This window comes from Odontesthes bonariensis, chromosome 7 (assembly GCF_027942865.1).
Source record: "Odontesthes bonariensis isolate fOdoBon6 chromosome 7, fOdoBon6.hap1, whole genome shotgun sequence".
Classification (NCBI taxonomy): Eukaryota; Metazoa; Chordata; class Actinopteri; order Atheriniformes; family Atherinopsidae; genus Odontesthes; species Odontesthes bonariensis.
The window spans coordinates 9,504,794-9,621,298 of NC_134512.1; the positions used below are offsets into that span (position 1 = coordinate 9,504,794).

General features: G+C 39.4%; 6 protein-coding genes and 1 long non-coding RNA gene across 8 annotated transcripts; all 7 read left to right on the forward strand.

Moving 5' to 3' along the window:
• Positions 1-8,820: 8,820 nt before the first annotated feature.
• LOC142384567 (monocarboxylate transporter 13) lies at positions 8,821-15,887 on the forward strand. Its single transcript, XM_075470867.1, has 6 exons — positions 8,821-8,884; positions 10,301-10,546; positions 10,866-11,009; positions 11,093-11,808; positions 12,285-12,525; positions 14,867-15,887. The coding sequence occupies exons 1-6, from the start codon at positions 8,821-8,823 to the stop codon at positions 15,067-15,069; spliced, it is 1,614 nt and encodes a 537-aa protein (XP_075326982.1). The 3' UTR covers positions 15,070-15,887.
• Positions 15,888-25,018: 9,131 nt separating this feature from the next.
• Positions 25,019-38,461, forward strand: wfdc1 (WAP four-disulfide core domain 1). Its single transcript, XM_075469369.1, has 7 exons — positions 25,019-25,543; positions 34,944-35,139; positions 35,329-35,412; positions 36,312-36,452; positions 36,967-37,017; positions 37,118-37,177; positions 37,274-38,461. Exons 1-6 carry the CDS (start codon positions 25,451-25,453, stop codon positions 37,174-37,176), a joined length of 624 nt encoding a protein of 207 aa, XP_075325484.1. The 5' UTR covers positions 25,019-25,450; the 3' UTR covers position 37,177; positions 37,274-38,461.
• Positions 38,462-53,787: 15,326 nt separating this feature from the next.
• dyrk4 (dual-specificity tyrosine-(Y)-phosphorylation regulated kinase 4) lies at positions 53,788-65,910 on the forward strand. Its single transcript, XM_075470908.1, has 14 exons — positions 53,788-54,285; positions 56,777-56,860; positions 58,299-58,451; positions 58,663-58,813; positions 59,046-59,209; positions 60,784-60,920; positions 61,673-61,813; positions 62,594-62,732; positions 62,949-63,030; positions 63,125-63,297; positions 63,430-63,490; positions 63,732-63,861; positions 63,976-64,133; positions 64,235-65,910. Exons 1-14 carry the CDS (start codon positions 54,262-54,264, stop codon positions 64,492-64,494), a joined length of 1,857 nt encoding a protein of 618 aa, XP_075327023.1. The 5' UTR covers positions 53,788-54,261; the 3' UTR covers positions 64,495-65,910.
• Positions 65,911-67,039: 1,129 nt separating this feature from the next.
• ndufa9a (NADH:ubiquinone oxidoreductase subunit A9a) lies at positions 67,040-73,797 on the forward strand. Its single transcript, XM_075469370.1, has 11 exons — positions 67,040-67,145; positions 67,805-67,978; positions 68,080-68,177; positions 68,305-68,396; positions 68,524-68,665; positions 68,815-68,917; positions 69,101-69,171; positions 69,533-69,609; positions 71,551-71,646; positions 73,331-73,397; positions 73,547-73,797. Exons 1-11 carry the CDS (start codon positions 67,091-67,093, stop codon positions 73,715-73,717), a joined length of 1,146 nt encoding a protein of 381 aa, XP_075325485.1. The 5' UTR covers positions 67,040-67,090; the 3' UTR covers positions 73,718-73,797.
• Positions 73,798-74,560: 763 nt separating this feature from the next.
• Positions 74,561-81,796, forward strand: LOC142384568 (putative polypeptide N-acetylgalactosaminyltransferase 8). Its single transcript, XM_075470868.1, has 11 exons — positions 74,561-74,675; positions 76,943-77,192; positions 77,268-77,434; positions 77,610-77,793; positions 77,903-78,100; positions 79,154-79,268; positions 79,357-79,542; positions 80,848-80,985; positions 81,204-81,299; positions 81,388-81,555; positions 81,662-81,796. The coding sequence occupies exons 1-11, from the start codon at positions 74,561-74,563 to the stop codon at positions 81,794-81,796; spliced, it is 1,752 nt and encodes a 583-aa protein (XP_075326983.1).
• Positions 81,797-84,437: 2,641 nt separating this feature from the next.
• LOC142383712 (putative polypeptide N-acetylgalactosaminyltransferase 8) lies at positions 84,438-94,914 on the forward strand. The gene is made up of 11 exons (XM_075469371.1): positions 84,438-84,789; positions 85,389-85,722; positions 85,920-86,086; positions 88,641-88,827; positions 89,887-90,084; positions 91,453-91,567; positions 92,278-92,463; positions 92,646-92,783; positions 92,927-93,019; positions 93,125-93,295; positions 93,457-94,914. The coding sequence occupies exons 1-11, from the start codon at positions 84,612-84,614 to the stop codon at positions 93,574-93,576; spliced, it is 1,887 nt and encodes a 628-aa protein (XP_075325486.1). The 5' UTR covers positions 84,438-84,611; the 3' UTR covers positions 93,577-94,914.
• A 7,918-nt stretch (positions 94,915-102,832) lies between these two features.
• LOC142383715 (uncharacterized) lies at positions 102,833-113,016 on the forward strand. 2 transcript variants are annotated; one of them, XR_012770003.1, is made up of 3 exons: positions 102,833-103,046; positions 110,642-110,827; positions 112,414-113,016. It is a non-coding gene; the product is annotated as an uncharacterized LOC142383715 (long non-coding RNA). The 2 variants fall into 2 exon arrangements; XR_012770002.1 differs by having other exon boundaries at positions 110,683-110,827.
• Positions 113,017-116,505: the final 3,489 nt, after the last annotated feature.

The following is a 116,505-nucleotide window of genomic DNA, read 5'->3' on the forward strand; positions in this document are numbered from 1 at the left end:
ACACTTCCCTGGAGACAACTCCCTTTCTCTAGGAGACCAAAAGAAAAAGAAGACCAAGAGACCACTTCAACAGGTGATAAACACACTGGAGCTTGAATGGCTAAGTGGTTGTCACAGTTTTCCAAAGGATAACAAATATCTCTGGTTATGATTTAAATGATCTGATAAGACAAGCAATTTTTGGGAGGCAAGAAAGACTGGCATGGACTCACTGGTGCTATTCTCTTGTTTGTTTCAGATCATCGAAACATTCATTTATCTCAGTTTACTGCGCCCTAGAAAATGCGTCTGTGAGTGTGTGACAAGGGAATCAGCCATTCAGCAATATCCACATCTGTAAGTTCTGCAATTAATGTCTGATTGAAATCTGTCACCATTTGCTAGTAAGCTAGTTTCTGCTGCATAGCCAGGGTTTCAACCGCTGATGTTTGGAATTGTGCAGTGTTTTACACACAGTTATGTGAACATAATCAAAGTATTGGCAAGTTTTCTGTATGTACTATACTTGTCAGTGTAAACACACCTACAGCATGTGCTTAAAACAGCGTTAACAAAGATACATTTTCAATGCATCAATCATTTTGAGCCACCAGAAGGACCTACAGAAAAAAAGAGTCTTAACATGATATGCTATCAAACCAAAAACTATATATATTATGTTTTAGTGAGCTTAGAAGTGCCCTGATGTGTTTACCAATCCACACACCACAGCTAATTTTGGTTCTCATTTTAGAAAAGGTTTTGTGGATGACCAATGGACAGTCAGCTGTTTGGCTTTCTCCAGTCAGCATCAATAACATTGTCATCTGGGCAAGCCTACACACGCCTGTGCTTTCTGGGAGTGTGCCACAGAAAGGCACTCAAAGGAGGCAGAAGCGCTGATGAGAGCTGGAGGGCAGAATACAGGATGTGGGGCGGGAAAAAAAGGGCCATGGAAGGAGAGACTGGATTTTGACAGATTATAAAACAACCAACCAATAATAAGGAAATACTTAAAAGAGTTCACACAGTTCTACTCTTTGAATAAGTTAAAGTACAACTGCTGGGTGAAAACATAAGTATTCAAGTGGGGATAAAATTCCTAAAGGCAGGCACAAGTTCATCAGAATCTGAAATTTAAAACTTTAATTCAGTGTCTCAGTGCCCTGATCAGAAGAGTCCAGACCATTTCTATCATGGTATTGAATCTCTCCTGACCACAGTGGAATTTTTAAAAAAGAAATTTTCAATCCCAGATACAGCTAATATGTGCCTGCCTTCATCCTGACTATGAATCATTTCCATTCATGAATCAGGATTTCGCCTGCTCGGATTATAATGTTTTCACCCAGTAAACTGGAATGAAGAAGCATAGAAAAAGTTGAAAATATTGTGTTGTAAAAATACTTTGTTCTAATTCAACAAACTTTTTCTAACATAGCCTTCTAAATAATCTCCACGGGACTCCTACACCCATTCTGGCTTGTCAATTCAAATGATTCAAATTCCTGTGGATTCTCTTGCTAGAAAGAAGGAGGAATGGTCAGCAATGCACTTGTTTGTGTGCCATGAATTAGCAGTTATCCACATTAGAAAGGTCAAAGCTTTTTCCCCTGGTCCATTTTGGATTGAGTTAATGTGTGTTTGCAGAATTTCAGGCAAGGCTGTTTGCAACTCTCTGGTGAGAGCCTGCTCCAACCCCCACTGTACTGCTCCCTTCTTCATTCACTACAATAGCCCATACTCAGCTAAAAACAAAACTTTCCATCAAACAATTTTGGGGGCTAAGCGTGGAAATGGATGTAAGTTATAAGGGTGTACAGGTGTAAAGTGTGTACTGTGCTGTGTGTGTGGGATGGTGTGAGTGAATGAGCGTACATGATTTGGTTTTTAAGCAAGGCTGAATCCTAAATTATTATTGACTAAGCCATTTTTTGGAAAAGAGGAAGTCAGAATGGAAATGGTGTCATGGGGCAGTTTTACAGAACCTGACTGGCCTATATATCAGCTCATAAAACATATTTACACCTCCCTCAGCCCATGAACCAGTCATGCAGAGTTCACAGGTTTATAGGTCTTTTAATGAAAGGATCAGAGACGAATCATATTCCGTCATGTTGCACATATGAATATATGTATTATGGATTTAACACATTTCCTCCTGATTAAAGCCAAGAATATTTAGTTGTATTCAACTCATTTAGAGATGGCTAAGAAAAAAAAGAACCAGAATGAATTGAATTGCTAATGAAATCCTTGATGTGATGAATCTTTGTGTGCGTGACAAGCCTCTGTCGTGATCTGAGATGAGAGATGTCTTTTGGCACAGAAAACTAAACAAAGATCAGTTGAAATAAACAGTGACTTGCCAAACATTTGGCTCGACAACTAATCTGAGAGCAGGAATAAAGTACAGGCAGCCAATGCCAGCTGACTCTCTCCCTGTATGATTACCACCTCATTGTCCTTTTACAATGACCTTGGCTCATCACACAATCAAGTGTCTAATTGCATCACACACAGACGTGCGCACACATAGGCAGACTGTCATGTTAGCTTATATGGTAATAACCGTGGTGCATGCGAGTGGCTGCTGGACACAATCAGGACAAATTAGAATTCAGAGAAGTTCTGTTTGTTATGTGTACCACTGCTGTTGTTTTGTGCTTGTTTCATCAACAAATATGTCTTGTTGTTAATGCAAATTTGGCACCCCACTGGTTCATGCTCATACAGCTAGAGGCCAGTATTTATTCAGCTGTCTGCTAATTTGTTGTCAAATTTATTTGGATTTTCTTTCCCCATTCAGCAGGGTGCCTTTAAACTTATTTCATGTCTGTTCAGGACATCAAATCCCACCAGGTAGTCCCGGCACAATTTCAGAGGTGGAGAAGCAACTAACCTTAGCATAATTGAAATGTACGGAAGCCCAGAGCGGACGTGGTACGTATGAACTTTTATTTGATGGTTTTCTCGAGATAACGAGATAATTATGTTGTTATCTCGAGAAAACAATGATCGTTTTCTCGAGATAACGAGTTAATTTACCGATGGTTTTCGAGATCACGAGATGACTGTCTTTTCTTGAATGCTCATGATCAGTTTCTCGGTGTTCTTAAAGCCTTTCCAAGAACAGACTCAAGCTGAAAATGTCAGATTTTAGAGAACCCGACATAGATCAACGCATCAGATTTTACTTCTGTCGGTCTAACACAGGCTGAAATTGCAATTAGTTTGTCTTGTAGAGATAACTTTCATATCAGCCCGCGTCATTTAATGAGACGGCTGGCTCGACTGCAGCTCAATAGGCGTTTACACCTAAGTGATCCCGTTGATATAGTCAACTTCAGTGACCAGCTCGAGATAAGTAACTCGTTATCTCGAGAAAACAATAACGGCATGATTGGTGTGTGTTAAACCTGATTCCATTCTTCAAATGCTTGTCACACCAGCAGGAACTGCTTTGTGCATTTTCACAAGCAGAATTGTTACACAAACGCTCCACATTCCATGTTTGATTCATAGGCTACTAAACTCAGTTTAATGACAGGGGGGTAAAAGTGGGTACACCTTTGCCAGAAATACATAAACACATATAAACAGGGCGGACTGGGGAGAAAAAGTGGCCTCGAAAATCATCTGTAAATTAATTTGTTATCTCGCGAAAACGATCATTGTTTTCGAGATAACGACATAATTATCTCGAGAAAACCATCAGAAAAAAGTTTATATGTACCACGTCCGCTCTGGGCGTCCGTAGAAACACAAACATGCAAGCATACAAATTGAACATGTGTCACAACTGCATTATGTCAGGTGTGGGTGAGGATGGAGGACACGGATGCGGACTTTTCCAAAGGTAAAGGGTGATTTATTAACAAACAAAAAAAAGTTCAAACCAAAAGCGTATGATACCATAAAGTTTGGTATCATTAAAAGCAAGCGTATAAGCAATCCTAGAGTAAAATTTGGGGATATGAAATTCAAAAATGTCAAAGTTTAGGGACATTTCTATTAAACGTATGCAAATGTGACTAATGAGTCACCTCAGTACTGCTATTTAACAGAAGATACATAAAAAATGGACCCTTTTATTGTTTTCAAGGTTAACAGCATGTCCCCAGTTATATCACCGGTGGGGGATGCTGCGGCTTGGAAGTTAAGTTTGGCCCACCAATCAGAACATCAGAAGTTTGATTCCCAGCTTCTTCCATCTGCATACTGGACAAGAAATGTGCTCCATACTTATAATGAGAAGTGCTGTGTAAGTGTGGGTCTGAATGTGTGATTGTGGCTTGTATTGTTAAATTTTTTGAGGGGTGGGCAAAACTAGGAAAGTGCTACATTAAACCAGTCTATTTACCCTAAAACTCACCAAAAAAAAATCCCACCTCTGGTATTCAATCCTTTTCCCAAGGAATGGGAGATATGTCTCTGAATGATCCAGGCTTGCAGCTCTTTTGTACGTGACAGGGGGATAAGCGCTGCTCTTCAGGTGGTAAACAGATCCACCCCCTGAATGAGCAGGTTCCCTGCATCCACCATTGTTATTTTCTCACTAAAACCACTTTTGATAACTCCAAAATGCCTCTTCATTGAACAAAGCACCCCAAAAAACACTGTTGTTGCCTAGAAAAGTGAAAGTCATCATATAGTCCCAATACTGGAGAAACTGAAGACTTAGCAGATTATTTATATTTGTTCGGGCATTGTCTCACAAAATCCTGATATGTGTAGTGTGAACCTTTTTGGCCAAAATTAACAAAAGAAAGTTTAGAGGGGAGAAAAAGGTAAAACAGTTTTATGGAAGGACAAACAGCTCTCCAACTGTTAGGTATGGGGGCAACTGGGGCAGGGGAGACATTTTACTGGCAGAGTTAAATGGATTCAATTTTATACCAGCAAACACAAACAATAAAATCAAACTCTTTCTGTAAAAGGTATGATGAAAGGAGCATAGCTTAGTATTATGCATCCATGTACTGTATATTTGAAGATCTAAACCTAAACATGTATCATTTTAACCTTTTAACTCCTAACTATAATTATGAGCTGGCAGGAGCGAAGTAGAAAAGCATGTAACTGCAGAAGTAGAAAACCAAGAAGACTAGAAGTTTTTGTAGGGGTCAGGATTTGAACCAGCAATCTTATGCTTGAAAGCTAAGGGGTTTAGCACCACTTACCAACCCATCTAAACCCACTCCACAATATTTTTTTGTACCGAAGAGTAACAACTGTCAGCAGCATCACATTTTTATGTTGCGACAGGAGTGGAAACGTCATTAGAAGTGCAATAGAAGTTATATCGCAGTAGAGAACTGAAGAAGGAAAACACAGCTATTGTACATTTTTCAAACCTTTTTAGTCAAACAGCTATGTTTCCTTTTAATGGACCAATTTACTGATGTATATCTTGCCTCCTAAGTGCTCTATGCAGGTGTCACACCACAGTATTCCCACTTATCACATGGACAGTCGCCTGCTGTCTGGTAAATGTGTGAAAGGGCCATGGACAACGTTAGGACCTGATTCTCCACAGATTGTCCACAGCATGTGTGTAAACAGCTTCACTAACATAGCCAGTACAGCAGTAGCTCAGTTGAATTTCTGAAACATCGTATTTTGGAACAAGGCTGAAACCAGGGGTTCTGGTAGGAGATATGTTAAGCTTAAACTTAACAAACAATATACTACAGACATATACATCTTACATCAATTTGGTGAAAATGCTGACAGTTCCAGAAGCTGTTATGTGATAATTGAACATAGAGAATAATGAGGGGCCTACATAGGGAACACCATGAGTTGTTTTTCCTGCAGTCTGCTGACTCAGGATTCCATTCAAATTTAGCCCAAACCCTGTGCACTTAGTGCTGTAAACATGCCTATCTTAAGTTACTTATTACCATAGAAAAACTTGGCACTTGACTTCTTTAGTAATCTGTAAAGCTCATAAAAGAGGATGTTTCTGTGATGATTAAATAGTTTGTAAATGTTTATGGGCAGGGTTTAGCACTGTAAAGCAGTTTTATTAACTCTTTAAACTATTTCCACAAACAGGTTGTGTGATAACTGGGCCACCTACTTGTCAGAAGTCTTGTATCAATGTAGATCATGCTTGTGCTTTCCATTTTGTTAATGAGTAAGTCAATTTGCACACTCTTACAGCTGTCAGTTGTAACAGAGCAGATGAATCCAGGTATGCAGATTCAGTTGCTTTTAATACATTAGAAAAGTTTTACCTTCCATCCTCTTGAAGCTTTTTTGGGGAGTGCAGATGGGTTTCTTCTGGGAGGGCAGCACGAACAGGAAAGGATAGGTCGGCACATTCATTTCTTGCTGCCAGTAATTTGGGAACTGGGCTCTTTATCAGGGTCTAGGGAAGTTCTGGAGGATTATATTCACATTGGCTTTTACAACATGAATATATGCAATGTGTGCACAATACAGTGTGAGTGTGAATGGCTTTAAGTTAGTGAAAACATTAAAAGCATTTTAGCAGAAGCCTCTAATACAGAGATACTTCAGTTTATGTTGTCAGTGCTGTTATGCAGTTTGCATGTTTGCTTTTATAGAATTGCTCTTAGTGTAGTTGAGGTTAGTTTCCTCACTGAGATTCCAATCAGGCTATATTTAGTGTGGGAACTCATAGTGTCAAATACAAGATAAGACAACATCTCGGTTTAAATCTGTTCTTTCCTTTTGATGTTGGCCCTGAATCCCACTCACATGTGCACACGCTTAACTTCTGCGAAACTTTGCCCTGTTTGTGTCATTGTATTTAACATTTCGACACACTGAGGAATCCAGAGAAAATAGGTTTCAAAGGTCAGACTGGGGTAACTGCTCACATGTCACATCAGCGTTTTACTCAAGGTTCTTTGGAACACTGTGCATTCCTTGTCACCTTTTAGGACGTGTTGCATCTTTTGCTGTGTGATCACCACTGCCACCAATATATGTGACAAGCTGCATATCAGACCGCACCAAGTCTAGAGAGCTGCTGGCCTGCAGGAGGAGCATGATGGTTTCAGACTGACCCCAAAAGGTAAAGAAGAAATTTGATATACATGGACGTATGATAAGACATGTATGAATTGTTGTGAATTTTGTTGTGAGTCACCTTGACTGGCACTACATGTTTTTGAAGTCATAGTATAAGTTTAAGTTGAGACCTCTAAACAGAGAGAAGGTGTGTAATCCCCATAATTCGAATCCCTGAAAGTCCTTTGTGTGAACAGGATCCTGTGCACAAGTGTGGCTTCATTATAGTCACGTTTATGACGCATTTTCCATCAACAGAAAACGGCACTGAGCTAAATCTGATAACGTATGGTAAATAAAATCTGCTTTCACTGACTATGGTCAAAAGGGATGACAATTAGCTTCTGATAATAATTATTTTTTAAATTTACATGGTTGGACTTGTGTCGACTCTTCAAATGTCTCAAATGGTATTTGAGATGTCTAGGAAAGACCTTTGCTCATACAGTAAATGATCTACCCTGTGGTAAATGAAGATGGTTTAACTTTAACAAGATTCATCTAAGTCACCAGATGTTATTATGCCAATTGTCTCTGTATGTCACGTATGTGGATATGGCCAAAAAATTTACAAAATAAGTAAAAAAAATAAGTAAAGTATTTTAAAGTTTGCCATATCCTGACAAAGATTGACTCAAGGGGTCTAATTTCTTACTTTCTGTTTCTCTTCCCATGACTATGAAGTTCAACAAACACCTTGGCAGAACTCTTGCAGAATAGAGGGTGGTGCTCGCTCAGGTCATTGGAGATGACCTTTCAGACAGGACTGGGCTTTTTGAGAAAGAGGGGCAGTCTCCTTGGTGTCTTGTTTTCACATTAAACATAAAAATATTTTGAACCAAACATTACACTTCTGGGTGTTTCTTAATAACTTCAAAACAACAACTTGTTAAACACTCCAGAAATAATTACACTGAGTTATTTGTGAATTCACCCCATATTATTTTGAAGCCCGTCTAAATTGCTCGCGTGACTTTGGGATTTAATAAATCACTTGACATATAATGGCCTGTGCAGGTGATGGTCACATTCTTGGTCACAATTACCTGGAAAATCATGACTGAACTGGCGTTGTGTACACTAATCGCTGTCATGTGTCCCTTCCCCACTTCTGATCTTTGTTGGGTCGAGTTAGGATTATTATGTCTAGGCCTTCACACAGAGCTTAAGCCAACCCTAACCATTCTGTCCCTCTCACTCTTAGGAGCAAAAGGTTTCAAGGTTTTGATTTGTTTGCAACTTACACATACATTCATTTTCACAGCCCATGGTTAATATGATTTACAGTCTTATATATTGTCAGGATCTAACTTTGGATTGGCATATAAACCTGTCTTCTCTCCGCTCTCTGACAATAAGCCAGCCTTTGGTAACTGGGAGGGGTTGTGCTTATGTTTTGAGTAAATAGCTTGCTTGAGCCAGTTTGAATGGGCTTGTTTCTTTTGGGTATAAACCCAGCAACTATTGACTTGATTTGTTTTGGGTTGATGAATTTGTTTGGCTGTAATTTTCAAATACTGTATTTTGTAGATCAGCTTAGTCGGTGGAAAATACAGGTTTGTGTATCCCAATTATCTCTCCTGGTAGACGGAGGTCTTTGTTCCCTTTAGTCAGTGGATTAGCTGATTGATTTAAATGATAATGGGCTAAATTTGGGTTTTAGCTATGATGTAAATTAGACATGAGTACCTTACCCCCATTAGGCTTTGTTGCATGTTCCCCTCAAGGACTTGTGGTATTTAACTTCTGATCGACGTTGATAAGTAGGTCTATTAGCATGGGAGCACCTCAGTGGCCATGAGAGTTCCCCAGTTTTCAGTTGCCTGGTTTCCATATTCTCTCCACAGCACAAAGACCAGGGGTGAGTTGGGTATTTAGTTTTTCTTGTGTTAGCACAGCTTGGGGTTTTCTTGCTTCCCGTCTCCTCAGTTTTGGCTTCAGTTGTTAATTACATAGTTTCATTGTATAGTTTCATTCAGGTCCCTTAGAGCCCGCCTTGGAGTACTGCACGAAAGAGCAGCTCCTGAAACTTGCAGAGCATTATAAGTAGCAGATAAGAAGCTTAAATACGAGGTGAAAGCAGCTTTGAAGAAGGGGCTGATTGAGACTGGAGTGAACTGTGGCCAGCCTTCTCCCAGCCGAGGAGGTACTGTGGTGCTAAACTGAGGTAGTTTAACCTTTGAACAACAGAAGAAATAGTTGGATTTCAAGTTGAAGCAGCAATTAGAGTGGATGAGGTACAAAAAGGAGGTATAACTTGAAACAAGACAGCAGAAAACTAAACAAGCAAAGCTAGTTGTGCAGCAGTACCATTTAAAGCAGGTAAAGGGGGGGAAAGAAGTCTGAATTAGTTAGACAGAGGTTATGGATTTAAAGTTTGACCATGGTGATAATCCGTGCCTACTTCCTAAGTTAAGTGAGTCACAGCGACTTTCTTTTTACTGTTTGAACAGAGAGCTGATACTTAAGATTGGCCAGACTCAGATAGGACTACAGTGTGTTACTTCAGTGTTTTCTGATTGGTAAAGCCTTTTCAGCTTTGAGGTGATGGGGTACTTTTGGAAGGAGAAAAAGCTGTAGCCTTCTGTAAGCACCAATGTTTTGTTTGGGTGATATGGTAAATCTTTAAATAACCAATAACTTTCATAGGGTTTATTATTTGTAATGTGTTATGGTCAATATTCTCTGTGGAACCCAGCTGTAAAGTCTATTCTTCTTTCTGCGTAAAACACAGGGAGCCTTCTGTAAAGTGATTCACTTCAGTTTCATATTTCTTCAGTTTGATTCTATAATAAACACAAAGTAACTCCATAACAGGGCAGAGAGTAGATGTAGATGTAATTTTAACACTATGTTTTATAGTGCTATCATCCAGCATGCTGTTATTGCTTGGAAGCTACAGCCACTGCTCAAACACTGTAGCCTATAAATGTCACAAACAATAAAGAAATAAGAGAAAAATAAGTGTAAAAGCAGATAAATACACAGCCACAGTTTTCTAATTGTTTATAAGTGATGGCTGAAATTGAATACTTCTGTAAACCTTTGAGTAGATTCTCAAAGCATGACTGTACACGTTTTTAAAATTGAGTTTTTACTATGTCATTAATATGAACTCTTCCCCTTATATAATACTTTGTAAATGCCAGACGACTAAAAACAGACTTGGAATCAGACTGGGTCTTAATATCAATAGAACAGGTGACTGCTGTACAAAATGTAAAAAAGATACCATCCTTCTGTTTCTCTTCAGATATTTGAGTGTTGCAGTGACCAGTGCAAGTCAACATGGACTCTCCAGTGAAGACTCGCAACAGAAGGGTAGCTGTGGACCCAGCTACAGTCCCCGACGGGGGCTATGCCTGGTTCATCCTGCTCTCTTGCTTCCTTGTCTTTGGTTTGACTTTTGGGGTGATTAAAGCCTTTGGTGTATTTTATGTTGAGATACACCGATACTTTGAAACCACAGCAGCAGGAACATCATGGATCACCTCTATTGCAGTGGCTACCATTCATATTGTAGGTAAATATCACCAGTTCTGTTTTCTACTTCATGTAGCCATGACACTTTGATGAAGAGCTTACACATTAGAGCATCATGGCATGCACTAAAGCTCTCCATTTCAGCCACATTAGTTGCAAATTATGTTTAGTTCATAAAAAAGGTGTCCTCTCTTTTTACTTTGATGTTAAATCCTACAATTGACTCAAAACAAACTCACACATACTTAAAGTTCTGAAAAAAACTAATTGAATAATATTTGTAGTACATTCAACTTTTCTTTTCTGAACTGATATATGCTGAACAGAATAATTTGTCCCATTTATTTTTCTGTCTGCAGCTCCGATAGCATCTGCACTAAGCGCTCGCTACAGCCATCGTTCTGTAGTGATAATGGGTGCACTGATATGCAGCATAGGAGTTGTGTTAGGGGCTTTTGCACGTAACCTTATAGAACTCTACTTAACAGTAGGGTTTCTAAATGGTAAGTGATTCCATTCAAACATGCGCACATACAAAGCAAGCTCAAAGCATGCACACAGAAATATATTCTGCTCTTTCTTACAGGTTTTGGGTATGCATTAACCTGGACCCCCACAGTGACCATGGTGGGCATGTACTTTGAGAGGAGGCGTCCACTGGCAAACGCCTTGGCCAGTTCTGGAGAATGCATCATCACTTTTGTCCTTACACCCCTCTTCCAGTTTTTGATCGACAGCTACTCCTGGAGGGGTGCTTTGCTAATCTTGGGGGGGCTACAGCTTAACCTGTGTGTGTGTGGTATGCTGCTTAGGCCCCTAAAAACCGCAAGAGAGGTTACATGTATGAGTGAGGTCAAAGCAGAGGAGGAAGGCTTGTCCCTGCAACTTCTCCCAAAAGAGGACTTGGACGAGATCAAACCAAGCTTTCAAGTGGACAAAGAACTGAACACATCTGGAGGGTGTGATCAGGACCCAATTACGACGTTTCTTGAAGACCCTGAGGAGAACCCTAAATTGACCAAAGATTATGCAAGGAGTTCAAGGAGGACAAAACTAAGGACCAAAATCCTTCAGTATGTAGATTATACCCTCATCACAAATGCCCCATTCATGTTCTACTCTATGTTTGGGGTGTTTGCTGCACTCGGTTTCTTCGCCCCATCTCTGTTCCTGGTGCCATATGCTCGCAGTAAAGGGATCGAGGAGTACCAGGCAGCTGCACTTATGTCCATCTCTGCAGTGCTGGACCTCTTTGGAAGGGTGTTCTTTGGCTGGGTGGCAAACCTGAGACTTGTGGAGACAGTAAGTTCTGTGTAGTGATAAACTAAAGCAACGATTGAAAAGGTTCTTGTACATATTTAACAGAAACATAACATTACTTATTATAGGGTTATTGATAGTTCAAGTCAACTGAAAATTTAATTTAATCAGGCGTTTCATCTCACATAGACTTGTGTACATACAGCGACAATTTTTTTGTTAGGGAGCAGCAACCTCCTGGAGACTCGCTGTTGAATTTCCTGGTAAACTCAAATTAATGTCCAGCCTCTGGGAGACATTTTATTTATAGGCCACCCTCTCCCCTGCAGGTTCAGTCTTTACAGATAAGCTAACCAGCAGCAGGTTTCAGCTTCATGTTGACTTATGAGTTATATTACTCTATTAATGTAACTCCAAGTGAAAAAAAATGAATAAATTGTCAAAGCATGTGCTCTTTACAAGTGTGTGTGTAGGCAATAGCTGATGGAAAGCCTATTTACTCTTTCTCCTCCTACCAGGTGCAGCAGCTGACAGCTACAGTAATTCTGCTCGGCACTGTGCTGCTTCTATGCCCGCTGGCCTCCTCATTCTCAGAACTGGTTGCTTTTAGTGCAGCTCATGGGTTGGTGTACGGCGCAACAGTTGCCATCCATATCACTGTGCTGCCTGAGATTGTGGGCGTCGAAAGGTTCGGGAGCGCACTGGGGTTTTTCATGCTAATACGTAGCAGCGGAGGCCTGCTTGGGCCCCCCATTGCTGGTGAGCTTTGATAGTCAACTGCAAAAACAGTCATCCTAATGTGCATATCAAAAGGAAATTGAAATCAGCTTTGAGACGTTACAGTAGAATCCCTTGTGATCCTCCACTCTAGTGTAAGCTAGAAATAAACACATAGCGACACAGTATGTAGCAGCTTGCATTTACTCCCTGCTAAAATCTTCACTTGCAGAGCCATGGAAAAATTTCAAGATTACAGTGTATATCATCATTTTCCTGGTGGTGTTTTTCCAACACATTAAATCTCACACAATAGAAGTGCTTATGCATCATTCAGTCTAGTAACTGCAGCCCAGTGAGCCTCATTCAAGCGAAATGAGATTTTGATACCACTCTGACATACAGCTCCACCTTTCAATTAATCATGGCTTTTGTTAACTGGTTGTTCCACAGGACCCTAATTTTAATGTTCACCTACTAAATGTTATGACACCATGAGACTGTTTATGAAATTGTTAATTTCATGGCTTTCCAAAATATCTTTTTTCCTGTTAAACGGAGTTTTCTCCCAGCTGACTCTGGATTCTGTTACTTGTGACATTTTCATATATTATGTCTTACAGAAAGTTAGAGCAGCTGTGGCAACATAACGGAAAAATAGTAAAGAAAAAAACTGCACAGTTGGCAAATAGTCTTCTTTTAAATTTTTCTTGACACTTGTTTTTTGTTTTGTTTTGGAGCAGCACAAACAATCAGCAAACACGATGCGGGCATATCAAATTACATAAAGTTGTTTATAGATTATTTATGGGCTTATCTGTGCACTTAATTCTAAGGAAGGTGGCATGACATTTTATTTATTACCACCCCTCCTAGAACAGAAATTGGATAACTTATTCTGGCTTGAAAGTGTCTCATACATGCTTGCTGCAGGGGAAAAGAAATTTACAATCATCTCCTTTAATCTATTCCAGTTAAATAATATCTAATATATTTTTAACACACTGCTCCCCCACCAGTCTAACAAACCAGTGTGCATTGGAACTTGATTAAAAGACACACACTTATACCAAAGTCTAAATAATAACAGTAAATACAGCCTGAAAAACACCCAGCTTGAATTAGAATTGAGGCAGACGCCACTGCCAGAAAGTGCACTGCCTCAAACCACATTCAGCTATCAAATCGGCTGGGGAAACTGCTCCAACTGAGTGGAAAATTATGTTTTCTCATACTTGTAGTTTGGATAGTTCATGTGATGCCATTTATGGATATCCAAGAAGACTGGTATATTGAGTGGAGCAAAAAAATGCAGACTGAGAGTATTTTGAGGTGTAACAGACTGCTAGTATTTGCTTGGTTATTTTTTTCTTTTCTTTTTTTCTCTGAGCTGAGGCAGAGTCTGCCAGTTGGTCTCATAGAATTAAATAATTTACCAAATATTACATTGACCTCTGACATTACAAATACATGATAGAGGCACATAATGTTGTAAAATTACACACTTTTACCACTAAAAGCAACAGGCTTCCCTCTCTATGGTCTCCAGCATCAGGAACTTCTGTGAAATGGTCTGAGATTTTAAATGCACTTCATTCAGGGGACGATAAAAAGTACTGTAAATTTGCTGGTGAGGTCAGGCTGCCAAAATCCTGATCTTTTCCTAAACCTAATCGAGTAGCTTTGGTGCCTATCCGAACCAAACAGTGCCTGAAAATGAAAGTTAAAATATCCTAAAAAGACACTGAATAACAAGGTAATGGATTAGGGCCCATATGGGAATGGAATCTCAGTCTCAAGGCTGAAGGATGTGCAATGCAAGCATTTTCTGATTACCAATTCCTTTTTGTTAAGAGGTTATAAATCCAATGGAGTCCTTTGTTACTGGCATGATGGATTTGGGGAAAAATCTAGTTAGTCCTTTGAAAAGCATTTCTCTCTTCTTTTTTTTTCTTTAACTAATTCTTTAACTAATTTATTATAAAATCCACCTCATATAAAAGCCATATCTTAGAGAATTCTAAAGGTTGTAACTGACCTCATAAAGTTGAATCATAATTGAAGCAAAGAGTGTACAAATGCAGACAACAGTTACCTCACAGATTTTATTCATTTCTAACTTTTTTATATTGTTGTATCAGCAACTCTTGTACTTTGAAGACCAGAGAGTGGATGGATGTTAACACAGTACTCAAATGAATGCGATTGATTAACACTAAAGAGTGGGCGGGCCCGATGTTCGGAACTGTAGTGACAATCAGTAATGAGATCAGACACTTAATATGACACACAGTATCTGTGTTACAGTCATTTCATGAAATTATTTTTTAAAATTGCATCTGAAAAGGGAAAGTATTATTAACAACTGTGCTTCTCCTTTTAGGATTCTTCATTGACAAAATGGACAATTATGGGACGGGTTTTCTCATGTCCGGAGTGGCTCTCATTGTCTCAGCTTTGTTCTTGCTCATCCTCCATCAGATGAACCGAAGGAACCAGGGTACAGTCACAAAGGGCCATGGTATGCAGATGGACAAAGTCGAACGAAGTCTCAGAGTTGAAGAAAAAGAGCCAGACATGACATGAAAATTCTTTGAAATTACATCTGTTCAAAAATGGAGGACAACAAGGACAATAGCGTTTGTCTGAAGCCTAATCTGCTGGATAAACAGGAATCTCATGGTATATATGTTTTGTCTTTGGAGCGCCTCTCTCAATCACACACACAGCACAGGAAGTATTCTTAAAATCTCATTTGACAGGCACAGTTTGCAGCTTACCGATCTGGTTCATTATCAATTTTGGAATAATGAAGTAATGCCACAAGATGACTTGTTTTTTTTTCTTCTGTTGAACACTACAAATTCACACAGATCACCCATCCCATTATGATCACCTGCCTAAGATTGAGTGAGTCATCCTCATGCCACAAAAAAAGCTCTGACCAGTCAAGTCGTGCTCAAAGAACATTTTAGGATACCCTGGAGTGTTTCATACAATTGATCCTGTGGGCTCTGTCGGTGAGGTCTTTGTTATTTGGACATACTTCTGACATATCCCAACAGACTGGTATCTATGGAGTTTGGAGGCCTGATCATTGTGTTTGAGCCCTTCGTGAACAGTTTTATCCAACGCTTTCCTGACTGGGTAGGCTGCTGTTGCCATATAGGAGGAGATGGGGTTGACTGCTCTGCATACATGTTTAGGCAGGTTGACAAGTGTGAAAGTAATATCCACACAAATACCAGGATGCAGGTTTTCCAAACAGATAACTGCATTTTAATAAGAGCTGTTACTCATGTTATCTGACAGCGGTTTTAATGTTATGACTGCTATATGTTGTGCACCACAGACACTTTTGTCTGCATTATGAGTTTCAAGGACAAAACAGTTGTAACTAAAAAAAAAAAAAGAGAGGGGATTTTGTTATAAAATGTGAGACCTAATAGTTCACCTCCTCCCCTCTGCTAACAATTTTCATTCAAACCCTAGAGTGCCTTTAATGAAAACTGAACTCTCTGCAGATACCATACTTTAAAGTTACGCAGTAGTAAAAAGTGACAATAAAAAACCTTCTCTTTTTTTTACATGTGTTGAATTAAATAACCCTTTGTTACCACACATTTTTATCCTTTACTGCTTCCGTGTCATGTATGGTGCAATGCTGAGTTACAAAGTCAAATTTGTGTCAATGGCTCCCCCCAGTGTAATGCTGTGAATATTGCATTTTGCAACTTTCTTTGCTACAAGGCAGTACTTTCTTCTACAGTGAATAGAATGAGTAGAGGATAAACTGATCTCAAAAAGCCATATTGTTTAAGATGAAGCTTATTTATTTTATTTTTGTTTTGCACAATTTTTGAGAGTGAACAGCAAAAGAGTACCATTTAACAATTGTGGCATCTCTGTATAAAATTATTCTTAGATAACTCTTGTAATTTTAAGACCTTATACATACACTGACTTAAAAAAGAGAAACGGTTCCCTAAGTGTAATATTTTTACATCTAAGTGACTGTTAACTTGAATGATGGCGATCAAGTTGAGGTTTGGAAGACCAAAAAAAAAACTGAGTGAACAGCAATAAGGATTACTAGAAAAGGATTACCTAAACATTTTGAAGGAAGAATGATAGAAAATTCCCCCCAAAATAATAACTGAAAGGTTTAAACTACTTGCTGAATGGAATTACACTGATGAAACATCCAAATAAGTTCTAACTTGTTCAAGAAATTTCTCGTCATTGTCAATGCAGGCGCTCATTCAGCGAGAAAAGCCTTTCTTTATTTTTCTCTGCCACTGCAGAATGTTTGCTGTGTGCAACCACCAAGAAAACTAGCTTTTATAACCCAGAAGAAAAAAGAGGACCCAAATAAACATATTCAACCTGGAATAAATCAAATATACAGTAACCAGTATAAATAAACACGCCACTCGCCATAAACTTGCAATAACAAACTCTAAAGGGAGCTTTACAAACAGTGGCCCACACTGGGATACCCCCCAGACTAAATGACACAAGATATACACACTCAAACGCCCCTACACACTTCAGTGGAAAACAGAAGAAGAAGAAGAAGAAAAAACTGTCCACGACAAATGAAAAAGCCTTTGATCTATCAGACTGAAACAAAGACATAATCCATGTTTCATAGATGTTTCATAACATGAAAGCCACACACACATTCACCCTCAGACACAAAGTGTACTGTGGGTGACTGCCAGAAGACCACACATGCACACGTTACTGCTCGTTTAAAGAAAGGAAAACCGCATTTTAAAACCAGTTAACCTGAAATATAAAGTTACTTGTTGGTAATTCATCTAGAAGAAATGACATGCCTGACAAGATAAAAAATTATTGGGACATTAAACCACTTCCAATAACATTTTTTTCTTTATCTTAAAACTTTGGTAAAACATAATATTGGAGTTAATGTTTAAACATATCTGTAAAATGCGAGTATGACAGGCATAGTCCACATAGTCTAATTTAATTACTGCTTGCTCTGTATATGACCTTATTTGGGTGAAGATGATCAAAGTGTGCTGTTTACATTATAGTTTCTTTTGTGAATAAGGTCTTAATCAGGTTAATATTTGAAAACTGCTGTGCATATAAAGATAGCAAGTGCCCGCACCTCTTTATTCAGCCATAAAGAAGTTAGATACTGAAGTGCGTAGGTTTGCCAGTGAAATGCTAAACATGTTTTTTTATTTTTTTGCTGAAGACTGTATTTCTTGGACTCAAGTCAAATTTAGGATCCTTAATCATGCATTGACGTATTGTTTGATTAACTCTAAAGTGGGGATTTTTATTGTGTCCCAAACGAGTTCAACTCAAAGTATCATCAGATAGGTTTAAAAATGCATTAAAGTCTTCCTTCAAAATTGTAAAGGGCAAAGACCTTATAGAAGGAGAGAATGAAGTCAAATCTATTTTCGCTTGGCCCACAAGTGTGTTGATGTGTGTGTAAAAAAGACAAAAAAGAGAAAACGGAAGTAGTGAGAATATGAAGCCATCAACATTTTAGCCTTACAACATCAACTCCTGTAAAGCAGAAAACACAGGAAGAGCTTTGAAGTCTGAGAGGAGATATTGAATCACACCCCAACTCAGTTCTACCCCACACTGGAAACTTTGAGCTGAGGGTCACTATAGAAACAGCTGAAATAGTTTTCTCTTTTTCTCTTTTTTTGACCTTGAGGTCATGTTGAGGAATGCTACACAGCTACCTGAGTTCAAAGTGCTCAGTAGCAGGACGAGAGAGGTGAGAACAGTAGGAGGAGGGAGAGCGGAAGAGAATGGAGAAAAATGCAGCTCAGTCTCACTAGAAAATGTGATACAGGACATTTGTACACTTACTTATACTTCACTAATCCAAAACAATAAATCATACAGCTCCTGTGTAAATTAATCATTAAATGTATGCTATTATCAGAGATAGATAACAAAATATATCAAATAAAATTAGACGTTAAACATTTAGAATGTTGAAGTAAAGCTGAAAGAGGTGCATTAGAAATCCTCAGAAATCCCCTTGAATGGATTGGGGTGTATTTCTCTGGTTTGGCAACAACTTGGCTGATGAGTACACTCACATATTGTCACCAGGAAACACAGATGAACTCTCAGTAAACAACATGGACAGTAACTCACAGCCAACAGTTCATCATCTTGGGTGCAGAGACACTCCAACTCAGTGACATGTCCAGGATTAAACCACCTGTCATTTACAAGCAGTGTAATCCCACCTCTTTCACTGTTAACTCCCTGTCCCGAGTATTTGTCTGCCCATACAGTCTTAAAGCTGTGTAGAGATATGTTAGAGTTGTCCTCACAGTCATGCCTTTGTAAAAAAAAATGTTTAAAAAACTTATGACAAGACCCACGCACCTCCTTCATTTTTGAACCTTGTAACAGATTTCTGTTTGAACACGGGCAGTTCTGTGAGCATTCGATTATTAACCATTATTCACACTTCCGATGATGATCAAAGGAAGAAATGGTTTAAACTTTTGTTTCTGCTCTGCATCCTAGACATATTCTCTTTTCTTGGGCTTTGGAAAGCTCAATGAGCTGCTCCATATGCAAAAAAAACAAAAACGTTCCTGTTGCCATGGTTATGCATTATAACAGATGTAAATAAAAGTGCCAGTCACCCACCAAAATCATTCCAGCATCACAGCATCTGAACCAGCATCAAAAAAACTTTAGGAAGTCTGTTTTTTCACAGAAAAAAAATGGCCAGAGCTACTGCAGCAGTCTGCCTCTTGTGCAGCGGCATTCTAGTTTCACCAGCCATGGTTTTAAATTGTGAGATGGTAAACGTTTCCCTAAGCTGTTTCTTTGCTTTCTGATTGGCAATGTTCACATGACATGAGAAGAATCACATTGCATGAATCCAAAAATATATAACCTCTTTGCAAACCTTGTTGATTTTTGTAACAGTATGTTGTAATATATTGACCTAACCATGAGCATTGATTCTATCCCTACCTTCATACTTTTACCTCCTAATTCTAACAATTTAGGAGTGCAGAAGAGGAGTAAGGATTAAGTTGTCAGGAAAGTAGAAAAGTACAATGACTTTGCAACCTTTTGCATGATGCCGTTCAGCGTTCCAAATGTTCATGGATTAGCACTTTCCACCATCCCTGTTGCTAAGTAAACACTAGAGAGAAGTGGACAGTGCGCATCATCACGTAGGAACAGTTATGAAGACATAAGACACTGATATGCTTACAAATATGAACTTAAGCTATATCTTTGTAGGTAGAGTAATGTAATGTCCGTTTAGTAGAGCAATGGAAACATTGTATGAATAATGGAACAGCAGGAAAATTACAGTGGGAAAACAGGGTAAAAAAAAAAGAAAAGAGCTAAGGAATATGAAGAAAGAGGAGACAGATAAACAGGAGAAATCCTCAGAGCTACATGATTACAGTCAATTTTTTTTAAAGTTGGTTTGAGCCTTTAAAGGATTTTGGAAAATGTTGTGGGAATTTAACAGTGAATTGGGGGGGGGACATGGTATCACAAGAAAGGCATGGTGACAATGACAAATAATGAATGCAGCTACAGGTGGTTTAGGTTAATGAGGATAGCTAACAACCAGACCCACGCGCCCACTCCACAACTGAACCTTGAAACAGATTACTACTTCAAACAAAGGCAGTTCAGTGAGCATGTGCCCTTTGCTAATATATTTGTGTTTATGGGGCGATCTGGGTTATTTCCACTATTAAAATTAAATAAATGGAGTAAAACACTGCCGAGAGGTTCCAAGAATGTGCCGACATTATTTGTGTGTTTAGTGTTTTTATCGTGTGGATCCCCACCCAAGTTCAGCATACCATTTCAAGATGGAAGATTTTAGCAGAGAGTTTTAGTTCCCTCAGTGATTTTCTGGTTTTTAAAGTTAAACAACACATATGTCCGTGTTTGTTCTGTGCAAATGCCTTCTTTTCTCTTGTCATTTGATGACTTCTCCTCTCCTTGTATCTGCATTTTTTGTCTTCTAACCTCTTTTTTTAAGCTTTTCCATTTTTATCTTCTTCATCTTTTATTTACTATCAGCCAGTGCCAACCCGCATCTTTAAACAGCTGTCTCATAAAAGCCTCTGTGTTGCCAAATTTTATACATTCCTTAAAAGGCATGTAATTACAGGCACACACACAGCCAATTTGTATGTGTGAGACCTCAGAATACATTTTTTGTCGAAATGCAGAAGTACATTATCTTATTGTATTACCAGACTGAAACATTTTACATTTCTGAACTGATTTATCTTGTTGATAGTCTCATAAAGTGGAGTGGACAGTGTTCTTCTGTCCGTGTCCTCTGTTTAGTCATATATGTGTGTGTGTTATCTGTTTTATTACACTGTCTGAACACAAATTGTAGAACAAATCAAACACAGGCTATTTGCCATTTTGCCAGAGATTTATTAACCATCTGCTCTGGGTTCACATTCTATCAGATGCACATTCATTCCAAATGCTGGGAACTTTTTAAATATAAGATAGTTGAAAGGACCAAAGTAGATTTTTACTGCTATTGATACCCAGAATGTCAAAAGAAGAAAACTCATTTTAAGTTAGCTGTGTGTTTAAGTGCTGGAAAGTCCTGTGCTCAGTACAACTGGAGCAAGAACTTAATAGCAAATTATTTCTACCTTCACTTGGCACAACAGTGCAGAATTTAACTGCATTCAAAACAAGTAAAACTGGGAGCTCAAACATCAGTTTTTACACAAATTACACATACAAATGTATGTTTTGTTATGTTCCAGAGAATAAAGCAGATTTAAGTAAAAGTTAACATCAATCAATCACAACTGACCCCTGACCTCTTAGGTGGACCTCTGACCCTCACTGACACACCTGATTTGGAATGAATGACTTTAACAGGCTTCCTTATGTTGACATTAGAGTGGCCCACCAGAGTAGATGGTAAACACTAAAGAAACTATGAAATGATGACCTGTTTGTTTGGTTTGGCCATACTTAGCCACACTAGCATTGCTAAGTATGACACTGGGTGGTGTTGCCAGTATGTAGGACTCACTGTCAGTTGTCTTGGTTCCAATATCCATACTCAACTCATCTGATAGGAAGAAAATAAAAAAGCCAATTGGTAAATGTAGGCATATTAGAGCATAGCAAAGTGGCTGTGCTTTTACAAATCAAGATGGTTTCGGTATGATGCAGAGGGTTGCAGGGAGCGGGTGTTTCAGTTGTTGAAAGACCCAAACACCCAATGATTCCCATCTCTGATGATATGTAACCAGGCGTTATAGGTTCTTGTGAGATCCATGAGATCAAAGTGAGAAGAGAATAATTCTTGCCAGTCAAGGTATTTGTGGCCAAAATCTAACGGTTTGGACAAGGGTCCTACAGGGGAAGATGCAGGTGGGTTCTAAGTGTGATGACAATGAGCAATAGCTTAAATTTACCAACTGGATCCGTATGGTTTGGCTTGATTCCTTGTGACTCCGAGGTTTCATAGTTTTCATGGAGGACTTTCCAACTGGTTTTGTGAAACAAACCGTCTGGTGCATGAAGATGTAAGTTAAAAAACTGAAACCTGACCTCTGATGTTCACTCTAAGTGTCGTTTGAAAGTCAATCTGTCTTTCATTGTTCTGGATTTAAATGGCGTGGTATTCATAGATAAGATGCTAGCTTGCTGCTAATATGAAATATGAGATAAACATTTAATTTATCTATGAAATAATAATGTGTTGTACATGAGGAAGTAAACTGGACTGGAAGCCAACATTTGTTCACAAAGTAACAAAGATTTCTGTACTACTATCTAAATTGTATTCAAATGTAACTTTAAGATATTCAAATATTTCATAAGTACACATATACATGTTGTACTTAAGCAGCCATGTCTGTATACATGTTGTTCTTGTAAATTTTTTGGGTAGACAGAAACAACTGAGGACCAACATAAGAATGGTCTTGAAAGTCCACAATTATCATGCAGATGTCCAAGCTGGTCTCCATTACAACACATATGCCACCCATATCGTCTTGTCACTTGTGTAAAAAGACACAATATACTTGTATCACCATCAGTTGTGACTGGGGGGTTGCCCAGTTTTCTGAGCCAGATCCATTACTGGACAGCTACCAACTATTACACCATGAATTGGACTGGAATAAATCTTAACAGTCAGAGTATAAACATCTGATATGAAGCCCCCTGAGATACTATCTAGCAGACAGAGCTACCATCCATCTTTGCCTTCAAAGAGCACCTGTCAGATAAAAGAATGTTTTGTCTTTTAAGTGGACTTTGTCTTTAAACTGATTGATTATCCATCTGTAGACTTCATCACTGTAGTCTTCCTTCTATCACTCATGACATTTTATATTGTATGGTTGACACACACACTGATTTACACTTTGCTATCATTCACAACCAAACAAGCGTCATTTGAGAACTAAAAGGAAACGGTCCAGGCTGGAATAAATGTTTTGTTGAGTCATGTGTTCATATACTTGAAGTTATTATATCTGTGAGCTGGATAATATCACCCTACATTTTGTTCAAGAATTATTTAATTAATTTTAGCATACTTGTTTGCTGTTAATTCCACATTTATACCCAGACAGAATAAGGTATTTGGTAGCATGTCTGGGATGACAGCATACTGTAAACTGCTGTAAACTGAGCAGATGGATTCCATTCCACTGCAGAATACCAATCAAACCTTAACCCACATCTTTAGCTTCTGTTACAAATACGTAGAAAGATTATTAGGTGGTTAGCAGTAAATTACTAGAATGCCTCCAAGGAAGCCCTTTACAATTTATAATTCAATGTACATGATGGAAATGGATAAAAAGTTTAGTGCTTCAGAATGTAGGTTTTCAATATCAATCATAAAATTAAATTGTGTAATATATACAGTATAGTTCGCAGAAAAAATGTTCCAAAAGTTAACAAATACTATATTACTTTAAGTAATACTTTAGTTTTGTACAGTTTTAGAGGCAAAATTAATATTTTGAAACTTTATATGAACCAAAACAAACACCAAAGCTCATCACCAAGCACTTTGGATATGAAACTATAGGAGAAAGACAGACTGTTGTGTAAGTCCAACCCAAAGTGGACTTTTAAAATACACACAAACATCTTAGTCTGATCAAAATGGTATGAAACCGAGAACCTCGAAACCGGACTAACATATAATGCAATTGGGGTTCAGGTCACTGCTGCATGTATCAACTGGACTAAAATTGGCCTAGTTTATGAACAAATTCTCTTTAATTTCTTCATCAAATACAAGAACATTGAAAGTTAAATTTTTTTTGCAACTAAGCCTAGAGTTAAAATAATCTAATTCACTGGCTACAGTGAATGAAATCTGCTTTTGTATTCTTCTGTCTAAAATCTCCATCTGCTGTTGATATAATTACAGAGAATTTAGGGTGGTAAATCTGTCACAGCTTTCGCACTACCCTGCATTAACAGAGGGTTAGACCAGATAGCAGCAGCTAAGGGTCGTGGAGTTTAGCAATATGTTTTCTTTTTTATTCAGCAATATCTTAAAATGCTCTGCAATGTCCTAACAATCAAACCAATTCTTCAGTTAGGACAGGACAGGTTCACTTATCTGACTTATTCACACACCCATTCATGCTCTCTCACACTACCCTACCCTGCTATCTCTGTCCCCCCCTTTCTGCTCTCTCTTTTTCTCTCCCCCTTTCTCTTTACTCTGTCTTTTGTGTAAGTGAAGCCAGGGCCTCCGAGTGACATGAGCCCTGCTCCTGTAAAACTAATAATGACTGAGATTTGTGCAGGCTTAGCATTCTTTCCCCCTTTTCAGAGCAAGACACTGAGAATGGAGCAAGGGGAGGGGATGGTAAGGGGGAGAAACATCTTGAGGTAAGGTGGGGGGGACATGTCCTACTTTGAGAGGAAGTAACTTGGGAGATATGTGAGAGGGGAAGACCAGTGAAGCACAAGATGGAGAACGAGACAGAGAGGCCCCTCTCCCTGAAACAGACCGCATGCCTTCATTTTGCATGGGTCAGTGCCGCTGAAATCACTCTGCATCTTCTCCAAACATATTATACGAACTTATATACTTCAAAATTCACACACACAAATCTGTATACGTTTGAAAATTTGTGTTCTCATCTCCACTGACATTCAAGTTCTGAAGATACTGTCTTAAAAAACAAATCAGGATATAATCAAGTACGTTGGACAGTTAATAGTTAAATGGCATGCGTGAACTCTAGACGAGCAGTCAAGTACATTCAAACCCCATGCTTAGAAGAGGAATGTTTTTTCCCTCCAACAATACTGCAGACAAGCAAAACATGTAAAGAAAAGCCACAGACTATAAAACGTGTCTCAACTGCACATTGACACAAGTCTGACAAATTTGCAGAAAGATCACCAGATGTGCTTCAAGATGAAACAAGGGGGCAAGGGGGAGGTCTCTCACACACTGGCCTCTCTAATACTCTCCCCTCTCTGCTTTCACCTCCCCTGCTCTCTCCCAGAGACATGTGCGCACGCTGTGCCAGTAGACAGCCTCAGCTCTCAACAACTGATGTACAGACAGCTGCTGTTCCTCCCTTTTGCTCCTTTTTGCACTTAAAATCATTATTCAGTTTCTTCCCCTACTCTGCCTCTTTTCATTCGTCTGTACTTTCCCCTTCCTTTCCTCTACTCTGTCATTCTGCACTGCACTTTTTCTCAGCCGGATATAAAGGCAGGTCCTGTCGGAGGGAGAGGGCTTGTGTAATCTCTGGCTGCACATGAGCACCCGGGAGTCATTGCTTCAGCTGGAAAGGCAACGTAGCAGTGGACCTATAAACACCTACAGCAAAAACTCTGGAACAAGAGGAGAAAGAGGGAATACATCTAAGAAAAGAAAGGAGAAGACTTTTTTAAGGGGAAGAGATTGGAGATAAGGTGGAGTTTACAGACCATGCCGGGCTGCTTGGTGCTGCTGATGTCCCTGTTGGTCCTGTCTACAGGAAGTGATGCCAGAAGAATAAGAAAAAGAGGTCTCAACCATAAGGTGAGTCTACTAATCTCCCCTTTGACTTTAACTGCACATATATGAGTTATATGAGTGTGTAGATATTCTGTCTCTATCTTGTGGTTATTCAGAGTATCCTCCAAAGTGGAAGTAGGTGAAAGCTCACAGCACTACAAGACAGTACTGGGTCTGTAACAGAGAGGTGCTTCACACATCAGGGCGGTTTTGTGGCTGAGGTGAGAGATGGTCAAGTTGACCAGAGGCCTGAGGTGAAAATAAATAACAAAAAGTAGAAGGAGTTAATAATATGTGGTATGTAGGTACAAGAATAGTTTAATATCATTGGTTCTTGCAGAGAGTTAGATAACATGTCTTTGTGGCTGTAGTCACCCAAGTAATGAATGGAAATAGCTCTGGCCAGAGTGAGAAATAAGTCCATGCACCAGCACCTCTGAATTTGTGCATTCCATTATACTGTATTAGATAATGTGCCAAATGTTTCGAGTAAAAATTTATGGCCTGAGATGACACTTTTTCACTTTTTATGATATTCATTGGTGAGATCTAGCAGTTTGTTTGCAGATTGAATAATCGAACAAAACAAATGAACACCTTCTAAAAGATAATTCAATGTTATAGAACAGACCACACAGAAGTATATAGAACAATCTAAAGTTGCTCTGGAACATTTAACATTTATGGAACATTTAAGACATATCCAGTGCCTGAATAGTATGCAATTGGACATCTCGTATTTTTCGTTTAAAAAAAAGGTCCATATGCCTTTTGCTTAAGCACTTAGAATTACCATGACCATGATAGCTTTCTTGAGTCTACACAGAAACATGAAAAATGCATGTTAAACATCCACACAATAGTTTTGTACGTTTTGCTTATAATTCTCTAGAGGACTAGTAAAGAATCACAGAAGTTATTCCAGTGAAAAAAGAGACAATGCTTTGATTCTAAAGCATGAAAAATGTATGCACGTGTTTTTGAGTTTCAATGAGGATCAGAAAGTGGCATGTGCAACAGGTTGGAATAAGTCACTGATTTTCAAGTTTCCATATGAGTAATTAAAGGGCACGCGGGATGTTCAGCGTTTGTTGGTGTGTGTGTGTGCATGCGTGTGTGTAGAGGATTATTAGGGCAGGAACTGAACTTGCAGACCGGGCCCCTGCTTGTTAACTCAGCTTAGTGTAGCTGATTGATCATCTCTAACAAGGGCTCACTGTAGCATGCTGCATGCTCTCTTTCTCTTTCTTGTTCCCTCTGTAACCTTTCATGACTCAATGTTCTCACTTTCTGACTTGTTTATGCTTCCACTGGCCTTTTCTCTCTCTCATCCTGCAACTCCTCTCTCATATAAATTAGTTACCCTCCACTCTCTCCCTGTTCTGCTCTCTCTTCTCACCCATGTGCCCCTCTCAGTTTATCACCCTCTATTTTCACCCTTTCAAATATCGTTCTCTAGTCTTCTCCTGCTCTCAGGACGGGCCAAAAGCACTGTCTTGCTGGTCTCTGCTTCAAAGCCGCTGTAATTGGAACATGCTGAGATGGCTGTGGAGACTGAGTTTGCCTTTTCTCCCTGAACTTTTTCATCTGCATCTTTCAATCTTTTTTTGATTCCCACACATGCACACCCTCAGTCTCATTCATAACAGCAGGGCTGTGCAGAAAGACAAATTATAGTCACTTAATGGTGCGTCTTGAAAGGAAAATTGGTAAATCTAACAAACCAAAGACCACCGACATGCTCAGTACCTCTTTTCCTTACTAGTAACATTGTCCCCCTTATTTTACTGGACAACATTTCAACCAGATTTGTCTATACAAATCCCACAAAATTCAAATGTGTAAAAAGCATCTATTTGGCCGAAAAAATTGGAAATTTTATATATGTATGTACAAAAATTAGATCACAAATGCTTGATTGGAGAGTATCGATATGTTGTTGATTAATTGTACAGACATTAAGTTTTTGTTTTTTTTCAAATGATCAAATTCTCTTAAGACCAAAATCAAATGCAAAAGCAGTGCACTTTTTTCTCGTTTAATGTCTTCCAAGTTCAAAGCGCATCACAATAATGGTTCCAAATATATTCATTCAATGACCACTTGAAGGTACAAGGAGGTTTTGAGCTTGAAAACGTTTTGTCAGATAAAGAAAGATCCAGAATGTCACTCCATGTCACATGCTTCTTTGTCTTTCTGTTTCAGAGAAGCCTGTAATGTGAAATGCTTTTATAAAACACCTTTATGTCCGGTGCAACAATTTTTCACATTCCATTACAATTGGTTTTTAATCAGATTCACAAAACCTATTAACATGTAGTGGACTTATGGCTTTGGGGCCCCTGAGGATCAGGTTGGCTCCTTTGCCCAGTTGGTAATTTAGCCTTGTTAATTAAAAGTTCATTTAATAGCATAATCAGTGTGGATTAGAAATGTATTATTAGAATTTGTTCATGAACATTTTCTGTATTTTTCATGAAATCTGCACTTCACTGTTAATGTAAAATGTGCTTAAAATTATTTGTTTGCCCTCTAGATCTAATTTGGGGGATTGGTCATAGTTTTCCTCATCGAACATATAGGCTTTAATGAGAAAAATGTCCGTACTTTAGAACCGATAGTCCTACTCACTGGTGGCTTGTGTTGTGCTTAACTTGCAAAATTATGAATAAAAGATTCATAGCATAGCAATAATGAGTTCTAAAGTAAATGCATTAGATGGGAAGTTACAAACAAACTGATCAATAGCAAAAGCTGTGGAAGAAGGAGAAAAAAATGTATTGCAATTCTTCTTCTTCTTGCTTCTAATCACAGAACACTTTCTATTGCAATTTCTCTGAAAAATACACACCAAAGGAATGCAACTGACAGGATCCGGATGATAATGCATATTTGAGATTTTGGGAGTTATGTGTGCTTCATAAGCCAAGTACAAAAAATCTAAAGGAAAAACTATGAAAACAAGATTTTTGCCCATCGTCTATGTATGAAAAAAACACCTCAAACATCTCAGTCCAAAACTTTGGAAATTTTCCAAATAGCCCTCAGGATTCTGAAACTCCAAAGTTAAGTCTCACACACTCACCCATACACACCCCACACACACATTAACCTGACTGTTTAGTCTCAAACAGCAATAACACAGTCTGGTTCAGGCATCTGCCTGGGCATGCCACTGCCCGGTGGTGTAAGCATCATAAATCTGCACAGTTTCATTTATGTGATGTGATGTGGACCATTACTGTATGACACCACTTGTTATTAAGACAGATACCTGCAGATGAACAGAAACAGTTCTGCTTCCTGTTCTTTGTCTGGCCTGCTGTTTGACTTGGCCAGGGGCTGTGAACAAAGCAGAGATACACTGCTTATGTGCTGTGGAGAATGTTTAATGTTTATGGAATAGATACTATTATCTTGGGAGGCAGCTGGATTCTCACGAGATTTAGAGGATTACAATCAGGCATTACTTGGTTTGTAGATAGAACAGTAGTAGCAGTAATAGACAGAAAGTTCAAAGGATTTTTTTAAAGTGCTTGCACTTCTGCCCATCACAGGTTAAAAGTGATCATTAGTAGAGAGATAATGGAGTCAGATGGATAATTCTTTCTGCACATGGATTATGTTTTTCAGTATAGCTGGGGAAAATATGGCTAGCGCTAGAACCACTCATTTACTTATTTAGCGGGGTAAGCTAATCATCGACACTGCAAAGAAGTTCATGTAGAAAAGAACATTTGTGACCTGGGCCTTCTGTAAATATAAGGATGTGCAAAGGTGAACAAAATGAAAGGAGGAGCAAAACCAACTGAAGCCAAAACAAGCCAATTTCTGTGAGCAAAACGATTGCATGACAGTTTGTAAAATAAGTACATTGGTCCATGTAAAATTGCATAGCAGTTTCACATTGAAAGCTCAAAAGTTGTACAACAGCAGGGTCAGAAATTAGTGTACATGGTTAGGTTTCTATATTTAAAAAAAACACAACTGGGGTTAGAAAACTACACCTTGTTACGGACTTCATGGTTTAGTAGTAGTCTCAGTTCAAGCTGTTAACCTGTCACCCCTCCTTGTGTCATCAACTTTAAGCACCTGTCATGAAATCACAGCATTTTACTGAGCTGCTTTCTGGTGTAACCCGGCCTCAAGGCCTCATCGAAAAAACAAATATTCATGAACCCCTATTTAAAGTTTCTTTAGAGTCATTTTCACCACAATATTCCCAGTTGAGAGAGATGGTTTAACAATTTGTTATGAAGATGGGAGTAAGTGCAGTAAGTCATCCAGTAAACAAGCAGTTATGTGAAATGGTTTCGCTGCAGCTCTAAGCAGAACTAATCCCATTCAGATGATGTGAGTCAGTCAGCAGCACGTTACCAAATTTAACAATGGAGTCAATCACTGCTCAGTACCACAGGTTCACATACACAAACCAAAATCATAATCTCTCTTCCAGAGCAACTGCTAGTTCTTACTTGGCGACTTTTGTTTCTTCTTTGGCTGTAGCAGAGTGAAAATAACACTCCAAACAGTTTTCCCAACACTAATTTGCTGCATTCACAGCTGGTCTAAATCTGCTTTGTTGTTTAAATCACACCTCATACACATTCAGTCTGTTCATCTGTATTTCAAGATTAAACATGACTATTCTAAATGTTTCATGTTTTTCCCAGGTGTCCCTGTTTTTCATATCAGTGTGTGTTATCTCCATGTATTAAAACTCTCCCCTCTAACTGATTTACATCTTATATGTTTGCCTTTGTCTCCAACTATGTACATGTCTGTCTACCTTACTGTCTAACTGGATGCCAGCATAGGACAGGAAATTGGAGCTGACAACCCAAAAGATAACCAGATGTCTGCTGTGGGTTCCCTCATTTAGTATTGGATATCTGAAAGGTTTAAGTTGACACCTCAATAAAAGAACAGGGTCTTCTTTATAAATCATATGCCTGCACACCCATGACTCCGCAATGTGAGTGGGTCTGTTTCTGGCTCTGAGTTCACACGTGTTTGAGTGCATGAATACTTGACCACAAAGGAAGCTGAAATGTTTCGTATCTGTCTGAGATCTCTGGGTTGAACCATAAACTTTCTGATCTCAGTTCAGTTATGGAGCCAGGCAAGGTCTCTAGTGGCATCTCTCTACAAACCAAAGAACAGGAGCATTAAAAAGAAAGATGAAAAAAACAATAAAAACACAAATTGTGCTGCTGGGATCAAACCTTACCACAACCATCGCTGCTTTTCAACACCAACAATAGTGGAAGAAAGAAAAAGGGAAGAGAGATAAAATGTCACAGACAGAGATAGAAGAAAATGTGCCCACAGAAAGACATGAACATCACACACAGGCCTGCTGGTAGTGCTTCTACTGGAGGGCAGAACAGCAGACAGGAGTATAAATAAACAATGTGGAACATCAGAGAGATGTGAGCAGGATTGTGTGATAGAGCTCAGGATTAGAGCACAGCAGCCTGTCTGGCATGCATAAGCATGAAAGTGGAGGAAAAGACATGAAATAAGCCCAGACACAAAAGAAGTTACAGTAAAAGAAGAATGACATACAGATTGGCAAAAGTATAATAAGAATGCAAGAGTGAGAAGCAGGATCTGTGTCGTTATCATTTCTAAGGCTGTAAGATCAGTTATCCAATCTATTCAGTATTGCCTTTACTGTTTGTGTACAAATAAGTTTACATTTAACCCAAACACACAGAGTCAAATAAACAGGAAGGGCACCGTAGATCTTTTGTTGGAGAGGCTTGCATGAGACATTGAGAACAGATCGGATATGAGACAAGGGGAGAAGACAGTGGTCTTTACGTAATTATCAAATCAGAGGAGACTTTGAAGTACTCATTCATAGATTAAATTACACCAGGAAACATGCTGAAGGATTAAAGTGGTTCCCAATGGTCCCTGTAAGGCTTTGCAAATCTTGTCAGCACTGTTAAAATGAATGAATGAAAAAATAAATAAAAAGTTTTAGCATCAATTTATCTCAATTATTTTATCAATAGGCCAAGTCTCTCAAATAAAATGTTAATATTTCTCATTTAGGTTGTTTCAAAACACAGTGAGGAAAGGCAAAGCAACTCCAGACGCCACAGACATTTGTATTGATCTCTGCAAATTAAGACATAAAGCCCTTGTAAAGTTGGGGAAACTAACAGAAATTGTTGTTTTCTTTAATCACTGCAACAAGGAGCAACCTCAACATTTATTCACACAGCTTGTACACAGCTACTGCACCTCTTAATAGGAAAATTGGACTGAAGAATATCCATTCCCTACATCAATTCTCCATTGCCGGCAGTAAGTCGGACATGTTTCCTGTGAGGGTTGGACTCCGTCAGGGCTGCCCTTTGTCACCGATTCTGTTCATAATTTTTATGGACAGAATTTCTAGGCGCAGCCAGGGCGTTGAGGGGGTCCGGTTTGGCGACCTCAGAATCGGGTCTCTGCTTTTTGCGGACGATTTGGTTCTGCTGGCGTCCTCAGGCCGTGACCTTCAGCTCTCACTGGAGCGGTTTGCAGCCGAGTGCGAAGCGGCTGGGATGAGAATCAGCACCTCCAAATCTGAGACCATGGTCCTCGGCCGGAAAAGGGTGGAATGCTCTCTCCGGGTCGGGAATGAGATCCTTCCCCAAGTGGAGGAGTTCAAGTATCTCGGGGTCTTGTTCACGAGTGAGGGACGAATGGAGCAGGAGATTGACAGACGGATCGGTGCGGCGTCTGTAGTGATGCGGGCTCTGCACCGGCCCGTCGTGGTGAAGAAGGAGCTGAGCCAGAAGGCGAAGCTCTCGATTTACCGGTCAATCTATGTTCCTATCCTCACCTATGGTCACGAGCTGTGGGTAGTGACCGAAAGAACGAGATCGCGAATACAAGCGGCCGAAATGAGTTTCCTCCGCAGGGTGTCCGGGCTCTCCCTTAGAGATAGGGTGAGAAGCTCGGTCATCCGGGAGGGGCTCGGAGTAGAACCGTTGCTCCTCCGCATCGAGAGGAGTCAGATGAGGTGGCTCGGGCATCTAGTGAGAATGCCTCCTGGACGCCTCCCCGGTGAGGTGTTCCGGGCCCGTCCCACTGGGAGGAGGCCCCGGGGAAGACCCAGGACACGTTGGAGAGACTATGTTTCTCGGCTGGCCTGGGAACGCCTCGGGGTCCCCCCGGAAGAGCTGGAGGAAGTGGCCGGGGACAGGGACGTCTGGGTCTCTCTGCTCAAGCTGCTGCCCCCGCGACCCGATCCCCGGACCAGCGGAAGATGATGGATGGATGGATGGATACATCAATTCTCCAAACTTCAAATCCATTCTCTGACAATGAAATTATTTCAGGGTGAGAACAGCGACGCCCATCAGCGACGCCCATCCTGTCTGCAGCAGCTTCCTCCATCACCTTATGTGGGACCTTCAGCTACTGTCAGGGCAGGTGGAGGACATAATCCCTCCAATGAGTCCACCCAGTTTGCTGTAAACCTCTGAAGGGATGTGCACAAAGGGCATCCCTTGCAGATGAGAAACAAGTTTAATCAGAGTACCTCCTGCATTTCCAAACTTCTCAACAAATCTTTAAAGACCCAACCACACAGCAAATAATGCTTTTTCAGCTGCTTAGAGCTTGAACAGAGGGCAATTTGACTTATTTTCTTGGCTCTTGAAGACATCTCTCAAGTTCTGACCCGCTGACGGGTAAAAGAAAAGAAGTCCAATTTCCTCCCATTCAAGTTCAAGTAAAAATCTACACCAACATATATTCTTATCTTTCTCTTATTACTAAAAGTTCACAATCATAGATGAGGGCAGGGATGTTGGTTGACAGCTGAGTCAATATTTCAGTTTCATGTCTAATTCAACCTCTAAAGCTCTGTTTTCTGAAGGGAAGGTGCTGACCGCCATTAAAGCTGCATCAATGGCAAGTGCAAATGTATTTCTGAATGGGAGAGTGAAAGAAATCCCAAGCATTCGAAAAAATATTCAAAATGTATTGACATTCAATCCGTAAAACAAAAAAAATCATCACTGATGGGAGAATTTATGATTTTACAGGTAAAATCAGTCTGCATTTCATAATTATCTTGGACAGCTGAACATCTAATTGAGGGGTTTGAATGTGTGTGTAAATAAATTAATGTTTCTTCTAATTAAATCACTTTTCTTTACTTACAAGTCAACAAATGCCTTATATTGATACTAATTTATCAAGTACATACCTCAAACTCTCATTGCAATACTCCAACCGATTACAGTAACATGTGGGCTCTCAAATTAACTTTTACAAGCTGCAACTGAGCCACAAGTTGTTCCCTCCATCAATCCATGGTATTCACTCCAACCGCAACCCCTAATAACCATCCACCCACTAAGCTCACAGCTGCCAGGCCGAATTAATGTGTTTAAAGTGAACACACATACATTTTCTTGTGTTTTTACTGTAGATTTGGAGGAATAGTCATTTAGCCTGACAAATAAACAGCACAGTTTTAATGAGCCTGTAAACCCACAAACCAGTTTCGTAATTACAAATCTTGCATGGACAAAAACATCATTTTCCTTGGCAGAGCTCTAACATTCTCAGGAAGTCAAAGAACTTCATTCACATGACTTATAAAGGTACATATTTCTGTGAACTTTGTAATAAAAAAATCTGCATTCTGATACTTAACTACAATCCGGGAATAACAGTTTTCACAGTCTTTTCCTAGATAGAAAGACGAAAAATGAAGTGCTTAAAGAAACACCGTCCACATAAGCAGCAGTCTGTTATTCACTGATTTGTGGCAGAAAAGGAAAAGGTGTGGTATGAGGTGGAAATTGGAATACGCGGCTGCTTGTTCCACGAACGCAAAAACAGTGCACGTGAAAATATGAAAGCAAATGTGTGACCAAGAGCAGCCATTTTTCTCATTTCTAATTTCCATGTGCACAGCCCAGAATAATGAATTTCCACCTGTGACACAAAGCATGCAATATTCCATACCAGCCATGTAAAACAACAAACAGGTCCTCCCACACATTCTACCCTGAGCACCCTCAAACCAGCAAGTGGAAAATAATATAGAGCTGCATCTGGTAAGAAAAAAAATACTCAATACAGATATCATGAGTGTGTAAAAGCTTAAGACTGAAGACTGTATTTTGTTGGTCCAGGTTTCCACAGCCTACTTTTTCTCCTCAGACTAAGTAGGGAAGTGTTCCCACAATCAATCTCATCCCCTATCCAGGTCAAGACATTAGCAATCAGGCATTCAGATCTGTTGCTGCCATCTGGTGGTTATAAAGCAAACTAAGCACAATTCTAGTATCACTGTATGAACATCAGCGAAGAGACTCTCGTACGGTTAAAAGGTCATCACCCAGGAAAAAAACAAACCCAAAAAATTATCTGTCCCTTGATATTTGCTTCTTCTCTGACTTTTTAGGACTATGAGTACCCCAATCATCCCCAGTCCACACAACACCAAAAGAATGACCGATGTCCACCGCCACCTCAGATGCTGCCAGAGCGAGCTTGTGAGGTGCCAGGCTGCCGCTCAGACTCAGAGTGTGAGCGGCATAAACGATGCTGCTACAATGGTTGCATCTACGCATGTCTGGAGTCAGTTCAGCCGCCACCAGGTCAGCAGATCCAGCAGAATCAGGCTTTGAATTAGAGGATGATATCAGTTTCCTTACTTTTTTTTTTCACTAATTCTATTACCAACAGAAAATTATAGGGGTTTACAATCAAAACACAGAAATCAACAGTTTGGGTGTCCTCCAATTGCTGTAGCTAATTGCATGTCTATATTTGTGTATTCTGAGCAGTGCTGGACTGGCTGGTGCAGCCCAAACCTAGGTGGTTGGGGGGCAATGGCTGGCTGCTAGACGGCCCAGAGGAGGTTCTACAGGGTGAGTACACACCTGACCTGTCAATAAGGTCTGCACGAGCCAACATTTGTAACTGCCCATAAGTGATCAAACTGCATCTTAACCTTCACAAACCATACTTTGCTTAGTGAGTATAAATACAATAAAACTTAAGAAGTGCCTTCCATTAAATTCCACAACCCCTTTTGCCTCTAGTGCATATTGGAACATTTAATTTCTTTTCATTCATTTTCACCATTCATTATCAAAATTGTACCAACAAATTCTTAAATTCGGTCCAAATTTTCCAAATTTTGTTGAAAGTAAATTAAATTCATTATTAGAAATAAAGATTTCTTTCATTGTCAATAGCATAGATTACAATTGACCATGGAGGTGAACAGACTGCATTTTTTCTGCATCAATTTATGGTGGAAATGTCCTAATTTCTGTCATGGAAAACACAGATTTCAGGGTGAATGCACATCGAAATACTGAACATGTGCAAATGAATATGCATCCCAAGCATCCCCTTGAAATATTTGCCAACGGTCAAAAGTCTCAGTAGACCCAAACATATGCATCCACATGCATATAGGTTGGGCAGAAATTCTGCATATTAGTCAGCTCTTCTCTGTGTCTCTCTCTGTATTAGTATACACATAACGTATTCTGAAGTTTTAGCATTTCACATGCTGGCATTACCAGAAAGAAAAAGGCAAATTAGTTGAAGGCAAGCAAAGAGAATTACTTCAAAATATGACCCCTGATTTTTGTCATGTCCTCTTGTTGAAACTGAATTCTGTCAAACAATGTGTATTGGGCTCCTCTTTATTTCATATTTCATCCCAGCATAGGTTTGTGAGCTGTGCTTTTACGGCACTTATACTGACTATAGTAAGTAGCCCAAGTACTTATTTGGTATATTTTTTGCACATCAGCTGAGGCCTGTAGTACAACTGAGGATGGAGACGAGCCTCTTCACTGTCCTACAGGCTACGAGTGCCACATCATAAACCAAGGAAACCCTGAAGCCGGCATCCCAAACCGGGGTCAGTGCATCAAGCAACGCGGCAACTCCGGTATGGCTTGACGTTTTTTTCCTTGACTTTTGTGGTCATAAATGATTACTATGTAACTTTTAATCCAGGCTTTGAATGCACATCTTTACCAGTTTTTATTTCAAGTTCAAAACAAACCTCCTGTATACTAATCCAACTAATCCTCTTGGTCTTATTGAACTACTCTCAAAGGTTTGTGCTCCTTTAAGAATAAATGAGTGGGTGCAGGATGCTGGACTGTGCCAGCAGCTGTCTTGAGTCTTGGCAAATTGTGTGCTGTTAAGTGCCAGGTTTCCTTTTTTAAATGTATCTAAAAATATACAAACTAAAGTGACCTGGCAACACCACGAACTGATGATGTATGATTAAAGCTGTTGGCAGAGATATTAATCTAACGATTTAATAAGGACAACTTAATGTTTAAGTTTGTTTATCTTCATTTATTTCATTATCAATTGAGCAGTTATATGAAAGGTTTATGATAAAACTTTTGCTTTGATGGTTTTGTTTTGTCTTTGTTGTCGTTTCCATACAGATGGACGTGGTTTGAGGCAGAAATACTTTAAGGACTACAAGGACTACTTAGGTAGGTTTTACAAAAATACCTTTTAAATCATATTATACCAGAAAATATTGAATGAAGTTGAGGAAGCTAAAAGACATCACAATGGTTTTCTCTCTGACAGGATCCAGTTCAAACAATGCAGTAGGCTATGAGAAACATCATCACAAGCACCTCGGATGAAGTATGTTTTCAGCCACTTTGAACCATCATATTAAAAATCCTCTTCATATGTGTCCTCCTTTACCAAAAACAATATGTTTTTCATATCCTTTCTTAGATCAACCTGACCTCAGTCTCAGCTATGACCTTAACACAACCTCAGACGTCAGCCCAGCCCCATTTGATCATCTCACAGCTGAACCAGCAACAGATTTGACCTATTTAACCACACCTACCTACAGCTGCTACCTCCTCTTTGCAAAGCCCTGTCTTGCAGTCTCACCTCTATAACTTGTCCTTTGGGAGACAAGTGTTATACTTATGTCATGGAGCCAAAGAAAAAAGTGTTTCTTTTAGTCTTATGTCTGTGAAGGCAAGGATGAGGATGTAGATGGAAAAGCAGGCAAAGAGAAAGCAGGGTGTGGACCAAAGCTGTTAATATGAATCTCACAGGAAATTAGAAACCAATCCTATTTTTTTCAATTCTTTGCAGCACTCTTTCTCTCTATGACACATTCTTATTCTCACAAAGACAAACTCTCTAACCTTGTGACTGGACAACAGAGAAAATCAAAACCACGTGGGTCTCTTGGGCATTCTCAGAGGAACTTTGCTCAAAGTTGTTCCTCTGAAATCTGGAAAGTTTTATAGACCAAGAGGAAAAACTCCAGCTGCAGTGGCTGTATGTCTGAATCAACTCCAAATAGGATTCAATATCAAAACTGATAACAGTCATTATCAGCATTAATACTTTAATGAGTGTATGGGTTATAACACTTTGAAAGATTTAAAACAATTATGTATTTGTTCCAACCAGAAGATGCTGTACTAAAAGTAAATATGACTAAATAGATTAAAGAGGTTTATTTGAGGTACTTCTCCCATTGGTCACAAAAAAAGCTAATAAAAGTGAATATAAAAACCCACATCTGTACATAAACCAACATATGTCAAGTGATCACTGCTACAAATATTGATTTACATTAGATTATCCCATTAAAATTAAACCGCATGTACCCAATCTGGAATTTTCCAATGGAACATGTCAAAACAAATATCTACCATGGCATGATCACTTGAGTATTTAAAAATGTGTTTGTGTGATCTGATAATAAAATTAAAACATAAACCGTGAATCCAGTCTGTCTGACCCTCATAAACTCAAACGGTGCTCTGTTAAATTGCTACCTGATAGATGTATAAGCTGAAGGTGTGAAACAAATCCATGCAGAATATAAATGAATGTTACTCTCTGACTGGTGCTACATTTCTGCCTTGTGTATTCAAATAAACCTCGTGACTGAAACCATTTTTGTCTCTTTTTTCCCTGTTCCAAGGCATTTTACATTTAGACATTGCAGTTTCTGCAAGCCACATAAAATGCTCTGATAATGGGTCATTATGTGCATTTGGTCATTAGCTTACTGTCTAGGCATAGCAGCACCAAAAACAAAACAGAAATTATAATTATATTATATATATAGGTAATATTATAATTGTATTATATATTATTGATTATATTAAATAAGATTAACTAAGATTTCTAACAATACTAAATAAGTGACAATAAAGGATATTCTGATCTTTGTGCAGAAATACTCAGGACGGACAGTATGTGGGTTAGGACATGACATAAATTATCTCCCATAAAACAAAATATATGAAAAAGTAACACTGATTATCTTGCTGTAGTTAAACTACACAAAGTTGTTTATTAGGAGAGGGATAAAAATAGATATTAAAGGTGCATCAGTTTTCTTACATAATGACCCACATGACAAAGCCAGTATTTCCTGAATCATACTCGTTTATCTGTTAATATTAAGGAGACACCTGCACAGATTATAAACAACAACCCAGTGTAACTTGATAAACTGCTTTTCAATCCCTCAGCTGTACGTGATGAGAAGAAATGATGTGCACCTGGGCCTAATTATTCAGTGATGGATAATTAAATAATCTTTTGAATAACGCTGAGTAAATTTTCTCTTTTCTTTTGTTAAATCGGATGTTCCAAGACATTTCTGAAAGCACAACCACTCTCTGCTGGACAACACCTGCCAAAAAATGTCCGTTTCACATCAGATTCAGGCAAAGCTTGCTCAGTCGTTAGACTTACATTAACACAAAATACTAAAACACACATTGTGCCGTAAAGTGATGGATGTTGCTTAACCCAGCACAACACACAAGTGTAACCTACAAGCAAAATTATTTAGACAAAAAAAAACGTGTCCTGAAGGTGAAGGCTTTCAGTGCCCTCTTGGTCATTAACAATTGCTCAGTTTGCTCCCTCAGGTCGAAGCAGAGTAATTTTTTACTTCCCATGCAAAGCCAGATCCTTCAAACATTCAAGCCCTATCAGTTACAACGTTGAACAATTTTGTGTGCTCTTCTGTCCACCACATTTTCTTTTTCCTATTTGCCTTAAGAGGAGGCATGGGATGCATATTAGTTTGCACGTGTTGAACATGTTTTTTTTCTCTTGGCCTGTATTAATATTTCAACTAAAGGAATGGTGTAAACCATGAAACCTTTTGGAGTGACTAATTATTGTTGTATCTTTTAATGAAAGATCTAGTCTCAGTTTGAAAATTTGATTTTAAAGACAAAAAAGTTTGGGGCTTATACAGCCAGGGGAAGGGTGATCGCAGAATTACTCTAAACCAGGTCGCATTACTGCGGGAGACAGCATGTGGAAAATGTATATCCCAGTGGGTGTCGTTCTCTCCTTTTGTCTAGTGCTCTCTCACATGCGCGCGTGCGCGCACACGCATGCACCTAAAGCACCTGCCTTAAAGCTGCGTCAGAAAAAAAAAATGCACCTTCCTACTGCCTGTGGCGAGCGTAACAGTCATTGTTTTTTGGATGAGCTGATGGTGGCAACGCTGCGCATCCCAAAGACAGTTCAGCCGTGTGTAGTATCCTAAAAGGTTGAGCATGTCGCGCGTGACCGTTTCATCACCATCACTCTGTTGATTATTTTACCATGAGCGCACCGAGCAGGTCGTCAGAGAAAAGGTCAGTGTGATGGTCTGTTTAGAAGTTTGAAAACGATTTATAAATGTACGAACAATATCAGCCTTTTTTTTCTTTTGTCGTGATATAGATGTACACTAATGTGTAATAATACTAATTAAACAATAGTTTGTTTGATTAAGTTACCTGTTTACAATAAAAACTATAACTTCGTTATTTGACGGCTCAGTAAAAGAACGAAGGACTACATGTGTTTTAGTAAAAAAACAAAAACATTTGCCCAGAAGGTGTCAGTGTAGTTTTCACAAAAAGCTACTGGAGATGACTCCCATACAGCTGTGACTGTCTATAAGAGAAAACCAGCTCACAAATTTATGTTATCCCAAAATTGTATTCTTAATGCGCTTCTCATTTCAGTCAGAGTCAAGGGCAACAAGGACGGAATTAGCTCTTTTGTACAAGAGTTTCATTTCTGAACCCTGCGTTGGCACGATTGGAGAATAGTTTCCACGCATTTACACATTTTGGTTTCTGTTCAACTCTCTTCTTTTATTTGGACAGGAATGGCTACAAAAACAAGCTGGAAAAGCTATTAAAGGAGAGAAAATGCACCTTTCCCCTGCTGATCAAGGTACAGAGTGAGAAATTTGATTCTGAAATGTTTATCATGTGTCATTATATATCGTTTTTTTAAGTCTTGGACGGGCTTTTTTTTTCTTCTTAAATGACAGTTAAGTAGATTTCTATAAGTTTTATATCATAAAAATCTTTTTGCGAAAGCCACAGAAGACCCCCAAGCAACGAAACACCCCGTTTCCATCTACAGGGCCATAAAATAAATGTTATTTGGGTGATTGTGTGCACTCAGCAGAAGTGATTTATTAGGGAACATACTCTGCTGTGTAATGTTCCTGGCCTGCACCACTGAGCGATCTGAGGTTGGTGCCCTTTTCCCATTTGTTCCCAAGAGCAAAACTACCCAACCCTGAGGCATTGCATGACCACATAGTGTGTGAGGTACCCTGCTCTGACATCCAGGTTTACTCCAACGTTTGCTCTTCCTGGAAAGTTCCACTGCTTTCAACTCAGCCCTACATGGACACATTTATGCAGCAGTGGAGGGATTAGTGTGTTTCTGACCTCCCTCACTGAGCTTTGCCATCACTGCAAAGTGTGACTAAAACCTTTTGATTTTAAACACTGTACAGGGATGCGTACTATTGTCTTGCTGTAAAGCTGCATGAGCTACGTGTTCAGTCAGGCACTATTAGTTTATACAATAGGAATGTTTAATGAGGAAAAAGATGAAGAGAGAGGAAAAACAAAGTAGCTAACAAATGGGTATGGGAAGTGAGCATTTCTATGATAACATAGAAATGCAATGAAATAGTGGTTCTCTTTAGCATTTGTCAGGTGAGAGTGTGAGCAGAGAGGGACAGAGGAAGAGTTTGATGGCCAATGAAGAAGGTCAGGCCATAGCAAAAGGACAAAACCATTATATAGCAACAAAACTAATCTCACATTCATGCCGTACATTTACAGAACAGCATACTGCAGGCTGTGTTGGCTGAACTTTTCAGTAGCTTTGATCACTGCTTTGAAAAAAAAACTCCCTTCCAGTAGATATCCTCATTAAAAGCTCTCTCCAGCAGGTTGTTAAGCCCAAAGACGCTCAAGATAAGAACACTTAAAATCTTTGAACATCAGTGGGAAATTGCTCAGAGTACTATACCCTATCTTATGCATTATTACAGCTCTATGCTGGGAGTGTCAGTTAAAAAGAGTTTTTTGTTTTCTAAGTTAGTATATCATACAAAGCATTTGTGTGATCATAAAATAAAGACTCAAGCAGCTGGTGTCAGCAGATGCATCATACGCCTTACAGATGTGAGAACACCCTGAGACTGTTGCAGGCAGTGTGTTTTCATGTTTGTGACTCACTGCAGAAGTCCACATTTCCATTTAAACCTTTTTTTCATCTGAATCAAAGTTGTTAGATTCTTCCAGCAGACATGATATATGAAGTAAATGCAGAATATTTCACGTTTAAGCAAAGAATTTAGCTTCTCATGGTCTGAGACAAACTTAGGTGTTTTTAAGTGAGAAATTACTTCTGTCTGGCCACTCAACCATAAAGACCCAATTGATGGCGGGCTGATAAGGTTGTCCTAATAAAGTTTTCCCATCTCCACAAAACAGCTCTGAATCCCATGCAGAGTGACCATTTGCATTTTTGTCTGTCTGACCAGGGGTATTGTCCACAGCTGTTCAGTTTGGCTGGAGGGCCAGATCCGAGAAGTCAGTTGATAGTTTTAATCGTCTAACATATAAAAATGATAGAGGCCACTCTGCTTTTTGGCATTTTGAACACTGAAGACGTTTTTTTCTGTATTCTTCTTCAGATTTGTGCCTTTACACAATCCTGTCATGTAGGTCTTCTAATAGTTCTCTCTACCTCTAGGTTTGTTTTTCAATCACACTACATCAACAATGAGGTCTCAATGTTTAGAGGTGCAGACAGGAGTGTGACTCTTGATTTTCCCCATATACTGATTTTATATTGTTCTTATTTCTTTCTTTTTGTTTAAAATTGAAATCATGCTTTTTATTTCTCTGATTTTATCTATTGTTCTTATTTCTTTCTTTTTTGTTTAAAATTTAAATCATGCTTTTTATTTCTACTGTTTTAATATCTCTGTAAAGCACTTTGAATCGCCTTGTAGTTGAATTGTGCTATACAAATAAACTTGCCTTGCCTTGCCTTGCCTTGCCTTGCCTTGCCTTGCCTTGCCTTGCCTTGCCTTGCCTTGCCTTGCCTTGCCTTGCCTTGCCTTGCCTTGCCTTGCCTTGCCTTGCCTTGCCGTGCCGTGCCTTGCCTAGTGAATTCAATTAGGCAGAGTTGGACTCCAGTCAAGTTGTAGAAGCAGACATGTGAAAATAGAAGTAAGATGGACAAGAGCTCGCTTATAAGTGGCAGAGAAAGGGTATGGATACGAATGATAATCTAAATAAATGGGATAATACGGCCTCAGTATGTACTCCATGCAAACTAATGGGCAATGAGCAGAAACCATTTTAAGACATAAAGTTTAGATAGATAGAGAGATAGATAGCTAAGCACTGTCATTACACTGTTAGATGACAGCCATGATTCATTTTCGTATACCTTATGACCTTCTTTACAGTATTGCTTGTCAGGGCAGACCCATGCAACTGGCCCTGCCATCACCCCCACTGACTGTTGAGTGTGTCATCCTTTTATTCAGATGAACCCTGGCCAGATAAGGTTTCTCATCACAGCTTTGTCCTATGTTGACACCGGACCCCCTGAATTAAAGCAGGTCATTTAAACGGACAGCTCATCTCTGCTGAATTACAGGCTGATATCAGAGTCACTGAGTGCAAGGTTCATGCTGCCTCATCATCAAAATACCTCATCACTGCATTTATGACTTTGTTAACTTTTTTTTATAACTGATCTGAAGTATGTTCAAACAACCATCTGACTGTGCCTATTTCTACTTATGTGTGTGGGCATTAGTATGTTCTGTCATCTGTTCAACTTAAATTGTGGCAGTGTCTATGCATGCTGTAAGCATTTATGTGTGCCAAAAGAGATGCCAGTGGCTTGCTGTGAGGGCTGTCACATGGCTGATGCTTGTCAACATGTGAATCTCCATATTCTGTTGGAACCAAAATAGTCCCAGCCATAGCAGCACCCTCACTGCTGTGGATGAGTTATCCCTCCTACTGGTCCATGCAGAACCGCAAAAGCTTGGTATCGTCTGCCCAAATACTGCCGAGACTGAGTACCTCACCAGGTCACCATGGTGAGGTTTTGTGGCGCTGCCCCACAGAGGACAGTTGGACTGAGTCACTCCTTCAGTGTGACAAACATTAATTGGATCAACAAAGAATGCAGTGTAAACAGCCACACAGGGAGTTTAGTTAATGAGTGCCTGGCTTGGTTCCACAAAGTGTCTGTTTTTCTTTAACAGTGAATCATGCGGCACAGTGCTGCAGGGTATGCCAACATCTTCCCTCATTACACTCTCTCGTTTAATCTCCATAGGCTCCAGGAGCATTGTTGTGTAATCTAGTCATATCTAAAATATTCTTATATAAGAGGAGGTGGTTGACTCATGATTTCTTCATGATTATGATTACACTTTTCAGCTTAATTTAAGACTTTATGGCTTGAAGAGTTTGAAAATTGAGATATTTTGCAAATATTCCAACCACATTTACTGCACCAACAGATGATGCACATTAGTAACAAACTGCATCAATAATCAAATAAATAAAGTAAGTTGTGTGATCATTTCAAAAAGGCAGATGCTTAATTCACTCTGAATGTTTATTGTCAATTATATTTTCATCCTACTCTAGTTTCAGAGGTTAAAGTTCATATGTTAAAATATCTAATGCTAGAAATACATGAAAAATAAATTATGCACGTTTAATTTCCCTGAGAATTTTTTTTAATCATTTTTACTGCAAAGCGTAGCTGTGCTTAGAAAAGCATCACAAAAATAATATCCCCCGATCATAATCTTGATTATCCTAAGAAATTCATATGGCATTCATGCTGTTCTGTGTGCCATGTTTAACATAAAACTTGTTTTAAATGCTAACAAATCAAAACTGAGTATGTTCCCTAGTTTTAAAAAAATCTACGCTATTTATCTGTACCAATTAGGGCTTAATGGTCAAAAGTCTGTCTTGATGTATTAAGATAGATTTGGAATTGATTCATATCTATTTCTAAAGCCACACATCCAGCTAGAAAAAAAAAGTTTAAATAAAATTTTAGAAGATTGTCATTCCTATCTTTAATGTCTGCCCCAGCTTGTGGGGATGCGATATACCTCTTCTTAAAATGCTTAGTTTTTTAGTCTACCACAGAGCACTGAGGTTCATTACTAATTTTAAATCTCTTGCTCACCATTGCTACTTTAATTTGCCAGTTAGATGGTTGACTTTGTAACCTTGTCCACCACCAGTCATTCATTAGCATATTTTTATTGATGGTCTACTTGCTAAATACATTACTGTGCAAGTGTCTTGAGCCAGCCCTCATTTCTTTATATATTTCCAGGAAAACAGGAAATTAATGCAGCGATATATTGAAACATGTACAAACATAGATTGGAAAAAACTATATTAGGCAAAATCAGAGTTTGTACAATTCTAATAAGCTTGCAATTCAATAGCCTGTATGACAACCTTTATTCTTAAACACAGTCTGTGTCAAAATGTTCCCATACTGCTTCTATAATGTGCTTGGAAGGTTTCATCACTCAATTAGACCTGCTGTCATTTATTATCATATTATCCACTTCTTGTGTCATTTGGAATATCTCAGCCTTTTCTCCCTGTTTCCCTTCCTTAAGAATGGCTTCTTAACAGCCACCCTCTCATGGAGACCATTTATAATGAGGCTTCAATAAACTATAGAGGAATCAACTGAAGGTTCAGATGCATCTCTAGGGTCATGTGTTAAGTCTCTGCTGGATTTTTTTCTATTTCTTCAGGATATCCTTTTTAGATACTGTTCATCAGCTGTAGAAAGTTTTTTAGCCTTCGTTTCTCCTCCACTGTCCACTGGATATCACTCTTGTAGGTGAAAAAACGTTTTTTGTCTGCCAAACTTTTCTTTGTCATTTTTTGTAGATACAACTTACAGAGACTGGAACAAATGATGTGTCTTTGTGACAGACTGTTTGTAGAGTTTTTTGTTTGTTTTTTTGAGTTGTCTGTTATATGTAGACACAACACTGATTCATTCCTTTGAGTTGGGTGCCTTTTTTTATGCTTTATTGATTTGTAAGTCAGTGTTATGTGGCTTAACGAGTAAAAAAATCATTCCTCTTAAAATGGTCAGTTATAAGGATTGAACAGGAAATTAATGAAAAAAATCAACCAATATTTTTCATTGTTTAAACTCAAAAATGTTGCACACAGCTGTATATGAATATGTACATTTTTCAAAGAAGTACATGAAATTATTATTTTGTTTCCAGGACTCGTTCTGGTTATCAGTTTCCAGGGCTTCTGTGGAACCCAGTCAATATTACTTTTAAGTTAGCTGCACTCTCTTTGCACAGAATCAACTATAATCGGAGGAGGCTGATCTCAAACAATCAATCTATAGCAATTTGGATTGAGTTTTCAGTTTTGAATAATTCACATGATCATTGATATTAATGATGATTGTGATTGTGGCAAATAACTTTAATTTTATTAATTTTATTTTGTACTGCACTCATGTACATGTATGTAGGTTATATGTAGGTACAATATATCTGCAAACCTTTAAATTGGGCTGTTGCCCATCTCAGCCAGAGCGCTTTTGTAAAGGAGACAGTTGATCAGAAGGAGACTCTCTTGGTTAAACAATGGCTATAATAATAATAATAATAATAATAATAATAATAATAATAATAATAATAATAATAATAATAATAATAATAATAAGTAGTACTTGTAGTTAGCGTTATGGTATTTAGTAGTAGTGTTAATAGTAGTTTTAATGTTTTATCCCCACCACACACACACCCTGCCCCCCTCCAGTCATAAAGACCTCCAACTGTGTGATGTAATCATATTACCAATAATCAGGATTAACCTTTAAGCCAGGTATGTGTTTCAGAGGCTCGTGTGTTTCAGTAGCTAACTGCAGCATCTGATGAAAGAAGAAGATCTGAGTCTTAGATAATAAAGCCACAATAATCTAAGCCAAGATTTTCTGTCCGGATACTGCATGGCTGGAACAATGAGGCCTCTTGCTTTTTGGCACCCAAAGACAACAAGAATTGCAATCCTCATTGTCCACACCAGCCATGCAGGTCATTTAATTCTGCCATTTGTGATAATTGTTACAGTCTGGAGAGACTACATAGTCGGTGTCAACCTAACTCAGACATGGAGCCTTTTGTATCAAGGTAGTTAAAAAATGTGGACTATTATGTCTGTTGTAAAAGGGGGAAAGGAATGTTCTTAGGGTTCCAAATGTTCTAAATATTCATATTTTCTCTGCCTATCACTCCTGTAGGACCAAGGAGGCAGGTCAAATGTTGCAGAGTGAGATACAGGTACAGATGGAATATCAGTGACTGACCGTAACCATAACCGTAACTTTTTAGCCATGGCTGTGAAGTAAGGTAGCCAGGAAAGCTAAAAATAGACATTGATAGGTGTTGTTCCCTTGAGATTTTGGTTGCGATGATGCATGCATGTCAACTCCGTCCTCAGGTTCTCAAACCTGGCAGGGTAGAGTCTGGGGCATTCAGGTCAACACCCGCACCGCTCATGATAGGTATTGAAGCTCACAATGCTGGGAGGATATCAAGCATCTAAACCTATGAGACACACATATCAAATTAGAGATAAACCCTGATATGGACACACACCTGCCTCAGCTGTCTAGCAAGTCAGCCCAAATGAAACAACAGGACGTTTTATGAGAGGAGCAAAGCCAGACATGGGGCCGTGGGCCAAGTCTCATTCCAAGAATGTGAACCAGCAGATCTTAGATGGAAGAATGATTAATGAGGTAAGACTTAAAAGTCTGTGGCAATTTAAATAGAAAGACAGCTGGCTGCAAAGTATACTTAAAATATGAGCCATGATGTCTTAATATCATACACTTGTATTAAGAGCTGTTGCAGAGAGTATTTGACTTAAAATTTCTTTAGTATACTGAATATTTTCTAAACAATTTCTCTAGTGATCTGTTTTCTTCAGTGAACTCCTCTCAGTATGTCTGTAATAGTGCTTCAAAGATTGTGAACCCTTTAGAAGATCGTAGCTTCATTAACATGGAATATTTCCACCAATATTTCATTATTGGTGCTTGAAATGAATTTAAGATTTTGGAAACTATAAATATTTTAGTTTTGATGGATTTTTTTTTCTTTTTAAATCAAATTTAGAGTTTGACATTGCAATACAATACAGTGTACAGGTTGCTTGATCCACAGGAACAGACTGTAAGTGCAAGGAAACAGTGACTAAAACCTCAAATTAAATTTCAAAGTAAATTTACATTATAACAGTGGTTCGGTTAGTATTGGATCTTGGTTCTTCATCTTCACATCTCCGTCTCCACCAAACCCCTTAGACTTAGAATATGGAATTTTTTGCCTGTTAATTCTGATGCAAAAGTCGTTTTGTGAAATATTCAGTTGCAGTAATTACTGCAGAAGGAGCGCAACAGACACTCAAAATTATTCTTTAAGTACTCACAGATACGTTTAGTTTTTTTTTATTATTATTATTATTCTCCTTTAAAAAAGACTATTATTTATATACATTCTTTTATGTTGTTTTTTTGTTGTTTTTTTCATTTTCAGGACATGTTTGGAAACCTTTATGCAGAAATACAGACAATTCTGGCAGCACTATATAATTCAATTTCTTGTGAAATTGATCTGGAAATTAATAAATGGTGAGACTAGTGCTTTGTCTGTATTTTAGAGTAGCCTAGAAAGTGAAGGATTTAGTTTTCATCATCAGTTTTATCTATAACACATCCATGGTGCAGTCATGTGCAAAACAAGGACATAGAATCCAATCTGTGGCCCAGTTCTGATCGTTTTTGTCCCAGTCTGGGTCGCTGTCTGAAAAAGAAGACAGACAGATAGTCCTTGTGTGTCTGTGGATATTACTGTACATGAAGTAATGAATGTTGTATTATAGAGCCTGAGAGGATTAAGCTGTCTATGTAGGTGGTCTCGACTGGCTGGAACAAATATAAAGTAGTAGGTCAACCTCCACCTCCTGCAGCACCATCCCATGCAGATACACACCCATGAATCCACAAATGTCAAATGTGGCTTGAAATTATCAACAACACTGGGAACTGGGATCATAAGTGGGAGCACAATCATAAAACCGAATGAGTGTTTAGTGAGTTTTATATGATTTCATGTTATTTTGCAGCAACTTTTATTTGTCATGGATAGTTATATTTTGCGTGTACTGTATGAAATTGGCTTTCATATAAGCTACTGTAATGCAACATTACAACAATTATCATCAGTCAACAAGAATAATATGATATCATGCCTGACAGAATCTCACAGAATTGATGTTGAATTTGATATTTGAATACCAGCAAAACTGTCATATTATCGTGTTTGTTTTTGTAATTATTTACCACATTGAGACATATGTCAGTATTAGAAAATATCATCATTAATATTAATGAAGATTTCTATCCAGTTTTATCATAATTATCATAACTGCTTTGCCATAGTTGTTATTCAGGATGTAACATGGGCTGCTATGTTTACTTTCTAGTTACAGTACAGGGTATTACTACAGGACAGGACTATGGCAGATGCATTAACCCTATTACACATCAATAATGCAAAGCAAAGAATGAGCAACAATCAGAGACTCTGCATTCGTAGGTGAGATAATGATTTATAATGCGTGAGTTTTTGTCTCACTCTCCTCACCTTGCTGAAAGGAAGCATCTCCACATGGCTAAGACGATGAATCATAGCCTGAAGGCTGCTTCTTTTTCAGCTGTTTCCATAACCACAACCATACAACACAAGCACAATTTACACATTTACTCAAAGAAACACAAATTTTGAATCCCTAGTTAAGTCAGATGTCCCTATTCAAATATTAAGCCCTACATGATAGGGAACACATTTGGTTTCATTTCATGACTTATTTAATTTTCACTTTAACTTTTACTATTTTTTATTATTTTTTGTATAACTTAGATATCTTTAGACTGTGTGCCTTTTATCTTTTTGTGTATCCCAAGCCAAGAGCTCCTGAACTAAATTTCATTGTGCCTGCACATTGATTCTTGATTCTTGATTTGGTCTTTGGTCACTGAAATTTCCACTCATGGATGCCTGTTTGAGACTTAAAAAACATTACTGGAGACACATTAACCTGCACTTCTTTCCAAAACCAATTCCAAGCACCATTAATATGTAACATTTAAGTCACGATTGAGCCTATAATCACCCAACTTCCCTTGAGTGGGTATAAATGCATTTGCTTGTGTCAACTTGTTAACTTGACCCATATCTTACATGGTGACATGCTGTCACTGAGAAGGCTCCTGTGCTACTAAAACTGCAGATGCTGCAGTCCACCTGTCAGCCAGATCAAACTACCCACACTCCTCTCTGCCAGAAGGCAAGGGACACTGACATTGTCTGTTTTGTCCGACAGCTAATCTCGCTCTGGTGTGCCTCATGTGACACCTGTCAGGGCCCAGCAGAATGTTTCAGAAAAGACTCATCTGGCCTGGTATAGTGTGTCCAACCACCTGTTGTGTAGTCTTTAACAGATCTGGCCAGATGGTTCACAGACATAGAAAAGGTATATGCCTGAAGAGCAACAGCCAATAAGATGACTCTGTTATAGTTGGATGAAGGACTGATTAATTAATCATTTGAAAATGAAAACCTAAAGATGAGTGGTAAGAGATGAAATACAGCAGCTACTGTACATCTGTGTCATACAGCGTGTCAGAACTTGCTTACTGGGCAGTAATGAAATACAGAACCCCGGTGCTTCATGCAACAGAAATAGCAACATTTTTCCTGTCACCAAAACATTTTGATTTACAGATTATATTTTTGGTGAAGGGTGGAATTTCAGTGAGCAAAGATACTTCTGCTCATTACTAGTGTGGCATTTGGTATGAAAACAACATATAAAATTAAATGACGATCTGTTACCTATCAAATAACTTGTGGTTAAATAGACAAGTCTCATTAGGCATATTTTAGTGACTTCCAGTAAAGCCTTTCATAATCAATAATGAATAAAGTGGCACACTGAGGTAATTATAACACTTTGTTCTCCTATTATTACCTACTGGATAGTCAGCCCAGAGTCCTGTCATGCTGTTTTCTACTGCTGTGTGCAGCAAGCAGGACGCCAGGGCTAGCTGGGGTTGGGTGGGGTAAACTATTTGTCAGCAAGACTGAAGCATCCCACAGGGGTCTGTGGCAGCAGTAAAGCAGGTGGAGAAAGGTAGAAGTGATGGAGGAGCAAATAAGGAGAAGCAAGCTGGGGATATGACATCCCACTGGTTTTGTCTCCAGGATACAGTGGCAAGTGTAAAGGCAGAGGAAAGTTGCAGGCATCTGTGGAACCACATGGGAGGCCCATTAAAGCTGCACCTCCTACCTCCGACTTCCTCAGCACCATGAAGAGCACACCTGGGAGCATGGTGGGATCTTTATCTACAGTACCTTTCTCTCCTTGTCTGTCTAGTCCCCCCCCCCCCCCACTCCCCATCCTCTCAAAACCCAGCACACTCAGAGGCAATAGCAAACACTTGCTTTGTCACCAGCTCAGAATGAGTCCCTGGTTGAGTCCTATCCATGCGTCACTGGCAAGACAAGGAGCACTCCCTCGCCGATCATAACAATCTTCTCATCTGTCGACAGTTTACTGTAATGTTCAGTCTATATCCTGGAGGAAACAAAAATTATTCGCTGGAATCTGACAGGGAAGAACTCACAGAGGCACTGGGATGTAACCTTGTATATAAAAACGAAGCAGAGAAGCTAAATCAAGAGCACATTGAAGGGCTGTGAAGAATAACAAGCAGCTCTGCATTAAGAACTAATCCACATTTAAAGGATTTTAACATCAAGACAGTCATTGAAACTCAATGCACTGATAACTGAAGTTGATAGAATCAAGCCTCTGTGAAGACTAGATCAAGTGGACATGAGGAGCGGCACTTTGTCTACAAAACTGAATACCACAGGAAATGCAGGCCTGGCATCTTCAACGGCTTTGTTTCTTTTATTGAGTTACTGCCTCTCCCTCACTGGATATGGCATCTAGAGGTTAAGGTGGGCTTCAGGGTGTGATTGTGACAGCATGGAGGTGGTGTACTATGTGGGAAGACGGAACCTCTGCCTGCTGTGGTTTTAGCCTCCTCCAGGGCTGCTGCTGGGGTAGGAACAGGAGGGTCCAACCTGAGGTATGCTTACAAGTAACACCGAATAGACAAGACTTTAGAAATGTATTTGTTTGCATTTTCCATCTAGCCACTACGGTTTCCCATGTTTGGTTTAGTTTACGTTCTAAACACTTAAGTCTGTCTTTGTAGAATTGCTCACATGCCACACAGCTTCCATCTGTCTCATGTCAGCCACATCTAAACTATAATGTTTTGTTATAGAATTCTTTGGTTGTCATGGTGAGATATGCTTTACTGTAACTGCATTTTTTGTCACCTTGGTGACAATACAGAGCAGAACGACTCTCCCAAGTGAACTGTGCAGCTTTACAGTTAACTACGGACGCTCAGGCTAGCAGTTTCATGGTATTTCCACTTCTTCTGCTTGGCTAAGTGCCTTTATTTATTAACATGCAGTTATTAGAGCAGTGTCCATATATAGATGTGAAGTAATGTATGATTTCTTTTCAAGTTTTCTCACATAAGCATTGTACAAAATGTACAAATAATTTTACTATTCTGGTCAGATCTGCTCAAGTTGTGATCAAGAATGCAAAGGATTAATATCTCCAACTGCTTCTCTTGTCTTTATTAATCAGACTAGATTCAAAGAAACTCTTCTACGTCTGAGAGTCTGAGAGACTCTGTGCCCCCCACCTTTATGTTGCTTTCACTCTTCCCTCCTTCTCTTGAGGGGGCTCCACCATCAGGAGTCACAAACAATCTCTTGCTCAGCACAAACCCTAAAACCTGCATGAGTTTATGTGTTCTTAGTACCATCATATCACAAAAGTCTGATCTTTGTCTACAGATATTTTAATTATTTAGTACTTTTAATGTATGGCTTCAGACGTAATTCAGACGAATTACGAAACAATTGTGATGTTCCAAAGGAACTGATGAAGTGAGTGAGATAAGGAGAGGAAGAGCAGTTTCCTCAGTAGTCGCTCATCCCTAAAGCTGAGGCTAAATAATGAGGCACCGACTGGTTGCATAACAGCATCCTCTTATCATATTCATCTCCCGTACATGTTGTTGTGGGCTAATCATCACATAGAGCAACTGAGTTGTTTTCCTCCTGCAGTGGTGATTAGTCACTGGAAAACAAATGGCCTCTTACATTTGCATAATAGTGTTAATACTCCCTGATATCTTATTATGGTGAAGAATGAAGGGATTTCATATATCCCTTTGTAACTGCTTTGTCAAGGTTAATTAGATTATTTTTATACATAGTTATTTTTCTAAAATTCCTGAATGGTTAAAAAATCTGGAGCTGAACCATCATTTACTGTGTTTTTACTATTTTTAAGTTCCATCCAAAGTATTGTTCTTGGTCCACACAGCTTATAGTTTGATGTATATGGGGATTGTATTCTTCAAAAAGATGTGAATGTATTAGCTTTGTCCTCTTTTTAAAAAGAAAACATCTACGTTTTAAAAAATCAGTGATGTGGGTGGGTCCATGATTACTTTTTTCCTAGAGTAACCAATCTTAGATGTAATTCTTTACTGTAAACATCCACAATGATCACGATGGTCTCGTCTAGAATGATTAGATTACCAGGTTGACAGTGAGACAACTGCATGATACGCTTTGGTCAGTGCAGAGGCACTGTGGATCCCGTCTTTAAAGTGAGCAGTCTGTAAAACATTTACTGTGTCTTAAGTGCGCTCAAGCACTAGAGTCAGGGCGTGCGTGAGTCGGTGTGAAAGCCCTCTCCGTGAACAGCGTCGATGTGGGAAAGAGCATCAGTCACATAGCTTGTTGTAGGTGGAATACATAGACAGACTGAAAACAAATCTAAATTGGGACAGCTCCAGCTGTCAGCGGCAGCAACCTGAACAGGTGGCTCCCTCGGTGTCTTAGCAGAACGCGTCAAGGCGCAAGGACCCTCAACAGCTTGTCTCGCTCGCTAATCTCCTCTCTGACGACAGCGCATTCACCGCGTAAAACCAGGAGTACGACAGATTTTGGTTAGTGGATCTCATCAGTCACCGGGATTTTTCTTATCGGTGTCGTTTCAGTGTTGGTCACGAAGTTGGACTCGTGGAAAGTCTGCGTTTAACCTGAGGCTGGGCTTTCAAGAGTTGGATATAATGTCTCTTTGTTGGATATTATAATTTCTCCCGTGTGTTTGGATTGCCGCGATTGACACTGATAACACAGCATGTTGCCAGAAATAAATAACAAGGTGAGGCACTATTACTGATCGGTTGGCTGGTAAAACTGGTTGTTTGTTTTTTATTTCCACTGACAGGATTATTGTGATAATCTGATCTAAGAAACATATGATAGAGCTATGCTATGTTAGTAGAATTAACCTCTAATCATATCAAATTATAATTCATGTTTTGTACCTTCCATATCATTATATTTTCTTTAAATTGTTCTTGGAATAAAGAATTGGCTACTTTTCCCCAGATACAAGGTTAAAACACAGACTGATTTCATTTTTGCAAAAAATGTTGTCTAGACACCTAATAAGACATTGACCACTTCACATTACCTTTATTGAGTGGGAGGTCATTCTAACTTTAAAACTATTCCCTTTTCTCTTCTACAAGTTATTCCACTTGAATTCTTATTTTGTAGTCTGCCCCCTTTCTCTTGAATGCATGCCAAGTTATGATGAAAAATCTGATCCATTTCTATTTCAGTCGTTGTTTAGCACACTTATTTCGGCATTTGTTGTGCTGACAGATTCTGTAAGTCTATATGCGTTCTGGTGTATTTTTCACACCGTACATGGAAACTGATAAATTTAACCCTTGCTGTTTTTGGATTCTAAAAAAATCCTATTATTATTTTTTCAAATAGTTCAAATTTTTGTCACATAGTAGAGTAGAGTACCATTTATTAATCCCGAAGGAATTGATTATGGTTACTTTGCAAGCATCATTTATCCATTGAGTGGTCACATTTGATGGTTGTAGAGTGCAGCTTTAGTAAAAAGATAGTGACTTCACCTTGAAAACGAAATCCCTCACAGATGATGGTGTGAGATATAACCATTTCACAACTTGCTGATGTTTACCCAACTCCTGATTTCTGCTTTAGTTTGACTTTGACCAATTGACCTTCTTGGAACAAAACTGCTCTCATACACTTGCAAGGATCATCCTGGATCCACGAAAGACCTCCAGCCACATAGATGGAGCGATCATTGCTGATGACCTTTTGTCTTTAATTATATGTGTACTTACGGATGGAATATGCATCGATGTGGATTCCAGAGAGACTGTTTACCAGGAACATTTTATCAAAGTCTGTGCGTGTCCTTTATCAACACTGCATTGTGCAAATCTGAATTAAAAAACATAATAACTTTTGGATTTAGATCTCAGAGAGCACTATGAAATACAGAAAGGTGCTCATCCACTTACTTATATTACTTGAACAGCACTCACAGACACTCATTTCTACCACATGGATTGAACTGTGAGCATAACTTACTTTACACTGTTTAGATTTGTATTCACAGCAGCAGAATAAGAGGTCCAAAGTGATTATTTACCTTTGACACTTGAGTACATGATATGATGTCACTGGCTTTCCACTGGCTCCGTGCTCATTAGAAAGGCTTACAGCAGACCTTGAACCTTCACAGGTGAAGCCAACCTGCCACAGTGACCTACATGGCTCTTGATGTCACTCACGCCACCCCTCCCTGAGATTGTAACATGACTACGTGATTGTATAGCTCACTTGTTTGGCTATGTATGGTTGCACCGACTCAATTAAGAATAAACTTTAATATGAACGGAGAAGCCAGGGACAGGAGCTTGAAAAGCAGCATGAAGAAGTGATGTCAGTTTCTAATTGAACTCAGATCACCTTCCTCTTTTCCTAAATGACACTGACCTGATGCTGGTTTTGTCTCTCAGCAAACTGTAAAGCTTTTAATATTATGACTGTGAAGCTGTTTCCTATGTAGCACCTGTGAACAACATACCTCTCATCCTTATCAGCTCCTGTCCCTGCCAGGTGGGTGGATAGAGTTTAGTACGAATCCCCACAAGAAGCTAAGCTTTTTTTTCACCCATATGGTGTCGCCGGACACAGCTGCACGCTCACCAGCTGATTAAAAAGGCACGTGTAAGCTGGCTTGGTGCTGGCATGTAGAATCATCCCAAATGTGTGCAATACACTTTTTATTGTAGGGCATCTTCATGCCTTCATTGCTTCCCTTCAACACATTCAGTCTGCACAGGCACGTGTACACCTACTGCATGACACATGGACGTGCACATGGGCACACAACTGCACTGGAAGGTACATAGAGAGCACTGGGAAGTGAGAGGATCGTTGTTGCTGGGTTTTTGCAGAAGTGATCTATTTTAGGATCACAGTGCATTATTTTTGCAAGTCTGGTTTCAACGCCGCTCAAATGCCCAGAGGCTACGTGTCGCTGAAGTGACTGGAGAATCCAGCCAGCAAGAACACAAGAAGTAGCTTCATTATTATTTCACATCAATGCTTTATTTTGTCGCTTATAGTGTAAAGGGATTCCTAAATCTGACCTCGAGATGATATTATAATGCATCATTCTATACAGAAGACTCTACAGATAAGAAATTTTGTTACCCATTGTACAGGTATTATTTCCAGTTTATAAGAAAGGCAGCTATCCTTTTCTTCCTTTTTTGTGGCTTTTTTATGAATCATTTTCATTCCTCCCACAGACATCACGACCAGAGGCCTTCCCTCACCCTCACAGAGTCCCAGCAGAAGGCAGCCGTATTGGAACAAGTCGACCCTGTTCACAGGTCAGCGCTTTACCCCTGCGTGATGTTGTAACAGCTGACGCGTACCCAGAACATGTTGCACCAACAATGCCATCTCTTCCCTTTTGTGTTTAGATTACATGTGGTTTCCCTGAAATTTTCTATCAGCGCCTTAAAACATTTTTCTCATTTTCATTTTCATACACATGCAATTAACTAGACCAGAATGCCTTCTACTATTATAAATCATAGACTTAAACAAACATCCCTGACAAATGAATTATTGACAGAGAATTCCTTAGCAAAGAAGTGCATGCTCTTGGCAAATATATTGACATTAATTTATGTTCTTAAATCTGAAATGTTGATATTGCTGTGTACATCTGTGTACACAGATGGGATGTATAACCATCGCAGACCTCCAATTGATACAGGAGCATCTTATCTAAAGAGCATGCCTGCCTGGCTATGTACAGGCATGTAACCGTGTTTACTTCCTTTGCCTGTTGTGGCAGGTGCTTGGAACTATATTTAGCCTTATCTCTATGCGTCATTACCAAGTTGGCAGATCCTGCAGGAGCTTGTAATATATGAACAGAAAAATCAGCACTATATACTGTATAGAATGTTTTTTGAAGGAATTCTATTAATAATTCATAACAAGGAATTTCGTATGGTAATACAATGTATTTCTTAAGGGTTTCAATAGCACGTTCAGTGTAGGGAATTTTCAAACTGCAGCTTAAGAAATATAAAAAAAAAACTTGTTTTAAAACTACTCCATGATTCCCTTCTTGTCACAAACACAGTTTGGTACACACAAAGATACAGCAATATCTATTTTTTCCTCAGAGGATCTGTCAGAGGACAGAGGTCCTTTTTTGCCCATCATTGGCAGGGCTGAGCCTCGCAAGGCTGCGACACATGTAATTGTGCTCCGAGCACAATCACAGTGGCAGGCAGAGAAAAGCAGGTTGCTGCACTTAACCTCCCCCCCAAAGCCAACGCAGACAGACTCTGTCAAGGCCGGGCCTCGTGGGGCTTTGTCCCCATTTTACTTTCACCTTGATTAGTAATTCCAGTCGCTACCTGCTGGGGGTCCTGGACACCTAAGCCTGCATGTAGGGAGGTAGCTAGCTGGAGGCCACAAACCAAAACTGACAGAACACAGCCTGATCCAAAGATGTACTTGTGAAAGAATGGATTTACAGGAAGAATGACAAGAATGCATGTTTCTACAAACATGGATCCTACTGTAAATATCCTAAGTGGTTTTGCCTATTGTCTATTTGATCAGTTCTGTCTTTTTTTGTTCTTATTTACACCACAAATAGATTTAGGTTTTTCAAGTTCATTAAACCAAACTGTCAGATGGTTTTTTTTTCCTCCAGTTTATGACTTTGTTGCTGTTGCTGCACTTGTCTTCATTGAGTTTATTCTGTAGTGTGGATTTTATTACAAGAATACGTCTGAATTACAGAAGTTTGGCTCTGGTGTTGGGACGCTGCCTCAACTTGAGCCTCCAGTGGTCCAGGTGGTGGTCAGCAATGCCAAAAACCAGCACCAGCAGTCAGACAACATCTTGCCCCAAATTGCCAACAAAGGGGGTCAAAACAACTATCAAACACACTTGGTAAGACTCTCATTTGTTAAACAGCTGTAATGTACTTCTGTAGCAGCTCATTTTTCATAGTAGAGTAAGATAAGCTAGCTTGCATTTTTTTAAATAGAGAACCAGCTTTGTCATTAAAAAAATAACAATGCAGTCACATTGTCCTGACTTCAGCTTTTCTTTGCTTATAATGCAAAGTGACTCTACTTTGTCAACGTGTGTTATTAACCAGGACGAGAGGCAGAAGCCCACTCAGCAGTTCAGCATGCGGTTTGGTGCAGCAATGGATAAAGTATCAGCTTCCCGCAACAGCAAGACCTCAAGCAACAAGCTGGAGAAGGAGAGAGCATATGAGGGACTAAGGTTGCCCATGTCACCTACAGGTATGCTGGTTTGAATCACACAACTGAATCACAAACGATTTTTAAATTTGAGTCTGTTGTAGGTGTTCTAATGGAAACACGTATCCAAGTATTATTCTCTATTCTCGTGATGAACCACAAATAACTTGCTGGCATTGAAAGAAAGTTTTTAACAATTCTCTGCATTTGGCAGAAAATGTCATTAATATGACACTAACTCATCCTGTCCTTCTCTTCTAACTTCCTGGTGCAGTGGCATTGAACAATTTCCAGGAGCAGCTGATGGAGTTTGAGCGGGAGGAAATCAATGACTATGCAGAGATTTGGTTCCTGGGTCTGGGCTCTCAGAAAATCGAGGGTTCTCAAGGAGCGCAGCAGAACTCTGGATATGACGATGAGCATGGAAGCTATGTCAGGGTAATGTTTTAGATGTTGCATGATGGGATTACTATGAGATAGCCTGGCGACGCCATCCTACGTACTTCCGCCCAAAGATTTTGGCTCCGCACATAGTCTGGCCCAACCCCCCTACCTCGGTTCGCTCAGTGTTTCGCCAATCAGCAAACAGTTGAGAGTGGTGACGCAGAACTCACCCGCGGAGTCCATTGTAGTCCATGTAATTGTAGTTCAACCGCAGCGGAAATAAACATGGCGACGGAAGAAGAGACGCTAGAAGCTATCCATGAAGTTGTCTCAACTCTGGAGAGCATTACACAATTAAAACAAGAGCAAGAGGAATGCCTCGTCAATTTTGTTAATGGCAAGGATGTCGTAGCTCTCCTTCGGCGCATAACCAACGTCATTTCTAAACATTACTGATTGGTTAAGGGAACTCCAATGAATTTAAGTTGCTGAGTAAGGTCCCACCCTCCATGGGAATGGACTCCTCTTGGGTTTTTCCTGACTGTTTGACGGAGTCAACAGTCGGCTTTCGCCCAGGCTAACTATGAGACACCAGTTTCATCAGAATTTAATCAGCTTTGAGGTACAAGGATTTAATGATTTAATTGTTCAAATTAATCAGATTGATCTTATTTTTCATCTTACTTAGTATTGTGAAGCATTGACATTAAAACTAAACCCTGAAACAAAAGCTAAACAAAAATGTAGCATCTACACAAACAGGTTAGCTATTTTTCCTAGAACACACCAATAACATTTTGTGAACACACCGGAATAGGAGGAATTCAGGTTAAAAGTCTATGTATAGTCCATAAAGTGCTCAGCAGTGATGTAAAAATGAAAAAGAAAAACGTGTTTGTTGTTCAAAACTATTGTGACATTTTCTTAAAAGGTTAACCAGAGCTTCTGTCCCCCCATTCCAAAGTGCCATCATGTACAACACATGCAGAAGTGCATAAAAACATAACATACGCATGCACATGCTTCCAAGCTATCTAAGCTGAAGTGTACAGGACCAGATGCTTTTACATGACCTTAATCCAGCAGCTGAATGCATGAACCAGCTGTGGAGGAAGGCCGACTTTATTGTTTAATAATCAATAAACTGCACTGAGGTCACAAACCCTGTCAGGACGGGCTTAAATGTCTTCCATGAGGCAGACAGCTGATTGGCTGCTGGTTGTCAAGAGGCAAAATGTAATGAATGAGCTGTTTAAGGCTGAGTGATTTACTATCGTTTATACTCTCACATGTCTATTGATGCTCATCTTACTGTCACAGCTTTGACTGACAGTTATACCAAAGCTGTAGAACAATGTGGCTGTCCACAGAAGAGGATCCTGTCTGTATCCTCATGCTGTAGGTCTAATCTCACCCACAATGTAATTACGATATTACTATCATATCACACTAAAAGACTTTTGCCTTTGTGTAATTTTGCTGTTAACAGTAAAGTTTTTCCTGTCTCTCTGAAAAAGATAAAAAGGGCATAGAGAACAGATGCACATATTTATTGATTCAGTGCAAAGACACATTTATATAATATTGGCTTGCAAACATATTCACGCTGCTCCTCCTGTGTCTTTCAGGTGCTGCACGACCACATTGCTTACAGGTTTGAAGTTCTTGAAGTGATCGGCAAAGGTTCCTTTGGGCAGGTCCTAAAATGTCTGGACCACAAGAACAACGAACTTGTTGCCATCAAGATGATACGCAATAAGAAAAGGTGTTGGCATAAATTTCTTTTATTCATCTTATTTTAAATTATGTTGTATTATTATTATTTTATTTCTTTCTGATCATTTTTGATCTTCAATAACACCGCAAATAATACAATTGTATTCTCTGTTTTATTAGTTTTTAAAATATATTATAGCTAACTATGCTATACATTGTAAGTTATTTATGGCATTCCTTATATCATGGCTAACTAGGCTATATAGAATAAGTAAGTTATTTATCACCTGTAAGAGGTCAACTTTTGGCCTTTATTTGAGATCCGGTGGCCTGTTGTCAGTTTTTTCCCACATGCCTGCACTGCGATCATTTTACATTTTAGGAGTCTGCCAATTCATTGAGACCAGATTTAGCCTGAAAGAAGTCAGTGCCTCACGGTGTTATCTTACCTGTCCGTCCTCTCCGAGGATCACAGTGGCAACAAATGCCGGAGTCCTGTTAGTTAGAAGCAGGAGCCTTTGGGATTTACCACTACTTCAATAATGCAGAAAACAAAATGGCTGTGAAGTGCCACAGCTATTCCTCAGAGGTCTTCTTCACTATGTAGGTCACTATCCCAGATGTAGGTACTGCTAAAGAAGTATTGTGTATCGTTGACATGTTAAATTTTCACAAGATAAGACTAAAAAGACTATAAGTATCACTATTTTGGACTATCAGCTTCTATTTCTGCCATAGCGAAATTTAAAAATGAATTTTGTTTTAATTTCAGTATCTAAAAAATTGTAAATTTGTCTGTAGGTTCCATCATCAAGCTCTAGTTGAGCTGAAGATCCTGGATGTAATAAAGAGAAAAGACAAAGACAATCTTCACAATGTCATCCACATGAATGAGTACTTTTACTTCAGAAATCACCTTTGCATCTCCTTTGAGCTTCTTGGGTTAGTATACACATATTCAGCATGCAAACAAGCAGGCCTGCCAAGGGCTTTAGAAACACATTACTGAATAATTGATCTTTTAATCAAAAGGTATTCAATGTGTGCCAGCTTTCACAGGTACAATTGCTGTGTTAGAACAGTATTTCTCAAAGCCACTTGTCTGTTATTGTACATCTACGTAACTGTTAAGTGATTACCTTTGTAACTCAAGCTATCTATGATTTTGCACGGATCACCACTGATATCTTTTTGAAGGGAGATAGTTTTTTTGTATCACTCTGGGTGAATGACCTTTAGGGGACGTCTTGGACTGGCACCTTGTCTAACATTACTGTCATTGAATCCCTTATTTAAGGCCTTGATCAGGGCCCTATCTCTTACCCCATCTTCCCTCATGGTGTGAAGGATCCAGTTACACACTCTAAAGAAGTTTATGCTTATCGGCAGCAGCAAGAAATAGCAGGGATGTATCTATCTGCCTGTGAATGTGAGCACAATCAGATAATTTCCAAGTATGTGCTTGATAGCCAGGGAATGTTTCACCATGGGTGTAGAGTGACAACAAATTAAGCTGCCTTCTTTTTTCAGAGCATTTATTTGTGGAATATGATGAAGTCATATTTTTATAACAAAATTTTTAGTGAGCTCACTTGGCTATTTTTTTCATGACTTTCATGTACAAAGTATATCCATAGAAGGGGGGGGGGGGGGGCGTTAAATGTTATTTCTTTAATCAGCAACATTAACTAATCACACATCTCATTTTGTACCTTTTGACAGGGTGAACTTGTATGAGCTCATTAAAAAAAACAACTTCCAGGGCTTCAGTCTCGCTCTTATCCGTCGGTTCGCCCATGCGCTTCTCAGGTGCCTGCAGATGCTGCACAGGGAGAAAATAATCCACTGCGACCTAAAGCCGGTATTGACTTTCATATCAACTTTAATATCTGAACAAAACTTCATGTAGATCAATGCTTTGCGCTGAATTACTGTACCTCTGTTGATGACTGCGCTGTGAGGAGCTCTTAATATATTAACATGAAATGAGCTCCACCTTGTGGAACATCCCAATACTGCACCATTGTCATAGGTATGAACAGTTTTGTTTTAAATGTTTGCTTATACTTCTCAACAGGAAAACATCCTTCTGTCTCAAAGAGGGCCAGGGAACATTAAGGTGGTTGACTTTGGATCAAGTTGCTATGAACAACAAAGGGGTAAGAACATATTGATTTATTTTTTCACCATGTCGGAATATTCAAAGACCATTGTCGATTTCACTTATTTGCTCTCTACTTGCCCCTCTTTTAGTGTACACCTACATCCAGAGTCGTTTCTACCGCTCTCCAGAGGTTATCCTGGGTCACCCTTACAGCATGGCCATTGACATGTGGAGTCTGGGCTGCATCCTAGCTGAGCTCCACACAGGCTATCCTCTTTTCCCAGGAGAAAGCGAAGTGGAGCAGATAGCTTGTATAATGGAGGTAAGGTGTGGAAAATAACTGTTTATTCAGGTCACTTTTCAAGCTTCGTGACTGTGAACACAACAATTTCAAATACTCTTAAGTGATAAGCTGCTTCTGTGTTTGAATGTGTATTTATATTCTATCATACAGGTTCTTGGAATGCCTCCAAATGATTTTGTTCAGTCAGCATCAAGGAGGAAATTGTTCTTTGGTGAGAATTTTACTTAATCTAGATTCAGATCAGCTGTTGATGTCTTATTTATTTTGATATTTCATATGCTTGATAGTTAACTACTGTATGTGGCATATACAGTGGTTTACAATAGAAGATACCAACACATGTGTTACTAGAATATGAATGAATAAACAGAATGGCACTATCCAGAGCGTGTGTAATGACTTTTTGTTGACCGTGTCCAGTCAATGTATACAAACCTGTATTTTGTGTGCAGACTCCAAAGGAAACCCAAGGAACATCACTAACAGCAAGGGTAAGAAGCGGAGACCCAACTCCAAGGAGCTGTCAGCTGCATTGAAAACTAGCGACCCTTTGTTCTTAGATTTCATCAAAGGATGCTTCAGGTATGTTAAATCATTTTTTGTCTTGCAATCACATTTTCGACGATCACAACTTGCCTGATTTTGCCTTAAATATGAATTAAATGGTAGACCTAAATACATTTCTGTGATTTTCAGTTGGGATCCAACTAAGCGCTTGACTCCTGATGAGGGGTTACAGCACCAGTGGATCCTAGAGGGAAATTTCAACAAAGTCCGATCCAGGACCACGCCTAATGTCAAGAAGCCCTCAGACAGTTCGACCAGCACAGACAGACCAGCTAACAGCAAACGTTGTAAGAATTGAACCAATATATGCATAAAAGGACTCCAATACAGTAAGTATCACAGACTAATTTTTAAAGAAAGCTAAATTTCATTTGTCTCAATTGTACAGCGGAAAAAGTCAGCCCAGAAAGCAGCAGTGATGACAGCCTAAAGAGGGACAGTTCAACAGCTGGAATGAAGATGGTCTCTGGTGAGCGTCTGCGGCCCATCGGGGCCTCAGCAGAGGATGATGTGTGTGAAAGTGAGGGCAAGCTCTCTTCAGATAGCCAGCAAGGAGACAGCAGAGAGAGGCCTATCCACATCATCATCAAGCCTCAAGAGGAAGTGGGGACAGAAAGGAAAGATAGCCAGGAAACGCCTCAGTGTTAGCACTCATATTGTCTAACAGTCAGAGGAAATCATGCTGTCTTCATGACAAGTGGGAACTAGGAGTGCTCAAGCTGGAGATCTGAGAAAGCTGCAATTATTTGACTCTGCCCTTGCAGAAAAAAAAAAGACACATCTCGGCCATGTTGCCATATAATGTCATCAAATATTATGTTTGAGATTCAGGAGAAAAGGTTCCCACATGACGTGAACAAAACATTGATATACAGGACTGATCATCAGCAAAGACGGACATCTTCTATTTCTTGTTTTAAGTATACAGTTGTAGTATACTATTTTTGTTCTGTGAAACTTTTTTTTTTAAAATGTGAAGTCAGATATCAGTTGATTTTTTTATAGCAATTAAGATGCAGCCCTTGCAAGCGTTTAGTCTCAATGTGTCACATCTGAAACACGGAACTGGATTTATGGCACGGCATCAAGGCTTGCTGTCACTGTCTACTGTATTATTCATTGAATCCAGTCTTTGCTGTGCATTGAACATCTCAGATTAAGAGGTTAGACTTTAACGTGTCACAGTTTGCATCATAAAGAATGACATAACTGATTTGACAAAAATTGCATGGTTAGAAAAGTAAGCAAATCTTTTGTTGTGCTTTCATTTCTCGTGAACATTTTAGCTTCATTTTACTTTGATAATGGTAAAAGATTTTAAGGATTGTGTGCAATAAAGGCTGAGCCATATGTTTCGTTTTTTTATGATAACAACAAAGAAATAGTTGTTACACATTTTTTAATTGTAAAATGAAGTTGATGACATACGGTACTGATTATCATTTCCCTTATTTATTGCGGAATATCCCCAAGACTGTGTTTCATATTTGTTCAACAATTTAACTCAACAACCATCAAATATGTATTTATATTTGAGTTTATTGTATATATTTCTGATTAAATTTCTTATACATGTGTACCATAGCACATATTTTACAATTTGTTGAGAATTTAGACAAGGTTTTACTTGTTGTGTTGTTATTGTATGGAAATATTTTTTAACTCTGCATTATTCCTCGTATTTTTATAATAGAAAAAAAAGACAATCCCACTATTGGTAGTCTGTGCCTTGCAGTATTAGATATCTTGCACTTTATTATTGTGTTTGTACAACTGGATTAGATTCTGCTGCATTCTTATCATGACATGATTTGGACTACCCTGCCAGGATCCGTTGCGCTTGACAAAATTATCCTCTGATATTACAAAACCTAAAGAAAATATTGACAGATTTTTTATAACTTATTTATCTTTTCTAGAGATCCAACTTAGAAAGAAAATAGTGCCCTCACTATGTATGTATGTATGAGATCCCAAAAAGATGGATTGTAGCTGAAATATGAATAATTAAGAAAAGTGAATTTGATGTCTTTTATGCTAAAATAAATTACTGTTTCAAAGACAGTGTGTTTTGATAATTCATATCTTTTGTCCTCATACTTGTGTTTATGTATATAAAATTCACCCTGAGATTTGATTAAGGCCTCTTCAGCATATTTTCCTTGTCTAAAGTTAATTATAAGTCTAGAGTATTTACATAGAGCGCCCTTGTCATGTTGACCGCTGAAAGTGCTTTATATCATATGCTACATTCAGCCATTAACACACAAATAGTAACATAATACTTCTTAGCCTCTTTGGTGCTTTTAAAAAAAAATCCAACTCAGTGATAAATGCATCGGGGGCATTGTTGAGTTCAGCGGTTTGCCCAAGGATGACAGGTGTACTTGGAAACCACTGACCTACAGATTACCTCCTGAGCTACACCTGCCCGTTCATTTATATGTAGTATAAACTTTACACATTGTCTGAATTACACAATCTAAGATAAATGTCAAACATCAAATTTGCATAATGCCTTAAAAATAGAAAATAAGAGCTGAATAACTGCTAAGGTACATTGTAATGCTAATCATAAATACAAGCCATGAATTGAAATATTTCAATATGTACTTAAAACTAATGTACATTTTTAGAAATTGTAATACAAATGTACACAGATAAATGATCTAATACACATGTATATTTGTTTTGTTTTGTTTTTGTAAAGCATTCTCTAACACAACATTTGTCACTTTACAAATGCGGTGCAAGAGACAAATATCTTGTAAACACTTAACATCCAAGTACGAATTTAAATTTTTAGAATCTAATTTTGATTTATTGAATTTGAATCAGATACACCAGTAGCAAGTACAATAACAAATGTTGTACAGTATTCTTAAACATTTCACATTTGTGCAAACTTGTAAGAAGTACGAGACAAATACTCAGTTTTTCTGGGGACCCATGGTAAATCTTTTAAGGACCCTTGAAGGCCCACAGACCACACTTTGACAACCACTGCCCTGAAAAATATCTGCTCGAGACATATTTTTTTATTGCTAGACTTAATGTTACATTACCATGACTTTCTTTCACATGACAGGACATTTTCTACGTTGTTTTTTAAAGGCAATTCAATTTAAGCCTTCCTAATTTCCTTTTTGCCACATACCAAGAAAACTGCCGCTTCGGTGAATACCGTAAGCGTTTTTCTTTTCTTTTTTTTCTTTTGGCCATTACGATTGCCGTAGGTGGAAAGATGGCGGCCACCGTGCTGGTTAGCCGTCCTGCGAGTGTCCTTTATAAGATTTCGAGTGAGTAACGTAACAGCAATACTCAAGGCATATTCAAATATATTTCTTACTCGTTGTTGTAGGATATCTTTTTATACACACGCCGCTCCAACACTAGCTAACATTCAGACCTCTCATTCGGCTGGAGTGACCTTGCTAACAGGCTTGGCTAACAGCAGCTGCAGCTAGCTAATACATTTAGATTTTTAGTTAGAATTTGCTGCGGGATGATAAAAGTGCATGCATCACTTAATTTTTGACTAAAACAATTGTAAAGTGTTGAGCTTAGATGAATACGTTACCTCTGTTGTACAGGTTCAAAACAATGGCCGTTTTTGCAAATGTGGAGTAATGGCATCAATCTACTGTGCTAAATTCTGAACTGCTTATACGTATATATAACCAGTTTTACGTTATAATAGCGTGCATCCACTTTGAATGACTGTTTACATAGGATGCAGGTTTGCTGAGTGCCTCTCGTTTCTGCAGCAAGTTTGTAGTGCGTTAAATCGATGTTGAAATGATTTATTTGAAATATTGTCACCTTGTAAGCGCTGTATGTACATTTGAAACTGGTATTGACTGCACATTTGTGTCAACACAGTTCTATTAAGCTTGATGAATGTATCTAAGTGGCCTTTGATGAAGAACATTTGTACTCGTTTTCCTCTACTCTACAGACAACTGCTCCCCTGCTGTATTAGCAGCTGCTTCTGTGGCCACAGTCCAGCAGAGGAAGCTGCATAATGCTGTCATCCAAAAAGGGAAAGGAGGACGCTCGTCATCCAGCGGAATAGCAGCCACGGTGTTCGGTGCCACAGGTTTACTGGGCCGATATGTGGTCAACAGGCTGGGTGAGTTCAATATATATGTAGCCTTGTATTAAAACAGCTAGTTGTTTTCAATATGGCAACACTGTTGTCTCACCAACACTGAATGTTGCATGGTGTTGCAGGTCGGGTTGGCTCTCAGATCATAATCCCTCACCGCTGCGATCAGTATGACCTCATGCACTTTAGGCCCATGGGTGATCTTGGGCAAATCATTTTCATGGTGAGATGGATGCAAACACACATTTTTGTTGGCATTTCTAAACTTTCGAATCTCTAAACTGCATGTAGTCATGATTTTGGTGTCCTAAATCATATTTCCCCTTTTCTTTGTCTTTATCATGTCAAAGGAGTGGGATGCGAGAGACAAAGACTCCATCCAAAGGGCTATAGAGCACTCTAATGTTGTCATCAATCTGGTGGGCAGAGAGTGGGAAACAAGGTATACAAGCCTAGAGAATTGTATCCGGTTTACATTGTGCCCATTTGATATTGAATTGTGATTTGAAGATGGGTTTGAGATGTAATGTGTGTTCCTATTTTTATTTATTTTTATCTTTTAATCAAAGAAACTACCGCTTTGAAGATGTCTTCGTGAACATCCCTCAGCAGCTTGCCAGGGCATCAAAAGAAGCTGGCATCACAAAGTTCATCCACATGTCGCACCTCAATGCTGATATACGCAGCCCATCCAAATACCTGAGGAACAAGGTGCCATGCTGTTTTCTTTACATATCACACACATTTTCCATTCAGTTAAACCAGTGTACAGTCTTTCACAACTTTGAACTGCATTACAGTGTAAAAACTTCTAACTAAATGTACTTGAGCTTGTCTGTAATGTTTTATTTAAACTATAGGCTGTAGGGGAGACAGCAGTCAGGGATGAGTTTCCGGATGCTATCATCATGAAGCCCTCTGAGATGTTTGGAAGGGAGGACAGATTCTTCAACTATTATGCAAGTAAGAAAATTGCAGAACATCATTTAATCTGTGTTATGTCCCTTCGGTTGCTGCATATTGAATGCTTCCTCATCAGCTCATACAAGCTGAAGTGTTTTGGTTCCTCGAGTGTTGAAAAGGTTTGTTTGATTGATTGATTACAACAGTTACAAATTTGAATGTGTTTATGTAATCCTGATTTAGACATGCGTTGGTTCGGCAATGCTGTTCCTCTCATAAGCATGGGCAGGAAGACGGTGAAGCAGCCTGTTTCTGTAAGTTTTGTCTTTTTTTTTTTAATTTTTAATAATACCTCAAAATCACTGCTCGACTTTCAGTTGTGTGGCCATATAAGTTATAACATCGTTAACATCTTAGCCACACTTGCCAGTCCAACCGAAAGGGAAAGCATTTTCAATGAGTTCCTTACTGAAATTTATTTTGACATTTAATATAGGAATGTTGCAATATTTCAAGCACCAACAACGTTTTGTGATGGGTACTCTTTTTCAGAAAATGTTCCCTTGTTATCTATTGCATTTTCACTCCGAATCTCACAAATTTACCGCACCCAGTGAACGTAAAGGATGATTTGTGTCAAGTGAACACCATAACTCTTTCTCTTTTCTCCCTCAGGTGGTGGATGTGGCCAAGGCCATCATCAATGCTGTAAGAGACCCTGATGCTAATGGAAAGACATATGCACTTGTTGGGTAAGTGGCTAGCTCATTAGCTAAAGTTAATGTGTGTTAATTAGTGCCTGGTAGTTCAGGAAATACTTAAATGTGATTGTGATTTCAATTTATAGCAAAGGTTGTGTCACACCAATAGTTCACCCTGAAACGATCCCACTTAGAATTTATACTATTGTTATTTAAACAAATTATTTTGATTTTGACTTTTGCTATTACAAGTTTGAGAGAGGGGGGGGTATTTTTGTCTTTATGTGTCTTCCTTAACTGTTAAATCACAAGAGCACATTTACAGGGTTCCCGCGGGGTCTTAAAAAGTCTTAAAAGCATTGAATTTATGAATTTGGAAATAATACCTTAAAAAGACTTGAAAAAGTCTTGAATTTTGATATCTGGGTCTTAAAATTTGTGCAGTAACTTCTCCGTATCACATTCTCCTCAAACGTTTCATTTGTCAACCAGGCTACTATTATTTTGAAAAGCCTAAATAACGTAGCCTAAATGAAGAGTGGCGGAACCAATCATTGAGAACGCAACGCTGCCTCTACCGCTCCGCCCCGGGTCCGATCACATTGCTACAGCACTGACACAGACCACAGCAACAAGCCAAGCAGAAGCGTGAAAAATCAAGGCAAATCTCAGCAGAAAACAAGAAAGTTTAACTTACGCCGTTATGTTGTTTTTTTAACATTTGTTTGCGTGTCCTTGCTTCCCATTTCTTGCTGGGATTATGGGGAAATGTAAATGTAATGAAGCGTGGCGCGAGAAATAATCATTTTGTCACTGGTTAAAACCAGTGGACAATAATGTATACGAGGCTTTTTGCACAGTGTGCAAAAAGAGGATTCAGCTTGGTACCATGGGCTTGAAGGCTTTAGTCTCACGCCAAGTCCTCCAAGCAAATGAATAATATCGAAGCGAAGGATCAAACTCCTTCCATCGCCGGGGTGTTTCAACCGGCCAACGCTAGCCAGTTAGCTATTAATGTATCTGAGCTAGCAGATAACGTTAACCAGCCCCTCAAGTTACGACCGTCACCGCAACTAGAGTAGATCTGCGAACAGCTTTTGGGTCCACACCAACCATGAAAGCAGAGGTGTTGTGGTCTCCTAACACAATCACCAAACACCATTCATATAATGGAAACAAAGGTATTTCAGAGTTGTTTAAATGCATGTTTCCCGATTCCGACATCGCTGCCACAATTACTTGTGGTCCCGACAAAACGGCGTACATAGCCAAGTTTGGTTTAGCTGTGTATATTAAAGAGGAACTGGTGTCCAAGGTAAATAAATCACCGTCCGTTCTTATGTTGGATGAGAGCCTCAACGAAACGACACATTTTTTAGTTGATTTTCATTATTTATAGTTCTCTCTACTCCCCATATTCCCAGCATGGAATAAGTAGTTAGCTAACATAACCAATGTTAAAAAACAACTTAACTGTGTCAGCTAAACTTTTTTGTGGTCTGCTGAAATTTTCTTTGATTTTTCACACCTCTGTTTGGCTTGTTGTCTGTGCTGTGGTGTTGTAGCGTTTACTTCTACTATGCTGCAATGTTTCATCAATGCTTTACACAGTCCACACTTGTTTGAGAAATAAATGAACAAATTAAAAAAGAAAAAAAGTTTTTCTTTGCCGGTAGGTCTGTGAAATAGGCCGTGAAATAGGTATTATTTTTTTTATAAATGGTCTTAAAAAGGTCTTAAAAAGACTTAAATTTGACTTGAAGAAACCTGTAGGAACCCTGATTTATTTGTCCTGAGTCCAGGTTGGAGGACATGTTTAAAGCTTTACTGACAAGAACCAGGGCCCTGTCTGTGTTATGGTGCCTCCCTATATACATATTAAAAAAAAATATATGAATCGTAGGAAAACTGTGGTGCAGTTTGAGCCAGAAAGATGAATTCTTACTCCATATTGCTGAGTTGTTGAATGTTTTTGTTTTTGTTTTTATTAAGTCCAAACCGTTACCTCCTTCATGACCTGGTGGAGTATGTTTATGCCGTGGCACACAGACCTTTCTTGCCCTACCCTTTGCCTCGTCCACTCTATCAGTAAGTAATCGGACTTGTTCCCCTACATTTTCCACTTTCATCTTTTACCTCACCATTCAATCACACAGAAAACCCGTTGCAGAACAAAAGCGATTCTTTAGCATTGATGAAACGTGTTTACTAATGCCCCTTTTCCACCGCCGAGCTAGCCCTACTCTACTCGGTTCGATATAGCACGACACTACACTACATGGCACGGCACCAGTACCATTTCCTTTTCCACACAAACCATGACCTGGAAGTGGGCGGAGTCGGCCCGGTCACCGCTAACGTGACGTCGGTTTCAGGCGACTACAAAGTGTCACGCCACGGTTAGTCAAAAGTAAACACAACGATGGAGTGTAATGTGTAATGCAGTTGACAATTCATATTGTTTAGTTAAACCAAGCTCTTTATTAAAAAAGACAGTAGAAAAGTAAACAGCAGGAGTTCTCTCAGATACAGGCGACGCCAGTGTTGGTGCCGGTGGAATGCAGATAGCAGCTGTTGCCTCAGCTGCAGATTGCGATGCCAATGTTGGTTCTGCAGCCTGCGGGATTGGAGGATCTTCGCTGACCTCAGCAACCGAACACTCATCGGTTGCACAAACCGAGTCTTGAGGGAAAAAAAATAAAAAGTTTGAACATACGAAAGCATACACGTAACCGCATAGGTGAGACACTGTGCTAGCCTTCCAAAACAGCGTTGTTTGCTAGCTCACTCAGAACAACTTACATGAGACACCTGTGTAACTTTTTACACAAGTTAAAGACTGAACATGTATTTGTTACGATATAAAACATGCATTTGTTAAGATATAAGCGTTGCACCAAGGGGATAAGAACAACACTTACCATTTTCCATCGCCTCCAACAAAGACGTCGCCGTATCCACGCCACTCTTTACGGGCGGTGACCGTAAATGCCGTCCATTTGGTCGAACCACTTCCATGTCTTTCGGTTTGACCCACTCCGGCTGTTGTGGTCCTTTACCTGCCGGTAATCTTCAGCTTCTTCATCTTGTCTCGGCACTGCTGAGAATTCCGGTGATAGCCATGGCTAGCCATCAGCTTGGCTATATCCTGGAACACCTTCTCATTTCGTGTCGCTCCGTCAAGTTCCTTCTGTATGCGGTCCTCGGCCACCACACACAGAAAGGTCTGCACCTCGCTCACTGTCCATGGGCTGGCTTTCCTTCTCTGGCCTTCCATCTTCGTAGTTCTGTTTATTCTCTGTTGCTCTCGCAGGTGTGTTTTCATACATGGCGGGTGATTATTTAAAGCTCCCCAAGCTTTGTCGCGTGTATGACGTAATTTCACCTGACCAATCAGTGGACAGCACTGATCACGTGACGTTTTAGCACTGACTAGACCCACCTCTGAAGCAGGTACTAGCCGGGGCTAAAAATCGTAACGGGTCCCACCTTCAACCCGCGATAGAAAAGCTCCCAATCAGGGTAGAGTCGTACCGTGTAGAGCTGTACTGGTACAAAAATGTTCGGTGGAAAAGGGGCATAAGTGTTGAGTTCTCTCTTGTTGCTTCAGTGCACATTGTATATACTACAAATATTCCATCCACCTGCTTATTAAAATAACTCCCTTTCAACCTTTAAAAGGTTAGGGTGTGTAGTTTTCCATAACTGCCTACTCAAAAAATGTTCTTCTTTTATTTGTTTTTCTGTTCTTCTTCTTCTTCCTCCTTTTCAGCCTGGCTGCACAGTTCTTTGCGATGAACCCATTTGAGCCCTGGACAACCCCAGACAAAGTGGACAGGGTAAGACCACAAAGAATTTGGTGTACCTTTAAACTTTTAGAATTTTGACAAATGTGCCAGGAGCTGTGGTCATTAACACTCCAGCAAATTGCTTTTCCTGGATTATGAATAAGCTCATTTGAATACTGTATTGTACCTTCATTTTTCAGTTTCACACAACAGACATGAAGTATCCGGGACTTCCAGGTCTGGAGGATCTCGGTATCACTGCTTCCTCTGTAGAGCAAAAGGCAATCGAGATTCTGCGTCGCCACCGCCGTTTCCGTTACCTTGAAGCTGAGCTGGATGAGACTAAGCCAGCCAAGACCGTCAACTATTAAACGTCATAATGAGAAAAAACTTCAAATTCTTTGTCTTTAACTCTATTCTGTACATAAATAAAGAATTATCCTCAAAGGGTGTTCTTGTTTTGAGTGTTTTCCTTCAGGTTTGTGTTTGTGAAATATGAAAACACTTCCCTTAAAACATAGTTGCTCATTTATCATGTTCACCCTATAACCCCTTGTGTTTTATGACACCTCAGTTTTGATAGTTGACTTTATTCATTAGAAATGTTACCATCATGAAGGCAGCCTATTCAAACTGTGACAGCATTAATCCTTTTTTAATTATTACCAGGAAACTAATTTTGTAGAGCAAATAATGTAATTTGACACCGAGCAGCATGCAGCTACACACTGCAAGCACCTGCAAAACTAAAGAGATGGAGTACAAGATGTCAGCTTCTGTGCCAATAAAATATGCTCAAACAAAAGCATTTGTTATGTTTTATAAGTGCATCTTGAAGCCTCCATGAGCAGTAATATAGTAATGCATTAATTCACATCCAACCTCATAGTAAGGTACAAATGTATAGAGGTTCTATTGTTTCCCTTTAAAACAGTCAAGTTACTTTTTTTTATAGTAGCTGTACTGAAATGTACTCGTTGAATGGCATTAAATGAAACAGCTAAGTCAAAGTGCACATGGCAGGAAATGTTATCTTTAAGATAAGACTTGCTTTATGATCTAACCTAACCTTCAAAGCTTGCTCATGTTGAAGAGTTGCTGTAATGGCGCAGAAAACAAAATGACATTGTCTTGACCCTTTAGGAGAAACCATAATGAAGGCATATATTCGAGTTGGAATTACTGGAGCCTTTTTACTCTCAATGTACATAATCATGTCCACGATTGCAAGTTGGAGAGTAGCTGTGACTCCTTTACCAGAAAAAGTCACTGATCAAGAAGTTGTGAGTAGAAAACTGGACAGGATTGAACTAAAACTAAACAAACTGGGTGAGTAGCAATTCCAAAGCAACCTTTAAATGATGCAAAGGTGTATTTCTAGTGTTTGCAAATTATTTAGATTAATGTATGCAATTCTTTTAAAGTACAATTTGCTGTATATGGAACATTGAATTAAGCTGAACAAGTATTTAATGAAAACTGCTTGTAAAAAGACTTAAAGATTAAGGATTGTTTAGTTTTTTCATTTTTGATCCAATTTCACAAATTTTACATTGAGCTAAGTCACAGCTGAACATGTTTTATGTATCTCAGACTTGACATTTTAGTTTCTTCATATTATTATTATGTCTTAAGAATAATAGCAACAAAGAAAATGAACAACCCGTGGTAAACCAAGGCTGCACATTGTTGTGGTGGTTAGCAATGTCGCCTCACAGTTCCTGGTTAGAATCCCGACTAGGACCTTTCTGTGTGGAGTCTGCATGTTCTCCCCAAGCATGTATGGGTTCTCTACGGGTACTCCAGCTCTCACTGTCCAAAAACATGCATGTTAGGTTAACTGGTGATACAAATTTGACCCTGAGAGTGAGCGTGAGTGTGCATTGTTGTTTGTCTCTGTGTGGCCCAGTGATGGACTGGCAACCCGTCCAGGGTGTGCCTTGCCACTCGCCAATGGAATGGGACACTGGGATAGGTTCCAGTCATGACCCTGAATTGCATTAAGCGTGTACAGAAAAAGAATGGATGGATGGATGAATCATTTCCTCCTACAATTAAAAAGAACTACTGCATGTTGTTACAGTGCACAGTGAAAATGAGTACACCCCTGTTGAAAAGTAACATTTTGAACAATATTTTAATACACACACAAGTTATTCCCAAAACGTGCATAGAGTAAGTTTAATACAACATCTGTTCAGCTTACAACAGAAAAGAAAGGTCAATAATATAACTTAAATGACATATTTGTCCATTTTTGTGAAATTATGCTGGTGCAAAAGTGAGTACACCCCTATGTTAAACTCCCTGAGAATGGGCCGTGTTGGCCCGAAATGTCATGAAATGAAAAGGCATTAAAAGGGAGGTCATCGTTGTGCGTTTCATCCTTGCCTTACATTGAAATTTTACATTTTGAGTCTGCACCAGGCTAAAAGAGACGTGTGTGAGATTTGACTGAAATCCTATGGAGAGTATCATGATCTGCTTCAGTAGTCACAGTACATGTTGACAAGCATGTTTCTTTTGGTGAAATTCAGCTTCCTACTGTTGATGGCATCCATACAGCCCCAAACCATGTCACTCCCACTACTATGCTTGACTTTAAGCATGGGGCACTTTTCTTTGTACAAATCACTTTTTACCACCACACATGCTTGACACCATCGAAAGCAAATTTGTTTATCATTGTCTCATCAGAGACAAACAAATTAAGGATATGGATTGCTGGAACCATGTCCTGTGATCTGATGACACCAAGATGAACAAATTTGCTTCGATGGTGTCAAGCATGTGTGGTGGTAAAAAGTGATTTGTACAAAGAAAAGTGCCCCATGCTTAAAGTCAAGCATAGTAGTGGGAGTGACATGGTTTGGGGCTGTATGGATGCCATCAACAGTAGGAAGCTGAATTTCACCAAAAGAAACATGCTTGTCAACATGTACTGTGACTACTGAAGCAGATCATGATACTCTCCATAGGATTTCAGTCAAATCTCACACACGTCTCTTTTAGCCTGGTGCAGACTCAAAATGTAAAATTTCAATGTAAGGCAAGGATGAAACGCACAACAATGACCTCCCTTTTAATGCCTTTTCATTTCATGACATTTCGGGCCAACACGGCCCATTCTCAGGGAGTTTAACATAGGGGTGTACTCACTTTTGCACCAGCATAATTTCACAAAAATGGACAAATATGTCATTTAAGTTATATTATTGACCTTCCTTTTCTGTTGTAAGCTGAACAGATGTTGTATTAAACTTACTCTATGCACGTTTTGGGAATAACTTGTGTGTGTATTAAAATATTGTTCAAAATGTTACTTTTCAACAGGGGTGTACTCATTTTCACTTTGCACTGTATATTATTATGATGTTAAGCTTATTTTAACTGATCATACACTCCACACTCCAAGTTGTCAGTTGTACCACTGAATACACACAAAAGCAAAAATTAAAAAATCAATGGGAGCTTAGGTTTGGTTTGACAAAAAAAAAGAACAATTTTAAGCCATTTTGCAAATCTTGATTTACACCTTTTCTGAGTGATAACAAAACCCACTAACACTTGTTTTCATTTTCACACCTCAACAAAAGCAAAGCTTCTAGAAGAATCCAATCAGAAGAATTTCACCAAAAAACTATTTCCAGCTGTGGAGCAAGAAAAATGGAAAAACGTGGTGCCAAAGTTATACCCAAACTCCTTCCTGTTTACAAAGTGGGGCGACGGACTGTCAGCAGAGGAACAGAAAGAGGCCCAAGGTCTTTTTAAGATTTATGGATACAATGCCTTCCTGAGTAACCAGCTTCCACTTGACAGGAAGCTTCCAGACACGAGAGACCCCAGGTAAATTTGGTTGAAGATAGTAAACAACAACGATTTAACTTATTGAAGCATTACAGATCATCTCACACTCTTTAGATGTCTGGGGAAGAATTACTCCAAAGATCTGCCCAACATCAGTGTGGTGCTGATTTACATAAATGAGGCTCTTTCTATCATTAAGAGGGCAATACGCAGCATCATCACCAACACTCCCAAGCACCTGCTGAAGGAGATCATTCTGGTGGATGATTATAGCACTTACAGTAAGTTCAACTATGACCTCATAATATAGCATAATGATGTTTAAAATGAAGTGAGTATTCAGGTCTACATCAGCATCGTCCTTCACCCACCAGCTTTACCCATAAGAGTTTGTGTAATTTATTATATATTGTATCGTACTATATTTGTAAATCTGATCGAGGATTTCATTTTCAGACGATCTCGGAGAACGTTTACAAGACTATATAGATCAGATTCACAAAGACATGCCTGGGCTCATAAAAAAAGTGCGGCATAAGCAGCAAATGGGATTATCCCAGTCCCGGATCTCGGGTTGGAAGCACGCCACAGCTGATGTCGTGGCCATTTTAGATGCTCACATTGAAACCACACAGGGATGGTAAGTACAAAACAGTCTGTTACCAATTACTTGTGTTCCTGTTGAGAAGTGATTCATTTCTCCTTCTTCTTCAGCCTAATATACCATTTCATTTATCACATCCCTTCAGGGCAGAGCCTTTGCTTGCCAGGATCAAAGCTGACAGGACTGTATTGGTTTCTCCCGTGTTTGACAAGATCCATTTTGATGATCTACAAGTGGAGAAATATATCCCATTTTCTCATGGCTTTGACTGGGCTTTGTGGTGCATGTATGAGTCTTTTAGCCCAAACTGGTTAAAGATGGAGGATGAATCGCAGCCTGGGAAGTATGTAACATAAAAATAAAAAATCTAAAAAATGACCAGATCATCTTGAACTGGATTACATCAAATCAACACAAAAGCTTTTTGTAGCTCGTTATAGACATCCCAATTCCAGAGAAGTTGGAAATTCTCTAAAAATGCTACAGAAACTTAAATCTTTTAACCTTTATTTAACAGACACAAGTAGAAAGGAAATGATTTTCAGTGTTTCACTAACCAATTTCCTTGTATTCAGAAAATATAGAAAAATATAGAATTTTATACCAGCAACACACTCAGAAAAAGAGGCAAAAAGACAAAGGTTTTATAGAAAATGCAACACTGTTCTGGAAGATTGCACAAATCAGTTGTTGACAGGTGAGGGTGTCAGGATTAGGTATAGAAAACGATCTACCACCAAGAAAATGCAATCCTTCCATGCAAGGATGGGTTGTGGGTCATCACTTTGTGTCAAACTCCACCAGAGAGTTTCAGAAAGATTCAGGAAACCACAGTGCGTAAAGACCAAGGACGGAAACCACTGTTGGTTGAAGGTGACCTTTGAGTCCTTAGGTGAAATTGTCATGCCTCTGGGATCAAAATGGGCTCATGGGCTTGGGAGTACCTTGGAAAATCATTTATCATTCAACACACGCTACTGCATCCAGAAATATGTGTACTTCTGTCTGTTAATTAAAGGTTCGAATCTAAATTACAGACTTCAGGTGTTGTTCCATTTTAGAAAACTTTTCTGAAAATAGTTTGTATTTTTATTATGAAAAAAAATGAAATATTTCAAATTCTAATGTTTCAATTGATTGCTCTTTAAAAAATGCTTATAGTTTTGTTTCTATAGCTGTCAGTTTCTAAATGTTTTAATTTAAACATAGACTGCCATATTGTACTTGTTTGAAGTAGAAGTTTTTTTGTTTCTTTTTTCAGTAAAACTTAAAATACTATGTGTTTCACAATATTACAGATAATATAAGTAGGTAAGTACCTAAAAATTGTGCAACATAATGTGAGCGGTACAAATGGTAGCACAATGTTAGTGACTGCAATGTCTGTTTCGCACAGGAGTCCCTCTGTTATGGGAATCTTTGCAGCAGACAGAGCTTTTCTTGGAGAAATTGGTGGGCTTGATGGTGGAATGACAGTTTATGGAGGAGAAAATGTTGAACTTGGGATTCGTGTGAGTAGCTGCAATTGTTAATGGCGGGATAAAATTAAAAAAAAAAAAAAAAACATAACTCCTGATGATCTGTGTCATTACTGCTCAGGCATGGCTGTGTGGAGGCAGTGTAGAGGTTGTACCTTGCTCCAGGATAGCTCACATTGAGAGGGCGCATAAACCATATGCACCAGATCTCCAACCTTTCATGAAGAGAAATGCCTTGAGGGTTGCAGAAATTTGGTTCGATGAATACAAGAAAAATGTATTTGTTGCTTGGGACATTCCTCTTAAGGTTGGTACCATACTTTATATTCTTAGATCATAATTCTAGTATATGTTGAACTACATTTTATTTTATAGAGCAACTTAGTCTATCAAACCATTGGTAAAGTTAAACGTGTCCTGGTTAATACTGCATCATCACAATTGTAAGTAAGTAACTTTATTTTTGTCCCAACTTGGGCAATTGTTTTGCAGCAGTAGTACACACGCATACACTCACATACTTCCACAAGACACTATAAAACTTGTAAAAGATAAAAATAATAATAATAATAATAATAATAATAATAATAATAATAATAATAATAATATTGAATAAATACATTTTTTGGGTTGGGGGGGTTGCACAGTGTAAGATTTAAAGATAAAAATGCTATGAGATCATCACAATTGTCTATTTGTGTATAATGTAAAACATCACAGAGTTCAGTGGAACTGGAACTTGTTGTCACAGACCTCAGTTTAATGGCACTGCCAAAATAGTAAAGTTAGTTTAGTTTGAAGTTGAAGTTTTACATTCCATGTCACTTCAGTATCACCATGAGTCTAAACCATTCACACAAATGACAATTTAAAATTAATTGAAATTATTTTATTTGTTTCTCTTTATATTCTTTTATGTATTTTAATGCTTCTTCCACTCCCTGCTGCAATGCTTTTATTTTATGTAAAGCACTTTGAATTGTTTGTACATGAAATGTGCTATATAAATAAATTTGATTTGATTTGAATATGGCAATAATCCAGTGGTAAAAAGCTGTTGACTGCCATAGAAGTTGTTACTGCTTGACACCAAACAATAATCCATTGATCTGATGTGAACCATATGCTCTTTGTATCTTTAACACCTTCTTTTTTCAGCAAAATGGGGCTTAAGAAACATATTTTGGCATTTTCCTTTTACTCCTGTGTAACATTTTGACATGTCGCAATAAGAAAATTCAGGCTGAAATAATTAAATGAGTGTATTCAGTTGCTTCTATCAATTTTTCTGATATTGAGCACAGACTCATAGAAGGTAGATGAAGTCGCAGAGTCAAAAGTAGGATCAGTGGAGAAGGTACTTTAAATCTGCATTGTTTCAAGGGATAAACAGTAGAGTATAGTTGCTCGAAAAATTGTTGCTGATTCCAACCTCCAGTTTTTTTTTTCCTCAGAAAATTGGATTTAGTAACTTATAATTCACACGAGTAACAGTAAAAGCCATCGTTAGACTCTGCATTCATTTACAAACATTTAGAATCGATTTTTTTTAGTTTTACCATGTAAATGAGTGCAGGTTCATGCACCCTTTGATGTGAAATTATATACACAGGACCATGGAATAGACATTGGTGATGTGTCCGAGAGGAAAAAACTCAAAGAAAAGCTGAGATGTAAGCCTTTCAAGTGGTACCTGGACAATGTCTATACAAGTCTGGAGACATGGGATAACATCTTGGGTTATGGTGTGGTAAGGCTGATTTTCAGTTGCTACTTTGCTAACAATGTGAGTCTGAAATAATTACACATTGAGTTCAGTGGGTGAAATCTATGTTGATGTCACTTTTAAAGCCCTGAAAATGCCAGCATGCGTAAAGTCTGACTGAACATTAATTGTCAGAGGATGTAGTAAACAATGCTTGATCACATGATTAAATGCAGTGCAAATAAAGAACTCTAACATCACAGCTGCGGAACACCTTTTTCAAGAGGTACTGTGTGGACCAAGGAGTCCTTCCAGGAAACATCCCCGAGTTATATGAGTGCCATTTCCAACAACCACAGGTGGTGTGAAAAATAATAATGATTAAAGCAAAAAAAAGAGGAATTTGAATGATAAATACTAAATCATAACATCCTTTTTTTCCATCAGCACTGCTATTACACCACAGACAGTGAAATCATCATTGGGGGACTCAAATCTCACAAATATAATGGTAACCGTTGCCTGGTGGATCCAGGCTCTGGAGGCATTCCTACGCTGCAGGAGTGTACAATGGCCAAGCTAAATCAATTACACATGCACTGGGACTTCAAACAGGTAAGTCTTTAGCTGGTAACAAGACAACAAAGTCAGAGAAGTGCTGATGAATGCCTAAATTCTGCACATGGTACCATCTCAAAATGTCTCTGTCAAACCTTTGCAGGGCCAAGCCATCCGAAACAAAGCAACAAACCAATGCCTTGAGGTCGTCTTGGGAGAAACATCTTCCTATCAGCTCATCATTCAGCATTGCACTGGGCAGAGCTGGAGTATTGAGCATCTTATCACAAGCTTCTAGTTCAGTTCTCTCACACACACACACACACACACACACACACACATATATATATATATATATATATATATGCAGCATGCAACTCCCCTGGAATAAGATCCACAGTCACATCACCATCCGATTTTTAAAGACCATTTAATAGTTCTCAAGAAGTAGTGTGACTGATAACTCATGAGAGTTTTTTGCTTGTTTAAGTGTTTTTTTTCTTTTACAACCATTAAAGTTTTTTTTATTCCACTGTGATGTTGTGCAACATTTTGAAAGATGATGTTCTTGCAGTTACCAAATGGGCACAATTATTCTGTGATTCAAGGTCCTCTGGATATGTCATCTCTTTTTGAATGACTTGAATGACTAACAGCCACACTTTACATCAACAAAAAACATCCCCATACAAGCATGCAGGGAGACTGGAATAAGACTGTTTGATTCACGTTATCATCTTTCTAAAGAAGTAGTGTGACAATGTAAAGTAAAAGTCCCAAAGTATTAGGAGCTAGATATAGTAAAGTTGAACCACTACTTTTATCCCACTGAAGGATCTTGTGAAAATTACTTGACTATATCAACACTATACAGCTACTTGGCATGCATTTATTTTATGTACAGTGGAACCGGGTAAATATGAGGGATTGTTGGATGATTAATGGAAGAGTAAAAAAGTAAAACTGTTCAAATCAGTTTGATAGATTTTGGTCCAAAGTGTGATAACTGAGACATTATATACTTCTAACATTTAAAATAAAAGAGTCATATATAAGAGCTTTAAAGGGATTTGGATGGATGGATACTTTATTAATCCCGTGGGAAATTTAAGGATCCAGTAGCTTATACAGAATACGAATCAGAATACAAAAAACAACACAAGTGCAACACAACACACAACCACAGACAACACAGCATACTAACATCACAGATCACAGTTCACATACACAAAACAGGGAATGAACAAAAACTCTACCAGAGGAGGAGTGGGATGCTTATGTTGAATGTGCGGATAGTGCAAAAACAGAAACAAAGTGTGTCTGTGATAAAGTGTGAGCAGTGCAAATGGGAGAGTGCAATTACGATAGTCTGTGCAAATGGCTAAAATAGCAGGTAGAGGAGGGTGTGTTGTTTGATTCACACAGTGAAGTCCATCTCGCTTCTCCTCTCCTTGCGTGTGGCATTGAACAGCTGAATGGCCCTGGGGACAAAGGACTTCCTCAGCCTGTCTGATGAGCATGCCAGTGACCGGAGTCTGTTGCTGAAAATACTCCTCTGACTGTCCAAAGTTTTGTGCAGTGGGTGGTGAACATTGTCCAGGATGGTCAGCAGCCTGCTCAGTGTCCTTCTCTCCGCCACTGTGATGAGGCTGTCCAGCTCAGTGCCTGCGACAGCTCCTGCCTTTCTCACCAGCCTGTCCAGTCGCCCCGCGTCCCTCTTTTTTATGCTGCCTCCCCAGCACACCACAGCGTAAAAGAGGACACTAGCAACAACAGACTGGTAGAACATGCACAGCAGTTTGTTGCAGACATTGAAGGACCTCAACCTCCTCAGGAAGTAGAGCCGGCTCTGACCCTTCTTATAGATAGCGTCTGTGTTGGTTGACCAGTCCAGTTTATTGTCGAAGTGAACTCCTAAGTACTTGTAGGTGTTGACCACCTCCACACTGACCCCCTCGATGAGGACTGGTGACAGAGGAGGCTGAGACCTCCTGAAATCATCCACCATCTCTTTGGTTTTGGTGGTGTTCAGTTGGAGGTGGTTGTGTCTGCACCACTTCACAAAGTCATCCACCAGGCTCCTGTACTCATCCTCCTGCCCCTCCCTGATACACCCCACAATAGCAGTGTCATCAGAAAACTTCTGGATGTGGCATGACTCTGTATTGTAGGAGAAGTCTGATGTGTACAGGGTGAACAGGACTGGTGAGAGCACAGTCCCCTGTGGAGCGCCAGTGCTGCAGACCACAGTGTCAGAGAGGCAGTCTTTTAACCTGACAAACTGTGGTCTCTCTGTCAAGTAGTCCGTAATCCAGGATACCAGGTGGGCATTCACACCCATCTGCTCGAGCTTGTCTCTCAGTCTGAGGGGCTGGATGGTGTTAAAGGCACTGGAGAAATCACAGAACATGATTCTCACAGCACCCTTCCCCTTGTCCAGATGAGAGTGTGCTCTGTGCAGAAGGTAGAAAGATTAAAATCACCATTTGGTTGAGCTGTTTAGAATCACCCTACAGTCAGCTGTCAAATAATTGTAGTGGATTAGAATGCCCAACATTTCCCTCTGATAGAGAGTGGAGTGGGTGCTCTAAGTGGATATGAGGAGGACATATGAAAGCCTTTTCACGCCTCAGAGCCATCAGATAAAACGGTAACCTGATGCTCAGAGATAGAGCTACAGCCGTTTGTGTTAAGATGTAAAGATTAACAGCATCACTGACTGTGACTGCTGTAAGGAGAAACAGCCTCACTGATTAAGAGTTTTCACTGTGTTGTTTGTGTCACAGCTCTACCGAAAAAAATGATCATCTGAAGATCAGACCGAGCTCGTTAGACTCACCTTTTGCGTGTGCGGGTGCAGAGCAGCACGTACGCGACCACGCCTCAGCGTCAGGCTGTTAATTATGTTTTGTGTCAATAAACTTCACTTCTGTGAGCACGGTCACTATTTGGAACAACACATAGCACACTCGGATGTCTGTTACACCGCGATGTCTCATATTTTTTGATAGCCTGTGTGGTTGGGCCTGTCGGTCTAGTTAGTTATCAGTGTGGCAGAAGGAGTTTCAGCTTTTTTTTTCTCTCAGCTTGGCATCAGTCGGTAAATCACCATCATGAGACCAATGTCTTTCAAGCGGCCATTCCTCGTTTTGGGATGTATTGCGCTCATTTTATACATGGGCATGTTTCTGAAGAATGGATTTGAGCAAAGAGTTGGGACGGATAAAGAGCCAGATTCATCTCGTCAGGTCAGGAGTTTTTCTGACCTGGAGGAAAGCATCGGTAATCTCCGTGAGTTGAGTCCTTTTTTTAAAATATATTTTTCCCCATCGGTTTTAGAGGCTACAACAAATGATGAATTCGCAAATGGAAATGAAATTGGGTTCAATTTTTTGAACAAGTTCTCAGATAGTTAGAGGGATATGTGGAAGGATAAAATGCCAGATCACTTCAAGGAGTTTTATATATATTTTTTTATCAGATTCATGTTGAAGACTAAGTAATAAAGGTAGAATATTTGTGTAGAAAAGTGTCTTTGTCATTTGGGCCCTTTGATGGGGTTTCCTAGAATTAAATGAATGGTGTCTCATGGAGCACAAAGTTTGCAGTGCATTAATGAGAGGATGGGCAAACCTTGAACAGAAGTAAAAGTTATTTAATTACGGTTTGTTTAAATTTTTATTTACTGAACCCTTCTTCACATTTTTGTCAATGTTATGCTTTTCTTTTAAGTACTTCAAGGAAAAAGTTCTGTCTAAGAACTATTACATATGACTGTAAATTATATATGTTAATGTAAATGTTATTCTCTTTGTGTGTACTGTAATAGTTTTGTTTCCAACTTGTGCTGTTTTCTTATTGTAATTCCCTGATCTCTCACATTTCTAAAGAGAAAGTCCTCAGAGCTTTTGAGCAGAAGCAGGATGTTATGCAGAGAATACTCGAAGAGGACAGAGAGAGACAGAAAAAAGTGGCAGTGGTCCTTCAGCAGGCAATCGAAGGGAAGCCAGTGGTGAAAGAGCACCCAGATGTAAAGATACAGCCCCAAAAGGAAAAGTTCAGCAAACTGTTCCCTAAATCTTATCTATTTAAGAACTGGGGTGAAAATCTGTCTGAGGAAGATCAAAGAGAGGCACAGAGTCTGTATGAGAAGTATGGATACAACGTTTTTCTCAGTGATCGCCTTCCTCTTGATCGTGCCCTTCCAGAAACAAGGCCTCCAGGGTAAAACTTCTTTTCTTGGTCATTCCACCTCATACCCCATATTAAGAATAAAGAAATTCACCTGTTAAGCTCCTGATAATTCACTCAATGCTGAATGCATTCACCTTTCTGTTTGCATAGTTTGTGCGAGCAGTTGTTTAAACTTTTTTATACAATAGACTGCAGACTTAATTAAATCTCTTTGTCCATCTGAAAAGGTGTTTAAAAAAAAGTTATCCAAAAGAACTGCCAAGTCTTGGAGTGGTGCTGATCTACCTGAATGAAGCCTCGTCTATCATCAAAAGAGCCCTGCGCAGCATCATTGACCGCACCCCTAAAAACGTGTTGAAGGAGATAATAATGGTGGACGACAACAGCTCAAATGGTGGGTTTCTTACAGAAGAATTGTGAAAACACGTGTGAAGCAAAAGGCCATTGTTTATTATTTGCAGATTACTATGAGGCAAGGTAGGTTGTTAGAACACACGTTTGCCTGTGTGAAGTCCTCTGACACTAATTTTCCTCACTAAACTTTCTTCAGATGCAGTCACAGTGAAATAGCTTTTTAAAGAAGATTGAAAGAAGATGTGGGGGGCTTTTGGCCCACTTTTCTTTACAATCAGGTCTGCACTTTGACTGGGCCATTTTAATACCTTGATTTTTATTTTACAATAGAATGGCAAAAAAAATTTGTTTTGGTTTTAATTTCTTTAAACAGTTTTTTGAATGTGCAAAGTACATGTAGACATGGTTTTAACTTGTAGGGTGAAAAGAAAGGGACTGTTTTGTGTTTGAGCGGACTGTGGCTGCATTCAGGTAAACATTGTTAGAGATGAAAGAGGAGGAGAGTTTTTTGTAACAGAGAAGACGATCACCAGTGAGACTGTTTCTATCATAAAATATTTACATTTTTCACAAGTATTTTTTAAAGAGTCTTAAAAGCATGTTTGTGATTAGACAAGTTGTTATGTCACAGATATCAACATGGTTTCAATTTACTTTGCATTCTGCTCTAATGGTAACTTGATATATGAGGCCCATTTCCCCTTATCAGAATGTGACATATTATGAAATAAATCCCTTGCACTTTGGTCCATAGGTTTTAAAATATCACATTCAGTGGGCAGTTCAGATGTCCAAGTCACACTCCCAGATCAGAGTAGAATGATCCAGCTTCCTCTTATTTATTTTCACCCAAATTCAAGTTCAGCAGTGAGTGATCCGTACAAATAAAATCAAATGTATTGATATACAAGAGATTATTTTTTACAATGGCGTTTGGTGATTAGCTTTTGAAGTATCATCTAGGTGAAGTGGAGAAAAAAAAAAGAATAGGATAGGATCCCCTGGGGGTCTAGAATCTATCTTGAGACTCGGGACCTTACAATCACTGACCAAGTTCGTAACCTCGGAGTGTTGATAGACTCAGATCTGACTTTCAGCAGCCACATCAAAGCTGTCACCAAGGCAGCTTTTTACCATCTCAGAAATATCAACAGAATTAAAGGTTTCCTCTCCCAAAAAGACCAGGAGAAACTCATCCATGCATTCATCTCCAGTAGACTCGATTACTGTAATGCTCTTTTAACTGGACTTCCCAAAAAGAGCATTAAACATCTGCAGCTCATCCAGAACACTGCTGCTAGAGTTTTAACCCGGACTAAGAGAACTGAACACATCACACCAGTTTTAAAATCTTTACACTGGCTTCCAGTCAGTCACAGAATAGATTTTAAAAGCCTGCTGATGGTTTACAAATCCCAGAACGGTTTAGGCCCAAAATACATCTGTGATATGTTCAGAGAATATAAACTCAGCAGAGCTCTTAGATCCAAGGACTCAGGTCAGCTGGTCCAGTCCAGAGTCCAGACTAAACATGGAGAAGCAGCATTTAGCTGTTATGCTGCAAACAAGTGGAACAAACTGCCAGTGGAGATTAAACTTTCACCAAATGTAGACATTTTTAAATCCAGGTTAAAAACATTTCTTTTCTCATGTGTCTATGCATGAAATATCTTTTAACTTATCTAGACTGTTGCCTGATTTTAAATTCATTTAAATGATTTTATTTGTTTCTCTTTATATTATTTTATGTATTTTTAATGCTTCTTGCACTCCCTGCTGCAATGCTTTTATTTTATGTAAAGCACTTTGAACTGTTTGTACATGAAATGTGCTATACAAATAAATTTGATTTGATTTGATTTAGAAGTGGTGTATGATCAGAGTTAGAAGGTGGCAGAAACTTCTGATGAGGCTTCTTGGGAAACAAGTTCAGGTTTTTGAAGAGGGGTTGTGTGACGTACTTCTGAATAGTTACTACCTTGGCTACAATAGACAATAGTCAGAGCACTGTCTGTTTGGAGCAATTGGAATAAATTCTCATGGGGGAGCCAAGGTCTACTAAGGTCTACTAAACATCTACTAAGAGCAGGGATAAGAGAAGCTGTGTTCAGCTGTGACTCACAGTTCCACTAGTCTCGTCCCAAAACAACAACTGTGAGACAGTAAAAGGCAGTAAAAAATCTTATTAAATATTTGCTGTAGGAACGCCGAGGAGGACAGCTGTAATGCCTGATCAGCGGCACGACAGGTAAGGCAGGGACACGGAGCAGTTACAATTTGTGACAAAGTAAACAACAACCGCTGCTAGATTTCAAGGTTGGAGTAGTTGGAAAACATATGCTCTTCCTTTGTCACTGATATTAGTAGCTGTTAGAGAATCCTCCCTTCCTCTCCAAACAGAGAGTGTGATATATACTGCAGATAAGGTACCAATTACTCATAAATAGGTCACATAATCCTCACTTCAAAAAACCCAAACTGTCCCTTTAAGACCTCTTAATGAAATGTCTCTCTTTTGTTAACATGTGAAATAAGGGCATTATATGTCTGCTTTAGAATATTTTGCATGGCCATTTTTATTTTTTTCATTTCAGAGGATCTAAAGGGGGACCTTGACGTGTATGTGAAGTCTCTGGAGCAGCAAAACCCAAATCTCCGTATTACAAGAGTGAGGCACACTAAGCAACAAGGTCTTTCTTATGCCAGAGCATCTGGGTGGAGGGCTGCTACCGCCGACGTGGTGGCTATCCTGGATGCACACATTGAAGTCCATGAGATGTGGTAGGAATGTGGCAAGAAAATTTAATTCTAGTGTTATTTTATCTAAATTTTGTTTCAGTCATGCGAACTTTTAATCCGAAATAGGCTTCAGTCAGTTTTTTTTTTTCAAATTAAACATTGTATTTAAGTTCCTTTAAAAACTTTTGATCAGAACTACATCTACTGAGTTCTAAAGTTACACTTTGGGAATTATCCTTACTTCTTACAAATACAAAATAGTTTGTACTTGTAAGGCGTGAATTGGTTTCAGGATAATTACGCTGAAAGGAATGATCTCTCTGTGGCTGCACCCTGTTTTACAGACTATTGCACACAAACATGCTACTGCTCAGTAAGCTACTGTCTGATCCAAGAACAACCACAGTCTGATACAATGGCCACTGAAAAGCTTGTTGCAGTAAGCACCCTGCGCACGAGCACCGTGTCTGTGGTGTTGATGAGGGTGCTGTTAAGACGGGCAACCTTTCAATCACAGACTCATTTCTAAAGCAGAATCAAAAAGTGCAGCAGTGTTGCAAGCTGGTTTTGCAATGGTGCATGAGCAACAAAAAAGCATAAATAAATGAGTTACACCTCCACATGACTGTTGAACATTTATAGTCTGATGCTTCCTTCATCCTTTAAATGCCATAAGCATTTTAATGGGGGTTGATCAAATATGAAAGCAAGTACAAAACATTATGTAAGCATTGAAAACAAGTTTGGTGTGTTCTGCTGTTGCCACATCATAGGAAAAAAATCTGGTTCTGTCACTGATCTTAAAAATATGATAGCTACTATTCATTTTATTTCAACTGAATTTGCAGGTGAATCAATCTGAATGTAGTGAATGGTTGTAAAGGAAAAAAGCGAAGATTTAGAATAAGGTTTATTACATTACATATGAGTGCGGTGCGGTTGTCAGTGTTATGTTGTGTGTGAGTTTATATGTATTGATTTTATTATGTAAAGCACTTTACGCTGCTTTTGTATGAAAAGTGCTATATGAATAAAGTTTGATTTGATTTGATTTGATTGTTGTGTAAACCATACCTCCTCTCCTTTTCTCTCCTAATGCAGGGCGGAACCTTTGCTGACACAGATCAAAGCTGACCGAACAGTGGTGGTTTCTCCTGTGTTTGACAGAGTTAACTTTGATGATCTCAAGGTTATCGAGTACTCACCATCAGCACATGCCTTCGACTGGGCTTTGTGGTGCATGTATGAGGGGTTTTCACCCGAGTACTACAAACTTAACGACAACTCGTTGCCTGGGAAGTAAGTAAAAGTGAAACTGGTCAGGCTTGTTTTTATTTATAAGTTTTCATATTTTATTATGTTTCAAACTCATCTTGAAATAGATTAACCAAATTTTTTCAAATTGTTTTACACATAATACCAAACAATGACAAAGGAAAAGCGGTTTATTGGGTTTTTACTTTAATTTGTTAAAACTTAAAGACAGAAGGAAACCATTCAAGTATTAAGACTTATTTTCTTACTTGGTTGCAAGAGCTTTATTTAGAATTATTGCCAAACAGTTCAATCATCATTTTATCAGGGTATTTTTGTAGCTTGGCAACATCTGAGCTTATAATGTTGAGCACAGCATCGGCAGGTAACACAGATGAAACCTCTCTGTCTGCAATCTTTGTCTGCCACTTATAGTCTGAAGGCCTGGAAGAGAGGTGTTAGAATATATTCCGCATTTATGTCTCAGTCTCAATATTCTCAGTATTGAATATCTGATAATCCCACGGTGTCCTGATCAGAAATCCAGGGGGTCCTTTTTCATCTGTCAATGACCTCACATTTCCTATAATGATCCATGAAAGAGATGGTTTGGACTTCCTCACTCACTCCGTTGTATTCCTTCTCTGCACCCTAAATGTCTCCTCTTGAACTCATCCAGATTTGGGATCTTACTCCAGATAATGCTCTGGTTTTAGAAAGACCAGTTAGCGGCTCCAACATGCAATTGTCTTTCCTACTTTCATTCTTACATATCAATATGGATGTAAAAAACAAATAGAAATAGAAGTGTTAAAATTACCAACTGAAACCATTCCAGCAGCACAGCATCCAAACCCATTCATCCATTTCCTATACCCGCTTAATCCAATTCACGATCGAGGAGGGGTTCTGTCCCAGTTGCCATTGGGGGAAGAGGACATGTAAGCACACTTTGAAAAATCTCTCAAAAATCGATGTTTTTACTAAAAAAAGCTCAGTAGAAAATTTAAAGACGATACAAAGACACAATATGTCCAAAACTGCTGCAGCAAGCTGCCTCTAGTGCAGTGCCATTCTGGATAATCGCTGTCAAAAAGTAAATGTATACAAATGTCAATAGAACATTTCTGCTTTTTCATGCCCAATTACCAAATAATTAAAAAACTTTTCCATTGTAGTGACTTCTTTTGTTTAGGAAAAGAAGATGATTGAATACATCATGAGTCTGAAAAATAACCAACTTTTAATGAATTAATAAAAACTTGAAAGGATATGAAAACTGAACTGTACATCTCTAGAACAAGCAGAGGCTTAGAGCCTCATTAATTGTGTCTTTGATATTCATGATAACATAAATGTATATACTCCAGAACAAACTTAAGCAGCAGTAACAGTTGTCTTCCTTCTTCCCAGGAGTCCATCTGTCATGGGGATCTTTGTAGCTGATAGAGTGTTTCTTGGAGAAATCGGTGTCCTTGATGAAGGAATGCAAGTATATGGTGGAGAAAATGTGGAGCTGGGAATACGTGTAAGTATATACCACGCCAAATCCAACACTTTATTGCACGGTGTCTGGCCAAATTGGAGCAAGAGGCAGTACTTGTTTTGGTTTCAGAAGAATTACCCCAATACTTTGTAAAAAGAACAGAACTGTTATCCTCCCAAAAAAAGAGGGACACAATGATTCCTGCTGTGATAGCTTTGTCTTATTATTAAAGTGTAAGTATTAAAGCGTCTCTGGAGAATTTTGCTACTTTTTGATGTTTGGCTGTTGTGAGATGTAATGCCATAGACAAAAAAATTTTGCCCTCTGACCCCTGCACATGCACTAGAATTTGTTATCACGGTGGCTGACAAAGATGCCCTCAGATGCCACCAAAAATGTCAAGTGACAATATAGGGCATCTAACAAGAAAACACATTGCACATTTTTATATGCTATAATGAATAAACACACTCAAAAAGACCAAGCTAACAAAATTTTAAAAAGGAATGTTCTAGTTTATCGGTTATACACTTTGTTTTTTAATTTTTTTTGAAGGATTTGAATGTGGTCTCTGTTTCAATAATTTTATTATAGGAATCAACCAAAGCTTCAATATCCTCTGATTGACAGTGTACACAGAGCTTGTGCTTAACATATCTCAAAAGTAAAGTATAGGGGGAAATAAATTATGCAAATAAGAGCTGAAAGACTTTAACATAGAATAATAATATCATTCATTTTTGTTTGTGTAGGTGTGGACATGTGGAGGTAGCGTTGAAGTAGTTCCATGCTCCAAGATTGCCCACATTGAGAGAGCCCACAAGCCCTACCTGCCGGACTTGAGCCCTGCCATGAAGAGAAATGCCCTGAGGGTCGCAGCAGTCTGGATGGATGAATACAAACACAATATCAACTTGGCATGGAACTTACCATTTGAGGTATTAAAAAAAGAAGTTGAGAAGTACACCATCGGCAGTTAATGCTTCTGCACGTCTGAAAGCTTCACGATCACAGATTTAGTGTTAATCATTCTTGTTTGTAATTGTTTCTTAGAATTGAAATCTGTCTTTGGTTTCAATATATCAAACAAATCAGGCCGTATTCTTTGTCCGTTGTTCAGAATCATGGAATTGACATCGGGGATATCTCTGAGAGGAAGAAACTCAGAGAAAAGTTGAAATGTAAACCTTTCAAATGGTACCTGGAAAACGTGTATCCTAAATTGGATCCCTGGGATGACCTGCTCGCCTATGGAGGAGTAAGTTTATTTATTTATTAATTTTTGCTGTTTAGTTTATGTGCCAGTAGGATTTTTGCAGGATACATACATTACCTCATGAGTATTTGTGTTTTCGTAACACATCCATATGTTGTTGTTTTTGTTTTTTCCCTTACTGACAGATGAAGAATCTTGATGCTGATATGTGCTTAGACCAAGGTCCAGTACCGGGTCACACACCGATCGCCTACAATTGCCACTATTATGGATCTCAAGTAAGTGAAGCAGCTAGTGGTTGTTGAGACTGATGAATATAGTCCGTCATCGTTGCTTGACTTAAAGGTCCAGTCATCTCTCTTATGTTTCTCTCTTTATTCAAGTTTGTATATTACCGTGCAACTGGTGAAATGTACATCGGCGGCATCAAGTCCCACAAGTACAATGACAACCGTTGTTTAACTGAGATTGGCGAAAAAGGAAATAAGCCTGGCCTGTACAACTGTAAAGAGGCTATGCAGAAAGGAATGGGAATATACTGGGATTTCACTCAGGTACTTATCTTGATAAGCTAATGTTAAAACAGAAATAAAGATCTATAAATCTAACGTAAAAAGAAATGAACTATGGATGAAATAGTGCTGTGTCTCACTGTTTGGATGTTCACATAATTTAAGATATTGACTTAATTGTTGACACTCTTAAACTCTTCCAGGATAAAGAACTGAAGAACAGACAGACAAAGAGATGCCTGGAAATTGAAAAGGTTCAACTTCTCATAAGAGAATGCACAGGCCAAAGATGGGAAATCCAAAACATCATCAAAGCCTTTTAAACTCTGAGTGTTTGACGCTCAAGAAGTGTACTTCTCTGCTCATGGCACAGTGGATTAAAAATAATCTGATTGATTTATTTTGTAATTCTACCAAGTGGATGTTTAGGTTATGAGAGATTTTGTTTAATTTTTATTGTTGTGCCTTTTTGAATGTACTGAATTGTCTGTTATTTAAAAGGAACGATTAAATAATCGTGCGCGGCGTGAGAGGTCGGATGGGTTAGAGGCTCCTACGTGCTGCGAGTAAAAACGTCCAAATTAACCTTCTACAAACATACAAAGTTTAGGTTTATCATCTAAAGACTGACTCTGATACATAACTGGGTATCTCTGTGCTAAAAACGCATAATTAAACTTAAAATCAGCGACGAGGCTGGCGTGGGTGCATGAACACTCGAGGAGGAAGTAAAATGCCGACTACCAACGCCAGGTTCGATGACTTGGAAATCAAGCTCGACCGAATTATGGAAATGCACGCCAACAAGCTCGATCAAATTATGGAGATGCACGCCAATACAAACAAGTTAATTACATCTGTGATGACTCGTATGGATTCGACTGATAAGAAAATCAAGGTGATTACGGGCGACGTGCATGAACAAGCCACCTAACTTGAGGAACAGCAAACTTTGATTGAGGGATATGGAGTAAAATAGATGTCAAAATGTTTGTGTGCATAAACTAGAAATGCATGCATATGTTTTGATGTTTGTGTGTGTTACGGTCCCTGACCTCCAGAGGGGGAGCTCTCTTCATGAGACATCCTTCTTACCTCTCCCTGTGTTTCAGGCCTACCTTCCTGCCACAGGTGATTGGTATTACAGCTCGTCAGCAGCTCCATAAAGAGCTTCACTCAACATGTGCCAAGGGCCCTTCCCTTTTCCTCTGGGCCTTGATCTGGTGTTTGTGTTTGTGTTTGTGTTTGTGTTTGTGTTTGTGTTTGTGTTTGTGTTTGTGTTTGTGTTTGTGTTTGTGTTTGTGTTTGTGTTTGTGCTTGGGTATTGTGTTTTGAGAAGGTGTACAGTGTTGGTATTTACTTTAGGTCACTGACAACTAATTTTGTGTTTTGTTTTCACAGTGGAAGCTGGTAGGGGTTCTCTGCCTTTATTTTTGTTCTCACTCTTTTCTCCTGTTTTTGGTCAGGCAGGGAGTTTAGCCCTTGTAATTTTAAGTTGACTCTTAGCCAGAGATCTTTTCTTTTCATAATTAGAGGGGGTGTTTTGTTTGTTGTTTTGGCCTCGGAGACCCTGAAGAGTAAGAGCTTCACTGTGGTTTTGGATGATCTTTTGTTATGTTACCTTTTAACAATTGTAAAATAAATTATACTTTTTCTATGGATATCAACTGACTGAGGTATTACTTATTTTGTTTGTGTTACACCCAGTGCCATGACTTATCATAATTAAGAGGGTTGTAACATAAGTGGGGGCTCGCCCAGGATATTATTTTTGAGCATGGCACAGTTTAAAGTGGAGGAGTTTGTAAGTAATCCTTCCTTGCGACAGTTTGATGTCTGTAGAAAGGATGATTTATGTTTAATTGCCTCATATTATGACATCTCAGTGTCTAAATCTCTGCTAAAAAGTGAATTAAAATCCCTTGTCTTGAATAGCTTGGTCGAAAAAGGAGTGTTGTCACTGGAAGTGGATAAAGAGGATGCCACCTCATCTTTTGAAGCTGCTGATCAGCCTGCAGTTTGTGCTGATGACAGAATGGGGACACCTGCTGCAGCTGCAAAACCAGAGGGAGGTAAACCACCACAGTCTCTCCCACGGTTTGAGCCTTTTTCTATCGAGTCTGCAGGCCCTAGTGGTGGAGCTCGTTTAAAGGTACGTCTGGCTCGACTTGAACTGGAAGCCAGAGAGAGGGAACGTAAGGATGAACTTGAGTTCAAACTTAAATGTCGACAGATTGAAGCTGAAACCGCCATTAGAATGCGTCAGCTGGAGTTGCAGTCTGAAAAACTGACCACTGACTCACCTACTCTAACTTTTGCTGGAGATAATCTCAGCAATTTGTCAGCTAAACCTCCTTCACCTAGACCTTCCACATTTGACATAAGTAAAAACATCACTCTAGTTCCACCATTCAGAGAGACTGAAGTGGAGGCATATTTTAATGCTTTTGAGCGGATTGCTATTGCCTTGCACTGGCCTACAGAGGTTTGGTCTCTTTTACTGCAATGCAAACTGATTGGTAAAGCACAGGATGTGTGTGCAGCGCTAACTATTGAAGACAGTCTTGTGTATGACAAAGTTAAAGCTGCTATACTCAGGGCATACGAGTTGGTGCCTGAGGCTTACAGGCAGCGTTTCAGAGCTTTACGAAAAAACACTGGACAAACATTTGTTGAATTTGCAAGGGAAAAATCAATGTTGTTTAACAGATGGTGTCAAGCAACTAAGGCTACTGACTTCACTTCAATACGTGAGTTGGTATTGTTGGAGGAGTTTAAAAATTGTCTTCCAGATCGTACAGTTTTGTACCTGAATGAGCAGAAGGTTGCTACCCTACAGGAAGCAGCTGTTCTGGCAGAAGAGTTTGCGCTTACTCACAAAAGTGTTTTTGTGAGCAACTCTGGACAATTTTTTTCGGGATAAACCATGGAAAGAGACTAAGCCACAGTCTTGGATCAAGAGTACCTCAAGATCGGAGAGACAATGCTTTTATTGTCACAAAGTGGGTCACATTGTCTCTGACTGTTTGGCTCTAAAACATAAACAGTCATCTCAACCACCAAAACCAGCTAAAGGAGTTGGTTTAGTCAAGACTCTAAGTTCCTCTTCACCGCTATTAAACCTGAGGGAACCTGATGAATGTTTCAAGCCATTCATTTTTCATGGTTTTGTCTCCCTAACAGGACTACCTGAGGATGAGAAACCAGTAAGAATACTGCGGGACACAGGGGGTTCCCAATCCTTCATTCTTTCCAATCTACTGCCATTCAATGAGGATACATCCTGCAATGCAAGTACCATAGTACAAGGAATTGGGATGGCCTATGTACCTGCACCATTATATCATGTGCACATAAAGTCCAAGTTGGCCTCTGGATTTTTCAAAGTTGCGGTGAGAAACTCATTCCCTGTGCAGGGGGTTGAATTTATCATGGGAAATGATCTTGCTGGGGATAAGGTACTTCCTATTCCTGAAGTGGTGGATAAACCAAATTTTATGATGGCAGAAGAGGAAATGTTGAAATCCCACCCTGATTTGTTTGCTGTCAGTGTCCTTACCAGGTCTCAAGCCCAAAAGCTGGAGGAAGTGAACTTGTCTGAATCTGTTCTTGGATCTGTGTTGAAGGAGGACAAGCTACTAACAGCTGAACCTTCAAAACCAGCACCCATCGAGGAAGACTTGGTTCCAATGTCAGAGGGGTTTCTCCCTCTGTCATTGTCACGTGAGTGTCTGAGCCAAACTCAAAAAAGTGATGAAACACTCACTAAATGCTTTGAAGGTGTAGGTGATGCACCAGATGGAAACAAAGCCCATAAGTTCTATGTTGAAGATGGGTTACTCATGAGGAAATGGATCTCAAGGCCTGCTTTGCAACAGGAGGGTATTGAGGAAGATTGGGGGGTGGTACATCAAATAGTTATTCCTAAAGGTTACCGTGAGCAAATACTGCAGCTGGCACATGAACACCCATGGTCGGGTCATTTAGGAATTACTAAAACCTATGACCGCATTCTGCAGCATTTCTTTTGGCCAGGGCTGAAGAAAGATGTTGCCAGGTTCTGTAGAACATGTAAAGTTTGCCAAATTGTTGGAAAACCTAACCAGAGAGTGCCACCTGTTCCACTTAAGCCCATTCCTGCAGTTGGTGAACCTTTTGAACATGTTTTGGTAGACTGTGTGGGTCCTCTGCCCAAAACAAAAACTGGTAATCAGTTTCTCTTAACAGTAATGTGTGCTGCTACTCGTTTTCCTGAAGCCATACCACTCAGGAAAATTACAGCACCCACTATAACTAAGGCTCTACTCAAGTTTTTCTCAACTTTTGGTCTACCTAAAGTTATACAGACTGATCAAGGCAGTAATTTTCAGTCCAAACTTTTCAAGCAAACTTTCCTGTCTTTTGGTGTTAAACATATTCCTTCTAGTCCTTATCACCCTCAGTCACAAGGCGCACTTGAGAGATGGCACCAGACTATTAAGTCCATGATGCGAAAGTATTGTCTTGAGACGGGGAAAAACTGGGATGAAGGACTTCCTTTCTTGCTGTTTGCAGCCCGAGAAGCAAAGCAGGAATCTCTTGGTTTCAGTCCTGCTGAATTAGTTTTTGGACATGAAGTGAGGGGACCACTGAAAGTGCTGAAAGAACAATTCCTGTCAGCTGGCACACAGCCACACTCAAATGTGCTTGAATTTGTTGCACAGTGTCAGGAACGTCTATACCATGCTTGTTCAATAGCCAGAAAGTCTTTGTCAACTGTCCAAGGAAAAATGAAATGTCTGTATGATAGAAAAACGGTACAACGTTCTTTCCAGCCCGGTGACAAAGTACTCATGCTGGTTCCCACAGCTGGTCCGTCTCTTTCAGCTCAATTTACGGGGCCCTATGTAGTGAAAAACAAAGTAAATGATACAAACTACATCGCTCACACTCCTGATAGGAGGCGACAAACACGTTTGTGTCATATCAACATGTTGAAGCTTTTTCATTCCAGAGAAGATGACCCCAAAGACTTGTGTTGTGAGGTGATACCACAACCGGCGTCAGTCTCTCTTGTGTCTGGACCTACCAACAATGATGGTTTGAAAAAGTGTGAAGATCCCTGTGGTAGGCTTTCAAACTCTGTAATTCTTGATGCCTTAGATGCATACCTGTCATATCTTCCCAGAGACGAGAAGGACGATGTGAAAAGCCTGATCCTGGCTTATCCTAACCTATTTGGAGATGTCCCTTCTAGGACTACAGTTCTGGAGCATGATGTGGATGTGGGGAATGCATCCCCTATTAAACAACACGCCTACCGCTGTCCTCCAGCCAAGAGGGAGATCATGAAAGAGGAGGCTCAGTACCTACTGGACAATGGGTTAGCTGTACCAAGTCGAAGCTCCTGGAGTTCTCCGTGTCTTCTTACACCAAAGTCTGATGGTTCTCCACGTTTCTGTACAGACTTTAGGAGAGTAAATGCAGTCACAGTCCCTGACTCATATCCATTGCCTCGCATGGACGACTGCATAGACAGCATTGGCACAGCTAGCTATATAACAAAGCTAGATCTACTGAAAGGATACTGGCAAGTTCCTTTACTACCAAAGCTTCTGATATTTCAGCTTTTGTGACACCAGACCATTTCCTACAATATACAGTAATGCCATTTGGCATGTGTAATGCTCCGGCTACTTTTCAGCGACTGACTTCTGTGTTAAGAGATATTAAGAATTGTAATGTCTATCTGGATGACATTGTGGTCTATTCATCATCCTGGGTTGATCATCTTAACACTCTGAAAGTGGTGTTTGCTCATTTAGCCCAAGCTTCTCTCACCTTAAACCTGGCTAAATGTGAGTTTGCCAAGGCAGTTGTGACGTACCTCGGAAAGGAAGTGGGTCATGGCCAGGTACGTCCAGTGAATGCAAAGGTGGAAGCTGTCCTGAACTACCCAGTCCCCACCACAAGACGTGAGCTCCGGCGATTTTTGGGTTTGGTTGGCTACTATAGGTGTTTTTGCAGAAATTTTTCTACAGTAGTAGCTTCCTTAACTAAACTGTGTAGTCCTAAGGAACCATTCATGTGGACGACTGAATGTCAACATGCATTCGAGTGTGCAAAGTCTCTTCTCTGCAGCGCTCCTGTACTGGCAGCCCCAGATTTCAACAAGGCCTTCAAACTGGAGGTGGATGCAAGCGCGGCAGGAATGGGAGCTGTGCTTCTACAGGATGAAGACGGTGTTAGTCACCCAGTTTCCTACTTCTCAGCTAAGTTTAAACACCATCAGCTACACTATTCCACAATTGAAAAGGAAACCTTAGCCATGCTCCTTGCATTGCAACATTTTGAAGTTTACATCGGTTCCACTACAAATCCTGTTACAATCTACACTGATCATAACCCTCTTGTATTCCTGAACCGCATGTATAACCACAACCAGCGGCTGATGCGCTGGGCTTTACTTGCCCAGGAATATAATTTGGACATAAGGCATTAGAAAGGAACTGAAAATGTTATAGCTGATGTTCTTTCCAGAGTGTGGTGTTAATCCCATTGTGTAGTTCGCTTAGTGAAGGTGTTGTGTTTTTTACACTATGTAAAATTTTATGGGGGAGGGTGTTACGGTCCCTGACCTCCAGAGGGGGAGCTCTCTTCATGAGACATCCTTCTTACCTCTCCCTGTGTTTCAGGCCTACCTTCCTGCCACAGGTGATTGGTATTACAGCTCGTCAGCAGCTCCATAAAGAGCTTCACTCAACATGTGCCAAGGGCCCTTCCCTTTTCCTCTGGGCCTTGATCTGGTGTTTGTGTTTGCTTGTGCTTGGGTTTTGTGTTTTGAGAAGGTGTACAGTGTTGGTATTTACTTTAGGTCACTGACAACTAATTTTGTGTTTTGTTTTCACAGTGGAAGCTGGTAGGGGTTCTCTGCCTTTATTTTTGTTCTCACTCTTTTCTCCTGTTTTTGGTCAGGCAGGGAGTTTAGCCCTTGTAATTTTAAGTTGACTCTTAGCCAGAGATCTTTTCTTTTCATAATTAGAGGGGGTGTTTTGTTTGTTGTTTTGGCCTCGGAGACCCTGAAGAGTAAGAGCTTCACTGTGGTTTTGGATGATCTTTTGTTATGTTACCTTTTAACAATTGTAAAATAAATTATACTTTTTCTATGGATATCAACTGACTGAGGTATTACTTATTTTGTTTGTTACACCCAGTGCCATGACTTATCATAATTAAGAGGGTTGTAACAGTGTGCAATATATAGAAATGTGTGCATAAACTAGAAATGCATGCATATGTTTTGATGTTCGTGTGCATAAACTAGAAATGCATGCATAAATGAGTCCAATAGTTTTGACATCAAGAATTCCGAGTTACGAATGCAAGTTTTTTTTAAACTTTATTAGTAATTCAACAAAATAACAGTTTACAAATGTGAGCATAACGCCAAAAAGAAGATAGCCAGGGGGAGCATAGGAATAATAATAAAAAGAAGATGACCTTCATGATGCACTTACAACAAGAAAGCTAATGAACACAAGGACATGTGTGCCAAGGAATCTCTTGTAACAAAAAATAAAATTAAAAAAATTAGGAATTATGACAATAGTTCGTCCAAAATCCCAAGTTGGGAACAGGCCCATATAGTTGTTTTTGCTTTTTTATTAAAAACAACTTTATGGGCCTGTTCCCAACTTGGGATTTTGGACGAACTGTTGTCATAATTCCTAATTTTTTTTGTTTTATTTCATTTTTATTTTTATTTTTTTGTTACAAGAGATTCCTTGGCACACATGTCTTTGTGTTCATTAGCTTTCTTGTTGTAAGTGTATCATGAAGGTCATCTTCTTTTTATTATTCCTATGCTCCCCCTGGCTATCTTCTTTTTGAGGTTATGCTCACATTTGTAAACTGTTATGTTGAATTACTAATAAAATTTGAAAATAAAAAATTTTTAAAAAAAAAAACTTGCATGCCGTAACTCGTAATTCTTGATGTCAAAACTTTTGGACTCATTTATGCATGCATTTCTAAATATGCACACGAACATCAAAACATATGCATGCATTTCTAGTTTATGCACACGAACATTTTTGACAGCTATTTTACTCCATAGAGGAACTGCAGAAAAACCTCAGTCAAGCAATGGAGTACATCGATCAGCTTGAAAATCGACAGTGGGAGAAAAACCTGAAGATCCTAAATGTTCCAGAGCATTTGGAAAACGGGAAGGATATGATCTCATTCGTGGTTAAACCGCTTGAGACGAAGTGGGGAATAATGCTAGCCTGGAAAACCAGCGCCAACTGCTGGACGGCAAAATGTTTTGCCTGCGGTTGGGTCTGGCCTCGATCCACTTGTCATTTTGAAAATACTGCCCTGAATCTGGCAGATGGCAACTAAACCAATCACAACGCAGAGATGTGTTTTGAATCAACGCGGGCGGGCCAGAGGGTTCTGGTGCGGGGTTTTGAGGGAGTGACGACAGAGCAGTGCGACGTTGGGCAGTGGAAGCGAACATAGACAAGCGAAAGCACAACAAGAAAGATGGCGGCGGCAATGGAACAGTGCTCGTTTGATTCAGCCTTGGCACACAGCCATTATAACGAACAGCCTTGCCACTCTGTATTAAGCCCCATTGTACCGGCTTTTTGGCTGCAGTTCCACCAGAATTCCACTGGGAGCGTCGGTGGAGACCAGAATGAATGGGGCCCAATGGAGCTAGATGCTACAAATGGTCAGTGTCACCTAAGTCTCCTCAAGAGCGCTCAGATTTGAATGTAGTTTCTGAGAGCTCAACATGGGTTTCAAGTAAAAAATCTACTGAACGAGTACATATATCCCTTTGATTTCTTACTGGTTGGCTTCTTGTTGTCCACAACGCGCTAGCATTGTGCTAATGACAGCTGGTCGACCAGCTATGTATGACGTCATATACACTTCAAATCCTTTTTTTAAGCAAATGAGTGGCTCTAAAAATCTAAAACTCAGCCATGGGTATTTTCTAAACACCCTCTTTCGAAAACAACATTCGAATTACTAGAGAAAAAATTATATCTTGAGATAAGGGCACGAAAGGGCGTATAGCTCCATAGGACTCCATTCATTCTGGTCTCCAAAATTGGGCGCCCCACGTGGAAAGAGGGTGGAACTGCAACCAAAATCGCCTCGTTGGAAACCGGAAATGCACCGTGAGTGGCGTATCTGTCCTATTATAGAATCTGTGCTTGGCATCAGTTTTGGAAGAGTCCCCTCCCACCAAAGCTTTCTGTCGCGCTTACTACGTCACAGTCAGTTGCGCTGATTGGTCAGAGCGTTGGCCTATAGGCACAGACGCGGTTTGAAAGACAACGGGTTGTGCTCATCAACAATGTTCCGTTGTATCCATTGATCGGTGCCAGACTAAATTAGACATCCAATCCATTTAGGCTGGTTTATCAGGCTAGAATAATGCTGCAGGAAATGGACATTGAAAAGGCTCACCGCATTGGAACACCAGGCGCGACATCCACGGAGTATAATATTCCGATTGAATAAATATCGGATCATTCCGGACATGTCAGCGCAAGTAAGAGTCAGATTCGAAAACTCAAATCGAGGGGAAAACTGAAATCGGCACCGCGGGATTCGAACCGGCACTTATGAGTTCATCCAAATAACCCATAGAGGGCGCTACCTGACTGGAGAATGTGCTCGGAAAGAGTTGCTCTTCTAGTCATGAAGCTGCTTTTCACACAATAACACCAGACAGAGCACCGGAACCAAAGCAGTTATCCCGACTCCTTCTTTCTTTCTTAATTTCTCCACTCATCAGGTACGCAACTTGTTGTAAACTTAGACGAACGTTGTATAAAGCATCAAACGTCATGAATTTGTGTTGTTTGTGATTTTGATCAGTTGCCAATGGGTTTATTTTGAATGGGGGAAAGTTATGGAGTTTATTTTGTGTCAATAAGTTTAAAAGAAGACTTTTATAAGAGCAAGCAAAATATATCAATTCAAAAACTAAATTTAAAAAAGTCAAAAAAAACTAATTCAAACAAAAAATACATGATTGCAATTTAAAAAAAACTGAAATCGTGTAAAATATTTGCCTTCGCCTCCTTCTCAGTTTTGGTTGTTGTCGTTTTCTTTGATTACGTCTCCAGCTTTCTCGTTTGCGCCAGAGAGTCTATTATGAGGAGAGGGAAAACTGGCGGCTATTTCCGGGTGGTACTGCACTCTAGGGGCGCCAACAAAGCAGTGCAGAGCACGCCGAACTCTATGGTGGTACTATGAAATCCACCTTAGATGCAGCCATTGCTTTTGATAGAATTTTTTATATTTTTTCATTTTAATTTTTCTAAAGGCAGGATGAATTATCCTTTCAAACGGCACTTGGTTTGATTTTTTTAGACTCACTAGATTTGTTTAAAATACACATTTATTGTCAGTATTGCATCCCGAGTGACGTCACGCATGTGGCATCACTTTACGGCATGGTCAGTCCTAGCGCTGAGCTAGCAGAGAGGTGTTAGCTCAAATAGTTACAGATTTCAGCACAGCCCTTTTACATACTCTCTGACTAGCCTCTGGTTTAGCTTTGGTTGTTGTTAGCGACACCAGGTTAGCACTCTGGCACAGTGGACGAGTGCCGTAAAGCAGCCGGTCGTAATCAGCCGTGCGTTATTCAGATTCCGTTAGCTAGATGCTAGCGGATACTGACTCGCAAATACCAGACCTGTAAGAAAACAGAAAGCTATAACTCCCAGGTTATTGTACTTTCGATATAAATCCACATCCCTCTGTCAGAAATCACAGTATTATTTTCAGGTTTCAGCCGCTAGCGGGGACATTTTTTGAGTTATTAGCGCCAGCCCTATGGAAAATGGTCATTCTACACTCGCTCGCCAGCGCCCCCAGAGAAAATCAACTGAACTGCAGCCAAATTTTTTATAATGGGGCGAATAGGAAGGGGAACGGCTGTCTGTAAAAGGGCTGTGTTTGCGCTCCCTGATTTTTGTTTGCGGTTTTGACACAAACCTGCCTGGTGGGTGGGCTTTCGACGGGGGCATTCCTATTGGCTTATTTGTGTTTGACGGACAGCTAAGCAAGCATATGAAGCAGCTCTGGCCACAGCAGCTACTCTGCTTCTGATTGGTTCTAAAAACGTCAACAACGGCGCGAAGGAATATGAACTCTGAAGAATGGCAAAATGCAGTCCGAGGTAAGGACATGTCTATAGTTTACGATTAAGTTAATTTCAACAATATTTTAACAGTTGTAACTAGGGGGTATTCCTAGAAAGTAGCTAAAGAAAGCCAGGCTATAGCCGGTAAGCGTCGCTTGAACTAGCGCCATCTCCCATTTAAGCCTTAAGTCGTTCCTCAAAGATATTTTAGCTGCATCTCGGTGAGGCTAATCCAAGTGAGGCTTACATAGCCTAGCTTAGTGCGAGTGCACGAGGAACGTAAAAAGCCCTGACGAGTGGATGGTGGAAAAACGGAGATCTGTGTGAAAATGAGAGCGAGACAAGAGCTGTTATTTTTTCGGCAGCTGAACATATAATGCTGATGGAGCTGTATGAGGATTTTAAAAGTGTCATCACCAGAAATGGTAATACAGCTGTGATCAATAAAGCGAAGAAACGGCATGGCAAACAATTGCAGACAGACTAAATGCGTAAGTTACGAAAGTTTCATACCATTGACATTCATTTTACTGTCCTCATGTATTTATACTCTCCTCTATGTGTGATAATTTGTTTACATAAAGCATGCTGAATTGTCTCTGTATGAGATGTACTGCACACATATACTGGCCCTGCTCAGTTTATTAATAACCCAATAATCGACACGCATCCTCATACTTTGTGACTATCCTGTGTGTGTGACCCACATATTAATTTTTCACGGTTACATCTCAACAGGAGCAATCTTAACAGCCAAAAGCGTACCTGGCAGCAAGTGAAGGTAAAGTACAGGAACATATTTCAGAGCGGTAAGTAGCCTTTGAAGAAATGTGTTTGTCCAATAAATAGAGCGCCAAACTAGATACAAGAAACTGAAAATAAAAAAGATCAAGCTAGAGATTATGAAACTGGAGAAGGATGTTAGTATACATTCAGATAAAGGAGAAGGTCGTGTTGTGAACTGTATTTAATTCTGTTTTATCTCCACAGCTTGAGAAACATGTAATAATAATTAAACAATTCAACACAACTTAAACTCAAACCTGTCATTATTGTACGGTTCATGCAAAGTGTTAGAAATGTGTTTATACATTTAAATTCACAGTGGGGTGCCATGACCTAAACGTGTGGAAAGTTATAAATCATCTCTGTCCATTTAGCCTTCTTACACTTGCTCTGACTTAAACTGCTACTGTGTCAATGCTAAATTATGAAAAGAAGTTCTAACTCAAAGGTCACAACAATAAGGATCAAAGGAAATATGTGTCCCTGTACAGGTCCCTCACTGTGTCAGGAGAAACTGAGTCCTTTCAGGCACTGGAACTCAACGAAGAAAAGACTTGAGCCTGAAAAGTTGTCCACAAGACAAAATGTATAAAATATGAAGTATACTATTAATTTCAGATGGCTCTGTCAGAAGTCAGCCATGGTGCCTGAGAACTTTAAGCAATGAACCTGTATTTAATTTGGCCAAAGGTCATTTCTATCCCTGCCCTTGTTTTAGCATGTGCATGTGCATGCCCTTATTCCTGGATCAGGATATGGCGTGAGGAGGTACAGCCAGCATGCATAGCCTCTGTCCCCAAGCAGGACACCTTTGAACTCCCCTGCAGAATAAGAGAAATGTTGGATGGATATACATGTGTTAAGACTTTAGGCAATTTGATGCAATATGTGCCTTATATGGCTATCTATAAGAAAGTATGACGAGCACTTTAAATTCCTTAAGATGATCTCTACACCTGACCTCTCATTAGATTACCAAAATTCTGCCTATGCTGCACCTTACTTCAAAAGTACACTCCTTCAGGTTAGTAAAATTCTCGCGCCTTGTGCAAACCTCTGTGCCAGTGAGGATGCTCGGAAGATCCTAGAATCATGAACTGATCCCGGCCATTTAGCCTCAATGTTGGAAATGAAATGACCTCCATCACAGATCATCTGTATGCACAGAGGAAAGGAGTCAATGATGAGGTTTCACAGAGCATAAATGTAACATTGCTCAGCATTACTCAAAGGGGTTGATGTGGTATTTTTCAAAATGAGAAATCCAGTTCAGAGTCTATGGACAATTATCCCCAAGTGTACCTGTACATTTAGGATATGGAAAAATGTTCGGTTTACATAGTCAGCCTCCACGGGTCCAGCAGGGGCCTGGACAATGTGACAATGTTTAAATCCAGACTGAAAACAGTTGTATTTAGATGTGCATATGACACCTGAAAGTATTTTATCTGCACTCTTCACTTTTAAATTAATTAATTAATGATTTTTTTGTTTTTTGGAATGATTTTATTGCCTTCTTGTGATTTTATGTAGCTGTAAAGCACTTTGAATTGCCTTATGTACGAATTGTGCTCTACAAATTGCCTTGCCTTGGATGCGTACATGGGCACAGTGTAGTGCACCGATAACATTAGGGAAGCCTGAGGGAGATGATGAACTTAATGCAAATACTTCAGCCAGTAGGTTGTTTTACATTATCGGCTACTGTAAATGTGGAGCAGCAGCCTGAAAGGACAAGAGGTCATATTTCTAATATGGTAAGATGTTTTAATTCCTGCGTTTTATCTAATATCTTGTTTGTACAGTCCTTGACTGTACAAATAATTTTTATTAACATTATTACCTGTCCCCCATTTTTCTGAGTCTGGTCCTACGTGGGTGTAGATCTGATGTTTGTTAGGTGTTGATTAGTTTTAATGAATACCATGTTCTCTCTCATTTAATTTCATGCTCACGTGTGTATAGTATGGAGCTAAATTTGTCTCAATAATATTTGTATATACGCAGAAGGGGATCCACAAATATGTCTTGATTTGCATGTGTGTTTTGATATCTACAAATAAAAAAATCATATTTGTAACTCGTCTATTGATTTTTACAAATATAGATGTGCATTTGTAAATAAAATGCCATTTGTAAAACCAAAAAAATCATTTGTGAAATGTGATTCTGCATTTGTGAATCACCAGCACACACATTTTTCGCTTTCCACAGTTACGTGTTTTTGAGACGTTCTTCGCATGAAAGTCGCACAAATCCACACGTAAATATTTCTTGACTTGCATTCGTGTTTTGATATCCACAAATAAAAAAAAACATATTTGTAACTTGTAAATTGGTTTTCACAATTGTAGATGTGTATTTGTAAATGAAATGGCATTTGTAAAACTGAAAATTGCCTTTGTGATATCTAATTTTGCATTTGTGCATTAACAGCACACGTAGGTTTCGTTTTCGCATTTGTGAATCAGCACGATCAGCGCACGTATTTTTGAGACAATCTTTGCGGCAGAGGGAGCCACCCAGATTCACAAATAGCCTACCTCTATTTTCTAATCCAGTAGATGGCAGTGTTGTTCATACTTAATCTATTGCGTGTTACCATATTGCTCTCACTCTGAATACTGTCAGAAAAAATAAAACATATGAAAAATAGAGAGTCTCTGAACTATTTACATTTACATTTTACTATCATAATTTGGGGTGAGGGAATTGTACTTAGGGCCTACTGAAGTTGGCGGTAGCTGCTCATCATGCCCACGTTGTTCGGCCATGGTTGAATTTGAATGAATTGAAAAATTCAATGAAAGTCAAGTGAAGCATAGCCGTTATGAGCTTTATAGAACAACACTGCCATCTACTGGATTAGAAAATAGAGGTAGGCTATTTGTGAATCTGGGTGGCTCCCTCTGCCGCAAAGATTGTCTCAAAAATACGTGCGCTGATTGTGCTGATTCACAAATGCGAAAACGAAACCTACGTGTGCTGTTAATGCACAAATGCAAAATTAGATATCACAAAGGCAATTTTCAGTTTTACAAATGCCATCTCATTTACAAATACACATCTACAATTGTGAAAACCAATTTACAAGTTACAAATATGTTTTTTTTTATTTGTGGATATCAAAACACGAATGCAAGTCAAGAAATATTTACGTGTGGATTTGTGCGACTTTCATGCGAAGAACGTCTCAAAAACACGTAACTGTGGAAAGCGAAAAATGTGTGTGCTGGTGATTCACAAATGCAGAATCACATTTCACAAATGATTTTTTTGGTTTTACAAATGGCATTTTATTTACAAATGCACATCTATATTTGTAAAAATCAATATACGAGTTACAAATATGATTTTTTTATTTGTAGATATCAAAACACACATGCAAATCAAGACATATTTGTGGATCCCCTTCTGCGTATATACAAATATTATTGAGACAAATTTAACTCCATAGTATAGTTGCGTTTCTTTAGTTGCACTGGCACCAACTGATTGATTTTTCGAGACAGTGAAAGTGGTGATATGATGACCACAGTTTTTGCTTCGTTTTTTAGACAAGACATGAGTTGTGGGAGCGCAGAATTCTTGGTGAACATTTCTTTCCGGAGTCCGTTTCAGCCGTTCGGACATTTTTTGAGTTGCAGCTAAGCTAAACTTCAACTTTAGCTTGCCCGGGAGCAGGCTAGTTCAGCAGCATAAACTACTATGGTTACTCAGCGGGCGTTCAAATAAGCCACCTTTCTGGAACGGAACTCTCGCTAAATTTAGCCAGAAGTAGCGAAATAAGCCAGGCTTTCCGCTAAGCCAGCTTCTAGGAATACCCCCCTATTCTAAAAACGCTGTTGTTGACGTTTTTAGAACCAATCAGAAGCAGAGTAGCTGCTGTGGCCAGAGCTGCTTCGTACGCTTGCTTAGCTGTCCATCAAACACAAATAAGCCAATAGGAATGCCCCCGTCGAAAGCCCACCCACCAGGCAGGTTTGTGTCAAAACCACAAACAAAAATCAGGGAGCGCAAATGAGAAAGCTGGAGACGTAATCAAAGAAAACGACAACAACCAAAACTGAGAAGGAGGCGAAGGCAAATATTTTACACGATTTCAGTTTTTTTTAATTGCAATCATGTATTTTTTGTTTGAATTTTTTTTTTTGTTTGACTTTTTTAAATTTAGTTTTTGAATTGATATATTTTGCTTGCTCTTATAAAAGTCTTCTTTAAACTTATTGACACAAAATAAACTCCATAAAAAGTTGGCTAGTTCGGGAAACGAGTGGAAGCTAGCTTGTGTTCTTTGCTAATCTTTGTAAACCATTGTAAACCTTCCTAAAAGTAAAAACTTGATTGAAAAACTTGATACCATTCATCTCACGATCTTTGGAAAGACCATTTGTTAGTGTAATCACAGCCATTATAACTAACAGCCTTGCCACTCTCTATTAAGCCCCATTGTACCGGCTTTTTGGCTGCAGTTCCACCAGAATTCCACTGGGGGCATCGGTGGAGACCAGAATGAATGGGGCCCAATGGAGCTAGATGCTACAAATGGTCAGTTTCACCTAAGTCTCCTCAAGAGCGCTCAGATTTGAATGTAGTTTCTGAGAGCTCAACATGGGTTTCAAGTCAAAAATCTACTGAACGAGTACATATATCCCTTTGATTTCTTACAGGTTGGCTTCTTGTTGTCCACAACGTTCTAGCATTGTGCTAATGACAGCTGGTCGACCAGCTATGTATGACGTCATATACACTTCAAATCCTTTTTTTAAGCAAATGAGTGGCTCTAAAAATCTGAAACTCAGCCATGGGTATTTTCTAAACATCCTCTTTCGAAAACAACATTCGAATTACTAGAGAAAAAATTATATCTTGAGATAAGGGCACGATAGGGCGTATAGCTCCATAGGACTCCATTCATTCTGGTCTCCAAAATTGAGCGCCCCACGTGGAAACCGGGTGGAACTGCAACCAAAATCGCATCGTTGGAAACCGGAAATGCACCGTGAGTGGCGTATCTGTACTATTATAGAATCTGTGGTGTAATACAGCAGTTAAACGTAGGACCACGTCTCTGCATTATGTTATGTTTTGACTTCAAGTATTAGCAATTGTCTGTATGAAAGTCAGTGCTGGCTGCACCATTCTGGTGAGCTGTTTTACAGTAGCCTAATCAGTCATGGCAAGGCGGAAAATTTACTTATTGTAACAAACCAATAAAATGACACGTGTGGGCTATCTATCAGCAGGTTCACCACTTCCTGTAGGTCAACTTAGCCAGGTTTATCACTTCACCATGTTCTTGGAATAGCCCCTGATCCCTAGGTTGATTTCGCTCTACTCCACTTGCACCCCCCCACCCCCCCCCCCCCCACCCCCAACAAATACAGTAGTTAAATGTTAGACCACCTCTCTGTTATGTTTTCATTGCAAGTAATTGCCATTGTCTGTATAAGAGTGTGTGTCTGTGTGTGTGTGTGTGTGTGTGCGTGCACAGATGGAAGCAGTCATTCCTGTTGTGATTAATGATCTTGATGGTGATGGAAAGTCATCTTCAAGACCCCGGCGGCAGCTCCATGCCTCAGAACATCATGCCCTGCATCTCCATCCTGAGTGAGCCTCCTGGTCTGCACACAGTGCCGGTAAGGCCACTTTCAAAAGGGCACTGCATTGAATTAATGCAAAAGATGGAGAATAGCCTGCCTGTGTGCGCGCGTCTGCACACACGCATGTCTGTCTCTGTATTAATATTAGTAATTTACGAATCATTTCACTTATTCACACACATAAGCATACATTCATACACTGCCCTGCCAAAAATAGTTGCCACCAAAAACATGGTCACACACTCTTGTTGAAACACCTATATCTTTGATAAAGGGATGCTTTGCTGTGGCATTGTTTTGATAAGTGTCTGCAATGTCAGAAGATGTCCATCTAGTGATGCATTCATTTTCCAGCAAGAACTTGGATTGATGATGGTAGAGTCTGACCGCTACACAAAGCCTTCTCCAGCCCATGCCAAAGATTCTCAGTAGGGTTATGTTTTGGATTCTGTGGTTTGAAATGAATGTGTGAATAGTATGTCTTATGGTCTCTGAAACACTTTCAAAATTTGAGCCCAATGATCGTTGTGGCATTGTGATCATTGTGCATTTGTGGCATTGTGATCTTGAAATATGCCTGTGGCATCAGCAGAGACAAAACCATTAATAGAATGAGCCGGTCTTTCACTATATCCTGGAAGTCAGCTGTCCTCATTCTTTGAGGACATACTGTAGCTGAACATTCACGTAGAGCCGACATCAAATGTGTAAGTGATTGCCTATGGCAATGATTGCACCCTTCTCAAACAGACTAAAATCTTTTCCATAACAACAGGATGCATCTTCTGACATGGTTGTTTAAGAAATGAGAAGCAACTCATTGCAGCAGGCTGGTTCATGGACATCATTATCACTTTTCATAAAGAATCATGGGATGTGCTGGAGAAGGTCCTGCACAGCATTCAGACTCAATTCAAGGTCTTCAACATATTTTGGGTGTTGGTGTTGCACCATATGAAAATTTCAACATACACACACAGTCAACTTAATAGTTGGGGTACCCTACAATTGTTATGAGTTACAGATTTATTTGTATAATATCTCTATTTCACAACACCTGCTAGTTTGAAAGAGAATCTCACATATGCATAATTAAATGTTAATAGGCTTTACAAAGGAAACAGGCACTAAAATCAAGATAATTATATGGAAAATATTTGTTGCACTAATTGATACAGACTGGTTAAAAGTTTGTGTCTATTGGTGTAGCCAACATTTTCCATAAATATATTTTGGTTTTGCAGGACATTTCATAGTTACTAAGTTTTACAATAGTCCTCTATTCCAATGTGCTGACAACATTTTTTTTTAGTTTCTGGACAGCAATACCACATACAATTCCATTCTGAAATAATCCCAACAAAATCCATTTTCAAAGGATGGAATGATATTAGCTAACAACCGCACTTATATTACACTTTTTATTGCCGTGTTTTATTGTCATTTGACATATTCAGGGGCAATCGGGCATTTTTTACATAGCATGAAACGCACAGAAAACCAAAATATACATTTTAGCAAACCTGATGGAAGCATTTAGAATAGTGTAGTGGAACATTGTATAATTTCTCATTATGCAAATCCTTGTCACTGACCCTAACATGGATTTTTTTTTCTGACAGGCACGGAGCCAGTTCTCAGAGGATGGCACCAGCAACATTAGATGGAGGGTCCCACTGTCTCCGCACCCAGACTTATCCGACCACCGCCAGTAGCTGTGCCTCTCCTCCAAATGACAGCCAACGTCATAACAGGGCTCCACCATCTCCACACCCAGGCGCATCACACCAACGCACACCACTACCACTCTGTGCTTTTCACCACTCCGTTGCACCTCTGCCTGCCTGACTGGCTGTGCCGTAGCAGCTCCCCCACCTCAGAAAGGGGAAATGAGAAGAAGTGATATGATTTTGTTGGTTGACCCACATGTTTTGCTCTTTTTGCGCAGTGTGTTTTACTGTCTGTATGCATTTAGCTGTGGGCAATACATTCCATCTGTTTGTGACATGTTTGGAGTATATCGTCTATTCCATCTTCCTTTATACAGGTTTTAAGTGCATTTGATAGTCTTGAAATGTGTATTATGTGTAGGCTGCTAGTTACCTTCGTTTCCTTTGGGATCATTAAAGGGATTCAAATCTACTATACTACATTAAGCTCACATTAAGATCACCTCACACAAATGAGTGCTGTTCTACATGCAGCTCAGAAAGTGGGGCGGAGGGAGTGAGAAAGACTGTTAATATTGTAAATATAAATAAATATTTTTTTTCTGGTTCAGTTCCTTCAGCATTATGAACTACATGTACACAGAAACACAGGCTATATTCTTAGTTTAGTCATTGGTAATTTTACATGTTTTCTGATGGGCATTGAATTAATTTGAAGCTGAATAAAACATAATAGTCAAGCTGGAACATCTCCTGGATAATGGTAAGTTCAGTGTGGCCACTCCTTATAGAATAGTTAGGCCCGTTAACAGGAACAGATGGATATGAAAAAGAAATCATTTTTGTCCAATACCACATAAAAACTAGATACAGCTTAATTTGATGGGGGGGTGCATAATTGAAATGTATGGAGCAACTGCTCCAGATTGATTACAGATAACATAACAGTAACTTACATTTTAGCGAGAGTTCATTGAAGTTTATAGAGCCACTGCTCCTGATTGATTACAGATAACCCAACTCATTTAAGCAAGAGTTCACACGGGATTCGAAGGTGCGATTTTAAGAGGCATGTTGAAACATGGTCGCTTGCCTTCGGTCAAGGGATAGCCTAAAGAAAAAAAACTTAAGAAACGGGCTTGGTTAGAGACAAGAGAGAGTATGAGGGAAAAACTTGAAATTGTCACTGCGGGATTTGAACCTGCACTGATGCAAGAGATTTGCATGCCAAGCAGTCACTCTAACCATTGTACCACCACTGTTACATCAAGAGGAACAACTGCAGAAATCACTTCTAAAGCACAAAACATTAGTCAGTGATGTATGTCGATGGAAAACACTTTTACACGAACAAATGCATGGAAATGGATTCAAAATAACAGCGAAGTGCATGTGTAGGAGTTGTATTCCTAAAATTAAAGCTTTGTGAAACGACAATGCAGTGAACTTTGGCAACATTGCCACACAGAGATCTGTGCAGAGTTTTCCACAAAGCAGACCTGTGCTGAACTATCTTGGTCTGGCTGCCTTGATCAGCGATTGGCCACAACCACTTCAAATGCATTGGCTGTCGGAAAAGAAGGAAGGACATTATTATCATTTTAGGAAAACGCACGTCTTGAACGCGGGTATTGTCAGGTCAACACGCGCGTTCCTTACGTGCGTCGTTACCTAGACAACGCGCGTCCACGAAACGCGTCTTGCGGATATCGCAAGCCTAAGCTGCCATATCCACACGTCGAGAGCACACGCTATATATCTAAAAGATCGCGTTCTGTTTTTTTATATTACGCGTGGTATAAGGACACCCGTAAAAAGCGCCCCTTTTCCTCCTTACGGGACGCGCTGTATAATGCTTGAGCACGCGTGCCGAAATACACCACGCGTCCTCTAGATGGCGCAAAAAGCACGCGTCTCTAGAATGGTAATGAGGTCCTCCCACTGATTTTCTCAGTCAACGAATTTAAATAATTATTAGCATACACCAAGAGTCCTGACCAGTCTATCGCCTATCTCCCTGAGCACCGATCTTCCTCTTTGCAAGCAAAGTGCAGTGAACTGTAGGACTGCAGGTTTGCAGTCTTTTTTTCTGTCAGCTTAAGCAAGAATTCACAGCCTTTTTCACTGGATGTTTGTTTTGTGTTTTCTTAAAAAAAGAAAATTAAACGAAATTAAACATTTACCACGTTAACCTTGAAAACCTGCCCAGACTTGACTCTCTAAAAACACTTAGGCCATTATCAGCCTCTGGTGGTCTAGTGGTAAAGTGTACAGTCAGCAATGACAATAGCCTTTTAATTGCCGGTTCGAATCTTGTTTGAGTCAACGTTTACCACACACTCCTCTCAAGTAATTCTGTTTGTCAATGTTGTGCCGTTTGTTTTGACTTAAAACACATTGCTGCAAAAAGCATAAGGCGCTTGGTAGGCTATCCCTTGGCTGAAGGCCTGCAACCATGTTTCACCTCTTAAAATCGCCCCTTCGAAACCCGAGTGAATTCTCGCTTAAATCAAAGTTATCTGTAATCAATCAAGAGCAGCTGCTCCACAAACTTTAGAGGACTCTCACCAAAATGCAAGTTACTGTTACATTATCTGCAATCAGTCAGGAGCAGTTGCTCCAAACATCTTAGATGTGCACCCTCCTCCCCCAAAATCAAATTAGGCAGCATCTGGTTTTTATGTGATGGGTGCGCAAGAAAAAAATAATAAAATAACTTTCATAACCGTTCTTCCCTGTTAGCGTGCCTAAGTGTATTTCGGCACGCGTGCTCAAGCATTATACAGCGCGTCCCGTAAGGAGGAAAAGGGGCGCTTTTTACGGGTGTCCTTATACCACGCGTGATATAAAAAAACACAACGCGATCTTTACGATATATAGCGTGTGCTCTCGACGTGTGGATATGACAGCTTAGGCTTGCGATATGCGGAACCATCATTGCGGACGTAAAAAGCGGCTCTTGTTGGTGAAAGACGGCCAAAAAAACGGCAAAATTTCGGGGAAACAGGCGCTTTTAGCGGGTGAATTTCTATCTTAACGTGATACTTAGATGCGCAATATGGCACTTTAGGCTTGCCATATAGATGAGTTTGTGTTCAACGACGTTCTGTTGTATTTGTTTTTCAGAGAGAGCCGCTGTAGCCTTGGCACTTTTCTTAAAATGTCCAACAAGACGTCTGGCAGCTGCTATGACACGGCAAATGGGATCTTTTTTAAGAGCCGCATTGATGCACGGCTGCAAAGTGTGCCCTGCGCAACGAACTCCTTGGACGTTACCCCAGGACGGGTTACGCGCTTACTGATCGTTCTGTCCTTGTAACACGAATTTACCGTTTTGATTTGTTTGACGTCTTCCTTTGTCACGCCCTTCAAATTAAAAGTCCCGAAGCCCTTTGACGAGACGCGACTTTTTTTTTTTCCTGCGACCAATCAATCAATGGAATTTGGTCGACTGGTAATTTTTTTGGTCGACCAACGACCAATCGATTATTTGCCGTCAGCCCTACTATTTTCCTCACATTCTGTCCACTTACACCCAGCTCCCTCAACAATGAGACAACAGACTTTGCAACAAATCCTCTACATCCTACTTCCACTGGACAGATTCTAACTTTCCATCCTCGCTGCTCTGCTTCTGCCCCCAACTCCACATATCTAAGCTTTTTCCTTTCATATGCTTCTACTACTAATTCCTCCCAAGGAACAGTCAGCTCTATGAAATAGACTCTCATTCTACTCCAAGACCACAAAACTATATCGGGCCTTAAATTTGTAGAGGCTATCTCCTGGGGAACAACAAGCTTATTTCCTAAATCTACCTGCATCTCCCAATCACAAGCATCCTCCAAGCTGCCGTGCCTCCTTATCGTCTTTTTAACTTTCTCCCCCTCTTGAACAAACTGAATTGCCACTCTCTTCACCTTAGACCCTCCTAAGTTTACCTGCCTTCGTTTATCTTCAATACCTGCAGCTAAGCTTCTTAATACTTGGTCAAGTCGCCATGTATACCGGCCTTGTGACAGACTAACCTTACAACCTGACAAA

Bases quoted from the DNA above. Each gene is read 5' to 3' on its own strand.
- LOC142384567 (XM_075470867.1), top strand. From the start codon at position 8,821: ATGAGAGTTCCCCAGTTTTCAGTTGCCTGGTTTCCATATTCTCTCCAC. The intron at 10,547-10,865 runs GTAAATATCACC...TTCTGTCTGCAG, and splicing joins GGCTACCATTCATATTGTAG to CTCCGATAGCATCTGCACTA. The intron at 12,526-14,866 runs GTGAGCTTTGAT...TTCTCCTTTTAG, and splicing joins GCTTGGGCCCCCCATTGCTG to GATTCTTCATTGACAAAATG.
- wfdc1 (XM_075469369.1), top strand. From the start codon at position 25,451: ATGCCGGGCTGCTTGGTGCTGCTGATGTCCCTGTTGGTCCTGTCTACA. The intron at 25,544-34,943 runs GTGAGTCTACTA...CTGACTTTTTAG, and splicing joins AAAGAGGTCTCAACCATAAG to GACTATGAGTACCCCAATCA. The intron at 35,413-36,311 runs GTGAGTACACAC...TTTGCACATCAG, and splicing joins CCCAGAGGAGGTTCTACAGG to CTGAGGCCTGTAGTACAACT.
- dyrk4 (XM_075470908.1), top strand. From the start codon at position 54,262: ATGTTGCCAGAAATAAATAACAAG. The intron at 59,210-60,783 runs GTAATGTTTTAG...TGTGTCTTTCAG, and splicing joins AGCATGGAAGCTATGTCAGG to GTGCTGCACGACCACATTGC. The intron at 61,814-62,593 runs GTTAGTATACAC...ACCTTTTGACAG, and splicing joins ATCTCCTTTGAGCTTCTTGG to GGTGAACTTGTATGAGCTCA.
- ndufa9a (XM_075469370.1), top strand. From the start codon at position 67,091: ATGGCGGCCACCGTGCTGGTTAGCCGTCCTGCGAGTGTCCTTTATAAG. The intron at 68,666-68,814 runs GTGCCATGCTGT...TTTAAACTATAG, and splicing joins CCAAATACCTGAGGAACAAG to GCTGTAGGGGAGACAGCAGT. The intron at 68,918-69,100 runs GTAAGAAAATTG...ATCCTGATTTAG, and splicing joins ATTCTTCAACTATTATGCAA to ACATGCGTTGGTTCGGCAAT.
- LOC142384568 (XM_075470868.1), top strand. From the start codon at position 74,561: ATGTCCACGATTGCAAGTTGGAGAGTAGCTGTGACTCCTTTACCAGAA. The intron at 77,435-77,609 runs GTAAGTTCAACT...TTTCATTTTCAG, and splicing joins GGATGATTATAGCACTTACA to ACGATCTCGGAGAACGTTTA. The intron at 79,269-79,356 runs GTGAGTAGCTGC...ATTACTGCTCAG, and splicing joins ATGTTGAACTTGGGATTCGT to GCATGGCTGTGTGGAGGCAG.
- LOC142383712 (XM_075469371.1), top strand. From the start codon at position 84,612: ATGAGACCAATGTCTTTCAAGCGGCCATTCCTCGTTTTGGGATGTATT. The intron at 88,828-89,886 runs GTAGGAATGTGG...CTCCTAATGCAG, and splicing joins ATTGAAGTCCATGAGATGTG to GGCGGAACCTTTGCTGACAC. The intron at 90,085-91,452 runs GTAAGTAAAAGT...CCTTCTTCCCAG, and splicing joins GACAACTCGTTGCCTGGGAA to GAGTCCATCTGTCATGGGGA.